The sequence below is a fragment of the Aquarana catesbeiana genome, linkage group LG08 (assembly GCF_042186555.1).
Source record: "Aquarana catesbeiana isolate 2022-GZ linkage group LG08, ASM4218655v1, whole genome shotgun sequence".
NCBI lineage: Eukaryota > Metazoa > Chordata > Amphibia > Anura > Ranidae > Aquarana > Aquarana catesbeiana.
Window position 1 is genome coordinate 1,171,821 of NC_133331.1, and position 144,179 is coordinate 1,315,999.

The 144,179-nt window shown below is 48.3% G+C and overlaps 2 protein-coding genes across 3 annotated transcripts; both read right to left on the reverse strand.

Moving 5' to 3' along the window:
• Nucleotides 1-30,868: 30,868 nt before the first annotated feature.
• Nucleotides 30,869-99,191, reverse strand: P3H3 (prolyl 3-hydroxylase 3). The gene is made up of 15 exons (XM_073595374.1): nucleotides 98,760-99,191; nucleotides 94,082-94,234; nucleotides 92,659-92,836; nucleotides 89,748-89,879; nucleotides 87,425-87,558; nucleotides 83,782-83,871; nucleotides 79,378-79,430; nucleotides 76,893-76,924; nucleotides 68,036-68,160; nucleotides 67,805-67,900; nucleotides 61,295-61,442; nucleotides 55,476-55,593; nucleotides 46,559-46,634; nucleotides 37,237-37,377; nucleotides 30,869-31,324 (listed from the first exon to the last, which is right to left on the reverse strand). Exons 1-15 carry the CDS (start codon nucleotides 99,126-99,128, stop codon nucleotides 31,136-31,138), a joined length of 2,034 nt encoding a protein of 677 aa, XP_073451475.1. The 5' UTR covers nucleotides 99,129-99,191; the 3' UTR covers nucleotides 30,869-31,135.
• An 18,378-nt stretch (nucleotides 99,192-117,569) lies between these two features.
• LOC141105516 (tumor protein p63-regulated gene 1-like protein) lies at nucleotides 117,570-143,416 on the reverse strand. 2 transcript variants are annotated; one of them, XM_073595375.1, is made up of 6 exons: nucleotides 142,773-143,416; nucleotides 142,092-142,632; nucleotides 139,729-139,820; nucleotides 131,233-131,409; nucleotides 127,621-127,777; nucleotides 117,570-118,117 (listed from the first exon to the last, which is right to left on the reverse strand). In XM_073595375.1, exons 2-6 carry the CDS (start codon nucleotides 142,245-142,247, stop codon nucleotides 117,923-117,925), a joined length of 777 nt encoding a protein of 258 aa, XP_073451476.1. In that variant the 5' UTR covers nucleotides 142,248-142,632; nucleotides 142,773-143,416; the 3' UTR covers nucleotides 117,570-117,922. The 2 variants fall into 2 exon arrangements, with proteins under 2 accessions (XP_073451476.1, XP_073451477.1); XM_073595376.1 differs by lacking the exon at nucleotides 142,773-143,416 and having other exon boundaries at nucleotides 142,092-142,559; nucleotides 142,621-142,712.
• Nucleotides 143,417-144,179: the final 763 nt, after the last annotated feature.

Genomic DNA, 144,179 nt, shown 5'->3' on the forward strand with positions numbered 1-144,179 from the left:
AACGTTCTTCTTGGGGTATTTTATTGTAGGACGAACGTTCTTCTTGGGGTATTTTATATTGTAGGACGAACGTTCTTCTTGGGGTATTTTATATTGTAGGACGAACGTTCTTCTTGGGGTATTTTATTGTAGGACGAACGTTCTTCTTGGGGTATTTTATATTGTAGGACGAACGTTCTTCTTGGGGTATTTTATTGTAGGACGAACGTTCTTCTTGGGGTATTTTATATTGTAGGACGAACGTTCTTCTTGGGGTATTTTATATTGTAGGACGAACGTTCTTCTTGGGGTATTTTATTGTAGGACGAACGTTCTTCTTGGGGTATTTTATATTGTAGGACGAACGTTCTTCTTGGGGTATTTTATTGTAGGACGAACGTTCTTCTTGGGGTATTTTATATTGTAGGACGAACGTTCTTCTTGGGGTATTTTATTGTAGGACGAACGTTCTTCTTGGGGTATTTTATATTGTAGGACGAACGTTCTTCTTGGGGTATTTTATATTGTAGGACGAACGTTCTTCTTGGGGTATTTTATTGTAGGACGAACGTTCTTCTTGGGGTATTTTATATTGTAGGACGAACGTTCTTCTTGGGGTATTTTATTGTAGGACGAACGTTCTTCTTGGGGTATTTTATATTGTAGGACGAACGTTCTTCTTGGGGTATTTTATTGTAGGACGAACGTTCTTCTTGGGGTATTTTATATTGTAGGACGAACGTTCTTCTTGGGGTATTTTATATTGTAGGACGAACGTTCTTCTTGGGGTATTTTATATTGTAGGACGAACGTTCTTCTTGGGGTATTTTCTGATAGAATATCTGGAGGTATTTTTATTTAGGAGAGGAAGTTCTCTTCTGATCAAACGTTCTGATGGGGGGGATTCTATGGGATTGAATGTTTTTGGGGGATTCTCTGATACTTAAACCTTCTTAGGGAATGTTCTCTTCCGGTGTATTTTCTCTTGTGATTGAAGGTTTTCTTAGGATTAAATGTTCTTATTAGTGTATTTTCTCTGGGGGATCTGTACTGGTTGGGGGGGCGGGTCTGTACTGGGGGGATCTGTACTGGAGGGGGGGGGCGGGTCTGTACTGGGGGGATCTGTACTGGAGGGGGGGGCGGGTCTGTACTGGTGGGATCTGTACTGGAGGGGGGGGGCGGGTCTGTACTGGGGGGATCTGTACTGGAGGGGGGGGCGGGTCTGTACTGGTGGGATCTGTACTGGAGGGGGGGGGCGGGTCTGTACTGGGGGGATCTGTACTGGAGGGGGGGGGGGCGGGTCTGTACTGGGGGGATCTGTACTGGAGGGGGGGGCGGGTCTGTACTGGTGGGATCTGTACTGGAGGGGGGGGGGCGGGTCTGTACTGGGGGGATCTGTACTGGAGGGGGGGGCGGGTCTGTACTGGTGGGATCTGTACTGGAGGGGGGGGGGCGGGTCTGTACTGGGGGGATCTGTACTGGAGGGGGGGGCGGGTCTGTACTGGTGGGATCTGTACTGGAGGGGGGGGGGGGGCGGGTCTGTACTGGGGGGATCTGTACTGGAGGGGGGGCGGGTCTGTACTGGGGGGATCTGTACTGGGGGGATCTGTACTGGAGGGGGGGCGGGTCTGTACTGGGGGGATCTGTACTGGAGGGGGGGGGCGGGTCTGTACTGGGGGGATCTGTACTGGAGGGGGGGGGCGGGTCTGTACTGGTGGGATCTGTACTGGAGGGGGGGGGCGGGTCTGTACTGGGGGGATCTGTACTGGAGGGGGGGGCGGGTCTGTACTGGGGGGATCTGTACTGGGGGGATCTGTACTGGTTGGGGGGGCGGGTCTGTACTGGTGGGATCTGTACTGGAGGGGGGGGGGGCGGGTCTGTACTGGGGGGATCTGTACTGGAGGGGGGGGCGGGTCTGTACTGGGGGGATCTGTACTGGAGGGGGGGGCGGGTCTGTACTGGTGGGATCTGTACTGGAGGGGGGGGGCGGGTCTGTACTGGGGGGATCTGTACTGGAGGGGGGGGCGGGTCTGTACTGGGGGGATCTGTACTGGGGGGATCTGTACTGGAGGGGGGGCGGGTCTGTACTGGGGGGATCTGTACTGGAGGGGGGGGCGGGTCTGTACTGAGGGGATCTGTACTGGTTGGAGGGGGGCGGGTCTGTACTGGGGGGATCTGTACTGGTTGGGGGGGCGGGTCTGTACTGGGGGGATCTGTACTGGAGGGGGGGCAGGTCTGTACTGGGGGGATCTGTACTGGTTGGGGGGGCGGGTCTGTACTGGGGGGATCTGTACTGGAGGGGGGGCAGGTCTGTACTGGGGGGATCTGTACTGGTTGGAGGGGGGGCGGGTCTGTACTGGGGGGATCTGTACTGGAGGTGGGGGGCGGGTCTGTAGTGGTGGGATCTGTACTGGGGGATCTGTACTGGTTGGAGGGGGGCGGGTCTGTACTGGGGGATCTGTACTGGAGGGGGGCAGTCTGTACTGGTGGGATCTGTACTGGGGGGATCTGTACTGGTTGGAGGGGGGGCGGGTCTGTACTGGGGGGAGGGTCTGTACTGGGGGGGATCTGTACTGGAGGGGGGGGGCGGGTCTGTAGTGGTGGGATCTGTACTGGGGGATCTGTACTGGGGGATCTGTACTGGTTGGAGGGGGGCGGGTCTGTAGTGGTGGGATCTGTACTGGGGGATCTGTACTGGAGGGGGAGGCGGGTCTGTACTGGGGGGATCTGTACTGGTTGGGGTTGCGGGTCTGTACTGGGGGATCTGTACTGGGGGGGTCTGTACTGGTTGGAGGGGGGCGGGTCTGTACTGGTGGGATCTGTACTGGGGGGATCTGTACTGGTTGGGGGGGGCGGGTCTGTACTTGGGGGAGCTGTATTGGTGGGGGGGCGGGTCTGTACTGGGGAAGCTGTACTTGGGGGGATCTGTACTGGTTGGGGGGGCGGTTCTGTACTGGGGGGAGCTCTATTGGTGGGGGGGGTCTGTACTGGGGGAGCTGTACTTGGGGTGATCTGTACTGGTTGGGGGGGCGGGTCTGTACTGGGGGGAGCTGTATTGGTGGGGGGGGTCTATACTGGTTGGGGGGGCGGTTCTGTACTGGGGGGAGCTGTATTGGTGGGGGGGGGGGGGGTCTGTACTGGGGGAGCTGTACTTGGGGTGATCTGTACTGGGTGGTGGTAGACTTGTACTAGGGTATAACTGGGGGGAGGGGATTTGTACTGGGGAGAGAATCTATACTGGAGGTAATGGGGGGGCGTAGGAATGTACTTGGGGGAGATCTGTATTTAGGGGGGGATGATCTGTACTGGGGGTAACTGTATTGGGGGAGAGGATTTGTAATGGGGGAGATCTGTACTGGGGGAGGGAATCTATACTGGGGGAAGGGGGTGTAGGAATGTACTAGGGGAGATCTGTACTTGGGGGGTGATTTGTACTGGGAGGTAACTGTGTTGGAAGGAGGTGAACTGTAATGGGGGAAGATCTGTACTGTGGGAGGGAATCTATACTGGGGGGGGGGGGGGTAGGAATGTAATGGGGGGAGATCTGTATTTGGGGAGGGAATCTATACTGGGGGGAAGGGGGGTAGGAATGTAATGGGGGGAGATCTGTATTTGGGGGGGGGCTAACTGTATTGGAGGAAGAGGATCTGTAATGGGGAGATCTGTACTGGAGGAGGAAATCTATACTGGGGGAAGGGTATGTAAATATACACTGGGGGGGGAGATTTGTACTGGGGGGGTAACTGTATTGGAGGGAGGGGATATGTAATGAGGTGAGATCTGTACGGGAACGGAATCTATACTGGGGGGAGGGGGAGGTAGGGTAGGAATGTAGTGGGGGAGATCTGTATTGGGGGTGATTTGTACTGGGGGAATTAAATTAGATGGGGGAGATATGTACTTGGGAATGGAATCTATACTGGAGGGAAGGGGGTGGGGGGAGGGTAGGAATGTAGTGGGGGGGGGTAACTGTATTGAAGGAGGGGATCTGTAATGGGGAGATCTGTACTGGGGCAGGAAATATATACTGGGGGAAGGCTATGTAAATCTACACTGGGGGTGTAGGAATTCTACTGGGGGGGGGAGATCTGTAATGGGGGGTGATTTGTACTGGGGGGGATCTGTAATGGGGGGTGATTTGTACTGGGGGGGGATCTGTAATGCGGGAGGGTGATTTGTACTGGGGGGAGATCTGTAATGGGGGAGGGTGATTTGTACTGGGGGGGATCTGTAATGCGGGAGGGTGATTTGTACTGGGGGGAGATCTGTAATGGGGGAGGGTGATTTGTACTGGGGGGGAGATCTGTAATGGGGGGGTGATTTGTACTGGGGGGGAGATCTGTAACGGGGGGGTGATTTGTACTGGGGGGAGATCTGTAATGCGGGAGGGTGATTTGTACTGGGGGGAGATCTGTAATGGGGGGGTGATTTGTACTGGGGGGGAGATCTGTAATGGGGGGGTGATTTGTACTGGGGGGGAGATCTGTAATGGGGGGGTGATTTGTACTGGGGGGAGATCTGTAACGGGGGGGGGTGATTTGTACTGGGGGAGATCTGTAATGGGGGAGGGTGATTTGTACTGGGGGGGAGATCTGTAATGGGGGGGTGATTTGTACTGGGGGGGAGATCTGTAATGGGGGGGTGATTTGTACTGGGGGGGAGATCTGTAATGGGGGAGGGTGATTTGTACTGGGGGGAGATCTGTAATGGGGAGGGTGATTTGTACTGGGGGGGAGATCTGTAATGGGGAGGGTGATTTGTACTGGGGGGGGAGATCTGTAATGGGGGGGTGATTTGTACTGGGGGGAGATCTGTAATGGGGGGGTGATTTGTACTGGGGGGAGATCTGTAATGGGGGGGTGATTTGTACTGGGGGGGATCTGTAATGGGGGGTGATTTGTACTGGGGGGAGATCTGTAATGGGGGGGTGATTTGTACTGGGGGGAGATCTGTAATGGGGAGGGTGATTTGTACTGGGGGGGGAGATCTGTAATGGGGGAGGGTGATTTGTACTGGGGGGAGATCTGTAATAGGGGGGATCTGTGATGGGGGGGTGATTTGTACTGGTGGGGGAGATCTGTAATGGGGGGAGATCTGTAATGGGGGAGGGTGATTTGTACTGGGGGGAGATCTGTAATGGGGGGAAGATCTGTAATGGGGGGGATCTGTAATGGGGGGTGATTTGTACTGGGGGGGGAGATCTGTAATGGGGGGGAGATCTGTAATGGGGGGTGATTTGTACTGGGGGGAGATCTGTAATGGGGGAGGGTGATTTGTACTGGGGGGGAGATCTGTAATGGGGGGGAGACCTGTAATGGGGGGTGATTTGTACTGGGGGGAGATCTGTAATGGGGGGGTGATTTGTACTGGGGGGAGATCTGTAATGGGGGGGTGATTTGTACTGGGGGGGAGATCTGTAATGGGGGAGGGTGATTTGTACTGGGGGGGAGATCTGTAATGGGGGGGACGATTTGTACTGGGGGGAGATCTGTAATGGGGGAGGGTGATTTGTACTGGGGGGGAGATCTGTAATGGGGGAGGGTGATTTGTACTGGGGGGGAGATCTGTAATGGGGGAGGGTGATTTGTACTGGGGGGAGATCTGTAATGGGGGGTGATTTGTACTGGGGGGGAGATCTGTAATGGGGGGGTGATTTGTACTGGGGGGGAGATCTGTAATGGGGGGGAGATCTGTAATGGGGAGGGTGATTTGTACTGGGGGGGAGATCTGTAATGGGGAGGGTGATTTGTACTGGGGGGAGATCTGTAACGGGGGGGTGATTTGTACGGGGGGGGAGATCTGTAATGGGGAGGGTGATTTGTACTGGGGGGGAGATCTGTAATGGGGCGGGTGATTTGTACTGGGGGGGGAGATCTGTAATGGGGGGAGATCTGTAATGGGGGAGGGTGATTTGTACTGGGGGGAGATCTGTAATGGGGGAGGGTGATTTGTACTGGGGGGGAGATCTGTAATGGGGGAGGATGGTTTGTACTGGGGGGGATCTGTAACGGGGGGGTGATTTGTACGGGGGGGGAGATCTGTAATGGGGGAGGGTGATTTGTACTGGGGGGGAGATCTGTAATGGGGGGAGATCTGTAATGGAGGAGGGTGATTTGTACTGGGGGGAGATCTGTAATGGGGGAGGGTGATTTGTACTGGGGGGAGATCTGTAATGGGGGAGGGTGATTTGTACTGGGGGGGGGGGGAGATCTGTAATGGGGGAGGATGGTTTGTACTGGGGGGGATCTGTAATGGGGGAGGGTGATTTGTACTGGGGGGGGAGATCTGTAATGGGGGAGGGTGATTTGTACTGGGGGGGAGATCTGTAATGGGGGAGGGTGATTTGTACTGTGGGGGATCTGTAATGGGGGAGGGTGATTTGTACTGGGGGGGGATCTGTAATGGGGGAGGGTGATTTGTACTGGGGGGGGATCTGTAATGGGGGAGGGTGATTTGTACTGGGGGGGGATCTGTAATGGGGGAGGGTGATTTGTACTGGGGGGGAGATCTGTAATGGGGGAGGGTGATTTGTACTGGGGGGGATCTGTATTGGAGGGAGAGGATGAAAGTGATTGTAAAGGATCGTTAATACCAAACATGTTGCAGAATTTGATCATATTAAACAATCTCTTCTAATCACTGATGAGATTGAATTGTATGAGTGGGCGGGGCTAGGCCGAGGGGGTGGGCAGAAGAAGGGGGGGCATTTCTAAGGCTGGGAAGTCGCCCCCCATCTCTCTGGAGATCTCCGGCTGTCTCAGGTGACGGGAATTTGTTGCTCGGCCAGTTTTCATCTAAAGGGAACGTTCTGAGTGTTTTCCTTTAACACAAATTTCTGAGTTATTTTTACTGTGTTTACCACCTTTATATCCTCCCCAGCCCCCCTCCCCTTCAGTCTTGCACAGGTGTAGCGGCTCCTCCCCTTCAGTCTTGCACAGGTGTACTGGCTCCTCCCCTTCAGTCTTGCACAGGTGTAGCGGCTCCTCCCCTTCAGTCTTGCACAGGTGTACCGGCTCCTCCCCTTCAGTCTTGCACAGGTGTAGCGGTTCCTCCCCTTCAGTCTTGCACAGGTGTACCGGCTCCTCCCTTCAGTCTTGCACAGGTGTACCGGCTCCTCCCCTTCAGTCTTGCACAGGTGTACCGGCTCCTCCCCTTCAGTCTTGCACAGGTGTACCGGCTCCTCCCCTTCAGTCTTGCACAGGTGTACCGGCTCCTCCCTTCAGTCTTGCACAGGTGTACCGGCTCCTCCCCTTCAGTCTTGCACAGGTGTACCGGCTCCTCCCCTTCAGTCTTGCACAGGTGTAGCGGTTCCTCCCCTTCAGTCTTGCACAGGTGTACCGGCTCCTCCCTTCAGTCTTGCACAGGTGTACCGGCTCCTCCCCTTCAGTCTTGCACAGGTGTACCGGCTCCTCCCCCTTCAGTCTTGCACAGGTGTACCGGCTCCTCCCCTTCAGTCTTGCACAGGTGTAGCGGCTCCTCCCCTTCACTCTTGCACAGGTGTACCGGCTCCTCCCCTTCAGTCTTGCACAGGTGTACCGGATCCTCCCCCTTCAGTCTTGCACAGGTGTACCGGCTCCTCCCCTTCAGTCTTGCACAGGTGTACCGGCTCCTCCCCTTCAGTCTTGCACAGGTGTACCGGCTCCTCCCCTTCAGTCTTGCACAGGTGCACCGGCTCCTCCCCCTTCAGTCTTGCACAGGTGTAGCAGCTCCTCCCCCTTCAGTCTTGCACAGGTGTAGCTGCTCCTCCCCTTCAGTCTTGCACAGGTGTACCGGCTCCTCCCCTTCAGTCTTGCACAGGTGTACCGGATCCTCCCCCTTCAGTCTTGCACAGGTGTACCGGCTCCTCCCCTTCAGTCTTGCACAGGTGTAGCAGCTCCTCCCCCTTCAGTCTTGCACAGGTGTAGCTGCTCCTCCCCTTCAGTCTTGCACAGGTGTACCGGCTCCTCCCCCTTCAGTCTTGCACAGGTGTAGCAGCTCCTCCCCCTTCAGTCTTGCACAGGTGTAGCTGCTCCTCCCCTTCAGTCTTGCACAGGTGTACCGGCTCCTCCCCTTCAGTCTTGCACAGGTGTACCGGCTCCTCCCCTTCAGTCTTGCACAGGTGTACCGGCTCCTCCCCTTCAGTCTTGCACAGGTGTACCGGATCCTCCCCCTTCAGTCTTGCACAGGTGTACCGGCTCCTCCCCTTCAGTCTTGCACAGGTGTACCGGCTCCTCCCCTTCAGTCTTGTACAGATGTACCGGCTCCTCCCCTTCAGTCTTGCACAGGTGTACCGGCTCCTCCCCTTCAGTCTTGCACAGGTGTACCGGCTCCTCCCCTTCAGTCTTGTACAGGTGTACCGGCTCCTCCCCTGGACTGAGATTGCTTCCTCTGTGAGCTTTTCACAATGTGCATTAGAAGGTGCAGCAAGTCAGATAGACCCCGCCTCATTTCCTGGCTGCACCAGTAGAGGGACCCTGCTGGAGTGTGAAATAAGGTAAGTACTTCCTCTTATTCCAGCGCCCCTAAATAAAATGAGCGTTTAACCCTTGCAGTGTGTGCGCCTGTAGGCAGGTGCAGCAAGCTAGTCTGCCACTAGGTGTCTCTGTTCCAGAATAGTGTCTGATTACAGCAGTGTCATCAGGTGTTAGGTTCCTTTTAGATAGAGCCCTCCTGCAGTGACAAAAGTCAGTACACCCCTAAGTGAAAATCTCCAAATTGGGCCCAAAGTGTCAATATTTTGTGTGGCCACCATTATTTTCCAGCACTGCCTTAACCCTCTTGGGCATGGAGGTCACCAGAGCTTCACAGGTTGTCACTGGAGTCCTCTTCCCCTCCTCCATGATGACATCACAGAGCTGGTGGATGTTAGAGACCTTGTGCTCCTCCACCTTCTGTTTGAGGATGTCCCACAGATGATCAATAGGGTTTAGGTCTGGAGACATGCTTGGCCAGTCCATCACCTTTACCCTCAGCTTCTTTAGCAAGGCAGTGGTGGTCTTGGAGGTGTGTTTGGGGTGGTTATCATGTTGGAATACTGCCCTGCGGTCCAGTCTCTGAAGGGAGGGGATCATGCTCTGCTTCAGTATGTCACAGTACATGTTGACATTCATGGTTCCCTCAATGATCTGTAGCCCCCCAGTGCCGGCAGTACTCATGCAGCCCCAGACCATGACACTCCCACCACCATGCTTGACTGTAGACAAGACACACTTGTCTTTGTCCTCCTCACCTGGTTGCCCCCACACACGCTTGTCACCATCTGAACCAAATACGTTTATCTTGGTCTCATCATGGATATTTACAATGTTTGACGCTGTTGTGCGGGCGCACTTATAAAGCGTGACATGTTTGGTATCTATTTACTCAGCACAACATCTTTTATATTTTACCCAAAAATTGGGTTATGAATTGTGTTTTCTTTGTATTCAATTTTTTCCCCAAAAATTGTTTAAAAAACGGCTCCACAAATACCTTGTGCCATAAAAAATTCCAACACTCACCATTTTATTTTCTAGGGCTTCTGCTTTAACAATATATATAAAAGGTTTGGGGGTTCTAAGTAATGTTCGAGCAAAAAATACCGATTGTTACTTGTAAACAAAAAGTGGCAGAAAATCCCGGACTGGAAGTTCTTCATTTTACCGTTCTAATCGCTTATCGTGATTGGTTGAGATTTGTTGGAAGCTCTACAGAAACTTGAATGAGTGTCCAGGATGTGGTGAATGCTAAACATGGAGCAGAGGATTCTGGGAATTGGAGGACTGTGAGGTCTCTGCGAGTTCCAGGAGAAGACATCAGAGAGATGTATGGATGACCGGAGCGTGTCGGATATTTGGTTATACAAACCAGAAATATTTTCTTAGCAAATGAGTTCAGGGAACCGGCTTAACCCGCTCTGTACCAGATATACGGAGGACTAAATCCTTCCCTGAACCTTCTACATCATTTCATTGTGGAGAAAGGACAAAGGTGACCAGCGTTGGGGACAAGATCTTCCGACCAGCGTTGGGGACAAGATCTTCCGACCAGCGTTGGGGACAAGATCCTCCGACCAGCGTTGGGGACAAGATCCTCCGACCAGCGTTGGGGACAAGATCTTCCGACCAGCGTTGGGGACAAGATCCTCCGACCAGCGTTGGGGACAAGATCTTCCGACCAGCGTTGGGGACAAGATCTTCCGACCAGCGTTGGGGACAAGATCTTCCAACCAGCGTTGGGGACAAGGTCCTCCAAGGTTCCGAAGGTGAAGATATCTTCACTTCCAAGCTAAGAGCGATGGGGGCTTCCACATCTACAAATACAATCACCGGAATGCATAGTTGCCAACATTGTCAACAAATGTATAGGGACACTTTTTTTGTCTGTAGGCGGAGTCTTATTATAATTAGGGGGCTGGGCATTCGTTGGTAAACGTGATGTAGCGGGGAAGAAACAAAACAAAAAAAGGGCGTGGTTTAAACTAAATATTGGGCCTGGCTTAGAGGGGGCGTGGTTCAAGTCTGAGATGAACGAGGGATGGAGGGAGAAACAAAGAAAGAAATAGGGAGGAAGGGAAGAAGAGCGAAGGAAGGAAAGGAAGAGGGATGGAGGGACAGCAGGCCCAGATCCTACACCAAAATAGAAATGTGCATTCCAAAAAGTTTAACAATCAGCAGATAAAGATACTCCAAATACCTGGTGTCAGCGCTTCAATCATCCCGGCACCATGGTTGTTATGGTGTCAGGATGATTGAAGTGCATTATTTCTATTATTACATTGTAATATAGAATTAAATCGTTCAACTCACCATAATGCAGAATCAGTGGGAGCCCTGAGTGTGTCACCTTCCGACCTTACCTGCCACCAGGTGCCATCAGGTGTCCTCAGTAGAGTCCCTCCTTACATCAGGTGCCCCCAACAGAGTCCCTCTTTGCATCAGGTGCCCCCAGCAGAGTCCCTCCTTGCATCAGGTGCCCCCAGCAAAGTCCCTCCTTGCATCAGGTGCCCCCAGCAAAGTCCCTCCTTACATCAGGTGCCCCCAGCAGAGTCCCTCCTTGCATCAGGTGCCCCCAGCAGAGTCCCTCCTTGCATCAGGTGCCCCCAGCAGAGTCCCTCCTTGCATCAGGTGCCCCCAGCAGAGTCCCTCCTTGCATCAGGTGCCCCCAGCAGAGTCCCTCCTTGCATCAGGTGCCCCCAGCAGAGTCCCTCCTTGCATCAGGTGCCCCCAGCAAAGTCCCTCCTTGCATCAGGTGCCCCCAGCAAAGTCCCTCCTTACATCAGGCGCCCCCAGCAGAGTCCGTCCTTACATCAGGCCCCCCCCGCAGAGTCCGTCCTTACATCAGGCGCCCCCAGCAGAGTCCGTCCTTACATCAGGCGCCCCCAGCAGAGTCCGTCCTTACATCAGGCGCCCCCAGCAGAGTCCGTCCTTACATCAGGCGCCCCCAGCAGAGTCCGTCCTTACATCAGGCGCCCCCAGCAGAGTCCGTCCTTACATCAGGCGCCCCCAGCAGAGTCCGTCCTTACATCAGGCGTCCGCAGCAGAGTCCGTCCTTACATCAGGCGTCCCCAGCAGAGCCCCTTCTTACATCAGGTGCCCCCAGCAGAGCCCCTCCTTACATCAGGTGCCCCCAGCAGAGCCCCTCCTTACATCAGGTGCCCCCAGCAGAGCCCCTCCTTACATCAGGTGCCCCCAGCAGAGCCCCTCCTTACATCAGGTGCCCCCAGCAGAGCCCCTCCTTACATCAGGTGCCCCCAGCAGAGCCCCTACTTACATCAACTGTCCCCAGTAGAGCCCCTCCTTACATTAGTTGCCCCCAGCAGAGTCCCTCTGAACCATGCAGCTAAACGGCTTTGTCTACTTGTATACTGAAGAGAGAAGGCGGTGTCCTGTCAGAAAGCCGCTACCCATTAGAATAGTGTCCCATCATTGGTGTCAGTGGGAGGAATAGTGTCCCATCATTGGTGTCAGTGGGTGGAATAGTGCCCCATCATTGGTATCAGTGGGAGGAATAGTGTCCCATCATTGGTGTCAGTGGGTGGAATAGTGCCCCATCATTGGTGTCAGTGGGAGGAATAGTGTCCCATCATTGGTGTCAGTGGGTGGAATAGTGCCCCATCATTGGTATCAGTGGGAGGAATAGTGTCCCATCATTGGTGTCAGTGGAAGGAATAGTGCCCCATCATTGGTATCAGTGGGAGGAATAGTGTCCCATCATTGGTGTCAGTGGGAGGAATAGTGCCCCATCATTGGTATCAGTGGGAATAATAGTGCCCCATCATTGGTGTCAGTGGGAGGAATAGTGTCCCATCATTGGTGTCATTGGAAGGAATAGTGTCCCATCATTGGTGTCAGTGGGAGGAATAGTGTCCCATCATTGGTGTCAGTGGAGGAATAGTGTCCCATCATTGGTGTCGGTGGGAGGAATAGTGCCCCATCATTGGTATCAGTGGGAGGAATAGTGCCCCATCATTGGTGTCAGTGGGAGGAATAGTGTCCCATCATTGATATCAGTGGGAGGAATAGTGTCCCATCATTGGTGTCATTGGAAGGAATAGTGCCCCATCATTGGTATCAGTGGGAGGAATAGTGCCCCATCATTGGTGTCAGTGGGAGGAATAGTGTCCCATCATTGATATCAGTGGGAGGAATAGTGTCCCATCATTGATATCAGTGGGAGGAATAGTGTCCCATCATTGGTGTCATTGGAAGGAATAGTGCCCCATCATTGGTATCAGTGGGAGGAATAGTGCCCCATCATTGGTATCAGTGGGAGGAATAGTGCCCCATCATTGGTGTCAGTGGGGGGAATAGTGTCCCATCATTGGTGTCAGTGGGAGGAATAGTGTCCCATCATTGGTGTCAGTGGGAGGAATAGTGTCCCATCATTGGTGTCAGTGGGAGGAATAGTGTCCCATCATTGGTGTCAGTGGGGGGAATAGTGTCCCATCATTGGTGTCAGTGGGAGGAATAGTGCCCCATCATTGGTATCAGTGGGACTCTCAAGGGAAGGGGGACTTTTGATGTTACATGGGGACTCTGACATGATGGGGGACCTTCTAATATGACCCTAATGTCATGGAGACATACATCCTTCCAGGCACAGGATTCCCATTGATGGTAAGATTTGTAGATCGGCGTTCTGTGACAGAGAAAGCCGCCTCCCCCTCCTCCCCCTCCTCCTTATTCTGTGATGAAAAGGAAAAGTCTGCTAAGTAATCCTCGCAATTTTCCAACATGCTGAGAATTGTCAGAAAACAAAACTTCTCTGCTGGGCGAAGGACGGAGCGTGTGCAGGAATCTGCCATAGGAGGCTTAAAGGGTAACTCTACTTTCATGGAAGGCAAATAGAGCAAATTAAATATTCTGTACAATCGTTACACGAGCCGTGTTGTCAAAGCGGTTGTAAACCTCAGACATGAAATCTGAACAAAACACATCCCTCTATAGCAAGGATGTTCAGACCATGGCCCTCCATTTGTTCAAGAAATACGATTCCCATCATTCCCAGCCATGTCTGTGAATGTCAGAGTTTTACAAGGCCTCATGGGACGTGTAGTTCTGCAACAGCTGGAGGGCCGTAGTTTGAGGATCCCTGATCTATGGTGTGTACTTCTCAGTCCAGAGCACTGAGTGTTATTTCTGTCTGCTGCTCCCTTCCTCTGCTATCTGCATGAAACTCCTCCCCCTCCTTCATCCCCCTCCCCCTTAGATGAAAGGTTTATCACTGGGAGATAAAAAGTGCATTTTATATCCAACTCTATAGATCAGACCAACATGTGGGGCCAACGAGGAGCAAAGAGGGACAGAGGGACTTTGTTCTAAATCCGGGACAGTCCCTCCAAATCAAGGATTGTCCCTCCAAATCAAGGACTGTCCCTCCAAATCCGGGACGGTCCTTCCAAATCAAGGACTGTCCCTCCAAATCCGGGACGGTCCTTCCAAATCAAGGACTGTCCCTCCAAATCAAGGACTGTCCCTCCAATTCCGGGACGGTCCCTCCAAATCAGTTGGGAGATATGCATTGTTACTCAGAAAAAGGTCACCTCGCTGAACCTGCATGTACTCTCCTCTCCAGCAATCTCCTGCCAGAATAGCCAGACTCCTAGAGGGAGTGACGTTCCCCTCAGTCATGTGACGGAGCTTCAGCATTGTGATTGGCTGCAAAGTCTAAGAAGTGCCCCCCTGAAGAAGGTCACATTCTCCCATATACATAAAAGCCCGTTGTGCACCATTGGTATGGGGGAAGGAATGGGGGGTTCAGTAGGTAGGGGTCCCCAAAGACATTCACGCTCGATGTCGTCACTTTGCCCCAATTTAATTAGTAAAAATGTAAAAACTGAAAACATAGAAGAGAAGAACACGGACTCTGCCCCGTTATTTTATATTTATATGTCTTTGGATTTTTTCTCTCTATGTTTGTCCCATGAATGTTCGAATCCAATTACCGTTGACTGAATCGCTACGTCTGAAAATCTCACATATAAAAGATATCTGACTCTGTAGCTGAAGTTTTGGGGTCAGAAGTCCCACAGGTGTCACCTGACCAGCCCCCCATAACAGAGACCTGTACAGAGGAAGAGGAATTCTAACATCATGTGGAGTCATTTGACCCGAATATGTAGAGCCGGGTAGATTGTATACAAGACCAGCAACCATCAGATTTCATGTGACCTCTGACCCCAGACTCTTAAGCTAAAGTGGTTTCATCAAAGGAAGTAAAGATAAGGAGAGGACACACAGCATCTGACAAAAGTAAGTACACCCCTCAGTGACATTTGTGTAAATCTTTTCTTCTCTCTTTTCATGTGACAACACTGAAGAAATGACACTTGTCTACAATGTAAAGTAGTGAGTGTACAGCTTGTATAACAGTGTAAATTTACTGTCCCCTCAAAATAACTCAACACACAGCCATTAATGTCTAAACCACTGGCAACAAAAGTCAGTACACCCCTAAGTGAAAATCTCCAAATTGGGCCCAATTAGCCATTTTCCCTCCCTGGTGTCATGTGACTCGTTAGTGTTACAAGGTCTCAGGTGTGAATGGGGAGCAGGTGTGTTAAATTTGGTGTTATCGCTCTCACTCTCTCATACTGGTCACTGGAAGTTCAACATGGCACCTCATGGCAAAGAACTCTCTGAGGATCTGAAAAAAAGAATTGTTGCTCTACATAAAGATGGCCTAGGCTATAAGAAGATTGCCAAGACCCTGAAACTGAGCTGCAGCACGGTGGCCAAGACCATACAGCGGTATAACAGGACAGGTTCCACTCAGAACAGGCCTCGCCATGGTCCACCAAAGAAGTTGAGGTCACGTGCTCAGCGTCATATCCAGAGGTTGTCTTTGGGAAATAGACGTATGAGTGCTGCCAGCATTGCTGCAGAGGTTGTAGGGGTGGGGGGTCAGCCTGTCAGTGCTCAGACCATACGCCGCACACTGCATCAAATTGGTCTGCATGGCTGTCATCCCAGAAGGAAGCCTCTTCTAAAGATGATGCACAAGAAAGTCCACAAACAGTTTGCTGAAGACAAGCAGACTAAGGACATGGATTACTGGAACCATGTCCTGTGGTCTGATGAGACCAAGATAAACTTATTTGGTTCAGATGGTGACAAGCGTGTGTGGGGGCAACCAGGTGAGGAGGACAAAGACAAGTGTGTCTTGTCTACAGTCAAGCATGGTGGTGGAAGTGTCATGGTCTGGGGCTGCATGAGTGCTGCCGGCACTGGGGGGCTACAGATCATTGAGGGAACCATGAATGCCAACATGTACTGTGACATACTGAAGCAGAGCATGATCCCCTCCCTTCAGAGACTGGACCGCAGGGCAGTATTCCAACATGATAACCACCCCAAACACACCTCCAAGACCACCACTGCCTTGCTAAAGAAGCTGAGGGTAAAGGTGATGGACTGGCCAAGCATGTCTCCAGACCTAAACCCTATTGATCATCTGTGGGACATCCTCAAACGGAAGGTGGAGGAGCACAAGGTCTCTAACATCCACCAGCTCTGTGATGTCATCATGGAGGAGGGGAAGAGGACTCCAGTGACAACCTGTGAAGCTCTGGTGACCTCCATGCCCAAGAGGGTTAAGGCAGTGCTAGAAAATAATGGTGGCCACACAAAATATTGACACTTTGGGCCCAATTTGGAGATTTTCACTTAGGGGTGTACTGACTTTTGTTGCCAGCGGTTTAGACATTAATGGCTGTGTGTTGAGTTATTTTGAGGGGACAGCAAATTTACACTGTTATACAAGCTGTACACTCACTACTTTACATTGTAGACAAGTGTCATTTCTTCAGTGTTGTCACATGAAAAGATAGAAGAAAAGATTTACACAAATGTCACTGAGGGGTGTACTTACTTTTGTCAGATACTGTATATATATTTGTACGCTGTCAGTATTATAATTATGTTGTACCAAATATTCAGATTTATGTCTACGCACGATGAGGTCACCTGGCGTAGTAAAGTGGTAATTAGCGGTGACTATAGGAAAATACACTTTACAATGATGGGTTTGCATACGGCATTTTATTCATTTATTATCTCACCCGCTTCTGGAATAAAAGTGCTTCTGTAGAAGAGAATGTTTGTAGACCTGTACCCTACATTATATAACCTCGAAGGCTGAACAGTGGTGCCTCCACTGACAATACTTGGACTAAATTACAAACCAGTGATGGTCATTTAACCCAAGATATTTCTCACCAGTAGACCCCATCTGGGATTGTCTCCAGCCAATTTTTTTCTTGCAGTCGTGGTCTTCATCCTCTTATGAAATGCAGACCTTCAATAATACTACAAAGACTGACCTTTTACCCTCACGAGGCCACCAGAATTGAGCCACTCCCTGGATGATAAAAAGGAGGGCAGGCTGCTGGACCTCTCATTAATGACATGGTCAAAATTGGGCTACTCCCCTTGAGAAGATAGAGACAGGGCTTTTGGTCTCGATAACATGGCCAAAAGCCACTCTGTCCACAGGGCAGAGACTGAGCCACTGCTCCTCTCATTGATGATATGGAAAAAATTGAACCCCTCTCTTGATTAGGCAGAGACTAAGCTGCTGTCCCTCATTTTGATGTATATAATATATATTTTTCCTAAATTATTAACCTCCCCAAACCTTTTCTCCTCAGCAGACCTAATTTGGGATTGGCTCCAGCCAACTTTTTTCTTGCAGTCAAGGTCTTCATCCCATTATGAAACACTGCCAGAACAGAGCTCTGCCTCTCATGATCCCACCAAGATTGTATCACTTCCCAGATGATAAAGAAGAGACCAATTTGCTGGACTTGAACCTATCCTTGGTGACGTGCTTAGGCAGAGACAACTGAGCTGCCCCTCATCCTGATGACATGGCCAAGATTGAACTACTGTCTTTAATAAAACAAAGACTGAGCCACTGCCCCTCCCCTTCAAGACATGGCCAAGGTAAAGTCACTCCATCTGATAAGACAACAGACTGAGCCACTGCTCCTTCCATCTTCCACTCGTGATGATACCAAGATTGAGTCACTTCCCAGATGATAAAGAAGAGACCAATTTGCTGGACTTGAACCTATCCTTGGTGACGTGCTTAGGCAGAGACAACTGAGCTGCCCCTCATCTTAATGACATGGCCAAGATTAAACTACTGTCTTTGATAAAACAACCCTTGAAGACATGGCCAAGATAGAGTCACTCCATCTGATAAGACAAGAGACTGAGCCACTCTCCCTTCCATCTTCCACCAAGATTGAGCCACTTCCTGGATGATAAGGAAGAGGCCAATTTGCTGGACTTGCCCCCCACCCATGATGACATGGCCAAAAGCCACTTCGCCAATAAGGCAGGGAGTAAGCTATTGCCCCTCCCATTGGTGACATTTGTCAAGATTAAGACCTCCCCAGACTCGGCAGAGTATAAGCTGATCCTCCCCTTGAAGACATAGCCAAGATGGAGTCATTTCACCTAAGTTAGAGATGGAGCCACTTGAAGGCGTGGCCAAGGCCGATAGACTGCCACTAATAAGGCAGAGACAGAGATGATGCCTCCTCCCTTGATGACATGGTCAAAAGTAAGCCCCGCCTTCAAAATACATGTAAACATGTCATGCATGAGTAGAGGCTCCAGGTTTGTGTCCAGCCACGTGAAATGTGTCGGTTCACACACTCCAAATCTGGTTATAAATGTCTTCCTTGGTTACTTTTCTGGATGATAATATAATGGGTGCAATGCCTTTTCTTTTTAAAGGATAGATCCACTTTGAATGAACTTTTTGATTTCTGTTGGGGTGACATTGATAGGGAATGGAAATTAGCCCAGCTTTGCATATATTACTGGCAATTACAGCTGCCAGTCTTGTATTTCACCAATCTGTACAAGTCTGACCGTCCACAGAGTATAGACTTGGTGTCAGACTATGGAGGTGACTTTACTCTTGTCTGAGCTCAGGGTGGACAACAGACACTCGGAATCTATCATATACCATGGTGCTGTGAGGATGACATGAAAGGCAATGAAGGGCCTTAATAATTTACCACTTCCAGCAACCAGGGCAGCAGGGTGTCGGTTCTCGGCCAGAAGATAGGACAGCCTCCAGAAAGACAACTTGAAGTTGTTCTTCAGAAAATTTCCCTCACCTCCCTGAGTACAACCAACCTGGAATAATACTTCCTCCCCGATCCAACCACATTAACCTGGCCGGCCATTCCTCATGTGCCGTTCCTCCCTAGGGGTGAGCCTCGCTCATGGTGACCTCCATCAATCCCATACAGAAGACCACCTATGAGAATCATTTGGGGACAACACACTTTGAAGAATGGGTTGGATAGAACCATGGCAGAGGAAAGATTGCTGAATCAGGAAGGGTGATAAGCATTCTACCACATAGGTGGGGGGGGGGATTTACTAAAGGACAATATCACCAAAATCCTGACATCTCTTACGGGGAGAGAATACAAATAAGAGCACAGCTATCCATAATCTGTGATTCCTTCCCACTGTTCTGCACTCCAATCAAGGTGAGGCCATGGTAACACATAGCAACCAACCAATAATCAGTCAGCCTTCATTGTTCTGCCTGACGAGGCCTCAGTAACCCATAGCAACCAATCAGTAATTGCCCTCTTTGTTCTGGCTGCCCTCCTGTACTAAATGAGGCCATGGTAACCCATAGCAACCAATCTTCAAATGTCCTCCATTGTTAGGAGCGCCCCAAATCTTCTACACTGCCATACACAATGAGGCCCTGGTAACTTATAGCAACCAATCATCCTTCGTTGTCATGACTACTCTAAATTTTCTCCACTACTGTACTGAATATACAGAGCCTTGAAAAAGTATTCATACCCCTTGAAATTCCCCACATGTTGTCATGTTACAACCAAAAACATAAATGTATTTTATTGGGATTTTATGTGATAGACCAACACAAAGTGTCACATAATTGTGAAGTGGAAGGAAAATGATAAATGATACAAATAAATATGTGAAAAGTGTGGGGGGGGGAGGGGCATTTGTATTCAGCCCCCTTTACTCTGATAACTATAATCTAGAGGAACCAATTGCCTTCAGAAGTCACCTAATTAGTAAATAGAGTCCACCTGTGTGTCATTTCATCTCAGTATAAATACAGCTGTTCTGTGAAGCCCTCAGAGGTTTGTCAGAGAACCTTAGTGAACAAACAGCATCATGAAGGCCAAGGAACACACCAGACAGGTCAGGGATAAAGTTGTGGAGAAGTATAATGCAGGGTTAGGTTATAAAAAAATCTCCCAAGCTTTGAACATCTCACGGAGCTCTGTTCAATCCATCATCAGAAAATGGAAAGAGTATGGCCCAACTGCAAACCTACCAAGACATGGCCGTCCACCTAAACTGACCGGCCGGGCAAGGAGAGCATTCATCAGAGAAGAGCCAAGAGGTCCATGGTAACTCTGGAGGAGCTGCAGAGATCCACAGCTCAGGTGGGAGAATCTGTCCACAGGACAACTATTAGTCGTGTTCTCCACAAATCTGCCCTTTATGGAAGAGTGACAAGAAGAAAGACATTGGTGAAAGAAAGTCATAAGAAGTCCTGTTTGTAGTTTGTGAGAAGCCATGTGGAGGACACAGCAAACATGTGGAAGAAGGTGATCTGGTCACATGAGACTAAAATTCAACTTTTTGGCCTAAAAGTAAAACGCTATGTGTGGGGAAAACTAACACTGCACATCACCCTGAACACACCATCCCCACCGTGAAACATGGTGGTGGCAGCATCATGTGGTGGGGATGGTTTTCTTCAGCAGGGACAGGGAAGCTGGTCAGAGTTGATGGGAAGATGGATGGAGACAAATACAGGACAATCTTAGAAGAAAACCTGTTAGAGTCTACAAAAGACTTGAGACTGGGGCGGAGGTTCACCTTCCAGCAGGACAACGACCCGAAACATCCAGCCAGAGCTACAATGGAATGGTTTAGATCAAAGCATATTCATGTGTTAGAATGGCCCAGTCACAGTCCAGACCTAAATCACATTGAGAATCTGTGGAAAGACTTGAAAATTGCTGTTCACAGACGTTCTCCATCCAATCTGACAGAGCTTGAGATATTTTACAAAGAAGAATGGGCAGAAATGTCCTCTCTAGATGTGCAAAGCTGGTAGAGACATCCCCAAAAAGACTTGTAGAGAAAGGGGGTTCTACAAAGTATTGACTCCGGGGGGCGCCATACAAATGTCCCTCCCCCACACTTTTCACATATTTATTTGTATCATTTATCATTTTCCTTCCACTTCACAATTATGTGACACTTTGTGTTGGTCTATCACATAAAATCCCAATAAAATACATTTACATTTCTGGTTGTAACAACAAGATGTGGGAAACTTCATGGGGTATGAATACTTTTTCCAGGCACTGTATCCCAATTGTCCTCTATTGTTATGTCTGCCGTCTACACCGCCTGAGGCCATGGTAACCCATAGCAACCAATACATAATCATGTCCTGACCGCCCCACACTCTGTGTGTGGGATGGATGTGGGTGAGTCTCACTTCTCTCGCAGAACCCCATATAAAGTCATGGAGCTCAGTGTCCCCCCCGAGGCCTCGTATACAGACACCCCATTGTACAGAGCGCGCTCCTCCCCCACCCCGCGGGACTCACTGACAGCAAACATCGCACTTTATTATAAAATACGCGGCTGGCGGACCGCCATCATCATTAACCCCTCATCACCCGAATCAAGAGAACCGCCATCATCATTAACCCCTCATCACCCGAATCAAGAGAACCGCCATCATCATTAACCCCTCGCCACCTGAAACAAGAGAACCGCCATCGTCATTAACCCCTCATCACCCGAATCAAGAGAACCGCCATCATCATTAACCCCTCGCCACCCGAAACAAGAGAACCGCCATCGTCATTAACCCCTCATCACCCGAATCAAGAGAACCGCCATCGTCATTAACCCCTCACCACCCGAAACAAGGGAACCGCCATCATCATTAACCCCTCACCACCCGAATCAAGAGAACCGCCATCATCATTAACCCCTCGCCACCCGAAACAAGAGAACCGCCATCATCATTAACCCCTCATCACCCGAATCAAGAGAACCGCCATCATCATTAACCCCTCGCCACCCGAAACAAGAGAACCGCCATCATCATTAACCCCTCGCCACCCGAAACAAGAGAACCGCCATCATCATTAACCCCTCACCACCCGAAACAAGAGAACCGCCATCATCATTAACCCCTCACCACCCGAAACAAGAGAACCGCCATCATCATTAACCCCTCGCCACCCGAAACAAGGGAACCGCCATCATCATTAACCCCTCGCCACCCGAAAGAAGAGAACCGCCATCATCATTAACCCCTCACCACCCGAAAGAAGAGAACCGCCATCATCATTAACCCCTCGCCACCCGAAACAAGAGAACCGCCATCATCATTAACCCCTCGCCACCCGAAACAAGAGAACCGCCATCATCATTAACCCCTCGCCACCCGAAACCAGAGAACCGCCATCATCATTAACCCCTCACCGCCCGAAACAAGAGAACCGCCATCGTCATTAACCCCTCACCACCCGAAACAAGAGAACCGCCATCATCATTAACCCCTCACCACCCGAAACAAGAGAACCGCCATCGTCATTAACCCCTCGCCACCCGAAACAAGAGAACCGCCATCATCATTAACCCCTCACCACCCGAAACAAGAGAACCGCCATCATCATTAACCCCTCGCCGCCCGAAACAAGAGAACCGCCATCATCATTAACCCCTCGCCACCCGAAACAAGAGAACCGCCATCATCATTAACCCCTCGCCACCCGAAACAAGAGAACCGCCATCATCACTAACCCCTCACCACCCGAAACAAGGGAACCGCCATCATCATTAACCCCTCACCACCCGAAACATGAGAACCGCCATCATCATTAACCCCTCACCACCTGAAACAAGAGAACCGCCATCATCATTAACCCCTCATCACCCGAAACAAGAGAACCGCCATCATCATTAACCCCTCACCACCCGAAACAAGGGAACCGCCATCATCATTAACCCCTCACCACCCGAAACAAGAGAACCGCCATCATCATTAACCCCTCACCACCCGAAACAAGAGAACCGCCATCATCATTAACCCCTCACCACCCGAAACAAGAGAACCGCCATCATCATTAACCCCTCACCACCTGAAACAAGAGAACCGCCATCATCATTAACCCCTCATCACCCGAAACAAGAGAACCGCCATCATCAGTAACCCCTCACCACCCGAAACAAGGGAACCGCCATCATCATTAACCCCTCACCACCCGAAACAAGAGAACCGCCATCATCATTAACCCCTCACCACCCGAAACAAGAGAACCGCCATCATCATTAACCCCTCATCACCCGAAACACAAGAGAACCGCCATCATCATTAACCCCTCACCACCCGAAACAAGGGAACCGCCATCATCATTAACCCCTCACCACCCGAAACAAGAGAACCGCCATCATCATTAACCCCTCACCACCCGAAACAAGAGAACCGCCATCATCATTAACCCCTCGCCACCCGAAACAAGAGAACCGCCATCATCATTAACCCCTCGCCGCCCGAAACAAGAGAACCGCCATCATCATTAACCCCTCGCCACCCGAAACAAGAGAACCGCCATCATCATTAACCCCTCGCCGCCCGAAACAAGAGAACCGCCATCATCATTAACCCCTCGCCACCCGAAACAAGGGAACCGCCATCATCATTAACCCCTCATCACCCGAAACACAAGAGAACCGCCATCATCATTAGCCCCTCGCCACCCGAAACAAGAGAACCGCCATCATCATTAACCCCTCACCACCCGAAACACAAGAGAACCGCCATCATCATTAACCCCTCGCCACCCGAAACAAGAGAACCGCCATCATCATTAACCCCTCACCACCCGAAACAAGGGAACCGCCATCATCATTAACCCCTCGCCACCCGAAACATGAGAACCGCCATCATCATTAACCCCTCACCACCCGAAACAAGAGAACCGCCATCATCATTAACCCCTCACCACCCGAAAGAAGAGAACCGCCATCATCATTAACCCCTCATCACCCGAAACAAGAGAACCACCATCATCATTAACCCCTCGCCACCCGAAAGAAGAGAACCGCCATCATCATTAACCCCTCTCCACCCGAAAGAAGAGAACCGCCATCATCATTAACCCCTCACCACCCGAAAGAAGAGAACCGCCATCATCATTAACCCCTCACCACCCGAAAGAAGAGAACCGCCATCATCATTAACCCCTCACCACCCGAAAGAAGAGAACCGCCATCATCATTAACCCCTCACCACCCGAAACAAGAGAACCGCCATCATCATTAACCCCTCACCACCCGAAACAAGAGAACCGCCATCATCATTAACCCCTCGCCACCCGAAAGAAGAGAACCGCCATCATCATTAACCCCTCACCACCCGAATCAAGAGAACCGCCATCATCATTAACCTCTCACCACCCGAAACAAGAGAACCGCCATCATCATTAACCCCTCACCACCCGAAACAAGAGAACCGCCATCATCATTAACCCCTCACCACCCGAAACAAGAGAACCGCCATCATCATTAACCCCTCACCACCCGAAACAAGAGAACCGCCATCATCATTAACCCCTCATCACCCGAAACAAGAGAACCGCCATCATCATTAACCCCTCGCCACCCGAAACAAGAGAACCGCCATCATCATTAACCCCTCACCACCCGAAACAAGAGAAGCGCCATCATCATTAACCCCTCGCCACCCGAAACAAGAGAAGCGCCATCATCATTAACCCCTCGCCACCCGAAACAAGAGAACCGCCATCATCATTAACCCCTCGCCACCCGAAACAAGAGAACCGCCATCATCATTAACCCCTCACCGCCCGAAACAAGAGAACCGCCATCATCATTAACCCCTCACCACCCGAAACAAGAGAACCGCCATCATCATTAACCCCTCACCACCCGAAACAAGAGAACCGCCATCATCATTAACCCCTCACCACCCGAAACAAGAGAACCGCCATCGTCATTAACCCCTCACCACCCGAAACAAGAGAACCGCCATCATCATTAACCCCTCGCCACCCGAATCAAGAGAACCGCCATCATCATTAACCCCTCATCACCCGAATCAAGAGAACCGCCATCGTCATTAACCCCTCATCACCCGAATCAAGAGAACCGCCATCATCATTAACCCCTCGCCACCCGAATCAAGAGAACCGCCATCATCATTAACCCCTCATCACCCGAATCAAGAGAACCGCCATCGTCATTAACCCCTCATCACCCGAATCAAGAGAACCGCCATCATCATTAACCCCTCGCCACCCGAAACAAGAGAACCGCCATCATCATTAACCCCTCATCACCCGAAACAAGAGAACCGCCATCATCATTAACCCCTCATCACCCGAAACAAGAGAACCGCCATCATCATTAACCCCTCACCACCCGAAAGAAGAGAACCGCCATCATCATTAACCCCTCGCCACCCGAAACAAGAGAACCGCCATCATCATTAACCCCTCGCCACCCGAAACAAGAGAACCGCCATCATCATTAACCCCTCGCCACCCGAAACCAGAGAACCGCCATCATCATTAACCCCTCACCGCCCGAAACAAGAGAACCGCCATCATCATTAACCCCTCACCACCCGAAACAAGAGAACCGCCATCATCATTAACCCCTCATCACCCGAAACAAGAGAACCGCCATCATCATTAACCCCTCATCACCCGAAACAAGAGAACCGCCATCATCATTAACCCCTCACCACCCGAAAGAAGAGAACCGCCATCATCATTAACCCCTCGCCACCCGAAACAAGAGAACCGCCATCATCATTAACCCCTCGCCACCCGAAACAAGAGAACCGCCATCATCATTAACCCCTCGCCACCCGAAACCAGAGAACCGCCATCATCATTAACCCCTCACCGCCCGAAACAAGAGAACCGCCATCATCATTAACCCCTCACCACCCGAAACAAGAGAACCGCCATCGTCATTAACCCCTCGCCACCCGAAACAAGAGAACCGCCATCATCATTAACCCCTCACCACCCGAAACAAGAGAACCGCCATCATCATTAACCCCTCGCCGCCCGAAACAAGAGAACCGCCATCATCATTAACCCCTCGCCACCCGAAACAAGAGAACCGCCATCATCATTAACCCCTCGCCACCCGAAACAAGAGAACCGCCATCATCACTAACCCCTCACCACCCGAAACAAGGGAACCGCCATCATCATTAACCCCTCACCACCCGAAACAAGAGAACCGCCATCATCATTAACCCCTCATCACCCGAAACAAGAGAACCGCCATCATCATTAACCCCTCACCACCCGAAACAAGGGAACCGCCATCATCATTAACCCCTCACCACCCGAAACAAGAGAACCGCCATCATCATTAACCCCTCACCACCCGAAACAAGAGAACCGCCATCATCATTAACCCCTCACCACCCGAAACAAGAGAACCGCCATCATCATTAACCCCTCGCCACCCGAAACAAGAGAACCGCCATCATCATTAACCCCTCACCACCCGAAACAAGAGAACCGCCATCATCATTAACCCCTCACCACCCGAAACAAGAGAACCGCCATCATCATTAACCCCTCGCCACCCGAAACAAGGGAACCGCCATCATCATTAACCCCTCACCACCCGAAACAAGAGAACCGCCATCATCATTAACCCCTCACCACCCGAAACAAGAGAACCGCCATCATCATTAACCCCTCACCACCTGAAACAAGAGAACCGCCATCATCATTAACCCCTCACCACCCGAAACAAGAGAACCGCCATCATCATTAACCCCTCGCCACCCGAAACAAGAGAACCGCCATCATCATTAACCCCTCACCACCCGAAACAAGAGAACCGCCATCATCATTAACCCCTCACCACCCGAAACAAGAGAACCGCCATCATCATTAACCCCTCATCACCCGAAACACAAGAGAACCGCCATCATCATTAACCCCTCGCCACCCGAAACAAGAGAACCGCCATCATCATTAACCCCTCGCCGCCCGAAACAAGAGAACCGCCATCATCATTAACCCCTCGCCACCCGAAACAAGGGAACCGCCATCATCATTAACCCCTCACCACCCGAAAGAAGAGAACCGCCATCATCATTAACCCCTCACCACCCGAAACAAGAGAACCGCCATCATCATTAACCCCTCACCACCCGAAACAAGAGAACCGCCATCATCATTAACCCCTCACCACCCGAAAGAAGAGAACCGCCATCATCATTAACCCCTCACCACCCGAAACAAGAGAACCGCCATCATCATTAACCCCTCGCCACCCGAAACAAGAGAACCGCCATCATCATTAACCCCTCATCACCCGAAACAAGAGAACCACCATCATCATTAACCCCTCGCCACCCGAAAGAAGAGAACCGCCATCATCATTAACCCCTCTCCACCCGAAAGAAGAGAACCGCCATCATCATTAACCCCTCACCACCCGAAAGAAGAGAACCGCCATCATCATTAACCCCTCACCACCCGAAAGAAGAGAACCGCCATCATCATTAACCCCTCACCACCCGAAAGAAGAGAACCGCCATCATCATTAACCCCTCACCACCCGAAAGAAGAGAACTGCCATCATCATTAACCCCTCACCACCCGAAACAAGAGAACCGCCATCATTAACCCCTCAGCACCCGAAACAAGAGAACCGCCATCATCATTAACCCCTCGCCGCCCGAAACAAGGGAACCGCCATCATCATTAACCCCTCGCCACCCGAAACAAGAGAACCGCCATCATCATTAACCCCTCACCACCCGAAACATGAGAACCGCCATCATCATTAACCCCTCACCACCCGAAACAAGGGAACCGCCATCATCATTAACCCCTCGCCACCCGAAACAAGAGAACCGCCATCATCATTAACCCCTCGCCACCCGAAACAAGAGAACCGCCATCATCATTAACCCCTCGCCACCCGAAACAAGAGAACCGCCATCATCATTAACCCCTCGCCACCCGAAAGAAGAGAACCGCCATCATCATTAACCCCTCGCCACCCGAAACAAGAGAACCGCCATCATCATTAACCCCTCACCACCCGAAACAAGAGAACCGCCATCATCATTAACCCCTCGCCACCCGAAAGAAGAGAACCGCCATCATCATTAACCCCTCACCACCCGAATCAAGAGAACCGCCATCATCATTAACCTCTCACCACCCGAAACAAGAGAACCGCCATCATCATTAACCCCTCACCACCCGAAACAAGAGAACCGCCATCATCATTAACCCCTCACCACCCGAAACAAGAGAACCGCCATCATCATTAACCCCTCACCACCCGAAACAAGAGAACCGCCATCATCATTAACCCCTCGCCACCCGAAACAAGAGAACCGCCATCATCATTAACCCCTCACCACCCGAAACAGGAGAACCGCCATCATCATTAACCCCTCGCCACCCGAAACAAGGGAACCGCCATCATCATTAACCCCTCGCCACCCGAAACAAGAGAACCGCCATCATCATTAACCCCTCACCACCCGAAACAAGGGAACCGCCATCATCATTAACCCCTCGCCACCCGAAACAAGAGAACCGCCATCATCATTAACCTCTCACCACCCGAAACAAGAGAACCGCCATCATCATTAACCCCTCGCCACCCGAAACAAGAGAACCGCCATCATCATTAACCCCTCGCCACCCGAAACAAGAGAACCGCCATCATCATTAACCCCTCGCCGCCCGAAACACAAGAGAACCGCCATCATCATTAACCCCTCGCCACCTGAAACAGAAATGCCTGAGGAATGCTCTGTGCTGAGACCTGCTCCGAAGAGACCCGCAGAGCATTACACCCTGCAGAGCGTTACTTCCACCCTGCAGAGCGTTACTTCCACCCTGCAGAGCGTTACTTCCACCCTGCAGAGCGTTACTTCCACCCTGCAGAGCGTTACTTCCACCCTGCAGAGCGTTACTCCCACCCTGCACAACGTTATTGCCACCCTGCATCTTGCAGAGCATTACTCCAGTCCTGGCTGCATTAAAGAAAAACTCCAGTGAAAGAGTTAATTCACCTTTACTAAAAATCTGCCCCCCGCAGGTCCCGCAGGTAAGGAGCGCCTGTATATAAAACCAAACTGCAGCTCTGACTAGAGCTGGATAATAATGGGCCTTGCTATTGGTGTCGACCATTTTCATACCTCCCGAAGCCTGGGTGCAAAACTCCCAGAGATGGCATCATCCTGCCCTGCCTTGTTGCTAAGGGTGTTGCTAAGACACTCTCAGCCATTACTCCTCACCCCACTATTACAGGTGTGATCCACTATCTCCTCTGTTGGCTGGGAGTGTCTTAGCAACGTCCTAGCAACAAGGCAGGAAGGGTCGATGCCATCTCTGGGAGTTTTTCAGCCAGGCTTCGGGGGTGTATACTACACTTATAGGAAGGGCAACGCTGCATCTACAGGCGCCCCCTACCTGCAGAGGAGATTTACTAAAACCGGAGCTCTCAGAATCTGGAGCAGCCGTGCCTGGCAGCCAATCAGCTTCTGACTTCAGCGTCTTCAGGAAAGCCTGGAAGCTGATTGGTTTCTATGCAGAGCTTCCCCAGATTCTATGTGCTCCGGTGTTAGTAAATCCCCCCCTGTGGACCCCCCAGAGCAACCAAACAGACTCCATTTTGTTTTCCTGAGGTTTCGGTAAAGTCAATTCTTATTGGTCACTAAATCTTACTCCTTCTATTGATTACAGAATAAGCCAATCGGATGCTCTAATGCTGCGTGTGCAAAACGGCATGTAAGGCAGTAAAGTGACCGGCGATGAGAATGATGGAGAGCCGCGTCTGTGTCCTCCTCTCTCCACACATCGATCATACCAAGGAAGGTCCTTCTATATTACTGGGACTCAACCTTTTTATTATGGTCCAAGCCTCCTCAGCTACTACATGCTACGGGGGGCGCTGCCAAAGAGGGGTATAAAATGAGCAGATAGTCTGCAGAGGTATGGAGGAAATCAGATCGAGTGCTGGAGACATTTCCTCTCCCCTCCCCCGCAATACAAATGTCAGTGTGGAAGACACACCCATCTACCTGTCAGGTACACGGACCTCTCACCCGCAGGGGGCGGAACTCAGACTGTCCATACCGCGACCACGCATGCTCAGCCCCTTGCTAAGTGCACAGCTTCCCCCCCCGCAGGGCTCCCTGGTCACTATGAAGCTGGCAGCCGCTGGAATCATAGCAACCAATAATTCATCCCTGGCCCCATTCAGCTGACACCATCATAGCAACGGATGACTTGTCTCCATTCAGCTATTGGTCAGGAAATTTCCTGAAAAACAGCTGAAAGAAAACATAAGGAGTGGGAATGTTGGTGAATGATGTCATCAGCATCCCGCCCCTTTGGTTCCTTTCAACCGCTGGCCAGCAGCTGAATAGGGCCAGAGACAAGTCATGGGTTGCTATGATGCCAGCGGCTGCCAGCTTCATAGCAACCAGGGAGCCCTGTGTGGTAAGCTGTCATATTCATGTTGGCTTCCTAGTACAAAATGGTCCACTCTGAGCACCGGCGTGTCCACACCGTGGTCGTTCCATACTCAGCCCTCTGCTAACTAATTGCACAGCTTCCCACACAGGGCTCCCTAGTTGCTATGCCGCTGGCATCATAGCAACCGAGGACTCATCCCTGGCCCCATCAGCTGCACAGTCGACACCATAATAGCAACGGATGACTAAAAATAGATATAAAAACATCAGTAGTGGGAATGCCGGTTTATGATGTCATCAGAATCACGCCCCTTAGTTGCCTTTCATCTGTTGGCTAGCAGCTGATGAGGGTCAGGGACAAGTCATAGGTTGCTATGATGCCAGCGGCTGCCAGCTTCCTAGCAACCAGAGAGCCCTGTGTGGTAAGCTGTCATATTCATGACAACATCCCACTCTGAGCACCGGCGTGTCCACACCGCGGTCACTCCATACTCAGTCCCTTGATAACTAAGTGGTTGTAGGAAAAGGAAGTCTTAAAAGTCGCACACCACAGCAAAACCCTGTGAGGAGGTGTATGAAAGCCTCAGCCCGGGCTCCAACTAGGCCACGCCCCTATGGCATTTCACTCCGCTCCCGGAACCTGTCATTTCTGTTGTGGGTCTAAGTACAGCTTCCCATACAAGTCTCCCTGGTTGCTATGAGGCCGGCAGCCGCTGGCATCATAGCAACCGATGACTCATCCCTGTATGCCAACGGAGTGCTGGTGTTAATTACCGCTGGTTTGCTTATTTGTGACCTGGCGGTAATTCTTTTAGAATCTGTCATAGCAATGGATTCTAAACATGGCGGTAGCATGAATTACCGGAATCTGGCACACATGTCAGGACTGGTACCGAAACTGGACAAAGCTTTTATGTTTTAGGCGCAGGCCATGGTAAAGGGGCCATACCCGTATAACACGGCCTCTTCCCGCACACATTATAAACAGGTTCTCTTATCAGGTCATTTTATGTACAAAGTGTGATGACTGGAGTTCTTCTTTAATCCCACCATGGATCTGCAGCCCGCCGCTCTATTAACCCTTGCCGCTCTGCCCCAGGATGCTGCGGGAAAAGTCTCTGCGCTCTGCAGTCTCTTGTACCGGATCTCAAAGTTCATCTTTAATTTTTCTCGTCGTTCTCCTCCTCTGTTGCCGGCCGGATGGCTTTTCAGGCTCATCGTCGTTTGAAGATCTCTGGGATCTGGAGGTCTCTCTTCCTGCCCTAGGCGTCTCCTTCTCTTTCTGCTCTTTCGGATTGGTGTCACCTTTTACCAGAATCTTTGCCTGATGTTGTTCCTGTTGGAGGAAAGAGGTGTTAAAAGAGAGGTTTTGCCATATAGGATAATTTCAATCGCTAGCAAACATAACACCAGCCAAGGTCCTTCAGGCAGAAAGGCCAAAGAGGGCCCAAGGTGGCCACTTCTTCTGCCCACCACTCGCCTTAGCCCTAGCTGGAGCCATTTTGAATCCATGGTCATTTATTCAGTTTTGGTTGATTAGAAAGGATATACAGCATGGACTGGGTCCTAGTAGGACTACTTTGGATGTGGTCAACTGATGTTTCCTTAAATATAATGGTCCAGATTGGTACAACAACACCATCCTTAGGCTACAAGCACATGGTCAGTAAACTCACCTGGCCAGAATAGGCACTGTGTAACCAAGACCTGTGCATTGCTTTCACGGGTTAGTCACCAAGATGAGAGATTTTCCAAGTAGTCCTCCCCATTCATAGAACCCCTCCAACAAGAGACGTTCCATGCGTGCTTCTCTTTACCTTTCTGGTGGGTTGCAGTGAGGTTGGGCCGATTTTTTACACAAAGCTGGCTTCACATTGGTACTTATTGTACAATCTCCTTTAAGGATTCTCCTTTAGAGTGTGAGGACCTACCTAATTGGGTCTACATGGAACATTTAGGTAGGTCCTCTTACTAGATCTAAAGCATTGTAACAAGTGTGGTCAATTTAAAGTTGGCCATACCCTCTGTAATCTATTAATACTATTCCTATACAATTCTACTTGAGATTTCCCAAAATGATGTACATGAGTGCCTACATAGGTAAGACTCTGAATTTGTATTTAGTCAGGCGGAGACTTCTACTACATAGTTGCTAAATCTAAAGGAGATCAGACTGTAATGTGTATGGTAGGCTTAGGGGTTGCACTTGTGTACTGGTCACCAAAATGTGAGGGACCAGAAGCCCATAGATAAGAGGAGTGTAGAAGTGACCCCCTTCTTTGGTGGTGAGTGTAGAAGTGACCCCTTACACTGGGGACCAGTGTAGAAGTGACCCCCTCACATTGGTGTTCATTGTAGAAGTGACCCCCAACTTTGGTGGTGAGGTATAGAAGTGACCCCTTACACTGGGGACCAGTGTAGATGTGACCCTTTATATTGGTGGACCAGTGTAGATGTGACCCCTTACAATGGTGGTCAGAGCTGAAGAGGTAGGCTGTGGTCAGAGTAGGCAGGAGATCAATTTGCCACTGCTCTCCTCTTAGGAAACCCTATGGAGGAACCCTGCTTAAAAAAAGGTTGGCAAATCTAAAGGAGATCAGACGATGTATGGTAGGCATAAGGGTTGCACGTGTGTACAGGTCACGAAAAGAGACCAGAAATCTACGGCAAAGAGACGACCAGTGCCAAGAGGTGAAGAAGCATACTCTGTTGGTTCCTGTACAGGCTCCTAAAATTGTAATTTTCTTCAAGGAATATTAAAATATTTTTTTTTTACCATAAGGGGAGCCAAAGACACACCTGTGTCCGGGAATACAGCTGTCTGTATGGGATGCTATAGACCAGACTTTCTGAACCTTTCTACCACAATGGAACCCTTGAAATTGGTGGACCTTCAGCTCATAGTACATTAGTGAGATCAGCGGGTTGTAGAGACTTTTAAATAACTTAATAAATTATGAAACAAAACAATGATAATGGTCATAAAAGAAACAGAAGAAAATGGTAGTCACCCCTTATATTGATGGTCAGTGTTGAGGTGACCCCTGACATTGGTGTTTATTGTAGAATTGACCCCCTACTTAGGTGGTCAGAGTAGAAGTAACCAATTACATTGGTGGTCAATGTTGAGGAGATCCCTGACTTTGGTGTTTATGGTAGAACTGACTCCCTACTTTGGTGGTCAGAGTAAGCAGGATATTAATTTGCCACTGCTCTCCTCCTAGGGAACCCCTAGCAACCTATGGAGAAACCCCAGGGTTCCATGGAACTTTGGTTAAGAAAGGTTGCTATAGACTCTATAACATCGCTAGTTGCAGTCACATAGGAGGGCCTTCAAGGTACCTCTGTGGGATCACCACCTTGCTGGGCCTGAGCAATACCATCTCTCCTTTTCTAGGTACAGGGCAGCAAAAGAGCGACATCTCACCGGCCTCACAAGTGAGGGAGCGATTTCACGAAGACCTGAAGGCCTTCTCTTGGCAATTCTAATGCTAAGCATCAAGATTGCCAACATAAGCATTACTGTAGGAGAAGCCAAAGACACCCCTGCATTCATGGTATGCCCCAGACAGAATTCTGAGTGTTGCATTGTGGGAGGAAGAGGAGTTGGTGCCCCCCTTACCCAGAAGTTTTCGCTTCTACTCCGGGCTCTGGTGGGTGAATGAGTAGTCGAGGAGTACCTACTCCATGCTTGCTCACCAAGAGACAAGTTCAGGTTTCTGTACTTTGATTTTCCTCTAAGCTCCCAGAGCCTGCACTGTGCCCCAATGACCCCCCACAAGTGACCCCCACAAGGAATTACGGCAAATAAGGGACGTTCCTCCTACAAAGGGACTTGTGTACCTCTGACCCTCAGAAAGGCCGCTGCTCTGTGACACCTGTGGAGGATCCGGGCAGGAATGTCCCCTGGAGCAAAATATGTACTGCCTCCCCCTCCCCCTCCCCCTCCCCCGGAGATTTTAGCTTTTGTACCTCCAGCCAGCATCTGGTGAGCACAGCCTTGTAAATGAGTCCAATTATCTCCACCTCAGGAATACGCACATCTCTGAGCGCACCCACAATTACTGCAAGCTTCAAAAGAACGCGTCTGAGCGGAGAACGGCGATTGTAAACAAGATGGCGCCCCTCTTCATACGTGTCTCCATGGCTACAGCTTATCACACTATAGGGGTCTCTTTATAAAAACTTGCTGTACAAAAGTCTCCAGCATTTGAACGCCCTTCACCAATAATCCTCGTAATAGGTTTACTTCCTCTGATCATCAGCTCCATCTAGTGGCCATAATGTAGTATTTTCCTGGTTGGGGGTCTAGTTATAAAAACATTCTCAGGCATTTGCTTAGCCGTCATGATAAATCCCTGGAAATATTCTAATATGTTGATTTCCTATGATCCTCAGCTCCGCCTAGTGGCCATTATGCAGTATTTTCCTAGTTGGGGTCTAGTTATTAGAAAAATTCTCAAGCATTTGTATAGACGTCGTGAAACATATTAAAAAAAAAAATCAGGGACATAACGTGACGGCTAAGCAAATGCCTGAGAACCTTTTAGAACTCGACTCTACCAGGAAAATACTGCATTATGGTCACTAGGTGGAGCTCAGGATCATAGGAAATAAATCCCTGTAATTGTTTTCTAATACGTTTATTTCCTATGCTCCTTCGCTCCACCTAGTGGCCATAATGTAGTATTTTCCTGGTTGTGGTCTAGTTATAACAAAAATTCTCAAGCATTTGCACAGCCGTCATGATAAATCCCTGGAAGTTTTCTAATATGTTTATTGTGACGGCTCTGCAAATGCTTGAGAATTAATTTATAACTAGACCCCAATCATAAAAAAATACTGCATTATGGCCACTAGGCGGAGCGGAGATCATAGGAAATAAATACCTGTCATTTTTTTCTGATATGTTTACTTCTTGTGATCCTGAGCTCCACCTAGTGGCCATTATGTGGTATTTTCCTGGTTGGGGTCTAGTTATAAAAAAATCTGAACTATTTGCCTAAATCTCTGTAATTTTTCTAATATGTTTATCGTGACAGCTATAAAAATGCTGGAGAATTATTTTATCTATTACTATTTTTTTTCTGTCCACTAGGGGGCGCTGAGGATCACAGGAAATAAACATATTAGAAGCATTTCCAGGGATTTATAGTGACGGCTGAGCAAAAGCTTGAGAATAGTTTATATCTGGACCCCGGAGAGTCTACATGACTCCGGACACGGAACCCGTCCACTGCGGGAAGACACGCCCCCTTATCTAGAAGAAGTTCAGGGAAGAATTCAATAAATCTGAAAGACGAGTAAAAAAAACAAAAAAAAAAAACTAAACAAACTTGAAAGTCGATGTAAATCTAATCACTAAAATCTTGAAATGGAATTTTCCTCGTTAATGTTTGTTTAGAACGCATTTTTCAGCTCCTTTAATCCGCAGCGATTATTATAGAGACTTCCTGCTGATCCAGTCACCAATTTCCTGGTTCAAGTAAAGAAGAACTCCGCCCGCCGTGAAGACACATTGTTCTCTGACACTTTGTTACAGGTCCATTCACATCTATACTTTTCTCTCAGTCCCACAAATAGCTGTTGATCCCGCCAGTGAAGTCCATGTAATGCAGCTTCCTGTAAGAGGGCGTCAACAATGCTGCACCGCTCCTGAATCCAGAGCACCCTCATGGAGGCGGGGCCTATCCTTCTCCACAGGGCTGGTGCAAGGATTTTTGACACTCTAGGCGAAACCCGATTTAGCTGCCCCCCTTTGGCTCCACCCCTGACCCCACCCCCTTTGCCCTGCCCATGTATACCTCACCTTTTTAATGAAGCGCCCATCAAATGCAGCCTCACCAGCGCCCATCAATGCAGCCTCACCAGCACCCATCAATGCAGCCTCACCAGCGCCCATTAATGCAGCCTCACCAGCGCCCATCAATGCAGCCTCACCAGCGCCCATCAATGCAGCCTCACCAGCGCCCATCAATGCAGCCTCACCAGCGCCCATTAATGCAGCCTCACCAGCGCCCATCAATGCAGCCTCACCAGCGCCCATTAATGCAGCCTCACCAGCGCCCATCAATGCAGCCTCACCAGCGCCCATCAATGCAGCCTCACCAGCGCCCATTAATGCAGCCTCACCAGCGCCCATCAATGCAGCCTCACCAGCGCCCATCAATGCAGCCTCACCAGCGCCCATTAATGCAGCCTCACCAGCGCCCATCAATGCAGCCTCACCAGAACCCATCAATGCAGCCTCACCAGAACCCATCAATGCAGCCTCACCAGAGCCCATCAATGCAGCCTCACCAACGCCCATCAATGCAGCCTCACCAGCGCCCATCAATGCAGCCTCACCAGCACCCATCAATGAATATTTGCTTGCTTCCATTAATTCAGGAGTCTGGACACATTCCTCCACCGCCGTGCCTCTGACACTATGTGCGAACGGAGCGGCGGCTGCATGCTGATTCTGAGACTTAGTTGCTGAGCTGCAGAGAGAAGAGAGTAGGAACACCAGTGGCCGGGCGCCCCAGGCAGCAGGGCACCCCAGGCGGCTGTCTAGTTTGCCTAGTGGTAGCACCGGCCCTGCTTCTCCACAGCCTGCAACTGGGGGGGGGAAGGGAGGAGGATACCGACTTCTATCAGTACCCACCGATGGCAGTCCATGGAGTTCGCTCGTTGGGTGAGGATGGTGTCACTCGTCCCTTCTGCAGCCCCCCAGGACACGTCACATGATCAGGAAGCATCAGGACCAAATACTTTCCCCCTCACTGTATACATATATATATACTGTATATATACTGCGGCGGGTGGTAAGTGGTACAAGTCAGCGGTACAGTTTAGGAAAAAAATAAATCAAACTTTGTCTCCCATATGTGCTCCTCCGTTGTCACCTCGTCACATACACCCCAAAACTACAAGCCCCCTCCCCCCATGCTGACACTCTTTGCTGTTGTCCCCATCAGGAAGATGGAGCAATGATAGGAAGTGTCTGACAGAGGCTGCAGAAGATCAGCTGCACTGAAAGGAGAATAAAAAGGATAAAAAGATTTGAAAACAGAAAAAATAAATAAAAAGAAATGTCTGTGGTGCGGAGAGCTTCATCCAGCTCCATGTTGGGGGTCAAATCTCCTCCAATGGGATTATTTCCAGGAAGGAGAGAAGAGAAATACAGAATGTCAGTGATTGGAGGTCTATAGACAGAGATATCGGGGTGACGGAATGTGATGGAAGGGAAGGTGTGTCCGATGTTACCTGGTCTGCGTGTTCTGCCGACTCCGTGAACCACAACGCAATGGCGCATCTTCGTCCCGCGGTCACCGCCCGCACCCCGTGGGCGTTCTCCCCTCCAGAGCTGTACATCACCAGGCGGCCACACCGAGGCCGGACCTCCGCCTGTTCACACAGAGAGAGACACAAATCACTAATCACTACAGGACACAGAACACTACTACAGAACACTACTACAGGACACAGAACACTACTACAGGACACAGAACACTACTACAGGACACAGAACACTACTACGGGACACAGAACACTACTACGGGACACAGAACACTACTACAGAACAAAGAACACTACTACAGGACACTACTACAGGACAGAGAACACTACTACAGGACACAGAACACTACTACAGGACACAGAACACTACTACAGGACACTACCACAGGACAGAGAACACTACTACAGAACAGAGAACACTACTACAGGACACAGAACACTACTACAGGACACAAAACACTACTACAGGACACTACTACAGGACAGAGAACACTACTACAGGACAGAGAACACTACTACGGGACACAGAACACTACTACAGGACACAGAACACTACTACAGAACAAAGAACACTACTACAGGACACTACTACAGGACAGAGAACACTACTACAGGACACAGAACACTACTACAGGACACAGAACACTACTACAGAACAGAGAACACTACTACAGGACACAGAACACTACTACAGGACACAAAACACTACTACAGGACACTACTACAGGACAGAGAACACTACTACAGGACAGAGAACACTACTACGGGACACAGAACACTACTACAGGACACAGAACACTACTACAGAACAAAGAACACTACTACAGGACACTACTACAGGACAGAGAACACTACTACAGGACACAGAACACTACTACAGGACACAGAACACTACTACAGGACAGAGAACACTACTACAGGACACAGAACACTACTACAGGACACAGAACACTACTACAGGACACAAAACACTACTACAGGACACTACTACAGGACAGAGAACACTACTACAGGACAGAGAACACTACTACAGGACACAGAACACTACTACAGGACACAGAACACTACTACAGAACAGAGAACACTACTACAGGACACAGAACACTACTACAGGACACAAAACACTACTACAGGACACAAAACACTACTACAGGACACTACTACAGGACAGAGAACACTACTACAGGACAGAGAACACTACTACAGGACACAGAACACTACTACAGGACACAGAACATTACTACAGGACACAATACACTAATACAGGACACAGAACACTACTACAGAACAGAGAACACTACTACAGGACACAGAACACTACTACAGAACAGAGAACACTACTACAGGACACTACTACAGAACAGAGAACACTACTACATGACACTACTACAGGACACTACTACAGGACACAGAACACTACTACAGAACAGAGAACACTACTACAGGACACAGAACACTAATACAGGACACAGGACACTACTACAGGACAGGGAACACGACTACAGAACAGAGAACACTACTACAGGACAAAGAACACTACTACAGGACAAAGAACACCAATACAGGACACAGAACACTAATACAGGACACAGGACACTACTAAAGAACAGAGAACACTACTACAGGACACAGAACACTAATACAGGACACAGAACACTAATACAGGACACAGGACACTACTACAGAACAGAGAACACTACTACAGGACACAGAACACTAATACAGGACACAGAACACTACTACAGGACACAGAACACTAATACAGGACACAGAACACTAATACAGGACACAGGACACTACTACAGGACACAGGACACTACTACAGGACACAGGACACTATTACAGGACAGAGAACACTACTACAGGACACAGAACGGGTTTATTGGCAGCAACAGACATTCGTTAACCCCTTGCAGACCAGGCCTGTTCTGACACTTTGTTTACAAGTAAAAATCTGCATTTTTTTTTGCTAGAAAATTACTTAGAGCCCCCAAATATTATACTGTATCTGACAAAAGTAAGTACACCCTCAGTCACATTTGTGTAAATCTTTTCTTCTATCTTTTCATGTGACAACACTGAAGAAATGACACTTGTCTACAATGTAAAGTAGTGAGTGTACAGCTTGTATAACAGCGAGGCCGCCCGCGAGGGGCCCTTTTACAGGCGCCGTGTACAGCTGATTTCTATTCTATTCGGCTTCGGCTATTTCCGCCGGCTCCTACTGCGCAAGCGCTGCACCTGCGCAGTAGAGGGGGGTCCTTATCCACCGAGGGGAACTTTCTCGGCAGAACACCGGCACTGGGGAGCTACAGATCATTGAGGGAACCATGAATGCCAACATGTACTGTGACATACTGAAGCAGAGCATGATCCCCTCCCTTCAGAGACTTTGGGACCTTTTTGGGGATTTTCACTTAGGGGTGTACTGACTTTTGTTGCCAGCGGTTTAGACATTAATGGCTGTGTGTTGAGTTATTTTGAGGGGACAGTAAATTTACACTGTTATACAAGCTGTACACTCACTACTTTACATTGTAGACAAGTGTCATTTCTTCAGTGTTGTCACATGAAAAGAGAGAAGAAAAGATTTACACAAATGTCACTGAGGGGTGTACTTACTTTTGTCAGATACTGTATATATATATATATATATTTATTTAGTAAAGACCCTCTAGAAAATAAAATGGCGATTTTTGCAATATTTTATGTCACACTGTATTTGCGCAGTGGTCCTTCAAATGCAATTTTTTTGGAAGAAAAACACTTTAATGAATAAAAAAAAAAAAAAAAAAAAAAAGTTAGCCCGATTTTTTTGTATAATGTGAAAGATGAAGTTACGCCGAGTACATGGATACCCAACATGTCACTCTTTAAAATTGCGCACACTCATGGAATGGCGAAAAACTACGGTACGGTACCGTCACAAGGAATGTAAACATCCAGTAATAGTGACAGGTCCTCTTCAGTGGCGGCCCGTCCATACGAGCGCACGTGCAGGGCGCCGGACTCATGAATTCCAATGGGGTTTTTTTTTAGAAGCACGTGATTGGAGCCGGAGTCTCTAATTGGCTTCAAAAAAGGGTGGGCTTGGGGGGGGGGGGGGGGGCAGAGCACTGACCCACTTGTGTGACAATAGCAAATTAATATTCACTATTGTCCTCCTGATTCTCCTCTCAGCCAATCAGGAAGCGGGTCCTGAGACCTGGTTGGCCAGGGAGTCTCAGGACCCACTTCCTGTTCAGCTGGAGCGAAGAGCAGCCGCCCCACCCCCCTCATCCTCGATCCTCACCATCTCCTAAGGTAAGGCTGTGGGGGGGGGGTTTATTTGCCACCCCCCTAAAACATTGAGCGTCAGCTGTCACTGGTCCTCTTTATGGAGACATTTGGGGGCCAATAGAGACCCCCCCCCCGATCTCTTCTCTACAATAGAATAAAAAAAATTGATCTCTACTTTACAATAAAGGAGGGGGCGGGGTTTACTGCCTAACCGGAAGTGACATCACAACATCAGTGCCGGCCCCCCAGACCATAGAGACCCTCCGCTCCCGGCTCAGCTCTATGGATTGGATTTCTGACTCCTGAACCACCAAGGAGACCCCGGAGAGGCACCAGTGGGGGGCGCCCCCTCCGCCGCCTGGGATCCAGCCAGTAATGAAGAAACCCGGGATTGTGGCGGACAACTGCAACCACGGCACCGGTATGACCACCGGAAGACGATCGCATACATCTACACTTTTTTAGTCTCAGTGATGTCATCACCGGGTCTCTGTGCTTCTCTATGCAATGGAGACAGATCATGGCTGGTGGGAGGGGCCAGCAGCAGCATCCCAGCCCCCGGCCTCAGTACTCCTATGAAGAGCTGCTGATGAAAGCAGTGGGAGGAGCTATGCAAATATAAAAAAGCTTTAATGGGTGGGTGTCAGTGTTGCTGGGCAGGCTGGCTTTACATGCAGATCACCAACCAATGATAGAGAGAAATGAAAGGGGCGGGGGCAGGGACAGCCAGGCTGAGGAGGAAAGAGCTAGATGATGCTGGATGTCCTCCAGCAAGAAAATGGGGCGGGGCTCTATCAGTTGCAGCTTCTAATGAAGATTGTGAGAATCTCACAGTGTGCAGAGAAATCAGAGGAAGACATTCAATGCAGGGGAGGAGCCGGTACACCTGTGCAAGACTGAAGGGGAGGAGCCGCTACACCTGTGCAAGACTGAAGGGGAGGAGCCGCTACACCTGTGCAAGACAGAAGGGGAGAAGCCGGTACACCTGTGCAAGACTGAAGGGGAGGAGCCGCTACACCTGTGCAAGACTGAAGGGGAGGAGCCGGTACACCTGTGCAAGACTGAAGGGGAGGAGCCGCTACACCTGTGCAAGACTGAAGGGGAGGAGCCGCTACACCTGTGCAAGACTGAAGGGGAGGAGCCGCTACACCTGTGCAAGACTGAAGGGGAGGAGCCGGTACACCTGTGCAAGACTGAAGGGGGAGGAGCCAGTACACCTGTGCAAGACTGAAGGGGGAGGAGCCACTACACCTGTGCAAGACTGAAGGGGGAGGAGCCGGTACACCTGAGGAAGACTGAAGGGGGGAGCCGGTACACCTGTGCAAGACTGAAGGGGAGGAGCCGGTACACCTGTGCAAGACTGAAGGGGGAGGAGCCGCTACACCTGTGCAAGACTGAAGGGGAGGAGCCGGTACACCTGTGCAAGACTGAAGGGGAGGAGCTGGTACACCTGTGCAAGACTGAAGGGGGAGGAGCCGGTACACCTGTGCAAGACTGAAGGGGAGGAGCCGCTACACCTGTGCAAGACTGAAGGGGAGGAGCCGGTACACCTGTGCAAGACTGAAGGGGAGGAGCCGGTACACCTGTGCAAGACTGAAGGGGGAGGAGCCGGTACACCTGTGCAAGACTGAAGGGGAGGAGCCGGTACACCTGTGCAAGACTGAAGGGGGAGGAGCCGGTACACCTGTGCAAATCTGAAGGGGGAGGAGCCGGTACACCTGTGGAAGACTGAAGGGGGGGGGCAGGGTGAGGGAGGTTTTAAAAGGACCGGTCCACAACATATAAATTAAGGCTGTTGGGCCTCTCAGGTATTCCAGGGTGGAGATCTCTTTATATTGATTGCGGATTGTGTTGATGTCCCCACCCCCTCTGTGTCAGAAATAACTAAAAATTTCATCAGGGCAGCCTGGTTCCCAATCATGTGACTACTATGGAGGGGGGTCACATGATCGCCTTCCCAACCCCCTGGCTGCTCTGATCTAGTTATAGGGACGCGGGTGTCAGGTGGGAACAGGTTGTCCTGAAGCCGTTCATTACAGAAAATACAACATGGCCACCAGAGGGAGCCCAGGAGCTTATTCCCTACTATAGTCGCTGCCATCTAGTGGCCATAATGCAGTATTTTCCCCATTCACACATTCGATCTGCAGGGATTATAATAATAAAGGTAGTACAAAAAAAAAGTGTAAAAAAAATGTTTTTTGTATAAATAAAAAAATTTAAAGCGCCCCCATCCCACCGTGCTTACGTGCAAATGGGTAAGCAAACGTTACTCCCACACACATATGTAAATGGTGATCGTGAATGTCAGATCGAGAGCGATAATTCTATCACTAGACCTCCTGTGTAACTCTAAACTGGTAACCTCTAAAGGCCTTTAAAGCGTCGTCTATGGAGAATTTTAAGCATTATAAATTTGCTGCCATTGCGTGACGTCATCTTTCACATTATACAAAACAAAATTGGGCTACTTTAGTGGGTTTTTTTTATTTCATGAAAAGTTGTGTTTGAAAAACTGCTGTGCAAATACCGTGTGACATATAAAATTGCACCTTCCACTATTTTATTCTCTAGGGTCTCTAGTAAAAAAAAAAATTATATATATATAAAATGTTTGGGGGGTTCCAAGTAATTTTCTAGCAAAATAAAGTAGATTTTTACATATAGGAGCGAAGTGTCAGAAATGGGCCGGATGGGAAGGGGTTAAATATTCAGGAACTGGAAATGACTTTTTTTGCTACATTGTATTCCAATGGATGGAAATTCTGTAAAAAGGCAAAATGAATTCCAATGCAAAGATAAAGCAGACAGCGCCCTCTACAGACCACAAGGAGGTACTACATGCTCATATCGAGTGAAACTAATTTGACAACCTAAAAAAATGTTCACATTATTTTTTAACCACCTGAACCCCCACCCGCCCATCCCCCAACCCCCAGGTTTTTTTTTCTGACAGTCAGTATTTTTGCTAGAAATGTTTTTAGAACCTCCAAATATTTTATTTATTTATATATATTTTTTAAGCAGAGACCCCCAGAGAATAAATTGGTGGGTTTTGCATTATTTTTGTTGCATGTATATTTGCGTTTTTTCAAACAAAAAATACACTTTTTGAATTTTAATGCAAAAAAACACAACATAATGCCCAATTTTTGGGGAAAATATAAAAGATGATGTTACGCTGAGTAAATAGATACCAAACATGTCACACTTTACATTGCGCATGTCCGTGCAACCGGCGACAAACAGCATAAATTGTCCTATCCATAAGAGACGCATTAAAAATCTTCACAGGTCATCACTTTAGATGTACAGAGGAGGTCCGGTGATAGAATTACTGCTCGTCATCTGACGCTCGTGGTGACGCCTCATATTAGGGGGATGATCGATGCTTCTGTGTGTCTGGGACCAAGGGGGGAGGGGGACGGGAAGGTGAAAAAACAAGGCAAATATACAGGGCTCAAAGACAGGAGGGGCAGGAAGGACAGGAGGGGCAGGAAGGACCGGAAGAGCAGGAGGGGCAGGAAGGACAGGAGGGGCAGGAAAGAGGACCTGTCATGGCTCAGGGGAGCGTTTCATCCCTTCTAATATTAATAAATAGAAATGTGCACTGCCGAAAAATGTGTTCGTGTTCATTTTCGTTTCATTCGTTTTTTTTTTGTTTTTTTTCAGGTCATTCGTTATAATTGAAATTTGTAAATCCGAAAATCCGTAAGTTTGTAAATTTAAGATTCATAACATTCATAAATTCATACATTCGAAAATTCAAAAATTTGGAAATTTGAAAATTCAAAAATAAAAAATAAAATCCAAAAATTCAAAAGAATGAACATTCAAAATACTAACTGATAATAACGAATAAATTAGAGGTGTTGGAATTTCCTTTCAAATTCAGCTGTTAGTCAACTTATCAAATGCAAATTCATCTGAAGTTTCGAATTATCTGAAATAACGAATGTCGCATCCAAACAAATTAATAATAAATAATAATAAAAAGTTTTATTTCGGATAATTTGTAACTTCGGATAAATTCGTATTCGTTACGATCGCTAACAGCCAGATTTGAAAGGAAATTCCAACACCTAGAATGTAATAGTTATTATTAGTTGGTTATTATTTCAGATTTTCAAATTTTCATTCCTCTGAATTTTTGATCTTATTTTCGAATATTCGGAAAAATTAGTTAAACGGGTTTTTCATTCATTCGGATATTTTGGGAATTAATGAATTTGTTGAAATTTGTTAAATGAATCCGGAACGAAACGAATTGCACATGTCTAGTAAATAAAGAATTCCTTTTTCATGTACACGTCCCGTATATTATATATATTGTAACATTTGCTCTCAGTAGAGGTGGAACTAGAACCTTCAGGGCCCCAGTACAAGAAACCATGAAGGGGCCCCCCAACTCCCGGCTGGGGCCCTTCTCACTGATCTCTTTACTCCTGTTGCGGGGCCCTTTCACATGTTCTGCAGTGGGCCCCTTCCTGCTGTTTTGGGGTCGCCCGGCGGTGGGAGAACGGCGGGGCCCAATCACAAGGGGGACCTTTCCTACCCTGACAGTTCCACCACTGGGGTCAGTAGTTTTTATGTTTGTTGTTTTATCTGGGGGGGAGGGGGACCTAGGTCAGTCATAGTAGGTGGTCGGGTGTAAATAATATTTTGTTGACCCTCATGGGCTCCTCTGCCCCTCCCCTTTCTTCTGGGACTTGTAGTTCGGCCTTCTCTGGATCCCCTTCCCCCCATGACAGGTCATCTGCCCCCTCCCACTGACTGGTCTATGGCTCAGGATCAGGAAGGCAGGGCCAGCTCAGTGACGGGGGCGGGGTTACCAGTCTCTAATCCCCTCCCCCATGACAGGACCTCTCTACTCCTCCCAATGAAAGGGACAGGAGGGCGGATCAGACTTAGTGACAGGGGCGTGGTTACTTGTCTCTAATCCCCTCCCCCATGAAAGGCTCCCTTTACCCCTCCCACTGATTGGTATATGGCTCAGGGACATGGCACAGAGGTTACAATTACCATACCAGTCTGGCTCATGGGTGCTCCCGCCATGCTGTCACTGTCCGGGGGGGGAGCAGCTGTCTGATTCTCTCCGGCACAACCGCACTGTCATATCTCACTCTCCGCTCCCTCGCACCGTGCTGGGTACTATAGATATATAGGGCGCCCCTGGAGCATGGGACGGGTCACAATTGAGACCCCTGAGACCCCTATAGCTACGCCCCTGGCTCTCACTAGAACTTCATTCTGAAAAAAAAATGACAAATACAATGTAAATTTTTTTGTTTTTTTTAAAGAGCCCCCCCCCCTGTGCTTACGAGCAACTGTGAATGCGCATGTAAATCCCACATTTATATGTAAACAGCAATCACACCGCACATGTGAGGTATCACCGCAAGCGCCAGAGCGAGAGCGATAATTCTAGCTCTAGAGCAGGGATCTCAAACTGGCGGCCCTCCAGCTGTTGTGAAACTACAAGTCCCATCATCCCTCTGGTTGTGGGAATCAGGCTTGTAACTGTCAGCCTTGCAATGCCTCATGGGACTTGTAGCTTCGCAACAGCTGGAGGGCCGCCAGTTTGAGACCCCTGTGCCAGACCTTCTCTGTGACACTAAACAGATAACTTGTAAAAGTTTTTAAAGTGTCACCTATGCAGATTTGTAGGTTTTGTAGTTTGCTGCTGTTCCATGTGAGGACGTAATATTACATCAGGACATGTTTGGTATCTATGTACTCGGTGTAACATCATCTTTTATGTTTCACCAAACCACAGAGTATTATATTGTGTCTTTGTGCATTAAAATTGATTAAAGTGTATTTTTTCTGAAATATTTGTGTTTGAAAAACAGCGTGTGACATAAAACATTTCAACACCCACCATTCTATTCTCCGGGGTCTCTGCTTTATATAATATTTGGGGGTTCCAAGTCATTTTGTAGGAGAGAAATGTGGGTACAGGCCGGGTGTGGAAGGATGGAGAGGATCTGAACATGGAATTCATTCTCACCGTCACCGATGTCCCGTCCAGATCTGTGAAGAAGAGATCTCCTCCCTGGAAGTCGTCATTCAGATAAATCATCGCACTGCCAGAGAGATCAGACATTTATAGACGATCGCCAAATCATTGAACGCCCGAACCCAATGATGGGACACTATTACCCCCACTATTACCAATGATGGGACACTATTCCTCCCACTGACACCAATGATGGGACACTATTCCTCCCACTGATACCAACGATGGGGCACTATTCCTCCCACTGACACCAATGATGGGACACTATTCCTCCCACTGATACCAATGATGGGGCACTATTCCTCCCACTGACACCAATGATGGGACACTATTCCTCCCACTGATACCAACGATGGGGCACTATTCCTCCCACTGACACCAATGATGGGACACTATTCCTCCCACTGATACCAATGATGGGACACTATTCCCCCCACTGACACCAATGATGGGACACTATTCCTCCCACTGACACCAATGATGGGGCACTATTCCTCCCACTGATACCAATGATGGGGCACTATTCCTCCAACTGACACCAATGATGGGGACACTATTCCTCCCACTGATACCAATGATGGGACACTATTCCTCCCACTGATACCAATGATGGGGCACTATTCCTCCCACTGATACCAATGATGGGGCACTATTCCTCCCACTGACACCAATGATGGGACACTATTCCTCCCACTGATACCAATGATGGGGCACTATTCCTCCCACTGACAACAATGATGGGACACTATTCCTCCCACTGACACCAATGATGGGACACTATTCCTCCCACTGACACCAATGATGGGACACTATTCCCCCCACTGACACCAATGATGGGGCACTATTCCTCCCACTGACACCAATGATGGGACACTATTCCTCCCACTGATACCAACGATGGGGCACTATTCCTCCCACTGACACCAATGATGGGACACTATTCCTCCCACTGATACCAATGATGGGACACTATTCCCCCCACTGACACCAATGATGGGGCACTATTCCTCCCACTGACACCAATGATGGGGCACTATTCCTCCCACTGATACCAATGATGGGGCACTATTCCTCCAACTGACACCAATGATGGGGACACTATTCCTCCCACTGATACCAATGATGGGACACTATTCCTCCCACTGATACCAATGATGGGACACTATTCCCCCCACTGACACCAATGATGGGACACTATTCCTCCCACTGATACCAATGATGGGACACTAATCCTCCCACTGACACCAATGATGGGGCACTATTCCTCCCACTGATACCAATGATGGGGCACTATTCCTCCCACTGACACCAATGATGGGACACTATTGATCTTTTATTAAAAAGAATCAAGCAACCAATTTTATACAAAAGTAAAAAACAAAACCAAAGTACAAAACTTCAACAGAAATCCAAGGAATACACATCCATGTTCAGAATATATACAATATATACATAATCCACTACCAAAACTATTTACATAAAGCAGCAGAGAGGGCCTAAGAGGCACAACCCATCACCTATGTACGCAGCCATTTATCAAAAATTAATCGAAAAAATAATAATCTAGGGTGATAAGAGACAGACAGCCACACCCGGGAAAGAGACTCCTGGCAGTCAGGGAGGCTTGAAACCCCTCCACGCCTTCAACCAAGCCCCCTGACTCCGCTTGTCTCTCTCAAGCACCCGAATCTTCTCCACCTCATGCAGAATGTCATACACCACCACCTGAACAGGAAGGATTTTACGCCGAATGCTGACCTGACACCGTGCGTTCCAAGTGAAATAACGGACTACTAGGCTAACTAGAAAAAGTGTATCTAAACAAAAACCACCACCAGTATTGAATGCTCCGTACACCCACTCAGCATAACCCAGCCTGGAGAGGAAAGGGACACCGAGGGCCCGCCCCACCTGTTTGTACACCTCTATGTTAAAAGGGCAATGAAGCAGAAAATGGTCCATAGTCTCCTCCTCACCTGCACACTCCTCCCGAGGACAGCTGCGATCCACCCCACTGCGGAATTTCAAATTGCCCCGAACATAGAGCCTCCCATGGAAGCACAACCAGGCCAGATCCCTAAATTTAGGGGGTACTCTGTCCAAATTAATAAGTCTTAACCCTGCCCTCAAAACTGGGCCTGGGCAATCCCTTAAGGCCAGTGGGTCATGAAAGACTTCGCTCAAGACTCGGCTCATAAGGACTTTCCTCGGAACCGATCTGAGATCTTCAGCCGACAATCGCCACTGCCGTAGTAACTTCAGGCACGGAGCGACATAGGCTGGTAGCTGACCACGATGACCCCTGAGATTCTTCACTTGGCCACCTTCTTCCCAAAGTCGTAGAAAAGGCCTAAACCAAGATCTAAATATGCCTGCCCATCCAGGAGGTTCCACTGCAAGCATATTACCAATATTAAACTTGAGAAAAAGCAGTGAAAAGAAAAGAACTGGGTTGACCATACCTAAGCCACCCTCCCTCCTGGATAGATAGGTGACATTCCTCTTGATGGGGTTCAGTCTGTTCCCCCACAACATCTGGAAGAACACACTACTGACCCTAGCATAGAGAGACACTGGCAAGATGCAGACAAAGCTGACATACAAGAAGATCGGAATCAGGTAAGTCTTAATCAGATCAACCCTTTCCCTCATAGATAACTTCTATCTCTTCCAGCTGACCACCTTAGTATTGGCAATTTCCAGTCTGCCTTCCCAGTTTTTTAGGCCATAATCGCCGGGTCCAAATTCAATGCCTAAAATCTTAATTCTTTCCTGGGGCACTGGAAAGGTGTCCGGGAGATCAAACCCCTCACCTTCCTTTCCCATCCAGAAGACTTCACTCTTTTCCTGATTGATCTTGGAGCCTAATGCTTCAGAATACCGTGATGTCAGAGAGACCACCTCCTCTGCTTCATCCGCCCCGGTGACAATCACTGACACATCGTCCGCATAGGCAACAACCCTCAAAGGCGGCTCACCCGGGAGCCCCACTGGCACCCCACACAACATGCCGCTCTCTAGCTTCCTGATGAAAGGGTCGATTGCAAACACATAGAGCAGGGGACTCAGGGGACAACCTTGACACACTCCAGAGCCAACCTCAAAGGACTGCCCAACCCAACCATTAACAAGAGGAAAGCTTTCTGCCCCCTTATACAAGACTTTCAACCAATCGACAAAACCACCCGGCAGACCGTACTTACTAAGGAGCAACCACAGGTACTCATGGTTAACACGATCAAAAGCTTTTGCCTGATCCAATGTCAGCAAATACTTTCCCCAGCCTGCAGCCCTGCACCGCTCCAAGGCCTCCCGGACAGCTAAAACTGCTGTGAAGGTGCACCTACCCTGGACCGAACAGTGCTGATGACGAGAAAGCAAAGACTCTGCTACTGACGATAGGCGCCAGAAAAATATCTTTGCCAGTATCTTTCTATCGACATTAAGAAGGCTGATGGGGCGCCAATTCTCAATCATCGAAGGATCTTTACCCTTTGAAAGAAGAATCACAGCTGAGTGCCTCATGGAAGGGGGAAGTACCCCCTCTGCAAGGCAACTGTTAAAAACATCTACCAAATGTGGGGCCAGAATAGGCTTAAAAGCTTTGTAAAACTCAGCTGTCAAGCCATCCGGTCCAGGTGACTTTTTGATGGCAAGCTGTTCAATTGCCCTCATCACCTCTTCAACTGTGATCTCCTCTGTCAAATTCATCAATGGGACATCTTCATCATTTAGACCTGGAGTAGAGTCCAAAAAGCTTTCCATCTTGTCACGGTCAAGCTCTTTCCTCCCAAGAAGGTCAGCATAAAAGGACCTCACGACCTCCAGGATCCCTGACCTGGACTTTGTCAAGGAACCTGTACTGTCCTTAAGGCCAACGACCGTTTTAACAGCTACACCTTGTTTGCAGTTCTGGTAAGGGTCAGGCGAGTGGTACTTCCCATAGTCCCTCTCCAGAACCAAAGAGGCATGCCGGTCATATTGACACTTCCTGAGAAGGAGTTTCACTTCGGAGATTGCCCCAGGATCTCCTCCTCTCGAGACAAGAATATCCAGCTTCCTCCGTAAACGTTGGTAGGTCATGTATTTATTAAACTGCTTTCTATTGGCTAGGCCCCTGAAGAATCCAGCGATCCTCTTTTTGGTCAGCTCCCACCACTCAGCCTTGCTGCTACAAAAGTCCAGGATGGTCACCTGTACCTGAAAGAATTCCTCAAAGGATTGTCTAACATGTTCTTCCTTGAGTAGAGTCGAATTCAATCTCCAGATGCCCCTACCCCTCTGAGGGGCGTCTGAAGCATTCAGGACCACAGATAGCATACAGTGATCGGAGAACTCTACTGCCTGCACCACTGGGGGTGAGAAAGCAGAGGTCTCCTTCAAAAAAACCTATCTATCCTACTCTGACTACTACCTCGATGAAAGGTGAACCCGGTGTCATCCGGGAGGTGCTTAATGTGCACATCCACAAGACCAGCATCCCTAACCATACTATTTAAAAAAACGCTATCATATCCCAGCCTGTCCTTGAAGTCCTTCCTGTCCTTGGGCCTAGTTACTGTATTAAAGTCACCTCCAAAGACCACTTGCCGGGATGTAAAAAGAAATGGCTTGATCCTTGTAAAAAGGCATTTCCTGTCCCACTTTGTGTGCGGCCCATAAACATTAATTAGGCGCAGGTCCTGCCCTCCCACAAGGACATCTAAGACCATACATCTCCCAATCTCCACCTCAATAACCCGCCGGATAGTTACCATGCCGGTTTTAAACAACACCGCCACACCGCCGTAAGGCTCGGCCGCAAGAGACCAGTAAGATGGACCATACCTCCACTCTCTCTTGGCCATATGAATATCTGCCAAGGAGGTGAGCCTAGTCTCTTGCAAAAATAAAATTTCAGCATCTAATTGGCTGAACAAAAAGAAGGCCATAGAACGAGCTCTTACTGACTTAATGCTGGCGACATTTATTGTCACCACTTTTAACGGAGGGGGAACCGCCATTTGGGTTATTGGGTGGATTGCTTCTTAGCTCCCCTCTGCTGCTCATCACCAGAAGCCTCTCTCTTTCTTGAGGCCGCCTCAAACTCCATTTCGGAATCAGAACTTTGCTCCGAAGAAGCTCCAGATGAAGAAATATCCCAATTAGAGGACCTATAACGGTTGGAGACAGGCACTGGAGCCTGTTCTGTCCTCACCACCTGCTTCTTCCGCTTTCCAACCTTCCTTCTCTCCTCCAGGTACTGCAGGTCAGCTTCAGAGATGCCCTCATCTCTTACTTTTTCCTGTAAAGTCTTTACAGAAGACTTCTTTACAGAGGAAGAAGCAACCTTTTTAGTACCCACTACCACTGCTGGTGGGGGGGGTGCTCCCTTTGAATCAGACTTAGGAGGGGTAGACTCCTGGGGGGGTAACTGACTCAGGGGGCACAGACTTGGAAGGTTCTGACACAAGAGGAGAGGGTACAGTAGGCGGGGGGGGGGGGACAGAGACAGATACAGAAGGAATACTTACAGACACAGGAGGGGTGGCCACAGGAACTGGAGAGGGATCCTGAGCAGGACCAGGGGAGTCAGTCACCGCAGAGGAGGATGGTACACCAGGGGCCTCACCCTCCATCCTGTCCAGCCTCGACAAGTCGTCTATTACCTCCTTCTCCATATTGTGCCAGGCTTCAGGACATCTGCTGTAGGGGTGGCCAAGGCGCAGGCACAGGTTGCACCTGATCATCTCGGTGCAGTCCTTGGCCATATGACCCTGACCCCGACACACTGAACATATCAAGGCTGAACAGGAGGAGCTTGAATGTCCCTTTTCTCCACAGCGGTGACACAGCTTCGGCTGACCAGGGTAAAAAATAGTCATCCTATCCCTCCCTATAAAAGCTGAGGAGGGCAGGTGACGGACAACATTCCCATCCCTGGCCAACCTGACTGTAACCGACCAACCCCCAGTCCAGATGTTACGCTCATCAAGGATTTTGCTGGGCTTAGTCAAAACCTCCCCATAGTTCCTTAACCAGACCTCTAGGTCCCGAGCAGGAACACTCTCATTGGTGAGTATGATGGTGATCTTTTTCACCGTTGACCTTTGCGAAACCGCAACTGGGGCCAGACCTTCCCATTCAGGTCTTGACCTGCACCGAGCCTCATATCGCTCCCAGAACAGGTCAAGACCCTCTGGCCTGGTGAAACTAATGGTATAATCCCGTGTCCCAGCTACATGTATTAGAGCATACAGATCGTTTGCCCCAAAACCCATCTCCAGAATCAAATCCACCACTGCACGCCGTGCTGGAGGGATTGCACCACCTTCCCATTTGAGAATTACCACATTTCTTCTCGGACCCCCAGCAGAAGCCAGAGACCCAAGACCAGATCCCGGGGTGCCCAAAGTGGTAGGCTGCAGGGGGAAACCCCGCTTGGGGGCGGAGCTACCAGGAGCAGAGCGTACCACCTGAGCAAATGTAGGCTTATCAGGGCCAAGGCCCCACACTGATGTCACATTAGTCTGTACATTACATTTATTATTATTATTATCTGCTTGAATGGAGTTGGTAGGACTGTCCATCAGACTTGTACTGAGATGATTTTTATCAGTCACACAAACATTCACATTCCCATCAGGAATAATCACAGTTTCTGATGTAATACCAGCTGTCTCCTGAAGCTGTGCTGTAGAGTCCTCAGCAGCTGTGGGGCAAACAGCTTTAGACTCAGCCAAAGGGGGGTTAATTGGTTCTGCTGAATCTTGTAGTTCCTCTGCAGGAATGTCATTTTTTAAACGCAAACTTTGCTGCACTGCAGCATCAGCAGGCACAGCATTGCCACACATAGGACTAGCAGCCTTATTGTCACTGGGCACATTGTCTGTATCAGTCACAAAAACAGTTTTATGCACCACATGGGGCTTGACGGGCTTTACCTTGTCAGGCACATTATCTGTCATGTCCTCCTCATGGAACACCAGCTGATCACCCCGCATAGGAGACTCCATTGCCTGGATTACCCTGAGCATGCCTCCTGAGTCCTGGGAAGGCATGGGGCTGCTTACCTCTCCCTGAGGGGGCAGGGGGTCTGAACTGGGGGTCTCCTCCTCCACCTCCATCTTTGTCATCCTGGCAAACCTTCTGTCATTGCAGAATTTTTCTTTGAAGGGCCCATCTCTGCCTTCCATCATGGCCACAATGGTCTCCTGGTGTTCAACCCGGACCTTGGCCAGTTGGATCTCCGGATCCATGGATCCACGTCTCTGGCTATGTAAGCCCTCACGCTGTCTTCTCAAGCGCTTCACCTCCGCTCTGAGCTTGTACAGCTTGTCTCTCTCCCTATTCAGGACTTTAATCCCGGCCACCACTCGCTCCCGGATGGCCCCGGAACCTTCATCTTCACCAGGGGTAGAGAGATCCCCAGCCATGGCTTGTACAGGAGCAGGTATGTTACCTGATGGCCCAGGAGATGGCTGGGAGCTTCCAGCAGGAGAGGCCCTGCTGTCTTCCATGGCTTCCCCAGAAAGGGGCCAGGAGAGCTGGGAGAGATTTCACCACCACTCCCCTCTCACACCGATCACCTGGAGGAGCTCCAGAGACACCTTCCTCCTGACACACCTGTGCTCCAATGATGGGTGGGGCACTATTCCTCCCACTGACACCAATGATGGGACACTATTCCTCCCACTGACACCAATGATGGGGAGCTATTCCTCCCACTGATACCAATGATGGGACACTATTCCTCCCACTGACACCAATGATGGGACACTATTCCTCCTACTGACACCAATGATGGGGCACTATTCCTCCCACTGATACCAATGATGGGGCACTATTCCTCCCACTGACACCAATGATGGGACACTATTCCTCCCACTGATACCAATGATGGGGCACTATTCCTCCCACTGACACCAATGATGGGGCACTATTCCTCCCACTGACACCAATGATGGGGCACTATTCCTCCCACTGACACCAATGATGGGGAGCTATTCCTCCCACTGACACCAATGATGGGGAGCTATTCCTCCCACTGATACCAATGATGGGGCACTATTCCTCCCACTGACACCAATGATGGGGCACTATTCCTCCCACTGATACCAATGATGGGACATTATTCCTCCCACTGATACCAATGATGGGGCACTATTCCTCCCACTGACACCAATGATGGGGCACTATTCCTCCCACTGATACCAATGATGGGACACTATTCCTCCCACTGACACCAATGATGGGACACTATTCCTCCCACTGATGCCAATGATGGGTCACTATTCCTCCCACTGACACCAATGATGGGGCACTATTCCTCCCACTGATACCAATGATGGGGCACTATTCCTCCCACTGACACCAATGATGGGGCACTATTCCTCCCACTGACACCAATGATGGGGCACTATTCCTCCCACTGACACCAATGATGGGGCACTATTCCTCCCACTGACACCAATGATGGGGAGCTATTCCTCCCACTGACACCAATGATGGGGAGCTATTCCTCCCACTGATACCAATGATGGGGCACTATTCCTCCCACTGACACCAATGATGGGGCACTATTCCTCCCACTGATACCAATGATGGGACACTATTCCTCCCACTGACACCAATGATGGGACACTATTCCTCCCACTGACACCAATGATGGGACACTATTGCTATTTGGGAGAGGAGGGAAGCCGAGAGTGCTGCAGGGGGAGGTAGAAGAGGATCGGTGTCTGTAAGACAGTACAGCCGCTCCTCCTGCTTAGCAGGTGCCTGGGCCCCCTTTTGAACTGATGGGCCCTGGTCTTAGTGCAGCCCTTCTGGTGTGATGGTTTGGTGTTCACAAACATTCAGCTATTTATAGTATGATTTACAGGAAGTGATGTCAGAGTATTATATATAAGTGGCCCCATCATCCCACCTGTAGTCTCTGTGGATGTACGCAGGCGGCTCCTTCCAGCAAGCTTTCTCCTCCGTGTCCAGGATACAATTATCAGCATGGACGGGGTGACTGAGGTCTGTGCGACCTTCCTGCTCCCCTAAACAGAGAAGAGATGAAGAGAGATCAGTTATCAATCGACCTGGAGGGGCAGTACACCCAAATGGTTTATAAGTTAAAGGTGGAGTAGTCTGTTACACACATACAGTACTATATATATATATATATATATATATACACATACACACAGACTCTTTGTTATAGAAATTAAAATGTAATAGATTTAATAGATGACAAAGGCTTCCCAGAGCACTATAGGTTAGCTAAAGAGACAGTTATACCTAAAAAGGAAGAAGTCCTTCCCTTCCCTTTTAGGTATAACAAAATATAAAGTACAACAACCTATTCTCATGACAATCTATTATTATGTAAAAACCATTTTCATCAATATTCACAATGCTTTATGTGCAAATAGTTTCTTGAAAAAAGTGAACGGCAACCTCCACTATGTATTTCAATCTACAGTATCTGACAAAAGTAAGTACCCCCCTCACTCACATTTGTGTAAATCTTTTCTTCTATCTTTTCATGTGACAACACTGAAGAAATGACACTTGTCTACAATGTAAAGTAGTGAGTGTACAGCTTGTATAACAGTGTAAATTTACTGTCCCCTCAAAATAACTCAACACACAGCCATTAATGTCTAAACCGCTGGCAACAAAAGTCAGTACACCCCTAAGTGAAAATCTCCAAATTGGGCCCAATTAGCCATTTTCCCTCCCCGGTGTCATGTGACTCGTTAGTGTTACAAGGTCTCAGGTGTGAATGGGGAGCAGGTGTGTTAAATTTGGTGTTATCGCTCTCACTCCCTCATACTGGTCACTGGAAGTACAACATGGCACCTCATGGCAAAGAACTCTCTGAGGATCTGAAAAAAAGAATTGTTGTTCTACATAAAGATGGCCTAGGCTATAAGAAGATTGCCAAGACCCTGAAACTGATCTGCAGCACGGTGGCCAAGACCATACAGCGGTATAACAGGACAGGTTCCACTCAGAACAGGCCTCGCCATAGTCCACCAAAGAAGTTGAGGTCACGTGCTCAGCGTCATATCCAGAGGTTGTCTTTGGGAAATAGACGTATGAGTGCTGCCAGCATTGCTGCAGAGGTTGTAGGGGTGGGAGGTCAGCCTGTCAGTGTTCAGACCATACGCCGCACACTGCATCAAATTGGTCTCCATGGCTGTCATCCCAGAAGGAAGCCTCTTCTAACCACGTGAGGAGGACAAAGACTTAAACTAGGCGATGGGGGGAGGGTCCAGAGATAGTGATAGCCAGCGCGGAAGATATTCCAGAGGGTAGTATTGGGGGCATTAGTGGTAGGTTAACCAAAGCACAAAAACACAAGGTGAGTATAGTAGCAAGTCCTAGTTGCAATCTTGAAACACCCAATACGAGGACAATATGCGACCAGTCTAAACTATGTGGCATGTTCACCAATGCCAGGAGCCTGGCGGACAAGATGGGTGAACTACAGATACTGTTGTACGAGTAGGATTTGGATTTTGTGGGAATTTCAGAGACCTGGTTCAACAGCTCTCATGATTGGCTGGCAAACATTCAAGGGTATACCCTATACCGCAAGGATAGAGAGGGTAAAAAAGGGGGAGGGGTATGCCTATATATCAAGAATAATGTACAAGTGAATGTGAGAGATGACATCACTGAGGGAGCTAGAGAGGAGGTGGAATCCTTATGGGTAGAGCTCCAAAGGGATGAAGCTAAGGGGAAAATAATACTGGGAGTATGCTATAGGCCCCCTAACCTGAGGGAGGAAGTGGAGACGGATCTCCTATCACAAATTGGATTAGCAGCAAGGATGGGAAGTGTTATCATAATGGGGGATTTTAATTATCCAGACATAGACTGGGCGGAGGGAACCGCGCATTCATTTAAGGCTCGCCAGTTCCTTAATGTCTTGCAGGACAATTTTATGGGTCAGATGGTAGACGCACCAACTAGAAATAAAACATTACTAGATCTACTGATTACCAACAATACAGACCTGATCACAGATTTGGAAATACGAGGCAATTTAGGTAACAGCGATCACAGGTCAATTAGTTTCAGTATAAATCACACAAATAGGAAACATGAAGGGAACACAAAGACACTGAATTTCAAAAGAGCCAACTTCCCTAAACTACAAACCTTGCTAAAAGGCATAAATTGGGATAAAATATTAGGAACAAAGAATACGGAGGAGAGATGGGTTTGCTTTAAGAGCATATTAAATAAGGGCATTAGCCAATGTATCCCATTGGGTAATAAATTTAAAAGAGCGAACAAAAATCCTGGATGGCTTAACTCCAATGTAAAAATGCATATAAAAGCAAAGGAGAAGGCCTTCAAAAAATACAAGGTTGAGGGATCATCCTCAGCATTCAGAATTTATAAAGAATGCAATAATAAATGTAAGGGTGCAATAAGGATGGCTAAGATAGAACATGAAAGACACATAGCGGAGGAGAGCAAAAAAAATCCCAAGAAATTCTTTAAGTATGTAAACAGTAAAAAAGGGAGGACAGACCATATTGGCCCCATAAAGAATGAGGAAGGACATCTGGTTACAAAGGATGGGGAGATGGCGAAGGTATTGAATTTATTCTTCTCCTCAGTCTTCACGAGTGAATCGGGGGGCTTCAGTAACCAAAACTGCAGTGTTTATCCTCAGGACACAACACAGGAAGCACCTCCATGGTTAACAGAGGACAGAATTAGAATTAGACTTGAGAAACTTAACATTAATAAATCACCGGGACCAGATGGCTTGCATCCGAGGGTACTTAGGGAACTCAGTCAGGTGATTGCCAGACCGTTGTTCCTAATTTTTACAGATAATCTACTGACTGGAATGGTAGCAGCTGATTGGAGAAAAGCCAATGTAGCACCAATATTTAAAAAGGGCCCAAAATACATCCCTGGGAATTACAGACCAGTTAGCCTAACATCAATAGTATGTAAACTCTTGGAGGGGATGATAAGGGACTATATACAAGATTTTAGTAATAAGAACGATATCATTAGCAGTAATCAGGATGGATTCATGAAGAATCGTTCTTGCCAAACCAATCTATTAACCTTCTATGAGGAGGTGAGTTGCCATCTAGATAAAGGAAGGCCCGTAGACGTGGTGTATCTGGATTTTGCAAAAGCATTTGACACAGTTCCCCATAAACGTTTACTGTACAAAATAAGGTGCGTTGGCATGGACCATAGGGTGAGTACATGGATTGAAAACTGGCTACAAGGGCGAGTTCAGAGGGTGGTGATAAATGGGGAGTACTCAGAATGGTCAGGGGTGGGTAGTGGGGTTCCCCAGGGTTCTGTGCTGGGACCAATCCTATTTAATTTGTTCATAAACGATCTGGAGGATGGGATAAACAGTTCCATCTCTGTATTTGCAGACGATACTAAGCTAAGCAGGGCAATAACTTCTCCGCAGGATGTGGAAATCTTGCAAAAAGACCTGAACAAATGAATGGGGGAGGGGCAACTACATGGCAAATGAGGTTCAATGTAGAAAAATGTAAAATAATGCATTTGGGTGGCAAAAATCTGAATGCAATCTATAGACTGGGGGGAGAACCTCTGGGGGGATCTAGGATGGAAAAGGACCTGGGGGTCCTAGTAGATGATAGGCTCAGCAATGACATGCAATGCCAAGCTGCTGCTAATAAAGCAAACAGAATATTGGCATTAAAAAGGGATCAACTCCAGAGATAAAACGATAATTCTCCCGCTCTACAAGACTCTGGTCCGGCCGCAGCTGGAGTATGCTGTCCAGTTCTGGGCACCAGTCCTCAGGAAGGATGTACTGGAAATGGAGCGACTACAAAGAAGGGAAACAAAGCTAATAAAGGGTCTGGAGGATCTTAGTTATGAGGAAAGGTTGTGAGCTCTGAACTTATTCTCTCTGGAGAAGAGACGCTTGAGAGGGGATATGATTTCATTGTATAAATACCGGACTGGTGACCCCACAATATATAAATACCGGACTGGTGACCCCACAATATACAAATACCGGACTGGTGACCCCACAATATACAAATACCGGACTGGTGACCCCACAATATACAAATACCGGACTGGTGACCCCACAATATATAAATACTGTACTGGTGACCCCACAATATAGAAATACCGGACTGGTGACCCCACAATATACAAATACTGTACTGGTGACCCCACAATATACAAATACTGTACTGGTGACCCCACAATATACAAATACCGGACTGGTGACCCCACAATAGAGAAATACCGGACTGGTGACCCCACAATATATAAATACCGGACTGGTGACCCCACAATATATAAATACCGGACTGGTGACCCCACAATAGGGATAAAACTTTTTCGCAGAAGAGAGTTTAATAAATCTCGTGGCCACTCATTACAATTAGAAGAAAAGAGGTTTAACCTTAAACTACGTAGAGGGTTCTTTACTGTAAGAGCGGCAAGGATGTGGAATTCCCTTCCACAGGCGGTGGTCTCAGCGGGGAGCATTGATAGCTTCAAGAAACTATTAGATAATCACCTGAATGACCGCAATATACAGAGATATACAATGTAATACTGACACATAATCACACACATAGGTTGGACTTGATGGACTTGTGTCTTTTTTTAACCTCACCTTCTATGTAACTATGTAACAAGTGTGTCTTGTCTACAGTCAAGCATGGTGGTGGGAGTGTCATGGTCTGGGGATACATGAGTGCTGCCGGCACTGGGGGGCTACAGATCATTGAGGGAACCATGAATGCCAACATGTACTGTGACCTACTGAAGCAGAGCATGATCCCCTCCCTTCAGAGACTGGACCGCAGGGCAGTATTCCAACATGATAACCACCCCAAACACACCTCCAAGACCACCACTGCCTTGCTAAAGAAGCTGAGGGTAAAGGTGATGGACTGGCCAAGCATGTCTCCAGACCTAAACCCTATTGATCATCTGTGGGACATCCTCAAACGGAAGTTGGAGGAGCGCAAGGTCTCTAACATCCACCAGCTCTGTGATGTCATCATGGAGGAGGGGAAGAGGACTCCAGTGACAACCTGTGAAGCTCTGGTGACCTCCATGTCCAAGAGGGTTAAGGCAGTGCTGGAAAATAATGGTGGCCACACAAAATATTGACACTTTGGGCCCAATTTGGAGATTTTTACTTAGGGGTGTACTGACTTTTGTTGCCAGTGGTTTAGACATTAATGGCTGTGTGTTGAGTTATTTTGAGGGGACAGCAAATTTACACTGTTATACAAGCTGTACACTCACTACTTTACATTGTAGACAAGTGTCATTTCTTCAGTGTTGTCACATGAAAAGATAGAAGAAAATATTTACACAAATGTCACTGAGGGGTGTACTTACTTTTGTGAGATACTGTATTTGGCACACTGAAGGTTTTGCAAGATATTTATATTTCACTTTTAAGCATTTTATCTCTCATCCATGTTACTCATTCATGTTTGTATGTAAATTTCACCTTAAGCTACTGAGGTTTGTACACAACAGTAAAGAGGTCCTAAAATTCCTCCAATCCCGTCTAATCCCATTATAATAAACCAGAGCTGAAAAAATCCCAGATGTCAGCTGACCATTAAAACATTAAAGCCAATGTCCAACTTTTTTTGAGACTTTTCTGCTGCGAAACGTTCCCTCATTTCTGATTGGTACTTGTTGGCTGACACACTGACCCGCCCTGTAACCTGTATACAATGCAGCTGTATTTACCTTCAATGGCCGTCCGACACACCAGCTGAGTGTAGGAGAAATGCAGAGGGTTCTTTTCAAAATACGACTGCGCCAGGACGCGAGCTCGCTCCCCGGCATAATAGAAAAGGTGCGCCCGGGTGGTGTCCACCGCTCCCGCCGACGCCATCTAGACCCAAACATAACAATACAATAATATGCAAACAGGTTCATACACCGAACGCACCATAGTATGAGACAATATACAATACAATACAATATATATATATATATATATATATACACTGAGCGCACCATAGTATGAGACAATATACAATACAATATATATATATATATATATACACTGAGCGCACCATAGTATGAGACAATATACAATATATATATATATATATATATATACACTGAGCGCACCATAGTATGAGACAATATACAATATATATATATATATATATATATATATATATATATATATATATATATATACACTGAGCGCACCATAGTATGAGACAATATACTATATATATATACACTGAGCGCACCATAGTATGAGACAATATACAATATATATATATATATATATATACACTGAGCGCACCATAGTATGAGACAATATACAATATATATATATATATACACCGAGCGCACCATAGTATGAGACAATATACAATATATATATATATATATATATATACACTGAGCGCACCATAGTATGAGACAATATACAATATATATATATATATATACACCGAGCGCACCATAGTATTAAACAATATACAATATATATATATATATATATACACTGAGCGCACCATAGTATGAGACAATATACAATTTATATATATATATATATATATACACTGAGCGCACCATAGTATGAGACAATATACAATATATATATATATATATATACACCGAGCGCACCATAGTATTAAACAATATACAATATATATATATATATATATATATATACACTGAGCGCACCATAGTATGAGACAATATACAATATATATATATATATACACCGAGCGCACCATAGTATGAGACAATATACAATATATATATATATATATATATACACTGAGCGCACCATAGTATGAGACAATATACAATATATATATATATATATACACCGAGCGCACCATAGTATTAAACAATATACAATATATATATATATATATATACACTGAGCGCACCATAGTATGAGACAATATACAATTTATATATATATATATATATATACACTGAGCGCACCATAGTATGAGACAATATACAATATATATATATATATATATACACCGAGCGCACCATAGTATTAAACAATATACAATATATATATATATATATACACTGAGCGCACCATAGTATGAGACAATATACAATACAATATATATATATATATATACACTGAGCGCACCATAGTATGAGACAATATACAATTTATATATATATACACTGAGCCCCTATTTATCATGAGTTGAACGCAAAGATCTACGACTTTTTCTATGTACACAAAAGGCCGATTTCTCTGAAATATTGTTCACAAATCTGTCTCAATCTGTGTCAGTGAGCACTTCTCCTTTCCCAAGATAATCCGTCCACCTCACAGGTGTGCCATATCAAGATGCTGATTAGACAGGATGATTATTGCACAGGTGTGCCTCAGTCTGGCCACAATAAGAAGTGCAGTTTTATCACACAGCAGAATGCCGCAGATGTCACGAGTTCTGAGGGATCGTGCAATTGGGATGAATGAATGAATGAATGGAGTGACTTGTATAGCGCTACCTATGCGAACTGAATCGACTCAGGACGCTTTTTGCTGCCGGTGTTCATCTGCGGCATAGCACGGTCCTTCACCCCATGGGGTCCCGATGCGCTTACAAACACATACAACATACACATATTTGGCCAATTTTTTTTTTCTACAGGATCTAATTAACCTCCCAGCATGTCTTTGTAGTGTGGGAGGAAACCGGAGTACCCGGAGGAAACCCACGCAGGGAGAACATGCAAACTCCAGGCAGGTGGTGTCATGGTCGGGATTTGAACCAGCGACACTATTGCTGCTAGGTGAAAGTGCTACCCACTACACCACTGTGCTGCCCACAAATGCTGACTGCAGGAATTTCCACCAGAGCTGTTGCCCTTGAATTGAATGTTCATTTCTCTACCATATGTTGTCTCCAAAGGGGTTTCTGAGAATTTGGCGGCACATCCAACCGCAGACCACGTGTAACCACAGCAGCCCAGGACCTTCACATCCAGCATCCTCACCTCCAAGATCATCTGAGACCCGGACAGCTGCTGCAACAATTTGTTTGCATAACCAAAGAATTTCTGCACAAACTTTCAGAAACCGTCTCAGGGAAGATCATCTGCTGGTCGTCCTCATCGGGGTCTCCACCTGACTGCACTTCATCCTCATTACCCGACATGAGGGGCAAACGCTCACATTGGATGGTATCCGGCACTTTGGAGAGGTGTTCTCTCTTCACGGATGAATCCCGTTTTTCACTGTACAGGGCAGATGGCAGACAGCGTGTATGGCGTGGTGTGGGTGAGCGGTTTGCATGTCATAGTTGTGGAGGGAGTGGCCCATGCTGGGGGTGGAGTTATGGTATGGGCAGGCATATGGACAATGAACACAGGTGCATTTTATGGATGGAGATACCATGACGAGATCCTGAGGCCCATTGTTGTGCCATTCATCCACGACCATCACCTCATGGTGCGGCATGATAATCCACGGTCCTGTGGTGCGGCATGATAATGCACGGTCCCGTGGTGCAGCATGATAATCCACGGTCCCGTCGTGCAGCATGATAATGCACGGCTCTGTGGTGCAGCATGATAATCCACGGTCCCGTCGTGCAGCATGATAATGCACGGCTCTGTGGTGCAGCATGATAATCCACGGTCCCGTCGTGCAGCATGATAATGCACGGCTCCGTGGTGTGGCATGATAATGCACGGCTCTGTGGTGCAGCATGATAATCCACGGTCCCGTCGTGCGGCATGATAATGCACGGCTCCGTGGTGTGGCATGATAATGCACGGCTCTGTGGTGCAGCATGATAATGCACGGTCCCGTCGTGCAGCATGATAATCCACGGTCCCGTCGTGCAGCATGATAATGCACGGCTCTGTGGTGCAGCATGATAATCCACGGTCCCGTCGTGCGGCATGATAATGCACGGCTCTGTGGTGTGGCATGATAATGCACGGCTCTGTGGTGCAGCATGATAATGCACGGCTCTGTGGTGTGGCATGATAATGCACGGCTCTGTGGTGCAGCATGATAATGCACGGCCCCGTGGTGCGGCATGATAATGCACGGCTCTGTGGTGCAGCATGATAATGCACGGCTCTGTGGTGCAGCATGATAATGCACGGTCCCGTCGTGCGGCATGATAATGCAGGGCTCTGTGGTGTACGGATCTGTACACAATTCCCGGAAGCTGAGAACATCCCGGTTCTTGCATGGCCAGCACACTCACCGGACATGTCACCCATTGGGCGTGTTTGGGATCCTCTGGATCGGCGGATATGACAGCGAGTTCCAGTTCCTGCCAATATCCAACAACTTGACACATCGATCAAAGAGGAATGGACCAACATTTCACCGGCCACAATCAATAGCCCGATCAACTCTATGCCAAGGAGATGTGCTGCACTGTGTGAGGCCAATGGGGGTCACTCCAGATACTGATTGGTTTTCGGACCCCCCCCCCCCAGTACAGTATAACTGCACATTTTAGAGGGGCCTTTTTTTGTGGCCAGACTAAGGCACACCTGTGAAATAATCATCCTGTCTAATCAGCATCTTGATATGCAACTCCTGTGAGGTGGACGGATTATCTCGGCAAAGGAGAAGTGCTCACCGACACAGATTTAGCCCTGGTTCACATTGATGCTACTTTAAAATCGCGCTACTTCACTTGAAGTCACAAGGTCAGCGATTTCAGGTGCTTCTTGATAGACATCTGTGTGGATTTATATACAAGTCTACTGAAGTCACACCTGAAATCAGCAAAAGTAGTGCAGGAACTATTTTTGCAAATCGGTGCGGCATCGCACAATCAGTGTCGCACCGTTCCAACGGTGCCATTGCCTCCAATGGGCTGCGACTTGTCATGTGATTTCATCGCTCAAATCGCTCCAATGTGAACCTCGGCTTAGACAGATTTCTGAACAATATTTGAGAGAAATCGGCATTTTGTGTACATAGAAAAAGTCGGAGATCTTTGTGTTCAGCTCATGATAAATAGAGGAAAATACAAAAGTGTTGTGTTTATAATTTTACTTTGTGTATATATAAGTAATATTACTGAAAAACACTCTGTATAAATACATTTTATATCCATATATTATATACACAACAATATGAATATATCATAATGACATTAAGTCAGTTTGAAAGAAGACACAAGTCCATCTAGTTCAGCCAATAAAACCAAAAATACAATACAATACAACACAATACAATACAATACAACACAATACAATACAATACAACACAATATAATATAATATAATACAATATAATACAATATAATACAATAGTCTACAAGACACCAAAATGTCTCAACTGCTGGTGCTAAAAAAACAAAATGATATATATGAGCTCTTCTGCTGATCTTGTTCCTGTGATAATCATGTTATGTCCATGGCCACCACTCCCATTCTTCATGGACACCACAACAGTGAGATGCCATATTTACCAACTCTGTTCCCAGCCACCCGGAGGTTTTGGGTGTTTTTGACCAACTTCCTGTGTTCCACCTGCTCCTGATACATTCCCCATAATATTAATTAAATTAAACACCCAGCAGGGATGGTGGGAACCCCTCATAATGGGCACAGCGGGTGTACAGACCCCAGAACTCAGCACAGGGATGGTGAGAACCCCTCATAATGGGCACAGCGGGTGTACAGACCCGGGAACTCAGCACAGGGATGGTGAGAACCCCTCATAATGGGCACAGCGGGTGTACAGACCCGGGAACTCAGCACAGGGATGGTGAGAACCCCTCATAATGGGCACAGCGGGTGTACAGACCCAGGAACTCAGCACAGGGATGGTGAGAACCCCTCATAATGGACACAGCGGGTGTACAGACCCGGGAACTCAGCACAGGGATGGTGAGAACCCCTCATAATGGGCACAGCGGGTGTACAGACCCGGGAACTCAGCACAGGGATGGTGGGAACCCCTCATAATGGGCACAGCGGGTGTACAGACCCGGGAACTCAGCACAGGGATGGTGAGAACCCCTCATAATGGGCACAGCGGGTGTACAGACCCGGGAACTCAGCACAGGGATGGTGGGAACCCCTCATAATGGGCACAGCGGGTGTACAGACCCAAGAACTCAGCACAGGGATGGTGGGAACCCCTCATAATGGGCACAGCGGGTGTACAGACCTGGGAACTCAGCACAGGGATGGTGAGAACCCCTCATAATGGGCACAGGGGGTGTACAGACCCGGGAACTCAGCACAGGGATGGTGGGAACCTCTCATAATGGGCACAGCGGGTGTACAGACCCGGGAACTCAGCACAGGGATGGTGAGAACCTCTCATAATGGGCACAGCGGGTGTACAGACCCGGGAACTCAGCACAGGGATGGTGGGAACCCCTCATAATGGGCACAGCGGGTGTACAGACCCGGGAACTCAGCACAGGGATGGTGAGAACCCCTCATAATGGGCACAGCGGGTGTACAGACCCGGGAACTCAACACAGGGATGGTGAGAACCCCTCATAATGGGCACAGCGGGTGTACAGACCCGAGAACTCAGCACAGGGATGGTGGGAACCCCTCATAATGGGCACAGCGGGTGTACAGACCCGGGAACTCAGCACAGGGATGGTGGGAACCCCTCATAATGGGCACAGCGGGTGTACAGACCCGGGAACTCAGCACAGGGATGGTGGGAACCCCTCATAATGGGCACAGCGGGTGTACAGACCCAAGAACTCAGCACAGGGATGGTGGGAACCCCTCATAATGGGCACAGCGGGTGTACAGACCTGGGAACTCAGCACAGGGATGGTGAGAACCCCTCATAATGGGCACAGGGGGTGTACAGACCCGGGAACTCAGCACAGGGATGGTGGGAACCTCTCATAATGGGCACAGCGGGTGTACAGACCCGGGAACTCAGCACAGGGATGGTGAGAACCCCTCATAATGGGCACAGCGGGTGTACAGACCCGGGAACTCAGCACAGGGATGGTGAGAACCTCTCATAATGGGCACAGCGGGTGTACAGACCCGGGAACTCAGCACAGGGATGGTGGGAACCCCTCATAATGGGCACAGTGGGTGTACAGACCCGGGAACTCAGCACAGGGATGGTGAGAACCCCTCATAATGGGCACAGTGGGTGTACAGACCCGGGAACTCAGCACAGGGATGGGGGGAACCCCTCATAAGTGTCCCTTTAAAGCACAAAACATTTCCCCATAGATAGGCTTTATATCACACTGTAGCTCCTCTGTGTTTAGTAGCATGCAGTGTGCTAACCTCTATCGCTCGAAGTACAGTCAGGGCCTGGAACTTCTCTCGAGGGGTGTGAGATGACCGTCTAGCTTTGAACCCATCTCCTGAGGCTTCAGCTTCCTGATAGGAGAAAATGGATGCAGAGAAAAAGTAGAAAATATTATAGACATATCTCTTTCCACACTAAGCCATGTCCAACCCCTCCCAATCCTCCATTTTGTACCTTTCAAGGTACACCCGTATTTCTCCACTCACCTGAACTAGACTGAGCAGAGACTCACACTCATCCTTACTGAGGACCCCATCCAGAGTCACCCGGACGGTTCCATTCATCTGTCTTGGGGTAAGTGTGACAGATACCTCCTCATAGGGCAGATCTCCTGGGGGGAGAAAGAGCAGTGTCAGATGAACATATCGACATGGCCTCCATACTAGGACTCAAGAGGCCCTTCACCATATGCCCATCACTTACCACTGTGGAAACAGGTTTTCCTTCATATGACCACTAAAACATAATAATGAGCCAACAAAGGCTCTATATGACATAATAAGACTGAAAAGCCTGGCTGGAAAATCAACAGGAGCAATAAAGGACCAAACCAATTTCTTACAAAAAACGAGGTAACACCTAAGACCTCTGTAATCCTCCGCTCCAGCTTGTAGATTCTCTCCTTTCTGAGACTGATCCTTCCAAAGGGTAAAATCAACTTTAGAAGACCAATTCCTTGGTTCATCTTAAAGACTAAAACTAATTGGTGGGGAAACTACTTAACTTTGTTTCCAGTTTTGGAACTCAGCCCTAGAACCAGTAGACAGCCAGACCTCCATAATAGGACTCAAAAGGAGTAGAAAAAATAATCCCATGATTAAGGCTGGGCTGATCCCAGGAACCAAGGCTTAACCAGTCCCAGGAACCAAGGCTGGTCCCAGCCCAAGATCCAAGGCTGGGCCAGGAACCAAGGCTGGGCCAGTCCCAGGAACCAAGGCTGGGCCATTTCAAGGAACCAAGGCTGGGCCATTTCAAGGAACCAAGGCTGGGCCAGTTCAAGGAACCAAGGCTGGGCCAATCCCAGGAACAAGGCTGAGCCAGTCCCATGAACCAAGGCTGGGCCAGTCCCAGCAACCATGGCTGGGCCAGTCCCGGAAACCATGCCTGGGCCAAGGCCAAGGCCAAGCCCAGGAACAAAAGCTGGGCCAGTCACAGGAACCAAGGCTGGGCAAGTCACAGGAACCAAGGCTAGGCCAGTCACAGGAACCATGGCTGGGCCAGTCACAGGAACCATGGCTGGGCCAGTCACAGCAACCAAGGCTGGGCCAATCTAAGGAGCCAAGGCTGGGTCAGTCCCAAGAACCAAGGCTGGGCCAGTCACAAGAACCAAGGCTGGGCCAATCACAAGAACCAAGGCTGGGTCAGTCCCAGGAACCAAGGCTGGGCCAATCCCAGGAACCAAGGCTGGGCCAGTCCCAGGAACCAAGGCTGGGTCAGTCCCAAGAACCAAGGCTGGGCCAGTCCCAGGAACCAAGGCTGGGTCAGTCCCAAGAACCAAGGCTGGGCCAGTCACAAGAACCAAGGCTGGGCCAGTCACAAGAACCAAGGCTGGGTCAGTCCCAGGAACCAAGGCTGGGCCAATCCCAGGAACCAAGGCTGGGCCAGTCCCAGGAACCAAGGCTGGGCCAGTCCCAGGAACCAAGGCTGGGCCAATCCTAGGAACCAAGGCTGGGCCAATCCCAGGAACCAAGGCTGGGCCAATCTAAGGAACTAAGACTGGGCTAGTCCCAGGAACCAAGGCTGGGACAGTCCCAGGAACCTAAATCCAACCTGATGGGGGCCTTTCACTTTAAAAGTAAAACCTGCCCACATTTTAGTCCAAGAGCAAATTTTTTTTTTTTCTTTTTTTTTTTTATATACATAGAATGCTCGTCAGTACAACGTTTGGTACATATGGTTAGTCAACACATTAATACATTGGCAAATAAAAAAAGGATAGGGGGAGGAAATGTAAAAAGACCATTTGATGATTTGGACAAGTAGAAGGCACGCATATACCGAGGATTGGAAGTTACATTGAGGATTATGGAAGTAGATGGTAAGCAAAGCCAAAGAGTTGGACAACCTCTATTCAAGTGATCCTTCATAGGGAAGAGATTTGCCAATGAATGTGGGTAGGATTTGGTTTCGATGTCCCATTGATGGGAGAGGAGATTCCTTCAGGTTAGGAGAATTGACTTCTTAAAGGAGCATCATTCTTCAAGCCTAAGTGCATCCAAAATGGCAAACAGAAAAATCAGCACAAGGGACATGACCTAGGCTAAGTTCACACTTATGTGGTGTGGGAAACGCTGTGATCTGTGCGTGCTTCCCGCACCGCATGCAAATCGCACTGTCCTTGCCATCTGCTGCGGTTGTCAATATAAAGTTAACGACACCCCAAATGCAGGTCACAAACGTAGTGAGTTTGCCGGCACTGGGTCGCAGTGTTCAAAAACAACCAATGCGATCCGGTTGTGGTGCATGCAGTTCTTGGTGCAAATGAATGGGCTAAAATCGCACTGCACTGAACTGCATGTGATTTGCAGAGGAATGTGGTGCGGTTCCTGTGCGATTCACATGCGGTTCATAGTGTGAACTGAGTCTTAGGCTAGGTGAACACTTCTGCGGTGTGGTAAATGCTGCGATCCGTGTGCGTTTCCCGAACCACATTCATATTACACTGTCCGTGCGATCTGCTGCAGGTGTCAATACAAAGTTAACAACACCCCAAACGCAGGTCACAAATGCAGGACGTTTTCCTGCACCGGATTGTACGGTACAAAATGACCATGAGATCCAGTTGTGGTGCTCTTCAAAAAAGATGCATGTACCCTTTGGTGCGATTTGGGCCCAGTGTCCCTTGTGCTGATTCCTCTTCTGTAAGTGAAAATCTTCCCGATTTACCCTCCCCCCATATTCTTCCGGTGTGGCAGGGGTTAATACATCTAATGGGCTCTCATTGAAGCCCAACTATGTTTCCACCCCGCTGGGTCTATAGTTAGAGGCCATACTAGAGTGTCTATGAATGGAGGGTGTGGAGCCATCATCCTCCCCTCCCCCCCATTCATAGCTTGTCTTCCATCCCTTGTGCTGATATTTCTGTTTGTGTTTTTGATTACATTTAGTCTTTCATAGTCGCTTAGTATGGTCAGTCACTTGTCACTCATCTACCAAAAAGGCAGATGGTGGGACTACAGGAAAGTGGAGAGCCCAATATACAAGTATTGACAGTGCACTTCACCCCTCCCCCACCAATAGCTGAAATATTCATTTTGGGGCCGACCAATTACTTCCTCACCGGCCAATTCTAACACTTCTCTCCTACAAGTAAACATTTTTTTGCTAGAAAATTACTCAGAACCCCCAAACATTATATTTTATATAAATATATATAATTTTTGTTTTTTTAAAGCAGAGGCCCCAGAGAATAAATTGGTGGGTGTTGCTATATTTTATGTCACACGGTGTTTGCGCAGAGGTTTTACAAAACACAATTTTTTGGGAAAAGTCTAACTTTAATGCATTTTAGTGACTACAAAACACAATATAATACCAAATGGTGTTGTTAAAATATAAAAGAGGATGTTGCTCCGAGTAAATAAATACCAAACATGTCACGCTTTAAAAATTGCGCACGCTCTTGTGGATCGATGACAATCTACAGAATTTTAAATTCTCCATAGGTGACGATTGAAACCCCTTTACAGGTTCCCAGAGGAGATAGAGAGGAGGTCTGGTGATAGAATTATTGCTCTCGCTCTGATGTTTCCAGTCATATCTCACATGTGTGGTACGATCCCCGGTTACTATATGCGTGCGTTCGCCTTTGTGCATTAGCATGCAGGGGACGGGGGCACTTTACATTTTTTTTTTTTGTTATTTTTTTGTATTGATTTATTTTTACACTGTTTCTTTAAATTATTTTTTTAATCACTTTTATTGCTATCACAGGGAATATAAACACCCCATGTGACGGTGATAGGCAGTGACAGGTCCTCTTTATGGAGAGATTTGGGGTCTTGTTGTTTTATTCTGGGATGTGTTTTATAGATTGTCATCTGTCTCCCTGCGTCTGATTTATTTGAGGAGCGATCTATCAGAGCCGTCAGTATGAAAACCTTCTCATGGGATTGGAGACGTGTTCTCGGTGCGTGTTGGAGACGTGTTCTTGGTGTGTCGGAGACGTGTTCTCGGTGTGTCGGAGACGTGTTCTCGGTGTGTCGGAGACGTGTTCTCGGTGTGTTGGAGATGTGTTCTCGGTGTGAGTCGGAGACGTGTTCTCGGTGTGAGTTGGAGATGTGTTCTCGGTGTGTGTCGGAGACGTGTTCTCGGTGTGTGTCGGAGACGTGTTCTCGGTGTGAGTTGGAGATGTGTTCTCGGTGTGTGTCGGAGACGTGTTCTCGGTGTGTGTTGGAGACGTGTTCTCAGTGTGTTAGAGACGTGTTCTCGGTGTGTGTCGGAGACGTGTTCTCAGTGTGTTAGAGACGTGTTCTCGGTGTGTGTCGGAGACGTGTTCTCGGTGTGTGTCGGAGACGTGTTCTCGGTGTGTGTCGGAGACGTGTTCTCGGTGTGAGTTGGAGATGTGTTCTCAGTGTGTTAGAGACGTGTTCTCGGTGTGTGTCGGAGACGTGTTCTCGGTGTGTGTTGGAGACGTGTTCTCGGTGTGAGTTGGAGATGTGTTCTCGGTGTGTGTCGGAGACGTGTTCTCGGTGTGAGTTGGAGATGTGTTCTCGGTGTGTGTCGGAGACGTGTTCTCGGTGTGTGTTGGAGACGTGTTCTCGGTGTGTGTCGGAGACGTGTTCTCGGTGTGTGTCGGAGACGTGTTCTCGGTGTGAGTTGGAGATGTGTTCTCAGTGTGTTAGAGACGTGTTCTCGGTGTGTGTCGGAGACGTGTTCTCAGTGTGTTAGAGACGTGTTCTCGGTGTGTGTCGGAGACGTGTTCTCGGTGTGTGTCGGAGACGTGTTCTCGGTGTGAGTTGGAGATGTGTTCTCGGTGTGTGTCGGAGACGTGTTCTCAGTGTGTTAGAGACGTGTTCTCGGTGTGTGTCGGAGACGTGTTCTCGGTGTGTGTCGGAGACGTGTTCTCGGTGTGTGTCGGAGACGTGTTCTCGGTGTGTGTCGGAGACGTGTTCTCGGTGTGAGTCGGAGACGTGTTCTCGGTGTGAGTTGGAGACGTGTTCTCGGTGTGTGTCGGAGACGTGTTCTCGGTGTGTGTCGGAGACGTGTTCTCGGTGTGTGTCGGAGACGTGTTCTCGGTGTGTGTCGGAGACGTGTTCTCGGTGTGTTAGAGACGTGTTCTCGGTGTGTGTCGGAGACGTGTTCTCGGTGTGTGTCGGAGACGTGTTCTCGGTGTGAGTTGGAGACGTGTTCTCGGTGTGTTAGAGACGTGTTCTCGGTGTGTGTTGGAGACGTGTTCTCGGTGTGTGTCGGAGACGTGTTCTCGGTGTGGGTTGGAGACGTGTTCTGGGTGTGTTGGAGACGTGTTCTCGGTGTGAGTTGGAGACGTGTTCTCGGTGTGTGTCGGAGACGTGTTCTCGGTGTGTGTCGGAGACGTGTTCTCGGTGTGTTAGAGACGTGTTCTCGGTGTGTGTTGGAGACGTGTTCTCGGTGTGAGTTGGAGACGTGTTCTCGGTGTGTGTTGGAGACATGTTCTCGGTGTGTGTCGGAGACGTGTTCTCGGTGTGGGTTGGAGACGTGTTCTGGGTGTGTTGGAGACGTGTTCTCGGTGTGAGTTGGAGACGTGTTCTCGGTGTGTGTCGGAGACGTGTTCTCGGTGTGTGTCGGAGACGTGTTCTCGGCGTGTGTCGGAGACGTGTTCTCGGTGTGTGTTGGAGACGTGTTCTCGGTGTGTGTCGGAGACGTGTTCTGGGTGTGTTGGAGACGTGTTCTCAGTGTGTGGTAGAGACGTGTTCTCTGTGTGTGTCGGAGACGTGTTCTCGGTGTGTGTCGGAGACGTGTTCTCGGTGTGTTAGAGACGTGTTCTCGGTGTGTGTCGGAGACGTGTTCTCGGTGTGTGTCGGAGACGTGTTCTCGGTGTGAGTTGGAGACGTGTTCTCGGTGTGTGTCGGAGACGTGTTCTCAGTGTGTGTCGGAGACGTGTTCTCGGTGTGTGTCGGAGACGTGTTCTCGGTGTGTGTTGGAGACGTGTTCTGGGTGTGTTGGAGACGTGTTCTGGGTGTGTTGGAGACGTGTTCTGGGTGTGTTGGAGACGTGTTCTCGGTGTGGGTATATTGACAACACCAGTAGAAATGTCCCCACAGATCTTCTCAAGCCTGTAAGAACAAGTAGAATGATCTTACTAGATACTGGTTACTCTGAGCTTTATTAAGTGGGCTCCATGCTGACCAAGATGGTGGATGTGCATGCATGAGGCTTGGCAGGGGGCGGTGTACATGCCTCAAGTGGGTGGGACATGTACACTTCCCTCCCCCCACTCCTGTGGATGACCTCCCCTTTAGTGTAGTCATTTCCTGTGTGGTCATTTCCTGTGTGGTCATTTCCTGTGATGTCATTTTGCATGGAGGAAGTGATTGGCTGTTGGGGCCAGGACTTCCTGTTTGTCATTTCCTTTTGTTGACGATAAATGAAAACATAGTGCCTGTGCTCGGAGGGAAGACACGTTGAGCCTTCAGCTTGAAGCGGCATCTTTTCTGACTCTCTCTGGTGCTACTGAAGTTCTACAAATTCCTTCTACCAAAGAGCTCCATACAAATGTGATTTTCAGCACGAAGGAATCGTTTTGTGCATCTTGGCGCTGGAAGTGCACATTTTTGGCGCGGTGTGGATTTGCGTGGAAATTTCCCTGCCAGTCTCTCCTCTGGCCTCCAATGCAGTGGATCAGACACGGGTCGCTCTGATTGGCTGTTTCCTTGGCCGGTAACCAGCCCGGTAAACAACAGAACCGAAACCAGAAGTGACAAAATCCTCGCCACTTCCTGTTTCTGACATCACACAGTGGGAGGAGCAACATTAGTCCCGCCCACTCTGTTTGGGGGTCGCATCTTTGCCGCTCAGAATTACATTTACATAAAAAAGAAAAAATGATCCCGTTATAACCGCTTCCATACCAGGCCATATATATATATATATATACACGTATGGTGGTAGGGAAGGGTTAACACATTGCTGCTCATCAGTCCTTGAACACGGTTGGTTATTTTTTCTTCTTCTAATCTTCATATGGAGATCCTGCAAATAACGTCTCCAGTCCCGGGGTGGCCCCTCATCTGAATCTATGGATCATGCCAATGTTGTCACCCTGGCTGGACTTCAAATATGTCCGCCTTTCCTCCTCTTCATTACATGGGGGGAGTTGGGGGATTAGTAGTTTACAGATTAATGGCTTGTGGACCGCCCAGCCTCAATGTACTGCGGAGGGGCGGCCCATACTGCCTGTTTTCTGGGTTTGGGGCGTGCGCATGTGCGGCCCCCCCCACCAACGGTACGCAAGTCCCGGCCAATGATTCACAGCCAGGACCGTCCGTGTCCAATCACAGCCCAGAGCTCTGTGTTGACAAACAACACCGATCCGTGTACAGAAGGAGTGATCTCTTTGTTTCTTCTCCCGATGTCAGGGCTCAGCCCTTCCTTCTCTGAGCCGGCCGCTCAGCTGTCGGCTAATTGCCAGCTCCTATCTCTCCACAGTGACTCAGCTGTTGATGATATCCTGCTCGTCAGTCCTGCCTACTTAAGCCGTCCAGTCCAGAGGATCTCTGCCTTCGCCTTAGTCACATCTCTAGAGATGTTCTCCTGTGTTCCTGGTAAAGACTTGCTTGGCTGACATCCCTTCTGGCTCCAGATCCTGCTTGCTGTTTTACTACACTGATCTCTGGCTTCCTGACGTTTTGGCTTGTCTGACTATCTGTTCCGGTTATTGAACTTTGACTACGTTTACTCTGTTTACTTTTTTATTATTATTAAACAAGTGATTTAACTGTACTTCTGTCTCTGTCTGATTCATGGTTTCTGACACCCAACAAATCAGGGAGAAGAAACAGATAATAAATAACAGATTTTTTTGTAAAAAGCAGCACACATTACACATTGTTAGGCACACATTTAATCCTTTGATCTCCCCATAGATGTTACCCCCTTCCCAGTCAGTGTCATTAGTACAGTGACAGTGCATAGTATTATCACTCATCACTGTAATAGTGTCACTGGTGATGTCAGTGGCAGTTGGTCTGTTCCCTCCCAGTGTCAGTTAGTGTCAGATTGACCGCCGCACTGGGGGTTGGGTCTATGGATGAGAAGATGTCTCAAGAATTCTTCCCCTTATGGGAGGCTATGAATATATATAAGTGAGCCTTTCTATGATAATGTAGATATTATGGTAGATCTATTCAGGAATAGAGAGACACGTAATTGAAGACTGTGTGAAAAATTGTGTTTGTGTTACTAATGATGCAAAATTTCAATAGAAATCATAATAAATAAATAAAAATTACAGTTTAGATCTTATAGTTTGTAGACGATATAAACTTTCACACACCAATCAATATTCACTTATTGGGATTTTTTTTTTTTTTATCAAAAACATGGAGCAGAATACATTTTGGCCAAAATTTATGAAGAAAATCTATTTTATGTTTTTATGGGGTATGTTTTATAGCAAAAAGTAAAAAAAAATATTTTTTATTCAAGATTTTCAGTCTTTTCTCATTTAAATTGTATAAAACCCCCAGCGGTGATCAAATTCCACCAAAAGAAATCTATATCTGTGTGAAGAAATGTAATTTGGGTACAATTTGTTCCATGACCTGGTCATGGTGGGGGAGACCTTCTGGAGCTGAGGTGGTGAAAGGTAACAATGTTTCCAGGTCTGCTCATAGGAAGTGACAAAGATGTTGTATTTCTGGCCGGTATCTTCTGTACTCGCTGAAAACATTCTTGTGAAAAAAGTAAACCCCCCACAACTAGGAAGCTGCAATATATGACATTGTAATGGAGACCCCCCCAGAACACGAATACTGGAACCCCCCATAATGAGACACCAGAGTCTTACTATGACAAGGTTACTGTAATAACAGATCACATGACACGTCCTGATGGCTCCCTATTGGTCCCTGGAGATATACTCACCCCCCGCCTCCTCTGCTGCTGTTCGATCGGCCCTGGATAATAGAAGAAAACGTGTTATTGTTACAACAAACCCCCAACGTCATTATTACTGACTGTACCGATCAATTGCAGCACATGGATTGTAATAAAAGTGACACTTCAATGTATTACATGTATGATAAGATGGCCGATCGCGCCAAACTGTGCTCTATCCAATCAGATATCTACATTTTACATTATCTTAGGGATGGAACTTCAGAGTAATCTATCCACAAAGGTGTCACTGATATCACAAAGTGTCCTAAAATACAACATTTCCTATTAAAGGAGAACCCCGGGCACATTCATGTGAAGCATCATCCCCACAAAGATGATCTTACATAGTTACATAGGCGGTAAGGCTGAAAAAAGACAATAGTCCATCCATTTCAGCCTGTGTGGGTGTACGTGTGTCAGGGTCTAACTGATTCCCATATTCCTGTATGTTGTGTCCTTTAAGAGTCTTTTAAAGATATCCATACTCTCTGCATCCACCACCAATTGTGGGAGAGCGTTCCACATCCGTATTGCCCTGACAGTGAAGAACCCCCTACACAGTTTACTGTTAAGCCGCTTCTCCTCCAGTCTCAATGTGTGGCCCCCTGTGTGGTCCCCTGTGTGGTCCCTAGGACGGAATCGTTTTTTCTGCTGGGATCCCCATTGAGAATCTTGTAGATCGCTATCATGTCCCCTCTCAAGCGTCTTTTCTCCAGCGAGAAGAAATTTAATGTTTCCAACCGTTCCTCATAATGGAGGTCCTCCAGGCCCCTTATTAGTTTTGTTGGACTCTCTCCAGCTCCAGCACATCCCTTCAGAGGACCAGAACTGAACGTTAATATCGATTGATTTCTAACAATCTATCTCTGCTGATATCTTATACCGGGGGGGGAGGGAAGGTCATGTGTTCATGAGAAACGTTGTTACTAATTTCGCTTCATTGCCTTCATAATGAAATTCGTTTTATTAACTCGTTTTCAGCAGATTCAACTTTTTCCAATGGATTAGAAGTATTCAAATCGAATTCCAATCAAAAATATCAAATCGATCCAAATTCATTCAAGGAATAGCTGCTTCTATTTTATTTGATATTTGAATTTTGAAAGATGGCTTTATTCTTCCTATTTCATTCTATTCTAAATTCGAATTTCAGAATATGGCTACATTCTATTCTATTCTATTCTAATAGACCCCAGATCTCTCAGTAAAGAGTCCCTGTCACTTTCCATGCAATCACAAGGGATGCTGTTATTCAGACATGTCCAATTTTGTTTCGTAATTAATAGAAATTCGGTCGAATTTTGCATCTTTCAGACATTCGGAACAGACAAGTTCCACAAAAAAGCCCGGCTACAATCTGCCCAACACCTCGACATCCCTCATTGGGGTTTTTTGTGGAACTTGTACAGTAAAGACTTCTTTCCGGCAGCTCAACCATGCAGCTCTTTTTTCTTCAAGTATCATCGTATTGTGCTCCTTAAAAACAACCACACCGTCTTTTTTCCAGGGCAGCCGGTATTTCTCCTGAGGTCACCTGTGGGGGGGTTCCTGTGGCAGTTGTGGATGAAATCTTTCTTGATCTACCTGACCTTGTCTTGCTATGAAAAGAGCCCTGAATTTTCCACTTCTTAATAAGCAGATTGAACAAAACTGACTGGAATATTCAAGGCTTTTGGTATCTTTTTATATCCTTTTCCATCTTTGTGAAGTTTCATTACCTTGTTACGCAGGTCTTTTGACGGTTCTTTTCTACCTCCTCATGGCTCAGTGTCTAGCCTGCTTAGTGGATCCATGTGAGAGCTAAAAAACTCATTGACTATTTATACACAGACACTAATTGTGATTAAAAAAGCCACAAATGTGGCAAATTAACCTTTTAATTGCCATTTTACCCTGTGTGTGCCACCTTCTGTGTCTGTACCAAGGTCAAACATTCCAGGGTATGTAAACTTTTGATCAGGGCCATTTGAATGATTTCTGTTATCATTATGATTTAAAAAGGATCTAAAAAAATGATGTGATAATAAATGGCTTCATGTGATCGCTATCCTTAAATAAGAGACAGTTTTTTGGCACGATCGTCTGATTTTCAATATTAATGACAAACTTTCACAATTTCTGCCAGGGTGTGCAAACTTTTGAGCATGACTGTATATAGTGTTTGGGGATTCAAAGCAATTTTCTAGCAAACCCCCCCCCAGATTTTTACACTTATGTGAGAAGTGTCAGGATAGGCCGGGGGGGTCAGATGGATAAAGTCCCCCATATGAAGCAGCAGACCGGTCACGTGAGCGCCCACTTGTAGGGACCAGGAGGACGATCGACGGCTCAGACTCTGCTGCACACGGCACCCTCAAAATCTACCCTGCAATTATCTGCACCCCTAACCTGTGCTGTGGCGCCCCCTGGACGTGGCTCCCGTGCACTGCATGTATTTGGTAATACTGCCCAGAATGAGAAGAATTCTGACCTGACTCTCTCCCGGAGACTCTCTGGGACGATATCTTCCGGAGTCCAGACATCCTGCAACACAAATCAACAATGAAAGATATAAAACTCAGACACAGCATAGGGGGAAAAATACAACGAAACAGAATAAAACCCCAAAAAGAAACATTAGATCTCCAGTAGATGACATTTTTATAGTAAAGGTTATGTTAATATTCTACATAAAGCTTAAGATAAGAAGGATGAACCCCCCCATCCCCCCCTTCACTGATCATAACGAAGGTGCAATGACTGGCCAATGGTGAGAAGCAAAATAGACTGTAGAGGATGGATGGATGGAAGGATGGATGGAAGGATGGATGGATGGATGGATGGATGGATGGAAGGATGGATGGATGGAAGGATGGATGGATGGAAGGATGGATGGAAGGATGGATGGATGGAAGGATGGATGGATGGAAGGATGGATGGATGGAAGGATGGATGGAAGGATGGATGGATGGAAGGATGGATGGATGGATGGATGGATGGATGGAAGGATGGATGGATGGATGGGTGGATGGATGGATCCATGTGCTGACCTACCAGGATACAGGTACAGCAGGACATTGTTATTAGCCAAACAGTCCAACAATAGAAACAATCAGCACTCCAGGGTCATCCACGTCAATAGCGCCCCCTATGGATTCCACAACAAGGTGCAGGTCCGGCTCACAGACGAATATACTTGGAAGAGAAGAGGTGGACGACCGCACATTAAATATGTAGAAAATCCAAGAACTTTACTGGAACGATCCATCTTTAAAAAAAAAAAAAACAGAAGCAGTGTTGACGCGTTTCACAGTAGACACTTTGTGTGCTTTGTTACGTGAAATGCGTCAACACTGCTTTTGTTTCTGGGAGGTTGTGACACTTTTTTTAAAGCTGGATCACCCCAATAAAGTTCTTGGAGCCTCTACATATTCGTTTTGCGGTCATCCACCTCGTCTCTTCCGCTGACCTCATGATGGATATGTAACAACAGCTGTGCTGTTTTGTCCACCGCATTTTACTGGTGTCACTAAACAAATAAGAAAAAATAAAATAAAATATGTATAGATATCTATATATAAATTATTATTATTATCCCGTGTTGTAAAGCGTTGCGCAAACTGTTGGCGCTACATGAATCCTGTATAATAATAATAATAATCATTTTATACCGTGCCTGCAGTTTATGCAGAAAGTGGAGAAGATTGACAGAGGAGACACAGGGGAGCCGGAATATCATTTTCTTTCCGAATTAAACCCCATCATATATCTCCCAATAAATGGTGTATTCCATGCTGGTCATCCTCACTCATCACTATGACATTCCGCTTCTGTATTCTGCAATAATCCCGGTTGATCCCGCTGCTCTCTATCTCCCCCTCCTGTCCATGTCCCTAGTGCCTTTGGAATCTTTTGCAGAGCGGTGTTGGCAGCTCTGCACATGCTCAGTTCTCAGTAAGTTTCTATGCTGAGCATTTCCTCCCTATCACATCTGAGCAGCCCATGTGAATATAGAGTCACACATGTAGGCGCATACACAGTGACAGGCCACTCCCGCCCTCCTCCATGCCCACTAACCAATTAAACACAATGGGGGTGGGACATTACGTGTAGATTACTGGAGGCTTCACCTCCCTCTGATTCTAACACACAGGCTGGAGGGGGCGTGACAGAGCCTGTGACTGGCAGAAATCCGCCCACATCATGTTATTTCCACAAAATAATAAAGATTTGATTTTAAATATATATTTGTATGACAATTTAAAGCAGTTTATTGAGATTTATTTTTCCAAAAGCTGAACATGTGACCGGCAGCAGAGGACTAGAAGCTCCTCCTACTTATGTTTCCCTGCATACAGGCTGGGAGAGAGCCGGGTCATGTGACAGCTGGATATCCAATAGGAAAAAGGGACTTGGATGATTATATTTATAATAATTACAGAGCCGTCACCCCCATACAGGGATAGAAGGGAGGATGTACATTATACAGAGTGTGTATCACTGTAATGGCTTGCTGTGCCCATAACTAATTTTTAGACTCAGTCAGATGACAGCCGGGAAAATCTCTCAGTTCAGAGCTGGGCGGGTTTAACCTAAGATCTCCCCTCCTCCCACTTGTAGAGATCCCCTCCTCCAAGTACAGTACAACCCCCTCTGTGGATTCCTTCCCCCAGTAGAGATCCCCCCCCCCCCCAGTAGAGATCCTCTTCTCCCAGCAGTTTCCCCCCTGTTCCTCCTCAGTACAGCTCCCCCCAGTACAGATCTACCCTTCCCCCAGTACAAAGACCCCTATCCCCCCCCCACACACACATATATCAGTAGAGTTCCCCGCCAGTACAGCTCTCCCCGCCATTCACCAGACCGGGCATTTCCAAGTGAGGGGGAAGTCCTCCGTTGGCTGTGTCATGTGACCAGAGGAAAGGAGGAGATAAGGAGAGCCTCCCTCCCTCTGAACTGTCACTACCTGGCTCTGATAAGTGTCAGGATCGCCAGCTACAGCGATTGTGCTGTGAAGTCTGCGGTAGCTGCGGCCCCATGGATTTAGACCCCCTTATCCCCCTCCTTATCTACGCCCCTACTTCATTGGCATCTTCTATGTTTTGGGGACATGCTGGGAGGTTAATGATTCCTGTCTCTATTGGCCCTAGTTTATGTATGTACAGTATATTGTATGTGATGTAAGGACATTAGATTGTAAGCTCCTTGAGGTCAGGGACTGATGGGAATATAAAACACTGCCTCCATTTTCAGTGCTATATAAATACCTGTAATAAATAAAACAGACAGATCTCTGTGTGTGTCCCCAGCCCCGCCCTCCCATCAGATGATAAAGGCGGGATTCTTTGTTCCTGTTCAATATTTTAGCGATTTAAGAAATGTTACTTTATAGAGAATATGACAGAAGCAGCGGCGGCCGGTCCATAAGGGGCGCCGCCCCCCTATTCTCCATGCGGGGCGCCGGACACATGGATTTCTACGGGGGTGTGGGGGGTGGGGGGGGGGGGTGGTTGAAGCACATGATTATAGCCTGAGGCTCTAATTGGCTTAAAAAAGGGTGGGCTCAGGGCACAGCGCCTTGAGCCCACCCACTTGAGACATTAACCAATCAACGTTCACTATCGTCTTCCTGCTTTTTGTCCCGGCCAATCAGGACAGGAAGCGGGTCCTACAACTGGATTGTCTGGGAGGAGAAGCCAGGGAAGCTGGGGAAGTCACCCGAAACCTAGATGGGGCAAGTGCAGGTGGGCAGGGGAGCGGGCGTGGGGTTGTTTGCCGCCCCCCAAAAAATGGAGCACCAACTGCCACAGAAGAGAAGAAACCCCCTTAGTACTTGAGGGGTGGAGTTGGGAAATTGGATGATTCCACTTATTGTCCTCCAACCTCATGGAAGACATCAGTCCTGACCAGGCTGGTCACTTAACCGGACAAAAATACTCAATCCATGCCGACATTTTTCTAACCGCTTCAGGACCGCCCATCGCACTTATACTGCGGCAGGGCGGCCCCGCTGCACCGAATCATGTACATGTATTTGGTAATCCCGGGGTGGGGGGCACGTGCGTGTGCGCCCGCCGATCCATGGTTGTGCGGTCATTTTGCTACAGCGCAAGCCAATCAGCCAATGATTTATGACCAGGACCTGCTGAGCGAATGACAGGCGAGAGCTCTGTGTAGGTAAACAACACAGAGCTCTCTCCAGACAGCAGCCATGTGGCTGTTTTTTTTTCTCCCTGCAAAGCACATCGCTCTGTAAAAATAACACATTACATATTGTTAGGCACACAATTAACTCCTTGATCACCCCTAGATGGTAACCCCATTCCCAGCCAGTGTCATTAGTACAGTGACAGTGCATAGTATTATCACTGTTCTCTGTATTAGTGCCACTGGTGATGTCAGTGGCAGATAGTCAGTCCCCCCTCCCCCCCAGTGTCAGTTAGTGTCAGATTGTTTGCCGCACTATCACAATCCCATTATAAGTCTCTGATTGACGCGATTACTAGTGTAAAAAATATATATTAAATTCCAGTATATATCTCATAGTTTGTAGACGCTGTATATATATATATATATATATATAACTTTCACACAAACCAATCAATATAAACTTAGAGATTTATTTTATAACCAAAGACATGTAGCAGAATACATTTATGAAGAAATTCGATTTTTTACTGGATGTTTTATAGCAGAAAGGAACATTTTTTATTTTTTTTCCATAATTTTCTTTTTATTAATTTATATAATAAACAATAAAACCCCCCAGCAGTGATTAAATACCACCAAAAGAAAGATCTATTTGTGTGATAAAAATGATATAAATGTCATCTGGGTGCAGCGTCACATGACCGCCCGATTGTCAGGTAAAGTCCAAAGACCCAGAAATAAGGATTACCTGATCCTGGAATGTGATGTCCAGGTTTTCCATGGCGTAATACAAGAGCTTCTTCTCTGCCAGAATCTGCCGCATGTATGACGTGATGATCTGTAAGATATAACACAAGCCGGAATTATACAAATACACTACGGAAGAGTCGGAAAGAATCTCCTACACTTTGAGCCCAACACCTTTCCAGATGATGGAGTTCAGGTGTCTCCAGCTCCATAAAGACATTACTGTGTCCCGTCCCATCCCCCACCCCGTGTACAAAGCCAGCTCTGTAAAGACATGGTGGGACTATTTTGGTGTGGAGGAACTCGTGTGTCCAGTACAGAGCTCTGACCTCATCCCTACTGATCGCCTTTGGCATGAACTGGAACATTGACTGCAAGCCAGGACTTTTTTATTCATGCCCAATGTGAGGGCCAACATGTGAGCCAGATCTTCTCATCCAATGTTAGTTCCTAACCTGGGCACAAATTTCCACAGACACCCTCAAACATTATGTGGAAATCCTTCCCAGAAGATGGGAGAATGCTTAAAGTCACACAGGGGGTCCAAGTCTATAAAGACATGGTGTGACCAATTTGGTGTGGAGGAACTCAAGTGGCCTCCACAGAGCCCTGAGCCTACCAAAAACCCTTTTGGGATGAATTGTATTGTGAGCCAGGTCTTCTCATCCAACATGAAAAAACACACAAAGCCAGCTACATAAATATGTGGTTTGACCAGTTTGGTGTGGAAGAACTCAAGTGGCCTCTACAGGGATCTGACCCACTCCAACTGTACAAAGACATGATGTGACCACCAGTTTGGTGTGGAGGAACTTGTGTCCTGTACAGAGCCCTGAGCTTAACCCTACTTTTGGAAGACCTTTGGTACAATGTCTTCTCATCCAACATCACTACCTGCCCTTAATCCTACGGAACACCTTTGGAATGGGGTCTTCTCATCCCAAAGGTGTTCAGTAGGTTTGAGGTCATAGAAGAACTTGAATGCCCTACACAGAGCCCTGACCTCATCCCTACTGAACACCTTTGAGATGAATTGGAACACTAGTTGTGAGAAAGGTCTACTCATCCAACATCACTACCTGACCTCACAGATGATTTATTCACACAAAATGTGCTCCTGAACCTCATGGAAAACCTTCCCAGAAGAGCGGAGGCCGTTACTCCACATTAATGCCCATGGTTTTGGGATGGAATAACCAAGAAGCTCACTTAGGTGTGATGCTCAGATGTTCTCAAACATTTACCCAAGAAGTGTATGTGGCCCATGATGGATTATTATGGTTTTATTTAGAAGTTCTAATAGCATGCTGATGAGGGGAGGAGGAGGAACCGGAGAAGACTAAACAGATTAATCTTCTGGATTTTACAAAATTCATCTGGCGCTTTCTTCTTGCACATTTGTTGTTCCGAGCCATAAAACCTGAAAGGGGTTCTAACTCTTCCCCAATCTCACCCAAGGTAAAAAAACATTTTAGTGTTAGATATACTTTAGCGTTAGAGACTTCCAGATGGCAGATTCAGCCGCTCATTAGATGCCGTAACATTCTGAGGAACACGATGAATGGATTATCTCACACTCAGCATGAAGATACATTAAATAGAACCTTCAGACATTTCCTAACAGCTTGAATACGGCCTGACAGCAGCCTGCTAATTATCTCTTTTATATCCATTGGAAGAGATAAAGCGGCTATTAGCGAATGATGACCGCAGAAAAGACTCCCCGGGCCAGATGTACGCGTGTCGTCCCCGTCCTTTACATTATTATATGTCCTTTATATTACAAATCTGTGTAGTTATCCCATACAACTCAGCACATTCACTGCTTACTTCAGCTGTTCCAGAAGTCGGCCTCGGGGTCTGTCATGGATAGAGCCTTGCATTTTGTAAATTGGGTATTATATAGATGCTTAAAGAGTGACTCCACTTTTGTTAAGGACCCCCCCCCCCCCGGGTGATCTATATACATTGCAGGGAATAACCCCCCCCCGGGTGATCTATATACATTGCAGGGAATAACCCCCCCCGGGTGATCTATATACATTGCAGGGAATAAACCCCTCCCCCCCCGGGTGATCTATATACATTGCAGGGAATAAACCCCTCCCCCCGGGTGATCTATATACATTGCAGGGAATAAACCCCCCCGGGTGATCTATATACATTGCAGGGAATAAACCCCTCCCCCCCCGGGTGATCTATATACATTGCAGGGAATAAACCCCTCCCCCCGGGTGATCTATATACATTGCAGGGAATAAACCCCCCCCCCCCGGGTGATCTATATACATTGCAGGGAATAACCCCCCCCGGGTGATCTATATACATTGCAGGGAATAAACCCCCCCCCTCCGGGTGATCTATATACATTGCAGGGAATAACCCCCCCCCCCGGGTGATCTATATACATTGCAGGGAATAAACCCCTCCCCCCGGGTGATCTATATACATTGCAGGGAATAAACCCCTCCCCCCGGGTGATCTATATACATTGCAGGGAATAACCCCCCCCGGGTGATCTATATACATTGCAGGGAATAAACCCCCCCCCCCCGGGTGATCTATATACATTGCAAGGAATAAACCCCTCCCCCCCGGGTGATCTATATACATTGCAGGGAATAAACCCCCCCCCCCCCGGGTGATCTATATACATTGCAGGGAATAAACCCCTCCCCCCCGGGTGATCTATATACATTGCAGGGAATAAACCCCTCCCCCCCCGGGTGATCTATATACATTGCAGGGAATAACCCCCCCCGGGTGATCTATATACATTGCAGGGAATAACCCCCCCCCCGGGTGATCTATATACATTGCAAGGAATAAACCCCTCCCCCCCGGGTGATCTATATACATTGCAGGGAATGTAACAAATTTTGTAGCAGATTCCTCGCTTTTGTTATTGTGAAGAAGTCCCTGTGTGTTTCTCTGTGTCCATGTGCGGAGTGATTATGAATGGGAGGGACTTTATAATTATCAATCAGCTGCTGCACCTGCAGGGCTCTAATGAGGAAAGTGACAGGGTCTGCATCCCTTTAGATGTGACATCCCCAAAAATGACATTTGAGTTGCAGGGGATGCCCAAAAATCTGACTTGTATCTTAGTGCAGATTTCAGGGAATATCAGTGAGCCAATCACACAAGCAGGAAATGACATTTCTTGGGGTGGGGGGGGGAGGAGGGCGGGGCTCTGTATACCATCTGTGTACATCTGTGTACAGAGCGCCTCCAGGTGGCCATATTGTATTTTACAGGAAATGACAGCGGCTGCAGATTGATAAGGAAAGGAAAGTTTGAATAACATCCAATCACAATCGGACTTGTGTAGCGATTGTTTATAATAGATTATTATTTTCCCCATGGAAGTGGAGATACTCTGTAAATGACTCTGATGATACAATAATCAATATTAATATAAGACGTTCCTATATGATCTTTGCTGCCCTGGACAACCAATCAGATCCTTCCTTCCATTTTAATGACCCCATTAGAAAAATGACAGCTGTAATGTGATTGGATAGTTCGCAGTTCTTATTCCATCTAATAAGATGAATGGATTATTATCAGCCCATGGAAGGGTAAAAGAAGGATATGAAGGATGTTGTCTCATCGAGTGGAGAAGATCGTTTTCCGGAATTTACCTCTCGTGGTTTTCCGCCAGACTTCCCTCCACGTTTGTTTTCATAGCTCTGCAGATTCTTTATAAGAGATTCGTCTCGGGGGTGGAAGAGCAATAACGATCGGGCGATCTCTGCAGCCGACTCCCATTCCCTCACTACAACCAGCGGAATTAAAGGGACAGTACATCAGATTGAACAATCGAATATACAACATTTCTAAAAACACCACCAAGAAGTCATATATTATATACAGCGGGGGAGGCAACCCGGAGCCCTCCAGATGTTGTGGAACTACATTTCCCATCAGGCATTGCAAGGCTGGCAGTTACAATTACTCCCAGAGGCATGATGGGACTTGTAGTTCTGCAACATCTAGAGGGCCCCCCAGGTTGCCTCCCCCTGATATACAGTATATACACTCATATATACACCAATCAGCCACAACATTCTGACCACTGACAGGTAGAGGGAAGAACATTGATTATCTCAGTACAATGGGATCTGAAAGTGGGTGGGGTATATTGGGCAGCAAGTGAACATGTTGCCCCTGAAGTTGATGTACTGAAAGCAGAAAAATGTTCATCTCAGGTTGTTGTGTATGGCCCCCTCTGGCCCCCCCTAGTGACTCCACTGGTATGGGGCGGTGTCATGTAGATGGCCGGGTGGGTCACTTATCTGGGGAAGAGATGTCCACCAGAATGTGGTGTGGGAAGAAGGCAGCGGGGGCAGTGTGATGCTTTGAGCAATGTTCTGCTGGGAAGTCTTGGCTCCTCCCATTCATGTGGATGTGACACGTACCACCTACCTAAACATTGTTGCTGACCAAGTCCACCCCTTCATGGAAACGGTATTCCCAGATGGCAGTGGCCTTTTTCGGCAGGATAATGCACCCGCCACACTGCAAAAATGGTTCAAGAATGATTTGAGGAACGCAACGAGTTTGAGGTGTTGACTTGGCCCCCTAATTCTCCAGATCTCAGTCCAATGGAGCATCTGTGGGATGTGCTGGAAAAAACAAATCCGATCCATGGAGGCCCCACCCCCCAACCTACAGGGCTTAGAGGATCTCCTAGTGATGGCTTGGTGCCGGATACCCCAACATGGGGTCCATGCCTGGGAGGGGCGGGGCTGTTATGGAGGCAAAAGGGGGACCTACTCTGTTAGGTGGGTGGTCATAAACTTATGGCTGATCGTTGTATATTGTGAATTAAGGGGGTCTGTAAAGTGTTCAGGTCATTCAATAAGAACCAATATAATTGTCCTCCACGTACCCCGTACAACGCAAAACTCACTTCTAAGACCTCCTGGTGCCCATTGGGGGGTAAATAATCTGGTAAAATTATTTCTGAAGTAGATAGTGACTGGTTCCCTTTAATGTCAGAGTTATATGGGTGGGTATAATATATGGGTGGGTATAATATATGGGTGGGTATGATATACGGGTGGGTATAATACACGGGTGGGTATGATATACGGGTGGGTATGATATACGGGTGGGTATGATATACAGGTGGGTATGATATACGGGTGGGTATAATACACGGGTGGGTATGATATACGGGTGGGTATGATATACGGGTGGGTATAATATACGGGTGGGTATGATATACGGGTGGGTAAAATATACAGGTGGGTATGATATACGGGTGGGTATGATATACGGGTGGGTATAATATACGGGTGGGTATGATATACAGGTGGGTATGATATACGGGTGGGTATGATATACAGGTGGGTATGATATACGGGTGGGTAAAATATACAGGTGGGTATGATATACGGGTGGGTATGATATACGGGTGGGTATAATATACGGGTGGGTATGATATACAGGTGGGTATGATATACGGGTGGGTATGATATACAGGTGGGTATGATATACGGGTGGGTATAATACACGGGTGGGTATGATATACGGGTGGGTATGATATACGGGTGGGTATGATATACAGGTGGGTATGATATACGGGTGGGTATAATATACGGGTGGGTATGATATACGGGTGGGTATGATATACGGGTGGGTATGATATACGGGTGGGTATGATATACGGGTGGGTATAATATACGGGTGGGTATGATATACGGGTGGGTATGATATACGGGTGGGTATGATATACGGGTGGGTATAATATACGGGTGGGTATGATATACGGGTGGGTATGATATACGGGTGGGTATGATACACGGGTGGGTATAATACACGGGTGGGTATAATACACGGGTGGGTATAATATACGGGTGGGTATAATATACGGGTGGGTATAATATACGGGTGGGTATGATATACGGGTGGGTATAATATACGGGTGGGTATAAGCATGCGTGGGTAGAAGTCACTTACGCTGGGAGTAGGTGTCCTGCAGCAATCGCAGATGAGACACGATGGAATCTTGTTTCGGACGTTTGCGTCCCGGCACCAAGGAGACGTCTACAATACAGCGCTGCTTACATTGTAATACCCGAGTGTAATAATCTGCAGGAGAGAGAGACGGGGGCGTCAGCCAACCACATAGGGAGGAGATATATACACTCTATAGATATATAGTCTGTCTGTAACATCAACACGCTTTTATCTTTCTGGTTCCTGTCTGTAGATTTGATTCTACTGCCTATAATTGGCCAAACTGTCCAACAAAAGTGTCAGTTGCAGAAAAGTGTCAGTTGCAGGGATTATGACAAACCATGGGACACTTGGAGAACTATGGAAAGCTGAATTCCAGGAATTCAACTCTTTTCTAATTATATGAAGTCACACACTGGGGGAGATTTACTAAAACTGAAGCACACAGGATCTGGTGCAGCTGTGCATGGGAGCCAATCAGCTTCTACCTTCAGCTTGTTCAGTTAAGCTTTGGCAATAAAACCTGAAAGCTGATTGGTTACTGTTAGAGGCGTAACTAGAACCTTCCGGATCCCAGTGTAAGAAACCGTGAAGGGTCCCCCTGACTTCCCTCCTATCTGAATCCCGGGCTTCCAGTTCTGGGAGGGCATCCATGGACATCCCCCCTGAGCCCTGCCCCCCACATGCCCCATGGGGTGTGCATCAGCGCTTATCAATGCCCATCAGTGCTGCCCATCAGTATTGCCCATCAGCGCCGCCCATCATTTCTCAACAATGCCACCGATCAGTGCCCATCAGTGCTCATCAATGTCACCTATCAGTTCCACCTATCAAATGCCACCTATCAGTACTGCCCATCAGTGCCACCTATCAGTTCCACCTATCGAATGCCACCGATCAGTGCTCATCAGATTCTCCACAGAAGGACTCTGAGCTGAGAGCGTCTCTCTCATACAGCCCAGAGCCTGCACTGACAGTTCCCCCTCCCCCCTCCCTCGCACTGATGGGAGAGCAGAGAGCCGATCTGCCCCTCTCCTCCCCCCCTCACCTCCTGTGTGCACCGCGGGAAGTGTGAATGATCAAATTCAGCTGCTTAGCTTCACACTTCCACAGGGGGCACACACAGGAGGAGGAGGAGAAGAGGGGCAGGAGGAGAAGGAGAAGATCGTCTCTCTGCTCTCCCATGAGTGTGAGGGAGGAGGGGGGAGGGGGAACTGTCAGTGCAGGCTCTGGGCTGCATGAGAGAAATTCAGAGTCCTGTGGGCCCCCGACCCCCCCCCGCCCGACAGTGGCGGAAGGCCAGGGCCTGGTTGTAAGTGTGACCTTTGGTAGTTCCACCACAGATCTGCACCAGATTCTGCACTCTCCAGTTTTAGTAAATAACCCCCTACGAGTCCAGTGAGGTGCAGGGCATCTCCTGGACTTAGCTCTATTATCTGACAGCTTTATAGTATTCCCAGAAGACGGCGATCGTTGTAGATCCAGGTGAGTGATGCTACATCTTCAACAGGAGAGTCGCTGCAGCTGCTATGCCCGCCCCTCACCCCACCCCCCACCACTCAATCACAGAAGCCACATTCATAAAATACAAAAGATTCTGTGATTGGACAGTAGAGGTGAGGGGCGGGCATAGCTGAGTGTTTCTCTCCTATCAGATCCCAGGAGTGTCTATTGTCTCTCCAGCGGAGCGATAAACCTGTCAGATCAATAATAGAGATAAGGTTCTAGAGCAAAAGTTCTCAACCTCGGTCCTCAAGAACCCCAACAGGCCAAGTTTGCAGGTTTTCCTTCATCTTGCACAAATGCTTTAAATCCAAGTCAATGGCTTGTTATTCTGGACAGCTAAATTATCCAAGAGAGATTCCCAAAACATGGCCTCTTGGGGGCACTCGAGGACCGAGGCTGAGAACCACTGACCTAGCACATCCCACCCACCCACCCACCTTGCCCCCCCCCCAACTCACAGCACATCCCACCCACCCACCTTGTCCCCCCAACTCACAGCACATTCCTTCCCCCACCTTGCCCCCCCCAACTCACAGCACATTCCTTCCCCCACCTTGCCCCCCCCCCCAATTCACAGCACATTCCTTCCCCCACCTTGTCCCCCCCAATTCACAGCACATTCCTTCCCCCACCTTGTCCCCCCCAACTCACAGCACATTCCTTCCCCCACCTTGCCCCCCTCAACTCACAGCACATTCCTTCCCCCACCTTGCCCCCCTCAACTCACAGCACATTCCCCTCACCCACCTTGTCCCCCCCAACTCACAGCACATTCCTTCCCCCACCTTGTCCCCCCCAACTCACAGCACATTCCTTCCCCCACCTTGCCCCCCCCCCCCCAATTCACAGCACATTCCTTCCCCCACCTTGTCCCCCCCAACTCACAGCACATTCCCCTCACCCACCTCACACCCCAGCTCAGAACACATTCCGCCCTCGCACCTCATCTCCTTAGATTTAGATGTAGCTCCTCACTTGACTTGTAGATGCAATGTGGCCCTTGGGCCCCTTTATACTACACACCAGTTTCCTAAAATTGTTTTAAGGTTGCACTGTCCACACTGACAAGGATACGGCAATTCTACTGAAGAAAGGAAAAAAAACGCTTCTGGTTAGGGGTCATTTTTTATTTTGCATGTCGTTCTACTCTATGGAAACTGGAATGTCTCTTTACATCCGCAGACAACAGAAGACTGCTAAACCTGAGTAGATGAGCCACCATTGTGGACATGGTGCCAAGTTGCAGCCCTGGAAAGGTAACCATGCCTCAGGAAGGGGAATCCATGGTGCTGCACGGAGCTTTTCCAAGCAGGTTAAACTTTTAGTGCTGTTCCATGTTTCCCTCAAAATAGAATGGCCAGGCTGAGAGGTGCTGACCTCAGGAGATGAGTCTGTGGTTAGATACCTGCAATCACCTCGGATATCTCTTGGTGAGTTTGGTTCTCCTTCTCCCGGGTTCCCTCACAGAGGGTACGACACGCACGAAGCGCAGACAGACAGGCGGATAACGACTCCTCCAGTTTCAATACCGCGGAGGCCAGTTTACCCTCAGACAGCAAAGACTTGGCCTCGGAGAAGAGCGTCTGAGAAGAAGGAGCAAAAAAAGGACCATGACAATGGAGAATTCTAGGTGAAGGACACTTACATGTGACAGTCAACAGCTCTCTGCTCATGGAGCTGTGAGAAACGAGCAATCTGCAGTGCTTGATCGCTCGGATCTCAGTGTTAGAGTCGGCGGAGACAGATGCTGCATTCACCTAGGTAAGTATGAATCTGCAAAAACACAAAACCCCATACTTCTCTTTTAAGCAATACAGCTTGGTCACCAACCCAGCCAGTCATTGGGATAATGAAGATGAAGCAACACACTGACTCATCATTCGTTTTCTCAAATGGTTGACAGAAAGCAATGTGCAAAACTGTAGCACTTTAACGGGAACAGAATTTTTGGGGACTTCTGCTCACTTTGGAGTTATGGGAGCTCTCACCCACCTTGGAGTTCTGGGGCTCCTGCTCACCTAGGAGCTCTTGGGGATCTCACCACCCTGAAGTTCCAGGTGCTTCATTACACCTGGAGTTCTGGAGGCTCCCACGCACCTTAGAGTTCCATGGGCTTCCACCCAGGATTCTCAGAGGCTCACACCCACATTGTAATTCTAGGGACTTCTTCCCCCTTTGGGGTTCTGGAGGTTTTCTGCCAACTTGGATTTCCAAAGGCTCTGACCCACCTTGGAATTCTGGGAGCACACACCCACCTTGGAGTTCCAGGGGCTTCTACCACCTTGGGGTTCTGGAGGCTCCCATCCACCTTGGTGTTCCAGGGGATCCCCCACCCACCTCGGAGTTCTGAAGGCTCTCACCTACCATGGAGGTTCCAGGGGCTTCTTCCCACCTTGGGGTTTTCACTCACCTTGGAATACTAGGGCTCTCATCAATCTTTAAGTTTCAGGGGCTTTGTTCCACCTTGGGTTTCTGGAGGATCCCACCCACCTTGGCATTCCAGGGACTTCTGCTCACCTGGGGACCCCCACTCCTGCAGCACTCTCAGTAACAAAGAGCACCTTAAAGATCCAAAGGAAGAAGAAAACTCTCTCATAATAGCTGTAGGTTGTGTACAGACCTGGGAACTCAACCTGTTTCCACCAACCTTGGGATTTAAAATACTCAACCTAGAGACTCCTACCTTGAAGTTGCATTGGTTTTCACCCACCTTGGAGCTTTAGATGCTCCTGGCCCTCTTGGCATTTTAGGTGCTACCACTGCAGCATTCTACATAATATAGAATAGATTGAAATCCCCAAACTTTAGGGTACTGTTTGACATCTTACCCTGTAAGGAGGCTCCTCCAAGTCTCGAAGGCTTTGCTGTTGAACTCCTTTCATTCCTCTGTAACGTTTGAGATCATCCTGGATCTGTTCATGGTGAGGATTCCTCGTGAAGAAAGTAAATGCGGCAGCTGCAGCTTCATCCAACTCCTCCAACTGGGAAAGAGAACCTGTCAGTCATAAATGTATACCACCACCGCACAACATACCCACCCCCAGCCCTACCCCCCCCCCAGTTGCCAGCTTGCTTGCTCGCCCCCCGTCAGCCGTGCACTTACCCCGCGCAGGTCACAGCTGCAGCAGTGGCTTCCCCCCTTTGTCTCCTCCGTGTCCCGGCCATAACTTCGCTTCCTGGACAATGGGGTCTTAGGACTCCCGGCCAATGGGGTCTTAGGACTCCTGGCTAATGGGGTCTCAGGACCCGCTTCCTGATTGGCCGGGAGGAGAAACAGGAAGACATTAGTGAATATTAATTCTCTATTGTCACACAAGTGGGTGGGATCAGGGGGCAATGCTCTGCGCCCCGAGCCCACCCTTTTTTGAAACCAGTTAGAGTCTCCGGCTCCAATCTCGTGCTTCTAAGAAGAAAAATCCATAGAAACCCTAATCTACATGCGGGGCGCCGGACGTCACTGGAACGCAGATGTCCTTATAGAGCAGGTCACACCATAGAAAAGCAGTCCGGATGCCTTCCAGATGCTTTTGCATGCGCGTTTTCGATGCACTCCAGTGAATTTTTGATGCGTTTTTGGTGCATTTATGATGCAGTCCAATGCATCCCCCCCCATGAGGACATGCGTGTTCCACTGCGTTTTTGGTGCGTTTATGTGCATTTTTTATGCGTTTTACAGCGTTCCAGTACAGTCCAGTGCAGGAAAAATTGCAGCATTTTCTATTTATTTTTTGGAACTGGACCGCACTGGTGTGAACGATGCCAATGGAAACCATGTGACCGACTTTCTATGCATCTTTGATGTAGAAAAAAAAAAAAAAAAAAACGCACTGGACCGCATGTGGTGTGAAGTGGCCCTGAGTTCTGGCTCACACTTGTGTGATGTGGGAACCCTGAGAATCCGCTGCAAGTTCCCCCATCGCACGCGGCTCGCACGGCCAATCACACTGCACTATGTGAACTGCTGGGAGTGTCCACACATCGCTAATGACACCCCCATTTCAGATCGCATATCGCAGCACGAAATGACCATTCAGACATGAACACCCATGTGATCCGATTCTGGGGCGGACCCAAAAAAAAAGGTCCTGTGCGAGTTTGGTCCGAATGCGATATCAGCCATACTATCTGTATACTATCTGTATACTATCTATATGACTGAATCGCATTGCACGGACATTGCATGCGATTTGCAGTGCGGTGTGACTCACAGGCGATATCACAGAGCGCACAAGTGTGACCCGCCACTTACACCCCATTCACACTGGAGGCGTTCCCCTGCAGTCTCAGTGTGAGAGTCCGAGGGCTTCCACAGGGGGGCGCTGTGCTGGCGGGATGTTAGAAAAAGTCCTGCAAGCAGCATCTTTGTAGGGGGGGGGGTTAGGAGCGCTGTATACACCCCTCCTCCACCGCCCCTGCCATTGAAATGAATGGGCACCGCTGCCGAAGCGCCTGCAATACGCTTCGGCAGTGGCGCTTTTCGGGCGCATTTAATCCTTTCTTCGGCAGCTAGTGGGGGATTAAAAGCGCCCCGCTAGTGGCCCAACAGTGCCGCTAAAATGACGGTAAAGTGCCGCTAAAACTAGAGGCGCTTTACCGCTAAACGTGGCCCGCTGGCAGTGTGAAAGGGCTCCTAAGGGTAAAGCGGTTGTAGAAAAAAAAAATGTAAGGCAAAGGCATAATGAGCTAGTATGCACCACAATACTAGCACATTATGAAATACTTACCTTGGAACGAGGCGTCGGTATCTAATCCCGGTCCACGCAGAGGGAGCTGACATTTTGCCCTCCACATGCCTTCCGGGTTGGCAGCTCCGGCGCTGTGAGTGTCCAGAGCCGCGATGACGTCACTCCCGCGCATGCACACGGGAGTTTTGTTCCCAGCAAGGTCCGGCAGCGTCTGCATGCAAAGTGAATATTTCCTAAACCGTACGGGTAAGTCTTATTATAGACTCATCTGTAGGTAAAAATGAATAATTTGGGTATAAATCCTCTATAATAATAATAATAAACAACCATTTTAAGAAAAAAAAAGAGGAAAAAACCGCAGAGGACTTCATGAAAAACACGCATGCAGAACAGCGTCTGGAAGGCCCCCGCTCTGCGTTTCTATGGCGTGAATTGGCCCCTTAGGGATTGGACGCTCCCACAGCGCAACACAAGAAGAAGCCAGTTTGGGGTTCAGGTCACCCCAACATTCATCAAACGCTGAAAAAAAAAAAAAAAGCAGGACATTTGGAATTGTCGCAGAGCGGTGATGTGGTATTTACAGGGTTAAAACAGGTGACCTCTGAAAAGTGATCCACTGCAGACATTTGGAATCTGTGAGTAGCTTGACGCCCTGTAATGCATGGCGAGGAACTGCAATGTGTTTTACCGAAGGGCGTGATTACAGCGTATTCCTGCGTGTGTGCGACGTGCGTTGTGAATGACCCCCCTGTAGATTATTATGGGACATTGGGAGCAATGAAAACGAATGAGAAGATTTCCGGAATGCCAACTCATCCCCACATGGGGATCATACAGGTTCCGGGGCGGAGCCATCGCAGGAGAAGAACCAATCAGATCTCATTACACAATCTGATGTATCAATCTATACAGAGAGGAAAGGATGTGATTGTTTCTATTTATATCTCTTCTGTTTACAAATATTCATACAATGTAACTATAAAGTAACAACAACTTCCTGTGGAGCCCCCGCCCATCCCCCCCCCTCACTATACACATATCCACGTGTGCAAACCAGTGCATGCTGGTCCTGTGTACACCCCTCCCCCAACTGTCAGTCTGGTGACACCCCCCTCCCCCTCCAGGGGAAGAGTTCCTGTATGGTGCACCTAGACTGCCCTCCCCCAATGCAGAGTATTGCACCCAGTCAGTGGTCTGCAGAGTATTGCACTCAGTCAGTGGTCTGCAGAGTATTGCACCCAGTCAGTGGTCTGCAGAGTATTGCACCCAGTCAGTGGTCTGCAGAGTATTGTACCCAGTCAGTGGTCTGCAGAGTATTGCACCCAGTCAGTGGTCTGCAGAGTATTGCACCCAGTCAGTGGTCTGCAGAGTATTGTACCCAGTCAGTGGTCTGCAGAGTATTGCACTCAGTCAGTGGTCTGCAGAGTATTGCACTCAGTCAGTGGTCTGCAGAGTATTGCACTCAGTCAGTGGGTCTGCAGAGTATTGCACCCAGTCACTTCAGATTTTATTCCCTGTATAGTACATCCAAAGCAGAACATTCTGTGAGTGCAGAACATTGCACTTATTTCCTGCAGAGCATCGCAGCCACTGAACTGAAGAGTAGAGTATTGTGCTCTTTAGGGGCATGTTCCTTGTTAACTGCAGATCATTGCACCCAGAGCTCACTGAGCCCGTATACCTAGGCATACCACTGCCCCCATGCTCTGCAGAGCATTGCACCCAGGTACAGGCCACTTCACCCATATATTATGCTTCCCGCTTCACACCACAGACACCATACTCTGCAGAGCGTTGCACCCAGTTACAGAACAGGGAACCAATACCCTGCAGAGCATTTCCCCAAGTTTTAGCCGACAGAGCTCTTACCCTGCAGAGCATCACACCAAGTTATAGACCCCAGAGCTCATGCCTTGAAGAGCATTGCACAGGTTATAAGCCCACTGCCCCCCATACCCCCTACACCCATACTCTGCAGATCATTGCACCCAGAGCTCACTGAGCCCATATGTAATGGGACATCTAGCTAGGCAGAGCATCGCACCCACTTACATACCAATGCCCCCCCCATGCTCTGCAGAGCATTGCACCCAGGTACAGGCCACTTCACCCACATTCAGAAACAATGCTCCCCACTGCACACCAAAGACACCATACTCTGCAGAGCGTTGCACCCGGTTACAGAACAGGGAGCCAATACCCCGCAGAGCATTTCCCCAAGTTTTAGCCCACAGAGCTCTTACCCTGCAGAGCATCACACCAAGTTATAGCCCACTGCTCTCGCACCTTGCAGAACATTGCACCCAGTTATAGACCCCAGAGCTCATACCTTGAAGAGCATTGCACCAGGTTATAAGCCCACTGCCCCCCATACCCCGTAGACCACTACACGCATACTCTGCAGAGCATTACAACAAGTTATAGCCCACAGCATTCATACCTTGCAAGGCAATAAACTAGTTGCAGAGGATTGCACCATGTCATAGCCTGCAGACCACTATACCCAGTTACAGAACACTGAACCCATACCCTGCAGAGCATTACACCCAGTTACAGCTCACATCACTCATACTCTGCAGAGCATTACACCCAGTTACAAATGACAGCACTCATACTCTGCAGAGCATTACACCCAGTTACAGCTCACATCACTCATACTCTGCAGAGCATTACACCCAGTTACAGCTCACATCACTCATACTCTGCAGAGCATTACACCCAGTTACAAATGACAGCACTCATACTCTGCAGACCACTGCACTTATATCCTGCAGAGCATTGCACCCACCCACTGCAGAGCATTGCACCCACCCCTGCTGACCTTGTAGTGCGCCAGTTGTAGGTAGTTGTAGGGCGCCCCCCTCAGGAAGATCTTCTCGGTCTCCTGGGTCAGTCTGTAGAGAGAAGGTTCCCCCAGTTGGATCTTCTCGCAGCTCAGTAGACAGTCGGCCCTCTCCAGTACCAACTCCTCCAGATGGGCCCCCCGGGGCCCGCACTCCTCCGCACAGCGCAGCCGGGCCCCCCGCACCTCCCGCAGGCTCCGCAGGGCCCCCCAGAGCCGGTCCCGGGCCCCGGACCAATCCCCCCGGGAGAAGAGGGCCACCCCGTCCATCAGCAGCTCATCGGGGGGCGGCAGAGAGAGGCTCTGAGCCAGAGAGAGGGGGAGCAAAATCATCAGGGGGAACCTCATTATATTATTGGGGGTGCAAACTGGATGGAGGAGACCAGAGGAGCCAAAGAGGAGGAGGAGGAGGGGGAGGAACTTCCCAGCTGATGGCTCAGCCTGGGGGGGATAGGAAGCTGCATTCCAGGCTGGGGGGGGAGACTAGAGATCTGGGTGTAGTCATTGGAAGATCACCTGGAATTGTCTGTGCCAAATATGAAAACTCCCGAAAAGTCTTCAACGGGAAACTAGCCTGGATCCCACATGGAAGACCCCCCCCCCCAAAGAGAGCTTCCCCCCAACTTCCTACAACTTGTGAAGTCACCCTTCCCACCCCATGGAGGACCCTCCCCCATGGAGAGCTTCCCCAACCTTCCACAACTTGTGAAGTCACCCTTCCCACCCCATGGAGAGCTTTCCCAACCTTCCACAACTTGTGAAGCACCCCCCCCCCCCCCCCAAAGAGAGCTTCCCCAACTTTCGAAGTCACCCCCCCCCCCCCATAAAGAACTTCCCCAACTCTACAACTTGTGAAGTCACCCCCCCCCCCCATAAAGAACTTCCCCAACGCTATGACTTGTGAAGTCACCCTTCCCACCCCATGGAAGACCCCCCACCCCCCATAGGGAGCTTCCCCAACTTCCTACAACTTGTGAAGTCCCCCCCCCATAGGGAGCTTCCCCAACTTCCTACAACTTGTGAAGTCCCCCCCCCCCCATAGGGAGCTTCCCCAACTCTACAACTTGTGAAGTCACCCTTAACACCCCATGGGAGACCCCCCATAGAGAGTTTCCCCAACTCTACAACTTGTGAAGTCACCCTTCCCACCCCATGGAAGACCCACCACCCCCATAGGGAGCTTCCCCAACTTCTTACAACTTGTGAGGTCACCCTTCCCACCCCATGGAGGACCCCCCCCCCCCCATAGGGAGCTTCCCCAACTTCCTACAACTTTTGAAGCCCCCCCCATAGGGAGCTTCCCCAACTCTACAACTTGTGAAGTCACCCTTCCCACCCCATGGAAGACCCCCCATAGAGAACTTCCCCGACTCTGCAACTTGTGAAGTCACCCTTAACACCCCATGGAAGACCCCCCATAGAGAGTTTCCCCAACTCTACAACTTGTGAAGTCACCCTTACCACCCCATGAAAGACCCCCCACCCCCATAGGGAGCTTCCCCAACTTCTTACAACTTGTGAGGTCACCCTTCCCACCCCATGGAGGACCCCCCCATAGGGAGCTTCCCCAACTTCCTACAACTTGTGAAGCCCCCCCCATAGGGAGCTTCCCCAACTCTACAACTTGTAAAGTCACCCTTCCCACCCCATGGAAGACCCCCCATAGAGAACTTCCCCGACTCTACAACTTGTGAAGTCACCCTTCCCACCCCATGGAGGACCCTCCCCCATGGAGAGCTTCCCCAACCTTCCACAACTTGTGAAGCACCCCCCCCCCAAAGAGAGCTTCCCCAACTTCCGAAGTCACCCCCCACATAAAGAGCTTCCCCAACGCTATGACTTGTGAAGTCACCCTTCCCACCCCATGGAAGACCCCCCACCCCCCATAGGGAGCTTCCCCAACTTCCTACAACTTGTGAAGTCACCCCCCCCCATAGAGAGCTTCCCCAACTCTACAACTTGTGAAGTCACCCTTCCCACCCCATGGAAGACCCCCCATAGAGAGCTTCCCCAACTCTACAACTTGTGAAGTCACCCTTACCACCCCATGGAAGACCCCCCACCCCCATAGGGAGCTTCCCCAACTTCTTACAACTTGTGAGGTCACCCTTCCCACCCCATGGAGGACCCCCCCCATAGGGAGCTTCCCCAACTTCCTACAACTTGTGAAGCCCCCCCCCCATAGGGAGCTTCCCCAACTCTACAACTTGTGAAGTCACCCTTCCCACCCCATGGAAGACCCCCCATAGAGAGCTTCCCCAACTCTACAACTTGTGAAGTCACCCTTAACACCCCATGGAAGACCCCCCATAGAGAGTTTCCCCAACTCTACAACTTGTGAAGTCACCCTTACCACCCCATGGAAGACCCCCCACGGGCATAGGGAGCTTCCCCAACTTCTTACAACTTGTGAGGTCACCCTTCCCACCCCATGGAGGACCCCCCCCATAGGGAGCTTCCCCAACTTCCTACAACTTTTAAAGCCCCCCCCCATAGGGAGCTTCCCCAACTCTACAACTTGTGAAGTCACCCTTCCCACCCCATGGAAGACCCCCCATAGAGAACTTCCCCGACTCTACAACTTGTGAAGTCACCCTTCCCACCCCATGGAGGACCCTCCCCCATGGAGAGCTTCCCCAACCTTCCACAACTTGTGAAGCACCCCCCCCCCCTAAAGAGAGCTTCCCCAACTTCCGAAGTCACCCCCCACATAAAGAGCTTCCCCAACTCTACAACTTGTGAAGTCACCCCCCCCCCCATAAAGAACTTCCCCAATGCTATGACTTGTGATGTCACCCTTCCCACCCCATGGAAGACCCCCACCCCCCATAGGGAGCTTCCCCAACTTCCTACAACTTGTGAACTCACCCCCCCTAGAGAGCTTCCCCAACTCCCTTACAACTTGTGAAGTCCCCCCCCCCATAGGGAGCTTCCCCAACTTCCTAAAACTGGTTAAGTCACCCCCCCCATAGGGAGCTTCCCCAACTCTACAACTTGTGAAGTCACCCTTAACACCCCATGGAAGACCCCCCATAGAGAGCTTCCCCAACTCTACAACTTGTGAAGTCACCCTTACCACCCCATGGAAGACCCCCCACCCCCATAGGGAGCTTCCCCAACTTCTTACAACTTGTGAGGTCACCCTTCCCACCCCATGGAGGACCCCCCCCCATAGGGAGCTTCCCCAACTTCCTACAACTTGTGAAGCCCCCCCCATAGGGAGCTTCCCCAACTCTACAACTTGTAAAGTCACCCTTCCCACCCCATGGAAGACCCCTCATAGAGAACTTCCCCGACTCTACAACTTGTGAAGTCACCCTTCCCACCCCATGGAGGACCCTCCCCCATGGAGAGCTTCCCCAACCTTCCACAACTTGTGAAGCACCCCCCCCCCCAAAGAGAGCTTCCCCAACTTCCGAAGTCACCCCCCACATAAAGAGCTTCCCCAACTCTACAACTTGTGAAGTCACCCCCCCCATAAAGAACTTCCCCAACGCTATGACTTGTGAAGTCACCCTTCCCACCCCATGGAAGACCCCCCACCCCCCATAGGGAGCTTCCCCAACTTCCTACAACTTGTGAACTCACCCCCCCCCCATAGAGAGGTTCCCCAACTCCCTACAACTTGTGAAGCCCCCCCCCCCCATAGGGAACTTCCCCAACTCTACAACTTGTGAAGTCACCCTTCCCACCCATGGAAGACCCCCCATAGAGAGCTTCCCCAACTCTACAACTTGTGAAGTCACCCTTACCACCCCATGGAAGACCCCCCACCCCCATAGGGAGCTTCCCCAACTTCTTACAACTTGTGAGGTCACCCTTCCCACCCCATGGAGGACCCCCCCCATAGGGAGCTTCCCCAACTTCCTACAACTTGTGAAGCCCCCCCCCCATAGGGAGCTTCCCCAACTCTACAACTTGTGAAGTCACCCTTACCACCCCATGGAAGACCCCCCACCCCCCATAGGGAGCCTCCCCAACTTCTTACAACTTGTGAAGTCACCCTTCCCACCCCATGGAGGAACCCCCCCATAGAGAGCTTCCCCAGCTTCCTACAACTTGTGAAGTCACCCCCCCCCCATAGAGAGCTTCCCCAACTCTACAACTTGTGAAGTCACCCTTCCCACCTCATGGAAGACCCCCCATAGAGAACTTCCCTGACTCTACAACTTGTGAAGTCACCCTTTCCACCCCATGGAGGACCCTCCCCCATGGAGAGCTTCCCCAACCTTCCACAACTTGTGAAGCACCCCCCCCCAAAAGAAAGCTTCCCCAACTTCCGAAGTCACCCCCCACATAAAGAGCTTCCCCAACTCTACAACTTGTGAAGTCACCCCCCCCCCATAAAGAACTTCCCCAACGCTATGACTTGTGAAGTCACCCTTCCCACCCCATGGAAGACCCCCCACCCCCCATAGGGAGCTTCCCCAACTTCCTACAACTTGTGAACTCACCCCCCCCACAGAGAGCTTCCCCAACTCCCTACAACTTGTGAAGTCCCCCCCCCCATAGGGAGCTTCCCCAACTTCCTACAACTGGTGAAGTCACCCCCCCACCCATAGAGAGCTTCCCCAACTCTACAACTTGTGAAGTCACCCTTCCCACCCCATGGAAGACCCCCCATAGAGAGCTTCCCCAACTCTACAACTTGTGAAGTCACCCTTACCACCCCATGGAAGACCCCCCACCCCCATAGGGAGCTTCCCCAACTTCTTACAACTTGTGAGGTCACCCTTCCCACCCCATGGAGGACCCCCCCCATAGGGAGCTTCCCCAACTTCCTACAACTTGTGAAGCCCCCCCCCCATAGGGAGCTTCCCCAACTCTACAACTTGTGAAGTCACCCTTCCCACCCCATGGAAGACCCCCCATAGAGAGCTTCCCCAACTCTACAACTTGTGAAGTCACCCTTACCACCCCATGGAAGACCCCCCACCCCCATAGGGAGCTTCCCCAACTTCTTACAACTTGTGAGGTCACCCTTCCCACCCCATGGAGGACTCCCCCCATAGGGAGCTTCCCCAACTTCCTACAACTTGTGAAGCCCCCCCCCCATAGGGAGCTTCCCCAACTCTACAACTTGTGAAGTCACCCTTACCACCCCATGGAAGACCCCCCACCCCCCATAGGGAGCTTCCCCAACTTCTTACAACTTGTGAAGTCACCCTTCCCACCCCATGGAGGACCCCCCCCATAGAGAGCTTCCCCAACTTCCTACAACTTGTGAAGTAACCCCCCCATAGAGAGCTTCCCCAACTCTACAACTTGTGAAGTCACCCCCCCCCCCCATAAAGAACTTCCCCAACGCTACAACTTGTGAAGTCACCCTTCCCACCCCATGGAGGACCCCCCCATAGGGAGCTTCCCCAACTTCCTACAACTTGTGAAGTCACCCCCCCCCATAGGGAGCTTCCCCAACTTCCTACAACTTGTGAAGTCACCCCTCCCACCCCATGGAGGACCCCCCGTAGGGAGCTTCCCCAACTTCCTACAACTTGTGAAGTCCCCCCCCCCCCCATAGGGAGCTTCCCCAACTTCCTACAACTTGTGAAGTCACCCCCCCCCATAGAGAGCTTCCCCAACTCTACAACTTGTGAAGTCACCCTTCCCACCCCATGGAAGACCCCCCACCCCCCATAGGGAGCTTCCCCAACTTCCTGCAACTTGTGAATTCACCCTTACCACCCCATGGAGGACCTTCCCCCCATAGAGGGCTTCTCCAACTCTACAACTTGTGAAGTCACCCTTCCCACCCCATGGAATATCCCACTCATAGAGAGCTTCCCCAACTTCATACAACTTGTGGAGTCACCCTTCCCACCCTATGGAGGACCCCCCCCCCATAACGAGCTTCCCTGACTCCACAACTTGTGAAATCACCCTTCCCACCCCATGAAAGACCCACCCTCCACCCCCCCCCCATAGAGAGCTTCCCTTACTCTACAACTTGTGAAGTCACCCTTCCCACCCCATGGAAGACCCCCCACCCCCTCATAGAGAGCTTCTCTGACTCTACAACTTGTAAAGTCACCCTTCCCACCCCATGGAAGACCCCCCATAGAGAGCGTCCCTTACTCTACAACTTGTGAAGTCACCCTTCCCACCCCATGGAAGACCCCTCATAGAGAGCTTCCCCGACTCTACAACTTGTGAAGTCACCCTATCCACCCCATGGAAGACCCCCACCCCCCATAGAGAGCTGCCCCAACTCTACTTGTGCAGTCACCCTTTACACCCCATGGAGGATTCCCCCCCCCCCCCCGTAGAGAGCTTCCCCAACTCTACAACTTGTGAAGTCACTCTTCCCACCCCATGGAAGACCCCCCCCCCATAGGGAGCTTCCCCAACTCTACAACTTGTGAAGTCACCCTTCCCACCCCATGGAGGATCTCCCCCCCATAGGGAGCTTCCCCAACTCTACAACTTGTGAAGTCACCCTTCCCACCCCATGGAAGACCCCCACCCCCTCATAAAGAGCTTCCACGACTCTACAACTTGTGAAGTCACTCTTCCCACCCCATGGAAGACCCCCCCCCCCATAGGGAGCTTCCCCAACTCTAAAACTTGTGAAGTCACCCTTCCCACCCCATGGAAGACCCCCATCCCATAGATAGCTTCCCCGACTCTACAACTTGTGAAGTCACCCTTCCCACCCCATGGAGGATCTCCCCCCCCCCCCCCATAGGGAGCTTCCCCAACTCTACAACTTGTGAAGTCACCCTTTCCACCCCATGTTCATTTTCTGAACATTCGGTTATTGGGGAAAAATCAAAGTGATGGGAAAAATTGAAGGCGAAGAATGGAAAATGTCCCTACCCCCTTGTCCCTATGGAGTAACAGTACATCTAAAGGGTTAATTCACCTTTTCAGAAAAAAGTGTAATGTGAACTAACACCCTCCCCCGTCCCGGTAGTACAGTGGGGAAAATACTGATCGTCTCCCCTGCAGATTGTGTAAGTTTTGCCCACTTACATAGAAATGAAGGGTCTATAATTTTTATCATAGGTGTATTTTATATGATAGAGACAGAATATCAACCAAAAATCCAGAAAAATCACACAATACAAATGTTATAAATGGAGGGGGCGCTCTACATACAATTACTGCAAAAGCTGTGTTGTCATTTAATGTTATTATAAATAGCTTCTCGTTTTAAATACTGTCATTTTACAAAAAATTCAATGCAATATGGCAGCCTGGAGGAGGTCCTCTGTGCACCACTGGAGTACAGAACAACGCCCCACAGTTATGTCATTTCCTGCTTGGCTTACCGATCTTCCCAGAAGTCTGCACTAAGATACATTTCAGTCACCCCCCCTGTAATAGCAATCTAAGTTTTGGTGAGATGCTCCCCAAGGGTTAAATACTTCTAAAGGGATGCAACGTTTCTCATTAGAACTCTGAATGTGCACCAGGTGATTATAATGAACCAGACCCTCCCATTTAGAATCTGTTTGCAAAAGATATGGTGAAACAAACAGCGATTTCTTCTGCTACTAAGTGTGTTAAGGGCCCTGCATGGCTTTAGTATATCCAAAAAGTGGGAGGAGTCAACACATAGCGGTATTTAAACGTTTCTTTAGATTGCCGAGATCAAATGATATCAGGAATAAGGTACGTTACAGAAACGGCACCATATTTACTGTATGTTGGGGGTTACACACTGAGACTTCTGTCCGCAAGGCACTTTAATAGCAATATAATATTACCTAACAGACCATAGAATGCCCGAGGAGGAGCACTTCCCTTGGAGGAAGTATCCAGTATGGCGGATTCTGGACACCCCAACCAGGTATCTCTGCCAAGAAGCTGCTTCCCAAGCTCTGGAACACAAGTGCTAAGTGCCGTCCGTAGAGTAACCACCCATAACCAGTCCCAGGCGCCGTCCCCACATCCATGTGTCCGGCCCCCTGATCTACATATGAGGGCGCCAGACTATGGATTCCAATGGGGGGGGGGGGGGGTTGTGAAGCACATGATTAGAGCCAGAGGCTCTAATTGGCTTCAAAAAGGGTGGGCTCAGCGAGGAGGGCACTGCGCCCTAAGCCCACCCAGCTGTGTGATAACAGTGACGGAATTTTTGCTATTTTCACACTAAAGTTCCTCCCCGCCAATCAGGAGGCAGGTCGTGAGACCTTTTTTCCGATTGGCCAAAGTATCAAGTGTTCCTATTGGATGCCTGGTGCTTAAGTGGAAGAGAGCAGAGACGGCAGAGGAAGCCGATTAAGGAGCAGACACCGGAGCCGCTGCACACGCACCCCGCCGCCACAGTGCTGGAGGACACCACAGCCCCCAAAAGCCCCCCCCAAAGGAAACCCACCAGATGCCACTGGTAATCAGGCAACAGTTCCATAGCCGTAGTTACCAAACCCCATTAAGATATAAATTCCGAGGTTCCTACGCAAGCTGCCTCTCAGTAACCACCCCGGCCCATGTCCTACCACAAGGAGAACATAGTCCCAAAAGAGCGACATGGCAGGACAATGGACCTTCAAAGCAGCTCCTTGTAAAGTTAGCGGGTATTCCTACTGTTCTCAGCCGCTATACAATTCCATGTGAATGTGGCCTGGATCCGGGGAAGCGCTGATGGAGTGCCCAGGCTAGAAGTCCGGATGGGCATAAAGGTCAACTAGTGACCATGACCTGCTTCTTCTGGATAACTTGAAAACACAGTAAAACAGCTGTAAGTCTGTGACATGCAGATTCCTGGGTTGCCCTGAAATCCCCAAAGTCCTTGCAGTTTGGCTGATGGTGAGAGACAATTTAAAAAATCTGGCAAAAGAGATGCCCTGTATGGGGAAATCTACGCTTTCCTTCCTCAACAGGTACCTCTCCCTAACACGTTGGCTTGTGTCACTGACCTACTCCCATACTGCGGGAGCACTGAATGATGTAGAATCTGCTATTTAAGCACTTCTGTGTCAAGATGGCTGCCCACATCTGGCAGGATTTCAGCATCCAATAGGCGATGCCACTCGCCACCAAGATGGAGCCTATAATTGAGGAGAAATTAGCCCCAAAAGGTTTTCTGCCAGCCTGAAGAAGCAGAACAGCGCCATCTTAATGTCAGCGGACAGACTGCAGCCTAACATCGGCCTGCAACTTCCTTGCTAAATCGATGAAACGAAAAAATATCCAGAAAACTGCCTGAATGTGGGACAAATTTTTTTCCTGCCCCGGACACAAGTAGTAGATTTGACCGGCCTGCTGTCCCATTCTAACACAGGTCTCCAAGTACACTTGAACCCGGGACAAGGCTTCTGCATTCCCCATCTTGTCAACAGGATGGCATTTTACAATAAAATTTAAATTCAGAGAGCTTCAAACAGTGGCGGCCCGTCCACACGGAGCGCTGCCCCCCTAATCCGGTCCCTAATTTACATGCGGGGCACCTGACGCATGGATTCCAATGGGAGTTGTTGTGACCAAGATGAGTTAAGTGCGGGGACCGATCGACCGCCCGGACCCGGACTCATCAGCCTGTACTACAAAGTGTCTAGAGAAGTCAGGTCAATACAACCATGGATGCCCACACAAGGCCTACAAGGCTCAATTTTCCTGCTCTAGCCTCCAGTGGTACAGCTATACACCTGGTTTCCCCTATAGGGTTTTAATATGGCCTGAAACTTTGGGGAGAAGATTTTGCCACCATTAAGGGGCTCGTAGACATCACATCGCCGGGGGGGAGGTGAGTATTGAAGAGTGTAATTCTGCATTAAACATAGAAGGCAAACGATTCTGTAAAAATGATGTTCCTTGATCATTATATGTCCAAGCAAATCAATCAGCAGCCTTACTGAATGGCATTACAGATCCAGGGGTTTCAAACTCAAATTATTCGCAGGTCACATCAGCCATGCGGTTGCCCTCAAAGGGCCAGATGTGTCTGTAAGAATATATAAATGTATCCATGGCTTTTTTTCTCATGGAATAGGTGCTGGAACCCAACCACGCCAAATTGCAGGGTAGAAGGAGCCTAAAGGACAATAAATACCAAGAGTGCGTTATGTGTGGAGTTCAGGGGTGTGCTGTGTACAGAGTGCAGAGTTCAGGAGTATGCTGTGTACCCAGTTCAAAGTTCAGGGGTGTGCTATGTACAGAGTGCAGAATTCAGGGGGGTGCTATGTACAGAGTGCAGAGTTCAGGGGTGTGCTATGTACAGAATGCAGGGTTCAGGTGTGTGCTGTGTACGGAGTGCAGAGTTCAGGAATGTGATGTATACAGAGTACAGAGTTTAGGGGTGGGCTATGTACAGAGTGCAGAGTTCAGGGGGTGCTGAGTGCAGAGTTCAGGGGGGTGCTGTGTACAGAGTGCAGAGTTCAGGGGTTCCCTATTTACAGAGTGCGGGGTTCAGGGGTGTGCTATCTACAGAGTGCAGAGTTCCAGGGTGTGCTGTGTACAGAGTGCAGTTTCAAGGGTTCCCTATATACAGAGTGCAGAGTTCAGGGGTGTCCTGTGTACAGAGTGCAGAGTTCAGGGGGGTGCTATGTACAGAGTGCAGAGTTCAGGGGTGTGCTGTGTACAGAGTGCAAAGTTTAGGGGTGGGCGATGTACAGAGTGCAGAGGCCAGGGGTGTACTGTGTACAGAGTGCAGAGTTCAGGGGTGGGCTATGTACAGAGTGCAGAGTTTAGGGGGTGCTGTGTACAGAGTGCAGCGTTCAGGGGGGTGCTGTGTACTGAGTGCAGAGTTCAGGGGGGTGCTGTGTACAGAGTGCAGGGTTCAGGGGGGTGCTATGTGCAGAGTTCAGGAGTGTGCTGTGTACAGAGTGCAGAGTTTAGAGGTGGGCTATGTACAGAGTGCAGAGTTCAGGGGTGTGGTGTGTACAGAGTGCAGGGTTCAGGTGGGTGCTATGTGCAGAATTCAGGGGGGTGCTATGTACAGAGTGCAGGGTTCAGGGGGGTGCTATGTGCAGAGTTCAGGAGTGTGCTGTGTACAGAGTGCAGAGTTTAGAGGTGGGCTATCTACAGAGTGCAGAGTTTAGGGGTGGGCTATGTACAGAGTGCAGAGTTCAGGAGTGTGATGTGTACAAAGTGCAGAGTTCAGGAGTGTGCTCTGTACAGAGTCCAGAGTTCAGGGGGTGCTGTTTACAGAGTGCAGAGTTCAGGGGGGGTGCTGTGTACAGAGTGCAGAGTTCAGGGGGGTGCTGTGTACAGAGTGCATAGTTCAGGGGGGTGCTGTGTACAGAGTGCAGAGTTCAGGGGTGTGATGTGTACAAAGTGCAGAGTTCAGAGGGGTTCTGTGTACAGAGTGCAGAGTTCAGGGGTGTGATGTGTACAGAGTGCAGAGTTCAGAGGGGTTCTGTGTACAGAGTGCAGAGTTCAGGGGTGTGATGTGTACAAAGTGCAGAGTTCAGGAGTGTGCTCTGTACAGAGTGCAGAGTTCAGGGGGTGCTGTTTACAGGAAGATCATTGGTCGGCATCTGTGCACATGGGCAGAGATGAGATCACAGTGCAGTTTACCACGTGATGCCCCTCCCACAATGCACTTGCATCTCTCTTGTCCCCGTCGTGAGAGCGGGACAGTCAGGGACCTATGAGAGTTGGCGAGAGGAAAACTGTCCTTGTAAACATAGAAAGCTTCGGTGTTTACAAGTGACAGTGGGGAGCAGAGGGCAAGAGCCGGAGGTGGCAGAGCCCTGGGTGCGAGGGGCCACATGAAATGGCCTGTGGGCTTTGTGTTACTCCACATTAATCCTTCTCAAGATTAAAGTGACACTAAACAGTATCCTTATTCTCCAAATAGAATTCATACACATCCTCTACTATAAAGGAATAATAGTGCTAAAAAGAAGCACTTGTGGGTCTTTTTTTTGTATAATTCTCCTTTAAGGGGGTGTGGCAGGGGGTGTGTCCTATGCCTAATATCCTTTTGCTAATAGGTACATTAAACTCTGCAACAGAAACCCAATTCTGCCCTCAGTGCTAGAGTATCTCAGGCAAGTCTTTTGTAAAGATTATCTGCCGGCTACATTGGGGCCCATTAAAACCGTTGGCGTGCAATGTGGTGACAATGAATCAGAGAGTAGCGGTAAACTGCAGAGTATTATACAGGCTGGGCTCAGTAAATATGATGCTCTTCTGTTGTAGCAGATGCAAGGAGTAGGGAAGACCAATGGCAGTAGCTGGGTTAAAAAAAAATGGTTTAGAGTGTTAGGCAGCAATGGCAGTCAGATGGGAAGCAAAGTAAAGTCAGCATTCCGCAGAACGAATGGCCTTGCGCTCTATGTATGCTTTATTGGCCATAAATTAGCGATCTGTATGGCAGCGGGAGGGGTAAATCCCTGGATGAAGAATGTCAGTGGAAGGGAAATGGCTCCCCAAAAGTCTGGGCTGGGAAAAAGTTAACAGGTGGTTATAACTGCGATATGGTTCAAAGACCCTCTCTCCGAATTCCTCCCAAAGCAGTCCTCTGATGGCAATAGGTTTTCTGTATGGTGGGGGGGGGGGGGGGGGCTTGTAAACAGACACGGAAAACAGCACCCAATGCGATGGCAACTCTCACCGCGAGTCTGGGTGCAGCTATCCCGAGTCACAGGTATAGCTCAACTGCTTCCTGGATAATCCTGCTGGTTCCAGCATCCAGCACAACAACCCATGCTCTCCATGGGCATGGCACAGCTTGAAACAGCATGGCTCGGCTTGGCTCGGCACAGCACAGCTTGGCACAACACAGCTCGGCACAGCACGGCTGGGCACAGCACAGCTCGGCACATCACGGCTCGGCACAGCACAGCTTGGCACAGCACAGCTTGGCCCAGCACAGCTTGACACAGCACAGCTTGGCTTAGCACAGCTTGGCACAGCACAGCTTGGCTCAGCACAGCTTGGCACAGCACAGCTTGGCTCAGCACAGCTTGGCACAGCACAGCTTGGCTCAGCACAGCTTGGCACAGCACAGCTTGGCAAAGCGCGGCTTGGCTCAGCAAAGCTTGGCTCAGCACAGCTTGGCACAGCACAGCTTGGCAAAGCGCGGCTTGGCTTTGCCACGGCTTAGCTCAGCACAGCTTGAAACAGCTCAGAACAGCACAGCTTAAAACAGCACAGCTTGGCTCAGCACAGCTTGAAACAGCACAACTCTCTCCTTTCTGGTTGGTGAGCTTGCCCCAACTGCCCCTCTCCATCCCCGGCTTTTGCTTTTTATTTCACTCCTTCTGCTCCCAGGTGTTTATGGGCCTTGTAGTTGTGGCCCAGGGAAGATTAAAGTTGAAATTCTTCTTCAAGACTACATCTCCCAAACAGCGCCGGTGCAACCTGTAAGTCCAATCACGGCCAAGCAAGGCATAGTTGGCAACGCCATCTTGTGGACAAAGAAAGTTCTGCAATTCAGTAACAATGAGTAATGTTACACTACCTAAGCAACCCCTTGACTTCTCCTCCTTGTTAGTCTTTGCACTGCATAGCTGTTTATCGGTTGGTTGCGGACGGGGTCAGCGCTCGGTCCCCTCCTATTCTTGTTGTACACAACACCCCTGGGAGAATTAATTGCTGACTTTAGACACTGTATGGATGCAATGACATTCAGTTTGTATTTTTCTGCTCTTGAACCTTCACCCTCTGTGATAAATTACGCAAAAAACCCGTCTCTCATCTCATTAATGGTCTCTAACTCCCCTCCAAATCTGAGTTATTGGTTATTACGCCTCCAGCTATCACCGCTACATGTGAACTTTCTCTTCCTCCATCCTTCACCCCCCACATCAAAGCTCCAGCAAATCTTATCACTTTCAGATGTAAAGCGTCTCTGATGTCTGCCGTACCTTACTAATGAATCTATTGAAATATTCATGCGTAAACCTGTCAGTTTTCACTACGGTAATGCTTTACCAACTGGTCTGCCAATGACTAAAGAGACCCTGTCATCACACCATTCATTTTAACAAAAAACCTCCCATAGGATTGTATGTTCATTTCATTTATTTTACCCATGGTGTTTACCTATACAAACCTCCCTTATGTGGACATCCAAAAGCCCTGAAATTGCTGCTGGGTGCCGCCATCTTGGATGTGATGTCAGCATCCCCAGCAGACTTGGAGCTGTCACTCAAGTGACACGCTATAACAGTGGTTCTAAACCACCAGTCATGGTCCAACATCCAGCCACAGCCTTCCTCTCTGTGGCCCCCAGCCAGCTGATTATGTCTCAACCTCCCACAATACCCCCAAGCTCCCATAGTGTTGCCAACCCTCCATTGTGGCCCACCATGCCCCTCAACCTCCCACAATGCTCCCCCTGGCCTCCAACCAGCTGAAGATACCTCAACCTCCCGCAATACCCTTCAGCTTCCATAGTGCTGCCCAAACATCTATAGTGGCCCACCATGCCCCCCAACCTCCCACAATGCTCCCCCTGGTCTCCAGCCAGCTGAAGATGCCTCAACCTCCCACAATACCCCCCATCTTCCATAGTGCTGTCCAACCTTCCATTGTGGCCCACCATGCTCTTCAACCTCCCACAATGTCCCCCTAGCCTCCTGCAGTGCCCCTTAGCTTGCTAGGCTCCTCATAGTGCCCCCAACCTCCAACAGTGCTCTTCCAGTCTTTGTAGTGCACTCCTGTCTACCGCAGTGCCCCTGGAAAGCCCCCATCCTTCTGGAGAGACTCACAGCCCCCTAGAGAAACCCCATCTGCTACAAGTCCCACAGCTCTCCCCAGAAACCTCATCCCCTACAAGGTTACAAAATCTACTGCATCTACTGCAGAGTCACCTAATCCCTCCAACACCATCATTTCCCCACAGTGACACCCAACCCCATCCGGAGCCGTCCACCATTTCAATAGATAATCTTCTTTTATTCTCTTTTTTCTTCACTGTTGAGGCATGGAAGGTTTTGGAAGAATATGCTGAGCCCTGGCGGACATGGCGTAGATTGCTGTGGATTCTGCGGCGATCTTTTGCCAGAAGTGGGAGCAAATGCCTGTATTAGACAGGTATCTGCTCCTCCCTCCCCCCTGAAAGGTGCCAAATGTGACAACGGAGGGGGGGAGGAATCCGGACAGTGGAAGTTCCATTCTTGGGTGGAACTCCGCTTTAAGATCCACTGCTGTAAAATATTCCCCTGCACTTCTCTCCTGGCTGCTACATTACAGGAAAGAGGGAAGGGGTGAAGGAGCTGGGCCAGCACAGACAGTAATTAGACACTCCCAGAGGAGGAGAGAGCTATGACAAGCAAAGAGGGAGGAGACAGAGATTGGGAAGTGGCTCTTCCTAAAGTAGTCACATTTTCTGGTATGTTCAGAAGCAAAATGCAAGTCAATAAAAAATAATTTATGGAAAGGAGAAGAGTGCAAGTGAGCAGCGGATATTCTTCATTTCCAACCAATCGTCTTACTGGCAGATTAAAGTTGGTGACAGGATTCCTTTAAAGCGAAGCTTACACTGCCTCTTCATATCTCCACATCACACATCCCAGGATTGTGAGATCTCACACATATCAGACATGCTGGGGGTCTCTGGAGCACATCTGCGCATGCATGGAGACACTCTGGTACCTGGCAGAGACTTCACATGTCCTAGAACTTCTCTCAAGATGGAGGTTCTGGAGAAGAGCGATGTCAGGAAGAAACCTCTGGACACCATGGACTAGGAAATATCTTTTTATTTTTATACCAGGACTAATGTTAAACCTAAAGCTGGCAGCACTTCAGTCATAAATTTCATTTCCAGGCTTATCTTTCTTAGCAGCTGCTCCACTTACATCTCCTCTCTGTGCCGCTCTCTACTTCTAGGGATCAATGTCAACTATTCTTTACCTCAAATCTCCTGAAAATTTACTACATCTTATTCTTCATCCATAGTTATACTCTTTGCATGTCATCCACCCTCCTCCCCTCCTCCAACTGTCACATGCAGGACACCTCCTCCAACTGTCACATGCAGGACACCTCCTCCAACTGTCACATCCAGGACACATCCTCCAACTGTCACATCCAGGACACCTCCTCCAACTGTCACATCCAGGACACCTCCTCCAACTGTCACATCCAAGACACCTCCTCCAACTGTCACATCCAGGACACATCCTCCAACCGTCACATCCAGGACACCTCCTCCAACTGTCACATCCAAGACACCTCCTCCAACTGTCACATCCAGGACACCTCCTCCAACCGTCACATCCAGGACTTCTCCCCTGCTGCAGCTGTGCTCTGGAGTGTCTCCTAAAGGAAGCTTGTCACCGTCCTTAGTCAATTGTGACCATCACGTCTCCGTCCTTTTATTTCTGTATACAAATTGTGTAAAAGGTGGAACTGAACTTAAATTGTATATGAAATTTGAAGCAAACCCAACAACAGAATTACTTCAATGGTGGCCAACCAGCTCACTTCATGACTTCCCTTCATTATCCCACCTCTCAGTTCATGACTTCCCTTCCCTTCACTATCCCACCTCTCAGTTCATGACTTCCCTTCATTACCCCACCTCTCAGTTCATGACTTCCCTTCACTATCCCACCTCTCAGTTCATGACTTCCCTTCATTATCCCACCTCTCAGTTCATGACTTCCCTTCCCTTCACTATCCCACCTCTCAGTTCATGACTTCCCTTCACTATCCCACCTCTCAGTTCATGACTTCCCTTCACTATCCCACCTCTCAGTTCATGACTTCCCTTCACTATCCCACCTCTCAGTTCATGACTTCCCTTCCCTTCACTATCCCACCTCTCAGTTCATGACTTCCCTTCCCTTCATTATCCCACCTCTCAGTTCATGACTTCCCTTCCCTTCATTATCCCACCTCTCAGTTCATGACTTCCCTTCCCTTCATTATCCCACCTCTCAGTTCATGACTTCCCTTCCCTTCATTATCCCACCTCTCAGTTCATGACTTCCCTTCACTATCCCACCTCTCAGTTCATGACTTCCCTTCACTATCCCACCTCTCAGTTCATGACTTCCCTTCACTATCCCACCTCTCAGTTCACGACTTCCCTTCCCTTCATTATCCCACCTCTCAGTTCATGACTTCCCTTCACTATCCCACCTCTCAGTTCATGACTTCCCTTCCCTTCATTATCCCACCTCTCAGTTCATGACTTCCCTTCATTATCCCACCTCTCAGTTCATGACTTCCCTTCCCTTCACTATCCCACCTCTCAGTTCATGACTTCCCTTCATTATCCCACCTCTCAGTTCATGACTTCCCTTCCCTTCACTATCCCACCTCTCAGTTCATGACTTCCCTTCACTATCCCACCTCTCAGTTCATGACTTCCCTTCACTATCCCACCTCTCAGTTCATGACTTCCCTTCCCTTCATTATCCCACCTCTCATGATGATTTTTTTATATAAATATAACTTTTTTCTTTCCTCTCTTCAATTTAAATTTATTACCTTTCTTACTCCCTTTCTCTTAACTTCCCCTTCCATCTCTCTTCTCTCATCCTTTATGGTTTCTCCCTTTCCTCTTTTCTTGTAGCTTTTCACTTTCACGTCATGGACCATATCATCACTTTAATGACCTTCTCTATATAATTTCTTGGATCCCATCATCTCTCTCATTTCTTGGATGTAATCATCTCTCTCATTTCTTGGATGTAATCATCTCTCTCATTTCTTGGATCCCATCATCTCTCTCATTTCTTGGATGTAATCATCTCTCTCATTTCTTGCATTCAGTCATCTCTTTATTAATTCTTGAACCCAATCATCATTCAATCATTTTTTGAACCCAGTCATCTCTATCATTTCTTGGACCCAATCATCTCTTTACCATTTCTTGGAATCAGTCATCTCTCTGTTAATTCCTAAACTCAATAATCTTTCTAAAATTTATAGGATGCAATCATCTCTGTTATTTCTAGGAACCCATTCATGTTTCTATAATTTCTTGGACCCAATCATCTCTCTATCATTTATTGGGTGCAATCATCTCTCTCATTTCTTGGATTCAGTTATCTCTCTATTAATTCTTGAACCCAATAATCATTCAATCATTTTTTTTAACCCAGTGATATCTATCATTTCTTGGACCCGATCATCTCTTTACCTTTTTTTGGACCCAATCAACTCTCTCATTTCTTGGATCCAATCATCTCTGTCATGTCTTTATCATTTCTTGAACTTAATCATCACTCTATCGCTTCTTTTATTCAATCATCTCTCTCATTTATTAGACTTAATCGTCTCTGCATTGTTTCTTGGACTCAGTCATCTCCCTATGATTTTTGCGAAACCATTCATGTCTCTATCATTTCTTGGATCCAGTCATCTCTCTTAGTTCTTGGATTCAGTCTTCTCTCTGTTAATTCTTGAACCCAATATTCTATCTATCATCTCGTGAACCCAATCATCTCTACCATTTCTTGGATCCAATCATCTCTCTATCGTTTCTTGGACTCAATCATCTCTCACAATTCTTGGATCCAATCATCTCTCACAATTCTTGGATCCAATCATCTCTCACAATTCTTGGATCCAATCATCTCTCACATTTCTTGGACCCATTCATCTCTCTGTTAATTCTTAAACCCAATAATCTTTCTATAACTTATAGGATCCAATCATCTCTCTGTTATTTCTTGGACTTGATCATCCTTATTATTTCTAGGACCCATTCATGTTTCTATAATTTCTTGGACCCAATCATCTCATTTCTTGGGTGTGATCATCCATCTTTCTTTCTTTTCTCATCTTTCTCCCTCCCCCTCCCCCTCCATGTAAGTACATAGCTCGGGGTTTTACAATGACTGGTTACCCTTCCCCCGGGGACAGTAATGAATGATTCACACTACGAATTCCTCCACAGCAACAAGAAAACAGAACTTCACATAAGAAGGAGACGAGACATACGGTTTTCTTTCTTTTATTGCTCAAACAAATTGTTGTCACAAAACTTCATTTTCTGTAAATAAATATATTTTTAAAGTACTCGATAAGAAAGAGTGATGCCCCCACCTTTTCCCCTTTATAAAGTCTGACTTCCATTGGGTTGGATGTTCTCCTTCACTTGAAGAGCTGAATGTAGTTAAGTATTTCAGTCCTTAAAATTAGCTAACTAAACTTAAAATTCACTCTCGAAAAAGAAAAACCATTGGGTGTTGTAGATCTGATGACTTTTGTACTTTTCAGGTAGAAGTCCTCCCCTACCATGTCTTCTTGGATCCATCACTTGGAGTATTTACATAGTTGTAGGTGACCATTCAAAATCCAAATCCCCACCTTGGCTTGGCATAACCCAACTGGACTTTGCTGTTGACTAAGGACACCAGTCCTATGGACGTGTCTATCTGCACCGGCCTGTTGAGAATGAGTGCGCCATTGGCTCGCCCAGGGAGGGGACTGCTTTGGTGTGCCACGTTCACCATTTCCAATAGCTTCTCCTTAAATTGCTCCAGCTGTGAAAAAAAAAACACAAAATCCACTGTGAATGAAAACGTTAGAATGACTGACTGAGGGTTTATCCATTTCCAGACCAGAGGTCTTCCATACATGGATGCCTAGACTAGATTTATCATCGGCCAGCTTGACAATAACATTTTTATATTATGAATTCACAATTATGTACTTAAATGGATGCAGTTCTATCTGTCAAAGTAGTCGTTTTGTTTCTCTGTATTGGTTCAGCAGGAACCGGACACATTTTTGAACCTTCTATGGGCAGGCTGGTTGTACAGAAGTTGATCGATTGATCAGCCTGTCGGGTTATCTTCATCTGATCACTGCCAGTGGCTGTAGCTGCCAGCAGTGATCATTGTATTCTGCCAATGGGGAAGGCTCCCCCCCCCCCCGCTGGAGGAATTCCTGTGTTTATGGGGGGGATCAAGCAATTTTACATAATTTATGACCAGCTTCAGTCATGGAGGACTATGAGCCCAACCTGTGTGATAATGCACCCCCTAATGGTGGGGGAGGGGAGAGCAGGGGGCAGAATGCCAGGACTGAGGATGAAGTCAGGTGCAGCATTGGAGAGTGAAGAGGGTAAGTGAAGAATGGAAATATCTTTTTTTAAATGGGGGATGGGGAGGGGGGGAGCAATCTAAAAAAAAATCCTAGAGTTCCATTTAAAATCAGGGCTTTTTTTCAGCAGGGACGTGGGGGAACACAGTGACGGCACCAGCAGCACTGAATGGATGCTGGCTGCTGGGTGTTCTATTGTTGATGTGGGGATCTACTGTTGCTGATGGGGGGATATTTGTTTCTGGAGAGGTCATTTGTTGATGGGAGAGATCTGCTGTTGGGGGAGGGGTCTATTGTTGCTGTTGGATCTATTGTTGCTGGGAGGGATCTATTGCTGCTGTGGAGATCTATTGCTGTTGGGTGGATCTATAGTTGTTGAAAGGGATCTACTGTTGCTGGGGAGATCTGTTGTTGCTCAGAGGGACCTATTGTTGCTGGATGAGGATCTATTGTTTCAGGGGAGATCTATTGTTGCTGGGGAGATCTATTGTTGCTGAGGGGATCTATTGGTGCAGGGGGATCTATAGTTGATGTGAAGATCTATTGTTGCTGAGGTGGAGATCTATTGTTGCTGAGAGGGATCTATTGTTGCTGGTGAAATCTATTGTTTCAAGAGAGATCTACAATTGCTGGGGAGATCTACTGTTGCTGGGAGGAATCTATTGTTGCTGGGAGATCTATTGCTGCAGGGAGGATATATAGTTGTTGGAAATTATCTATTGTTGCTGGGGAGATCTATTGTTACTGGAATGGCTATATTGTTGCTGGGAGGGATCCATTGTTGCTGGCTGCAGAGGACCTATTTCACTTGGTTCTGTATGCTCTAGGTAGGGGGTGGAACCAAGGAACGGTGCTCGGGGGTGTGTAGGGGTGGAACAAAGGGACGGTGCTCGGAGGTGGGTAGGGGTTTGGAACCAAGGGACGGTGCTCGGAGGTGGGTAGGGGGTGGAACCAAGGGACGGTGCTCGGAGGTGGGTAGGGGGTGGAACCAAGGGACGGTGCTCGGAGGTGGGTAGGGGGTGGAACCAAGGGACGGTGCTCGGAGGTGGGTAGGGGTTTGGAACCAAGGGACGGTGCTCGGAGGTGGGTAGGGGGTGGAACCAAGGGACGGTGCTCGGAGGTGGGTAGGGGGTGGAACCAAGGGACGGTGCTCGGAGGTGGGTAGGGGTTGGAACCAAGGGACGGTGCTCGGAGGTGGGTAGGGGGTGGAACCAAGGGACAGCGCTCAGAGGTGGGTAGGGGGTGGAACCAAGGGACAGTGCTCAGAGGTGGGTAGGTGGTGGAACCAAGGGGTGGTGCTCAGAGGTGGGTAGGGGTGGAACCAAGGGACGGTGCTCGGAGGTGGGTAGGTGGTGGAACCAAGGGGTGGTGCTCAGAGGTGGGTAGGGGGTGGAACCAAGGGACGGTGCTCTGAGGTGGGTAGGGGATGGAACCAAGGGACAGTGCTCAGAGGTGGGTAGGTGGTGGAACCAAGGGGTGGTGCTCAGAGGTGGGTAGGGGGTGGAACCAAGGGGTGGTGCTCAGAGGTGGGTAGGGGGTGGAACCAAGGGGTGGTGCTCAGAGGTGGGTAGGGGGTGGAACCAAGGGGTGGTGCTCGGAGGTGGGTAGGGGGTGGAACCAAGGGGTGGTGCTCGGAGATGGGTAGGGGGTGGAACCAAGGGGTGGTGCTCGGAGGTGGGTAGGGGGTGGAACCAAGGGGTGGTGCTCGGAGGTGGGTAGGGGGAGGAAGCAAGGCATGACTCAGAAAGAGGGAATACCTGCACCAATTCTCTGAGAAAAAAAGACCTGTTTAAAACCATTTCCTAAATGATCCAATAATGAAGTTTTGTTTTACTTTATTCATTCTTTACTTTATTTATTGGTAAACTCTGGAGTGGGCGGAGCTGGGAACAAGATCTACACGGGAGTTCCCAACACATACTAAAGTCATTGGACAGTTCCAGGAACCCGCAGCTGCCCGTTAGTCCTCCTGCACTACAGCTAGCCAGGGGCCAAAGCCCAAGGAGCCTGTCCTCGCTCTAATGAACACACACTACTATGAATATAAGGGCCATACTCCGATGATGTCATCAAAGCTTTATTGATAACACACACTGCATTCTTCCACTCTGGATCGGCCCCTTAAACGTGTTTCAGTCATTTGGGCTTAGTCATAGAGATCTCTTCTTCTTTGTCATTGTAGTCGCCCCGATCTTTATCGCAGCCTGCATCTTACTTTCAGTTTTGGGTGGACTGACTCTTCAAACGTCTTTTACATTTTTTTTTTTTGCAATTATTTTTTCTTTCCTGTACCCGCAGCCATGGTGGAGAGGAGCCATCTTTCTTTTTGAACCATTATATTGTCTGATGTGTAATTCCCCGCTTGGCCCAGCGCTCCGGTAATTGACTTTGGAGGCGGCTGGGAGGATAATAATACGGCAGTTTTCCTGGACAAATTGCCGGGATGACATAAAGCTAATTTGTTACATGGAGCAGACTCAGAAAACCGATCGATACCCAACAATGAATGATGGCGGCGCAATTCCACAAAGGGGATTCTTTAACAAATGCCTGACAAGGAATGAAGATTATTTATCAGACACCACCGATCAATATAGATTAGTGATGGCCGTAGCTGGATGGAAACCATACATCTACAAACAGAAGATTGTTACTTTGTACACAAGACTCAGCGCTAATAAAGATACATTGTGGAAGTCTTCCCGAAAACCGAGCGTCAGATCTTTGTAGACCTAAATCTACGTTTTACATCTAAACTCTATCTGAGCCCCACAAACCGAAAACACCATTTCATTCATTTTTAATATTCAGAGCAACCCCCACCCATCGCCCATGTCTTCATCCATCCATCCATCCATCCATGTCTTCATCCATCCATCCATCCATCCATGTCTCCATCCATCCATCCATCCATGTCTCCATCCATCCATCCATGTCTCCATCCATCCATCCATCCCTCCATCTATGTCTCCATCCATCCATCCATCCATCCATGTCTCCATCCATCCATGTCTCCATCCATCCATCCCACTATCCATCCATCCATGTCTCCATCCATCCATCCATGTCTCCATCCATCCATCCATCCATCCATGTCTCCATCCATCCATGTCCCCATCCATCCATGTATCCATCCGTCCATCCATGTCTCCATCCATCCGTCCATCCATGTCTTCATCCATCCATGTCTCCATCCATCCATCCATCCATGTCTCCATCCATCCATGTCCCCATCCATCCATGTATCCATCCGTCCATCCAAGTCTCCATCCATCCGTCCATCCATGTCTCCATCCATCCATGTCTCCATCCATCCATCCATCCATCCATCCATGTCTCCATCCATCCGTCCATCCATGTCTCCATCCATCCGTCCATCCATGTCTCCATCCATCCATCCATCCATCCATCCAAGTCTCCATCCATCCATCCATCCATCCATCCATCCATGTCTCCATCCATCCATCCATCCATCCATGTCACCATCCATCCATCCATCCATCCATCCATGTCACCATCCATCCATCCATGTCTCCATCCATCCATCCATCCATCCATCCATCCATGTCTCCATCCATCCATCCATCCATCCATCTATCCATGTCTCCATCCATCCATCTATCCATGTCTCCATCCATCCATCCATCCATCCATGTCACCATCCATCCATCCATGTCTCCATCCATCCATCCATCCATCCATGTCTCCATCCATCCATCTATCCATGTCTCCATCCATCCATCCATCCATCCATCCCTCTATGTCTCCATCCATCCATCCATGTCTCCATCCATCCATCCATCCATCCATCCATCCCTCTATGTCTCCATCCATCCATCCATCCATGTCTCCATCCATCCATCTATCCATCCATCCATCCCTCTATGTCTCCATCCATCCATCCATCCATGTCTCCATCCATCCATCCATCCATCCATGTCTCCATCCATCCATCCATGTCTCCATCCATCCATGTCCCCATCCATCCATGTATCCATCCGTCCATCCAAGTCTCCATCCATCCGTCCATCCATGTCTCCATCCATCCATGTCTCCATCCATCCATCCATCCATCCATGTCTCCATCCATCCGTCCATCCATGTCTCCATCCATCCGTCCATCCATGTCTCCATCCATCCATCCATCCATCCATCCAAGTCTCCATCCATCCATCCATCCATCCATCCATCCATGTCTCCATCCATCCATCCATCCATCCATGTCACCATCCATCCATCCATCCATCCATCCATCCATGTCACCATCCATCCATCCATGTCTCCATCCATCCATCCATCCATCCATCCATCCATGTCTCCATCCATCCATCCATCCATCCATCTATCCATGTCTCCATCCATCCATCTATCCATGTCTCCATCCATCCATCCATCCATCCATGTCACCATCCATCCATCCATGTCTCCATCCATCCATCCATCCATCCATCCATGTCTCCATCCATCCATCTATCCATGTCTCCATCCATCCATCCATCCATCCATCCCTCTATGTCTCCATCCATCCATCCATCCATCCATCCATCCATGTCTCCATCCATCCATCTATCCATGTCTCCATCCATCCATCCATCCATCCATCCATGTCTCCATCCATCCATCTATCCATGTCTCCATCCATCCATCCATCCATCCATCCCTCTATGTCTCCATCCATCCATCCATCCATCCATGTCTCCATCCATCCATCCATCCATCCATCCATCCATCCATCCATCCATGTCTCCATCCATCCATCCATCCATCCATCCCTCTATGTCTCCATCCATCCATCCATGTCTCCATCCATCCATCCATCCATCCATCCATCCATCCATCCCTCTATGTCTCCATCCATCCATCCATCCATGTCTCCATCCATCCATCCATCCATCCATGTCTCCATCCATCCATCCATCCATCCATCCCTCTATGTCTCCATCCATCCATCCATGTCTCCATCCATCCATCCATCCATCCATCCATCCATCCATCCATGTCACCATCCATCCATCCATCCATCCATGTCTCCATCCATCCATCCATCCATCCATCCATCCATCCATCCATGTCTCCATCCATCCATCCATCCATGTCTCAGTTTAAATTGGATGTTTTAGTAATTGTATAATTTCATATTAAATATTTCCTGACACTGAATACAGCAACAATATGTTTTTGTAATAAAGTTGTATGATGGAAAATCCATCGCTGAGCTCCAGTCAAGTGACTCTGTCTAGGCTGAGATGATCCAATCGGCTTGTCTAGCAAGTCAAAAGTACAAGGCTGCAGCAGGGGCAGATCTTTGTCAGACATTTGTGAACACTGCCAAAGACGACACAGGCACCAGGATCTACATGATTTTGTCATCTCTGAATCGGCATCTCAGTTCAAGAAGTACAATGGGGAAAATACTGATCGTCTCCCCTGCAGATTGTGTAAGTTTTGCCCCCTTACATAGAAATGAAGGGTCTATAATTTTTATCATAGGTGTATTTTATATGATAGAGACAGAATATCAACCAAAAATCCAGAAAAATCACACAATACAAATGTTATAAATGGAGTAAAATAAGTATTTGATCCCCAACAATAATTCTCCCCCCACAGACTGGATACAGGAGGGGCTCATGTGGTATATAGAGAGTGTATATAGTATATATGGAGTATATAGAGAGTGTATATAGTATATATGGAGTATATAGAGAGTGTATATAGTATATATGGGGGGTATATATGGAGTATATAGAGAGTGTATATAGTATATATGGGGGTTATATATGGAGTATATAGAGAGTGTATATAGTATATATGGGGGGTATATATGGAGTATATAGAGAGTGTATATAGTATATATGGAGTATATAGAGAGTGTATATAGTATATATGGGGGGTATATATGGAGTATATAGAGAGTGTATATAGTATATATGGGGGGTATATATGGAGTATATAGAGAGTGTATATAGTATATATGGAGTATATAGAGAGTGTATATAGTATATATGGAGTATATAGAGAGTGTATATAGTATATATGGGGGGTATATATGGAGTATATAGAGAGTGTATATAGTATATATGGAGTATATAGAGAGTGTATATAGTATATATGGAGTATATAGAGAGTGTATATAGTATATATGGGGGGTATATATGGAGTATATAGAGAGTGTATATAGTATATATGGGGGGTATATATGGAGTATATAGAGAGTGTATATAGTATATATGGAGTATATAGAGAGTGTATATAGTATATATGGGGGGTATATATGGAGTATATAGAGAGTGTATATAGTATATATGGAGTATATAGAGAGTGTATATAGTATATATGGGGGGTATATATGGAGTATATAGAGAGTGTATATAGTATATATGGAGTATATAGAGAGTGTATATAGTATATATGGAGTATATAGAGAGTGTATATAGTATATATGGAGTATATAGAGAGTGTATATAGTATATATGGGGGGTATATATGGAGTATATAGAGAGTGTATATAGTATATATGGAGTATATAGAGAGTGTATATAGTATATATGGGGGGTATATATGGAGTATATAGAGAGTGTATATAGTATATATGGGGGGTATATATGGAGTATATAGAGAGTGTATATAGTATATATGGAGTATATAGAGAGTGTATATAGTATATATGGGGGGTATATATGGAGTACACACAGACACTACAGTAGGTGCTCATGTGGTACACAGATTAGTCCTGTCAATGTAAGGCTCGGTTCACACTAGGACGACTTGTCAGGCGACCTAGGTCGCCTGACAAGTAGCGTCCCGTTCAGTACAATGGAACCGTTCTAATCGGAGCGACGCAAGTCGCTCCGACTTAGAAAAAGGTTCCTGTACGACTTGGGGGGCGACTTGGGGCGACTTGCATAGACTTCTATACAGAAGTCGTTTTGCAAGTCGTGCCGCCTCTGGTGTGAACCGAGGCTAAGAAGGTTCTCCTAAGGACAACTCGTTATGTGTATAAAAGACACCTGTCCACAGAATCTCTTTCTTCCATCCAATCCTCACCATCATGGGGAAGACCAAAGATCTGTCAGAGGACGTCAGGGAGAAGATTGTAGACCTGCACAAGGCTGGAATGGGCTACAAGACCATCAGCAAGAAGATTGGTGAGAAGGAGACAACTGTTGGAGCGATTATTCACAAAGGGAAGAAATACAAAATAACCATCAATCGTCCTCAGTCTGGAGCTCCATGGAAGTTTCTCCTCATGGGGTGAGGATGGTCATGAGAAAAGTGAGGGATCAGCCCAGAACTACATGGGAGGAGCTTGTGAAGGATCTCAAGGCAGTTGGGACCACAGTCACCAAACAAACCATTGGTAACACAATACACCACCATGGATTGAAATCCTGCAGCCCCCGCAAGGTCCTCCTCCTCAGGAAGACGCATGTAGAGGAACGTCTGAAGTCTACCAATCAACATCTAAATGATTCAGAGAAGGATTGGTGGAAAGTTCTGTGGTCAGATGAGACCAAAATTCAGCTCTTTGGCATTAACTCAACTCGCCATGTTTGGAGGAAGAAAAATGCTGACTATGACCCTAAGAACATCATCCCTACAGTCACACATCATCCCTACAGTCACACATCATCCCTACAGTCACATCATCCCTACAGTCACACATCATCCCTACAGTCACACATCATCCCTACAGTCACACACCATCCCTACAGTCACATCATCCCTACAGTCACACATCATCCCTACAGTCACACATCATCCCTACAGTCACACCATCCCTACAGTCACATCATCCCTACAGTCACACATCATCCCTACAGTCACACCATCCCTACAGTCACATCATCCCTACAGTCACACATCATTCCTACAGTCACACATCATCCCTACAGTCACACATCATCCCTACAGTCACACATCATCCCTACAGTCACACCCCATCCCTACAGTCACACATCATCCCTACAGTCACACATCATCCCTACAGTCACACATCATCCCTACAGTCACACATCATCCCTACAGTCACACGTCATCCCTACAGTCACACGTCATCCCTACAGTCACACACGGAGGTGGAAACATGATGATTTGGGGTGTTTCTCTGATAAAGGTTCAGGACGACTTTGCCGCATTGAGGGGCCAATGGACGGGGCCATGTATTGTAAGATCTTGGAGGAGAACCTTCTTCCCTCATCCAGAACACTGAAGATGGGTCATGGATGGGTCTTCCAGCATGACAATGACCCAAAACATATCGCCAAGGCAACAAAGGAGGGGCTCAAGAAGAAGCACATGAAGGTCATGGAGTGGCCTATCCAGTCTCCAGACTTTAATCCTATAGAAAATTTGTGGAGGGAGATGAAACTTCGAGTTGTCAAGAGACCTTAAGGATTTAGAGAAGATCTGTAAAGAAGACAAAATCCCTCCTGAGATGTGTGGAAACTGATCACCACCTACAAGAAACGTCTGACCTCTGTGATCACCAACAAGGGTTTCTCCACCAACTACTAAGTCATGTTCTGTGAAGGGGATTAAATACTTATTTTACTCACTGAACTGCAACTCCATTTATAACATTTGTATTGTGATTTTTCTGGATTTTTGGTTGATATTCTGTCTCTATCATATAAAATACACCTATGATAAAAATTATAGACCCTTCATTTCTATGTAAGGGGGCAAAACTTACACAATCTGCGGGGGAGACGATCGTTATTTTCCCTACTGTAGATGGTGACTTTGGATGATTCCTTAACAAAGATGGCACTGCCCTTCTGGAGGGCAAGTGAAGGCATCCTTGGTGGGGGAATAAGGGGGGTCGTTGGGTATTGTATCATACCTGCTCTTAACATGCAAAATATATCTGATTCTAGGCCATCTGGAATTTCTCCTGATAGTTACCATTTCTTGTTTTGCTTTGCGACTGTCACTTTACCTGGCACATGTCTTTCAGGTCTTCCTGGGTGGCCACTCCTGGGTGTTGGACCAGGTTGATGTAGGAAAGGTCTTCTGTCCATGGATTCCACCATGAAAGGAAAGATGGAGGAGCTCGGAGCTTGTCCCATTTCACCTGGAGAGCATTGCCCTCCCTCCTGGAGAGAGACAACCAACAACAATGGGAAATAATAATGGGAAAAATTAGAAAAATGTTTTTTTTGTTGTTGTAATTTGTTCTTTATGACCTCACCAAAACCTTTTCTACCAGTGCCACCAACTCTACATGGATGTGCAGCAGGAATATGGTGCACCTACCAGTGTGATGGTGAGGTGTCCATAAATTAAGGCCATATGGTGGTAGCCATCAGAACGGATGAACTGTTCCGGCAGACAGCCACTGGACAGGAAAGTTATAATAACCTGGGAATAATGGAATGGTGGTGATGGAAACCCGGGGTTGTCCTCCTGTTCTAGGAATTATTGTCACACTCACCCGTTTCCCGCTCCAACGTGTGGTCTCTGTTCCAGTGAAAGGCCACCAACTTCTGGGATTTGCTGGTGCAACACCAATCAGAGCCTGGCTGCCAGTGCGTGTGCGGCTCAGTGTTACAGACAATACACAAGGCGCTGAGCCCCCCTGTGCTTTCCAGTGTCTTCTGAGACAGTATGCCCCTGTGACCCTCAGCAGCTTCTTCTGTGACCCCTGAGCACCTCCAAAATGCCTCTAGGTTCCATTGTATCCTATGTTCCAGTGATCCCAGTAATCCCAGTGATCCCAGTGACCCCAGTGACCCCAGTAATCCCAGTAATCCCAGTGACCCCAGTGACCCCAGTAATCCCAGTGATCCCAGTGACCCCAGTGACCCCAGTGACCCCAGTAATCCCAGTGACCCCAGTGACCCCAGTAATCCCAGTGACCCCAGTAATCCCAGTGACCCCAGTGACCCCAATGACCCAAGTGATCCCAGTGACCCCAGTAATCCCAGTGATCCCAGTAATCCCAGTGATCCCAGTGACCCCAGTAATCCCAGTGACCCCAGTGACCCCAGTAATCCCAGTGACCCCAGTGACCCCAGTAATCCCAGTGACCCCAATGACCCAAGTGATCCCAGTGACCCCAGTAATCCCAGTGATCCCAGTAATCCCAGTGATCCCAGTGACCCCAGTGACCCCAGTAATCCCAGTGACCCCAGTGACCCCAGTAATCCCAGTGACCCCAGTGACCCCAGTAATCCCAGTGACCCCAGTGACCCCAATGACCCAAGTGATCCCAGTGACCCCAGTAATCCCAGTGATCCCAGTAATCCCAGTGATCCCAGTGACCCCAGTAATCCCAGTGACCCCAGTGACCCCAGTAATCCCAGTGACCCCAGTGACCCCAGTAATCCCAGTGACCCCAGTAATCCCAGTGACCCCAGTGACCCCAGTGACCCAAGTGATCCCAGTGACCCCAGTAATCCCAGTGATCCCAGTAATCCCAGTGACCCCAGTAATCCCAGTGACCCCAGTGATCCCAGTGACCCCAGTGATCCCAGTAATCCCAGTGACCCCAGTGATCCCAGTAATCCCAGTGACCCCAGTGATCCCAGTGACCCCAGTGACCCCAGTAATCCCAGTGACCCCAGTGATCCCAGTGATCCCAGTAATCCCAGTGACCCCAGTGACCCCAGTAATCCCAGTGACCCCAGTGACCCCAGTAATCCCAGTGACCCCAGTGACCCCAGTAATCCCAGTGACCCCAGTGACCCCAGTAATCCCAGTGACCCCAGTGACCCCAGTGATCCCAGTGACCCCAGTGATCCCAGTAATCCCAGTGACCCCAGTGATCCCAGTGACCCCAGTGATCCCAGTAATCCCAGTGACCCCAGTGATCCCAGTGACCCCAGTGATTCCAGTAATCCCAGTGACCCCAGTGATCCCAGTAATCCCAGTGACCCCAGTAATCCCAGTGATCCCAGTGACCCCAGTACCCTGGTGCTCCTAGTCACTCTCATTTGTGTTCCCGTAATACCATCATCCCTGTGCTGCAAGAGGCTCCAGTGTTCCTGCAATCCCAGCCCCCCAGTGCTCCCAGAGAGTCTCACTACTATTCTTGTAATCTCAGCAGTCTATTGCTGCAAGAGAGGGGGGCATTGTTGTCAATGGTGTGTGGTGGCAGGCTTGAGCGATGGGGGGGAGGGGGATTAGTGTGGGGTGGCAAGCTGGAGCATCGGGGGTGTTTTCGGTGTGGTCAGGTCTGTCTGCTGCCCCCCCCCCCCCCGGCCGATGGAGCACCAGCCGTCACTGTACCTGACATCGGCATCACTACTCCTGTCAGCCCAGTCCTGGAAGCAGCGAAGTGAGGAGGACAGAGTCTGGAGGAGGTGAATGCTGTGCTCTCTCTCCCTCTTCTCCTTCCTGTCAGTGCCGCACTCTTGTACACACAGCTGCCTGCTTCTAAAAGTAGGAGAGCTGTCAGATTGGGACAGTACTGGCTTTGCTTACCTGCCCCCCCCCCCCCTCACTTCAAACACAAATCCATGCATAAATGCTGCATTAGAACACAGTGGATGGTGTGTGGTGGGAGGACAGCAGTGCCAACGCGCCAACTGCAGTGCATCAGACTTTAATAAAAAATAAAAAACTTTATTGAAATGTCACACAGTGACATTTTATTAATAGGTAAGTATGGCCAATTTTTTTTTTTTGGCCATACTTCTCTTCCGGGTCACAGGAATGCACTTGCTTCGGCACTCTTGTGACCCAGATTTAGCGGACAGTGGGATTTAATGTCAGGATCCACTACCCACATGTGGAAAGCGCGCCAAGCTTGAGAGCTAGGGCCTTTATTAGGCTCTGCTTGACCCAAGATGGCTCCCAGAGTCACATAGGGGAACAGCATCCAATCAGACAGCTTCCCCAGTGACCCAGGAAACCATAGAGGAGCCATGTTCTTCTTGACTTCCCCTCCGACTGCAATGCCACTGCGGCCGAGCACCACCTACCATGGAGAAAGTAGACGACACCTGCCTACAGACAGATCTGGAGCTGCACAGTTATTCTGCCAAGCGAATAACTGCTGGGGGTAGGATCCTCTAAGCTTGCACATAATGGGGGGCATTTTGGCACCTTTACTTAGGACACTGGATGACCATGTCTCAGCACTGACCACCACCATGACTTATCCTAAAGTCACTTCTCCAGTTCCCACAAGTGTCGGGAAGAACCATTTTCACATCTCTCATCCTATTCTTGGGAAATCAACATCAACACATTCCAAGGTGGTTTGGATTAAAGTTTCTTAAAGTGTTGATAACAATTTTGAGGAAATCATACTGATAGTCCAAGTACTGGACAGGAGGTGTGAACATTCTGTAACCACTCTTCCCGATACTCATTGGAACGGAAGAATTCCAGTTGAAAGTGATTGGCTCCTGCTGGCTTCCACTAGCTTCCTGGTGAGTCTCTGCGGTGGGGGGGGGTGAAGGGAAGGTTCCCCAATGCTAAACGAAAAGAAAAAAGGACCAGCAGGGGTTCTAACCCCCCACCCCCACTCTATCCAAAGGAAAAAGATAGATATTGGATTTCCATACACTTTAAGTTCCATTGTTGGGTTTTGCAGAAGACTTACTTGTTAAGAGCCATCTTGGGGTAGGTCAGAGGTCCCCATATCACAGTGTCAATGAAATTCAGAGGGATGCGGAATAAACGGCAGCTGCCCATCTCTAGGAAGTTATAGTAACAGATGAGGAGGGAACGCTCACACAGGAAGACAAGGACTTCACGCTCTGTGCCCCAGTGACTGATCCTGTAGAGGACAGATAGGAGACCAATCAAATTAAAGAAAGATCGCAGAAACTCTTTTCACTATTCAAGCTTCTGTTCCTCCTGATAGGACGCAGTCCCTGTTTTGCCAACAACTTTACACCTGGCTCCATTGATTTTTAAATCCCCCTATAAAACCGCTGCTGTAGGCACCGGCCCATAAGTACCGATACAACCCAAAACGTGGGTAGCAAAAGTTTTCTTACTGGTTCTAAAAAAGGGATGTGCCAAATCTTTGGTGCCAGTGTTCCATTACCAAAACCAACCGCAAACTGCAAAGAGGAGTTCCAGCTGGTTGAAATGGAGATCTCAAAAGCAAGAATCAAATTCTACTCTTTAGTGTAGTCACCCTCCTAGGTAGGTACTAGGATTGCTAGGATTAGTGTATATATAGTTTTTGAATCAAAAAGGCTGAATCAAAAAGGCTGAAGCGTTGACGCGTTTCGGCTAAGAAGCCTTTATCAAAGCATTTGCTTTGATGAAGGCTTCTTAGCCGAAACGCGTCAGCGTATTGCCTGTACCCGTGTACCTATGTAACCAATAAAGGATTTTTATTCAAGAGCATCCTAGTTGCCAGCCCTTTTTAATTGAAATATTGTATTTGGGGCCTGAACGTCCTTGGTAGAGCACCGGATCACAGCTCGTGGACTTTCATATTGGCAGTGGAGCTGGGGTAACATTTCTTTTCCCTTATATATAGTTTTGTTCCCCTGCTTAAAGCGGAGCGCCGCCGAAAAAATTTTTTTTAAAAGTCAGCAGCTACGTGTGCGGGCTGAGCTCCGCTCCAACCATTCATCCTGAAATTTCTCTGGCACTGGCCGGGCTGACTCTCTGACTTCCAGCGACTCTCAGTTCCGATTCTCACCAGATCCGTTCGTATACAGGCACCCTGGGAAAGAAAAAGGCTTTCGGTGCACCGCGAGGTCCCACCATATCTCCGGGTAGGCTCCGGTCCTCCACAGTGCCTGCGGTCTCCACCACCACCCCTGCCGCCTCTGCTGCCTCTGCTGCTGCTGCTCTTGGCTCTGTTAAGCCTGCTAAGCCTGCTGCTGTTGTTGTGCCTGCTGCCGCCGCCGCGATATTACCTCCGAGGCTTCCCATACCAAACATGTCAGTTAGCACGCAGACGCTCCCTGATCCGTCTCCACCTGTAGCCTCTCACGCGGCCTCCCATGCTGAGCTGCTGGCAGCAATTAAAGCTGGAAATGAAAAGGTGATGGTTAAAATAGACCATTTGGCTTCAGATATCAGCTTAATTCGGCATGATATGGACAAATTTAGATCCCGCTTCGTAGAGGCTGAGAGTCGGATCTCACAACTGGAGGACATTACCAGTGCAGACTCCAGGAACCTTCGCGCTTTGCAGCTGCAGGTAAAAGCCCTACAAGATAAGTCGATAGACACAGAAAATCGCATGAGGAGAAACAATCTAAGGATCATAGGCCTACCGGAAAAAACAGAAGGTAATAAACCAGCTGAGTTTGTGGAATCCTTTCTTATATCATTGTTGGACTTACCTGCTATGCCCCCTACATTCGTGGTAGAGAGGGCGCATAGGATTCCACCAACCCCTCCAGCCCCTGGTAATCCTCCCAGGCCTCTTTTATTGAGACTTTTGAATTTCAGAGACAGAGATAAGATATTAGCTGCAGCTAGAGATAAACAAGAACTGCGGTTTAATAATGCAAAAATCATGTTGTTTCCTGATTACTCCCCTGAAGTCCAGCAGCGACGCCGGGCCTTTACAGAGGTCAGAAGACGCCTAAGGGATAAAGGTCTTAAATTTAGCTTATTATATCCCAGCAAGCTTCGAGTTGCAGACGGGGACCGAACATTCTTTTTCACCAATCCGGAGGCCGCTATATCCTGGTTAGATGGCCGTGGGTGACGCATGTGTTTTTTTTTTTTTTTTTTTTTTTTTTTTTGTACCATCCTTACTACTATAGTCTACTATAGTCTACTATAGTCCATTATAGTGCACCCTTATAGTGTCTAAAATTTTCTTGCTATTCTGTGGTCTCCTAATGAATGCTTAGATAAATGTACTTTATTTGGAGTTGGAATGCTCAGCCCTTTGGACTTGGACTTGGACTTGGACTATATCTCTTACACTAAGAGCCAAGAGTTAGAAAATTAGAACCCAACCCCACCTCAATTACTCTCTGTTGCTTCCTTTTTTGTCTCCTTTTTTCTCTTCCTTTTTTTTTTTTTTTTTTTTTTTTTTTTTTTTCCTTCCCCCTCCTGCCCTTTTCTCCCCATCCCGTCCAATTTTTTTTTTTTTTTTTTTTGGATAGGTATTGGATAGGTTTTTCCTTTTTTCCTTTTTTATATATTTGTTCGGCCATAGGGTGCCTGAACAAATAGTAGTAGTAGTACGATATCCCCTTTTAGGGGTATATCTGCAATATAGTTGCAATACAGTTGCAGCTTGCGTGTTCTTTTTTTTTTTTTTTTGGGAGAAAACTAATCCCAACTCTCCTCCTCCTTTTTTTGTTTTTTGAGAGGAGATGGGACTTAGTCGGATAAGCACTTCGTGCTTGGGTATATATATTTTTTTGTTGTTTTATGTTGGTCTTTGTCATGGTTTGTATAAGCTTGTTTCAAAAATTGCCTTAAAAATTAACATTGCTGGTACATGGTATATTGTAAAAATCTTGCTGCTTGTGAGTTACCCCAAATGGTGTTCCCCTAGTCATTTTACTTGGCCATGGCTTCTTAAACCTATATGGCCACTTCCTTAGCTGAAACCTTTTCGGTCCTTTCATGGAATGTGAGAGGTCTTAATTCTAAATTTAAACGGGCACTGTTGATGAGATATCTAAAAACCCACTCTCCACATTTTATTCTCCTACAGGAAACCCACCTCACAGGCAGCAAGGTTTTAACTCTAAAAAAACCCTGGATTCAGAGGGCCATCCATGCGACTTACTCCTCTTATGCTAGAGGGGTCTCAATCCTAATACACAAGAAATTCCCCTGTGTTATTGAGGACGTGTGCACGGACCCCCAGGGCAAGTTTGCAATGGTGGTGTTTTCACACTGGTCTCAGCGATATATAATCATAAATGTTTATATTCCTCCACCTTTTACACATGATTTATTATATAAGGTTTTGGAAAAAGCAGCTCCTTTTTATCCAGCGAAATTGCTGGTGATGGGGGATTTCAACTCTACTATCTCCCCAGATTTGGACAGACCAGTCCCATCAAAAAACTATAGCTCTGAACTATCTATATGGGCACAGGCAATGGGGCTACAGGAGATATGGAGATGGAAACACCCGGCTATTAGGGCATACTCATGCTTTTCGGCCTCACATAGGACTGCCTCACGGATTGACCTAGCCTTCTCTAATTCAATCCTGTTGACGGATGTAATAGGGGCTAAATATCTACCCAGTGGGTTGTCCGATCATAGCCCACTGGTAATCGAGCTTCGCTCGCCTGCACGCCGAGATGCGGCCCTGTGGAGGCTGGGGGCACAGTGGATTTCCCACCCTGAGGTGGCTGACACTATCCCACCCAGACTAGTTGAGTTTTGGGAACTTAATGAAGGCTCCTCGACCCCACAGACGGTCTGGGACACCTTCAAGGCCTATACAAGAGGGCAATATATCTCTATTATCGCTAGTGTCAAGAAACAGCAGGGCCGGGAAACTTACAGGTTACAACAGATGGTAGAGGATCAAACATTAATCTATAGTACAGATCCTACAGCAGCTCATTTTGACGCATTAAATGCCGCCCGCAGTTCACTAAATTTACATTTAACGGAAGTTACAAGATTGGATATGCATAAAGGTAGACAGCGACTATTTGAACAGGGGGACAAGAATGGTCGTTTCCTGGCCATGTTGGCACAGCATGAATATCCATCCACAGTGGTTTCGGGCCTGCGGTCTTCAACTGGGGATAAGGTGACCTCTCAGGTAGAAATCTTACAAATGTTTAAAGCCTTTTACCAAACTCTTTATACCTCTGCTCTTCCCCCCGACTTCCAGCCAGAGATGTTGCAAAACCTTTTAGATCCACTAGCACTTGGCTGGCTGTCGAATGAGGAACGAGAATCGTTGGTACGCCCTATTTCGGCCTTAGAGGTTTTAAAAATTATACGGTCCTTCCCTTTGGGCAAGGCGCCAGGGCCGGATGGTCTTCCTATAGAATTTTATAGGGCACATGCAGCATTTTTGGCACCCATCCTGGCCCAATTATACACCCTCTGCCTATCCAAGGGTGATCTGCCCCTTTCAATGCACCAGGCCTATCTTACTTTGATCCATAAGGACCTTAAGGACCCAGAGCTATGTGCCTCATATAGGCCAATAGCCCTATTGAATAATGACCTGAAAATCTTAACCAAACTGCTGGCTACCCGTCTATATCCATTATTACCTTCGGTTATTGACTCTGATCAAACAGGATTTATGCCTAAAAGGTCAACCGACGTTAATCTTAGGAGACTCTTTACCAATATTCATGCCCAACACAATAACTCCGGTACCAGAGCTATTGCCCTACTAGATATAGAAAAGGCATTCGACACTGTGGAGTGGCCCTTTTTGTGGGAGACTCTACGTCGAATGGGTTTTCCACTACGGTTTATATCATGGTTGCAGGTGATCTATAGGTGTCCCATCTCATCGATTCGTTTGGGCTCCAGACTCTCAACTCCATTTCAACTGTTTCGGGGAACTAGACAGGGCTGCCCTCTTTCTCCGGCTCTATTTGCTCTAGCTATAGAGCCAGTTGCAGAGGCTCTCCGTACATCGCCTCATATTAAGGGGCTTAGGATAGGCATGCTGGAGGAGAGGGTAGCCCTGTATGCTGACGACATGGTTTTATTTTTGGGGGACGCGGGTCCATCACTTCAGGGTGCTCTGTCACTCCTCAACACTTTCTCCATGGTAACGGGCCTCCGGGTAAACTGGCCAAAATCTACTCTATTTCCAATAGATCAAGCAGCCAAATTGACATCTTCTCCAGATAGCCCATTAAAGTGGGTTGACTCCTTTAAATATCTTGGGGTTTGTGTCTCTGCACAAGCCTCAGATTTTCTTAAATTAAACTTGGATCCGGTAGTGGGGGATATGAAAGCTAAACTCAAGGCATGGAATAATCTCCCCCTATCGGTATGGGGAAGGGTCAACTTGCTTAAAATGAAGGTCATCCCCAAATTCATATATTTATTCCGCCATTCCCCGCAGTGGTTTCCTAAATCCTTCTTTACTAAACTAAACCAACGCTTTTCAGAGTTTCTCTGGGGCTCCTTACCACCGAGATATAAGTTAACTACATTAATGAGGCCACTATCGCAGGGTGGTATGGCCTTTCCAGATTGCTATAAGTACTTTTTGGCGACACAGCTGGTGACAGTGGTCTGGTGGCTAAATCCTGATAAAACCAATGTGGCCTCCGCTTTGGAGGCCACTGTGGCAGGCTCCTGGGAATCTCTTCAATACCTAATTTACAGAGGCCCATGTGCCCCACACTTATTAACTCCGTCTATGCTTACTACTTTACGGGCCTGGAAAATGGGCTTGGCTATTGAAAAACACAGCCAGATGGGAATTTCCCCTAATACACCCCTATGGCTAAACCCCAATTTACCACATTTTTACAAATCTATTGACCCCCAGATATGGACTAGATATGGTATAAAATTAATCTCACAAGTGGTGTCTTGCACCTCACTGCTTTCTTTTTGTCAGCTTTCCTCCCAGTATAATCTTCCGCAGCACTATCAGTTCCGTTATCTTCAACTTTCGCATGCTTTCGAAGCCCAATTCCCACGTTCGTCCTGTATATTAATACAGTCTAAACTGGAGACTACTCTTAGATCCGGTTGTACAAAAAAACCTATATCTCACATATATCAGCATTTAATCTATGAGTCCTTGCCTCCGTTGGACGGCCTTTTGTCCCGTTGGCAGCGTGACATTCCAGCTTTGAGTGGCGAAGATTGGGATGGTGTTTGGGACTTCCCTTTTAGTTCGCTAGTCTCTATACGTGACAAGTTAGTCCAATTTAAAATAGTCCACCGGGCGTATTTCACTCCCCACAGACTTCATTTGATAAATCCTGCCCACTCCCCTAAGTGTTGGAGATGTAGCTACACCCCCGGAGATTTTTCCCATATCTTTTGGCATTGTCCAAAGATACAACAATTCTGGGGGGGGGTACTAGGCCTAATCAATAAAATTGCATCCACTAATCTACCACTGTCTATGGAGATTTGTATGTTGGGCCTTATAAAAAAATTAGTTCCTGCTGTAGCTAAACGCACGATGATTGGCTTGCTTCTATTTTACGCTAGGAAAACCATAACATTTCAATGGAAGAAGCCCTATCCCCCCACAAATGTCCAGTGGAAACGTTTGGTTAACGATAATCTTCCACTATATAAAGATACCTATCTTAATAGAGGCTGCCAATTGAAATTTAATAAGGTTTGGAGTGGGTGGCTGGAGGAAATGAACATTGCTTACTAATGTTGGACTAGCTTCAGTTACGATACCAAGAATCGACGATTAAATGTAATTCCTAGTTAATAGGTATAGGCCTTTATGGGCAGTGGGGGGGCGGCCCAAAAATTCCAAAAATCCCCTTTTCACTTACATGTTAAAATTGTATTGCATGGATGTATTCCTCTCTTTTTCTTTCCCTTTCATTTTTTTTTTTTTTTTTTTTTTTTTTTTTTTTTTTTTTTACCTGATGTACTTGCGATATCACCTGTACAAGCTAGACAACCAATTTGTATATGTCTTTATGTCTTTGTGTCTTATAAGGAAAATTTGAATAAAAATAAATTTAAAAAAAAAAAAAAAAAAAAAAAAAAAAAAAAAAAAAGTCAGCAGCTACAAATACTGTAGCTGCTGACTTTTAAAACATGGACACTTACCTGTCCAGGGCGCCCGCGATGTCGGCACCCGAGGCCGAAGCGTCTCTCCGTCCTCGGGTGCTGCCGCCTCCATCTTCGGTAAGGGAATCAGGAAGTAAAGCCGTGCGGCTTCACTTCCCGGTTCCCTACTGCGCATGCGTGAGTCGCGCAGCGCAATACGGATGGTCCCTGCTGCCTCTGGGACCCGTGTGTTTCCCAGCAGGCAGCGGGGAGGGAGCAGGAAGTGGCGTAAATAACTGCAGATTCTGCGGCTATCTATGCCGGAAGTGGGTACAGATACCTGTAATATACAGGTATCTGTACCCCCCTCCCCCCTGAAAGGTGCCAACTGTGTCACCGGAGGGGGGGAGGAATCTGATGAGTGGAAGTTCCACTTTTGGGTGGAACTCCACTTTAACAGGAGAATTGCTAGAGAAATGTACTTAACAGAGGAGCTGTGATTGATTAGTGTAGTCTGCTCAGTGTGCTCAGCTGCTGGTTAGTTCTGTCTCTGGCCTCCTCTGTATCCAGGCAACCTAGGAAGGTTCTGGATGAACAGGTGTCTGAATATTAATACCACTCTAGTCAATCCCAGGGAGGGTGGCCCTGAAGGATGCTGGCAGAGGGTATTTATTCTTTGGATACACTGAGCATGAGGTCTCTCCTGGAGAGGAGAGTTCCAGTCTGGGAAGGGCACACTGCCATGCGGCCTCAGGTGGGCGACCTGGAGTCAGAGATAGAGACCCTGAGAGCTGGGTGAGGGGCTGTTTATTGAAGATCTGGTCGCATGGAAGTTGGAAGGAGGCTATCAGCTGTCCCTGGACATTTTGTGAGTAAACAACCTAAAGGATCTATAGACTTGTGCTCTTACTCCCTTCTGTTCTGCTATATAGTCAGCTGGAGGTCCAGACTAGGGAACATTGGCTGGTGTTCTGAAGAGCTTTGTCCGGTTACTACTACTACTAAGGCTCCTGTACAGTCCTTTGTTGCCAAGGAGAAATCTTTTATCTGCTTTCAGCAAGGACTTGACCAGAGCTTTACTAAGAGATCAGTGAGATGTCCTCAGTTGTGAATAGTTCTATTTCTTGGAGTATCCCACTAAATCCAAGTTCTCCAAAAATAAAACAACAAAATCAACAATCCCCAGAATGATCATTGAAGACAATGAGACTACCAAGGCTACCTTGTGCTTGGCTGCGGAGAAAAAGTGAGGAAGACCTGGGCAAAAGTCCAGCGGCTCCTTCGGGATTAGCGCTACATTTGTTTCCTTCATTCAGATGGCAATGAGGATAGAAGTTAATATCCTCCATAAAGAATGATTGTCTTTCATACAATACGGCACATTATGTCCTTGCTGTTCCCTTTTATCAATGATGTAACCAGGTAATAAAGACATTATTGGCACAAGGCCAGAATCAATACTCACTGTGCCAAGATCCAGGAGCTGTGGAGTTGCCCATCCTCATCTTCAGAGAGGGACCCTCTAAGCTTCTGCACCGCCTGCTGGACAACTAAAGGCTATTGGAAGAGAGAACGAGAGACATCAGGAAATCGGAGATTAGGTGTTCCATGAACATGATTGTGGACAGAAAGAAGATCAGGGTGCCGATCCCAAGACCTGGAAGTCACCAAAAGCTGAACTCCAGGAAGATAAATAAACAATACTAATTAATGTGGTTTGGTGCCCATTAAACATACATGTAACTCATAAAAGTACATGAATTTAGATTTACAGTGAAGTTGTGCTTCAGATGCTTATATTTTCCTCCCTTACTTATCCATTCCCCTGTAGCATCCTTCTAGTAGTTAGTACAGGTTGATAGGTACATTTTGTTTAGCTCCTCTGTAATCAGTGGAGCGGGGGTTGATTGCTCTAGATTGCTCGGTGTTACAAAGGCTGCTGGTCTGATTGCTTTCCCCTGCATTCTGGAAGATTCTGAAATTACAGTGCGAGGAAGAATGGGAAAGAAGTTTACATATTTTTTGGCACCCATCCAATCCCTTGAGAGGTGTGTCGAAGAGGTGGCTGGAGAGCCCATAAATAATCGGAAGCACCAGAGCAGAGGGTTCTAGGATCCTGCGTGAGCCTTGCCAGAGGATTCTCCTGTCTATGGGGCTCTGCCCCTCTGGACAGTCTGCTGAGATGCTGTGTGGAGATCATTGAGGTCCCAGCCATAGCTTAGGCTGGGGGGGGGGGGGCTATTCTCTAAAATCTGGGGTTTCTCACTTATGGTCTGGAGAAGAACTCTGGAGGATACCCAGTGGAGGCTGGATTGGAGAGGGTCCAGTGGTTGGTGGTTTTGTGAGTCTGTGTCTCCTTCACTAAGAAGTGCCCGGTGGATGTCAGAAGGTGGCCACTGATGATCCTGAGGCCTGTGAGTACTGACCTAAGTCCTAGAGACTGGTACCCGTTCTACACAGAGACTAATATACAGCCTTTCTCCTAGCAACTAGTGGCTTTGTGGAAGTTCTCCACCGGTTTAGTCAGAAGATTCCTCAGTGACTTCAGTTCCTTTGGGGTATTCCATGCCTTTCCCATACCAATCCAAGTTCTACTCAGCAATAAAAGTACAAAAGATACCCCCTAGGCGGTTTCATTGAGCCAGAGAGAGAGAGAAGAAAATACCAAGTGCCTGGCTGTGTGTGCATTAGGTGGGGAAATGGGACCATTCAAAACCAGTGGGTCTTTCAGGGGTGTGCTACACACCTGTGGAAGCAAAGAAAATATCCAATACGTCCAGATATGGGGAAGGACCTACCTTCCTCCAGAGTTACAGCTTGGGGATTGGCACCCAGTGTTGTCACATGGGGGTGGGTGGATGGTTCTGACTGATACCGATACCCACCTGTAGGCAGGTGCAGTCTATTTTATCCACTGCAGGTGGCGCTTAGCTGCAGGAGCAGTGCAGAGGGAGAGGAAGTCAGGAGGAACACGGTTCCTCTACGGTTTCCTCGGTCACTGGGGCAGCAATCTGGTTGGATGCTGACAGCCCATGTGACTCTGGTGGCCATCTTGGGTCATGCAGAGTCTACTTAAGACTTTGGCTCCTGGGTTTGGCACGCTTTTAGTGCATGGATAGTGTAGGGACAGCTCACCTGTCTGTCAAGGACAGTCTTAGCAGCAGGGAGAGGTTCCAGATGAGTAGGGATCTGCTACTCTTCTTGCAAAACCTCCCCACTTGGGCTGGGACCGGCCAGGCCACATTCTGCCCCTTTAAGACAGATGCTGTAAGTTCGGCTGAGACCTGCTTCGTTACACACTGCTGTCATCCATAAATGTTCCCGGTTGCACACACACCCATATGTTTTATGGGCCCCATAACTAAAGCACTCTATGCTTGGGACTTATCTGTACAGCAATGCTAATAAAGACAAACAGCCCAGAGATACGATTGCAAGGGCCACATATAGGGCCCATACTATCCTAGGCTCACTGGATTACCTGTCTTGTCTACAAGCTAAGACATTTCTATCAGGTCAGTATTTTAGTAAAGCTTATTACCATTATGAATTATTGGAGGCAGCAGATGGCCTACATTATACCCACAGCTGCTTTCCTCCATACAGACCACCAAACAAGAGCAAGAAGAGATGGTCTCATGATCCCTGGACTCTCAATATTCCCTGCACCTCCATAGTCTTATTACTGAATTTAGCCACAAATCTTCAGAGATAAATGGAAGAGTACAACAAAATTACAAAAAACATTATTGCAACTTATCCATATTGAGGCTTGGTGTGCCATTATGGCAAAACAGCCCTAAAGAGGGCATCTTTCATCAGGCTTACCCTGAATATAAAGTACTCCTCAGTGGGGGCGCTTTTCTTTGTTTCAGGGTTGATGCTTTGAGGGCTAAAAGATGGTCGGGGCTCCTTGGTGTACATGGGGTGTGGAGGGATTTGGGGGTCTTTGCTGTCAGCAGCTGATGAGGTCTCCAAAGACATGATGAGTCTTCTAGTCTTGTTCTCTTGTATGGAAATCCAACAGGAGCTCAATTAGTCCAGTCCTGTCCTGTGCTTTATCCCTTGTTAGTCTTTTTGATGTAGAAAGGTTTTCTATACTGGACTTTTTGCTTTCTTCTTGATTTTTTTACCTCCTCTTACCTCAGTCTGTCATACACATCTACATCGTACCTTGTTGTCAAAGTCTTCGCCTTCTCCCTTCACCTTCTCCCTTCACCTTCACCTTCTCTCTTCACCTTCGCCTTCTCCCTTCACCTGTTCCCTTCACCTTCTCTCTTCACCTTCTCCCTTCACCTTCTCCTTCACCTTCTCCTTCACCTTCTGTCTTCACCTTCTCCTTCACCTCCTCCTTCACCTTCTCCTTCACCTTCTCCCTTCACCTTCTTCCTTCACCTTCTCTCTTCACCTTCTCTCTTTACCTTCTCCTTCACCTTCTCCTTCACCTTCTCTCTTCACCTTCTCCCTCCACCTTCTCCCTTCACCTTCTCTCTTCACGTTCTCCTTCACCTTCTCCCTTCACCTTCTCTCTTCACCTTCTGTCTGTCTCCTGCTGTCTTACCACCCAGTTGTCTCCTCTCTCTGTACAAGGTGCGTGTCTCGTGCACGGTGTAGTCTCTCTTTCTCTTGCACAGTTGCTTTCTCTGCGTCTCTTTGTCTTTTCTATATTTTTTACTTTTCTGCACGCTTTCTCTCTCTCCGCTTGTCGCTCTCTTCTAATTCTGGTCTCTTGTTTCCTCCTCTCAGTCTCCTCTCCGGGTTTGCTGTCTCTTGTCTCTTGTTTCCTCCTCTCAGTCTCCTCTCCGGGTTTGCTGTCTCTTGTCTCTTGTTTCCTCCTCTCAGTCTCCTCTCCGGGTTTGTTGTCTCTTGTTTCTCTCACCCCCCCGTTGGCTCGCTGTCTTTTTTCTCCTCTGTGTTTGTTCCTCTCTTCTCTTCCGTTTTCTAGTGATTTTTTTTCTCTCCTCTATCTGCTGGTTGTCTCTTTCCTCGGCTCTCTTCTGACTTTTCCCCTCCGGTCTCCTGTCCAGGCCTGAAGTCTCTTTTCTCCTCGCTGTCTCTCTCACTGGGTGGTTGGTAGAGGAAGCAGGAAGTGATTGTAAGAAACGAAACTAGTTTATCCAGTACTGGTCCCTCTCTGGTGTTTACAATCCGTCACTTAGTGACCCCCCCTCCCCCGCTCACATTAAACGTGGAGCCATGTAATTGCATAATACACGTCTCCGTACACGTCTCTATACACGTCTCTATACACGTCTCCATACACGTCTCTGTACACGTCTCCGTACACGTCTCTATACACGTCTCCATACACGTCTCTATACACGTCTCCATATACGTCTCCATACACGTCTCTATACACGTCTCTGTACACGTCTCCGTACACGTCTCTATACACGTCTCCGTACACGTCTCTATACACGTCTCTATACACATCTCCGTACACGTCTCTATACACGTCTCTATACACGTCTCCGTACACGTCTCTATACACGTCTCTATATACGTCTCCATACACGTCTCTATACACGTCTCTATACACGTCTCCGTACACGTCTCTATACACGTCTCCATACACGTCTCTATACACGTCTCCATATACGTCTCCATACACGTCTCTATACACGTCTCTGTACACGTCTCCGTACACGTCTCTATACACGTCTCCGTACACGTCTCTATACACGTCTCCATACACGTCTCTATACACGTCTCTATACACATCTCCGTACACGTCTCTATACACGTCTCTATACACGTCTCCGTACACGTCTCTATACACGTCTCCGTACACGTCTCTATACACGTCTCTGTACACGTCTCCGTACACGTCTCTATACACGTCTCTATACACGTCTCCGTACACGTCTCTATACACGTCTCTGTACACGTCTCCGTACACGTCTCTATACACGTCTC

Bases quoted from the DNA above. Each gene is read 5' to 3' on its own strand.
- P3H3 (XM_073595374.1), bottom strand. From the start codon at position 99,128: ATGAGGTTCCCCCTGATGATTTTGCTCCCCCTCTCTCTGGCTCAGAGC. The intron at 61,443-67,804 runs GTTAGCACACTG...GTTTGGGTCTAG, and splicing joins CTGTACTTCGAGCGATAGAG to ATGGCGTCGGCGGGAGCGGT. The intron at 37,378-46,558 runs GTGAGAATGAAT...CTGTGTGAACAG, and splicing joins TGGACGGGACATCGGTGACG to GCGGAGGTCCGGCCTCGGTG.
- LOC141105516 (XM_073595375.1), bottom strand. From the start codon at position 142,247: ATGTCTTTGGAGACCTCATCAGCTGCTGACAGCAAAGACCCCCAAATC. The intron at 139,821-142,091 runs GTAAGCCTGATG...CTCTTCCAATAG, and splicing joins AGGAGTACTTTATATTCAGG to CCTTTAGTTGTCCAGCAGGC. The intron at 118,118-127,620 runs GTAAAGTGACAG...TTTTTTTCACAG, and splicing joins ACCTGAAAGACATGTGCCAG to CTGGAGCAATTTAAGGAGAA.